Below are 144,179 nucleotides of genomic sequence, written 5' to 3' on the forward strand. Positions count from 1 at the left end.
CTATATTATACCTTTTGTCATTATTTGAGCATGTATTCCATATATATATATACACACATATAAATGTATGTATATATAAAGTTTATATATCTATAAAGTTACCTGTAAAACAGCCTTAGGCAGGTCTTTCAGGGGGAATCGGGAAGAAGGCATTGCTATCGTAGAAGATGGCAGCTCCATGGCATAATTGCCCCGAAGACCTTCCAGTGGGACAAGATGCGGAGGTGGAAAACAGCGATTCTGAGGCTCCTGTCCCTGTCTAGGTCTAGGCTCATGTGTGTGCTTGTGTCTTAGTTTTTAACAAAAAAGTTTAAAGAGTAAAAGTAAAACTTAAAAAAATATTTAAAGTAGAAAAATGTTTATAGAATAAAGATATAAAGAAAACATAACTGCAAGCTTGTTTAAAAGAAAGAAAATATTTTTGTACATCTGTACAATGTGTTTGTTTTAAGCTAAGTGTTACTAGAAAAGTATCAAAAAGTTAAAAAATTAAAAAATTAATACAGTAAAAATTGACACTAAGCTAAGGTTGATTTATTATTGAAGAAAGAAAATACGTTTTTATACATGTTGCGTTGCCAAAGTGTACAGTGTTTATAAAGTGTGAAGCAGTGAGCGGTAATGTCCCATGTCATCACATCACTCCACACCCACCCACTGATTCGCCCACAGCAACGTCCAGTCCTGCCAGCTCCATTCATGCAGGTATCCTATACAGGTGTAGCAGTTTTAAATTTTTTATACCATACTTCTACTGTACCTCGTCTGTGTCGAGATAGGTTTAGACACACAAACACTCACGGTTGTGTTGCAACTGCCTGCAGTATTCAGTACAGCCATGGCTGCACAGGCTACACACATAGCCCGGTGTGTAGGAAGCTACACCATCTAGGTTTGTGCAGCAGGCTCTATGATGTTTGCACAATGATGAGGTCGCCTAACAACTCATTTTGCAGAATGCACCCCTGTCGTTAAGTGACATATGATGGCATCACTAAGATCACCATTTTGCGGTCTCACTGTGGCCCCTACAGTTTCCTTCTGAACAGGGTTACCAAGGAACGCCTGATTCAGCTGAGACCTGAAAGGTGGCTCTGAGGACGGAAAGGAGAGAGGTCGGGGAGGACCTTCCAGGCAGCAGAATGGCGTGTGCAAAGTCATGAGGCACACGGAGGAAATGGAGGGAAGACCAATTAGACTGCAGAGTAATGAGTGCAGAGAGAGAGGACCAGAGACGGATAGGTAGGTCAGACCTAGGGGCCTTTATACCATTAGTCCCATTTTACAGAGAGGGAAAAGGAAGCTTCAAGAGAGAACATACACATCCGGAACCACCTGCTAGCATGGGGTGGGGCAAGAATTTGCATCTAGGTTCATGTGGGGCCAAAGCCCGCTCTTAATCACAGCTATGCTGGCCCCTGGAAGGCGATGGCTTCCATGCACAGCAGGAACAGTACCAAGATGGGAGCAGCATCTGCCACCCTGCAGGATGGACTGAGTCGGGCTTGGAAACAGACATCAGGGACCTGTCCAGGCCTGGCCTCCCTCAAGAGGCAGCCGCTTCCCTGGGATGGAGGTGGAAAGCAAGCCCCAGGCTGCCTAGCTGGAGACTGACAAGAAGTGAGGTGTGGCAGCTGGTGATCAGGAAGAGGAAGGGGCAAGTGTGCAGAGGACAGAGGTGATATCTAGGAACTGCGAGAGGGAGTCCTCCTTCCTCTGGACCACTCTTGATGGGGCAAAGGGAAGAGGTGATGTTCAGGCTTTAGAGTCTCAAGACCAGGTTCAAATCTACTCCCTAGCTCTAGAGTCAGCCTCTTCTCAATTCCGAGCATCAGTCCTCTCAGCTGTAAAATGGGCTGAGGGCCATTGTAAGGATTATCTAGCACAGCATTCTTAAAATATGTGGCCCTGGGACCCCTGGGTATTCCTAAGGCCACGATTTGCCTTTTAGTCCTCATTCTCTTGTGAGAGTACAGTGGAGTTTTCCAGCAGCTCCATGACATGCGAGGACGTCATTGCTTTGCTGGCCGATGAAATGAATCTGCGCTGTGATTCCCGTGTTTAAAAAATTTATTCCTTTTTATTTCTGACACAGAAATATTGATAGATACAACCTACATAGATGAAAGCCCTTTGGGGTTCTCTTTAATTTTGAGGCGTCCTGAGACCAACAAATTTGAGACCCTCTGGAGTAACACTTACCACAGGGATCTGGTTAGCACCCAATGCCAATAAAACTGGGAGCTGTGCCCGTTTCACAGATGTGGAATAGAGTATGCTGGTCACGGCTCCTGGGTTGCAAGCAACAGAGAGCACCTCCGACTTGCTTAGGCAAATGAGGATTTCCTGGAACTCTCTTAGTAAAGAAGCTGGAAAACCAGACTGGCGCAGAGGGAAGCACGAGGCAGTGTCCAAGGCCGGAGGTGCTGACACCGTGGCAAGGTCTGCTTGAATGAAGCCTCGTTTGGGGTCTCGCTGTCTGATGGAGCTGTTAAGGAGAGACCCCACGCTGTCCTGGGCCGGGCCAGTGAGATTCCTCCCCCTGGAACTTGGTTCTTAAGCAGAGAGACAACAACACTCACTGTCTAGAATACAAGGAAGCCCTTCCTCAGGATGCAGGAATCCCATTTTTGTCAACGGCCTTTCAAGAAAATGGGAGGTTTCCCACAGCCCCCTAACCTCCATGGCTCATGGGGCCAGTGCTTAAACCAATCCCTCCCCCAGAAGGTGCCTGGGTGTTTAACAGAAGACTGATCCTGTCTGCATTTTAAAATTCGCGATGAATCTCCCTGTCCCCACCGTCCGGAAGCCCTCGCTGTAAACAAGCATCAGCTCCCACTCCCTCATCCCCCCCGAATCATGCCAGTTTTTGCAGAAGGCCGTGTGCACACTGCCTCCCCTGCAGAGGGAAATATTTCACTGGGTTTATTGGAGAAATTGCCTGTCAGATATGATTATTTGTTTGGAGTTCTGTATATCAAATTCTGCCGGAGCCAGCACGCTGTCACGCAGAGTTTATAGGTATGTGGCAGGCGCAGTCCCATTAAACACTCCTTAAAAATATGCTTGGTTAAAAACTACAACAGCAACAACCACCACCTTGTTTACAGTTAATGTAAAGAATCTCAAAATCTTTCTTCCCCGGGGACTGCCTCTCTTTGGCTGTGTTTACTGTCTGTGCAGTGGAGCCGATGACTCTGACCTCACCCCCCATGGCCGCCCCCGCCAGGACACCTCTCCAGGAGGGAGGCCAGACGACAGACAGCCATGCTCTGTAATTCATTCCCGCTTTGCTGTGATTGCTTAATCACAGCAGGTGAGATGGATCCAGACTGACTAACCCTGAAAAAGGAATCCATCTGGCTCAGCTCCAATGATGTTTTGGGCAGGGATTTGATGGGCAGCATTAAAAGGTTGAAGAAATCCATCTATCCACGAGCCCTTGTGAGTCCAATTCCGTCTGTTGATGACGATTTACAAGGGAAGGGTGTTTCACTGGGGTTTGGCTAGCTAGGAGACCCTTGGGTCGGGGCTGAGTCCTCCCGGCACGTCCTGCCTCTTCCCAGCCCTCCCCCATCCTGCCTGGCCTGGATCCCTCTCCTGCTGGCCACGTATCCCGCCACGGCTGCAAGGATCTGATGCCCATGTCTGGTTGTAAGCAGCTGATAATACGCCAGCGCGCCCCTCCCTTGGTCCACGTTTGCTTTGGGCATGAGCCTGTACAGGATGCTGGCACCTATTGATCAGAGCGACGTTGGCTCACGTCTGCTCAAATAAGTTAATGTCCTTGTTTTGACGACTCATTTAGCAGGGACAAGGAGCCTACCTGATGATGGCAGGCTGCTCACTGGGCCCCTCCCCCAGATCCATATAGCACCCTTTGTGCTTTCACTGTGCCAGGATTTGAGAAAGGGGCTGCTTTGCCTTTCCCTGTCATTCCTAGTGATGGCAGCAGGTCTACACTTGACATGGGTGCAGCCCGTGTATGGGCGCTTGCCCCTTCAGCAGAGGAAGAGTGTGGGTTCAGGCAGACAGCAACGCTGAGAGGGACCTTCCACAGTTTCTCAGGGCAGGGAACAGCTACCACACTCTTCACCAAAGGACAGAAACAGAAACTCTGTTCATGAATCCGTGCATTTCTATTGAGGGCTCCCAAAGATACAAGACGCCAAGATACAAATCTGTGATGAAAAAGGGAAGATATTTAGGGAGCGGCCAGGGAGCTCCTAGGAGCCCCAAACCATAGCACCCAGAACTGCCTACTTTGCTGACGCGCTTGAACGCCACCTCTCATTCTCATTATCTGGTCTGTGCCTTTAGCCCCAAAATCCCAGGAAAGGGAGGGCGTGGTTCTCACTCTCATTGCCATTGGCAGAAATCTCCCCTAACCCAGCCCACCAAATGCTGTTGAGCGCTTGCTGGGCACCAGCCCTGCCCTGGGCTTTGGGGATGCGCAGATGGACACACAACTACCACGGCCTTCAGGGAGCTCTTGGACCAGCGGGGAGTCAAGGCAAGCTCCCAGAGCAGCCTGTAAGAGAGGCCCCTCCTAGAGTGGTGGGCTCCGGTTAATGGAGGGATTGAGCACGGGGAAGGGGTACCCAGTATTGTCCCCCCCCCCGACTCCTGTTTGCCAGTATCCTGGCTCTTTCTTCAGGAAACTACCCTTCCCCATTTTGTGAAGGTGGTTGGGGGCCGGGTGAATGTGTGTGCAAAGTGCTACCAATTAGAACCTCCAACTCCAAACCCCAAGCCAGACCCAATTCATGTCCTTTCCTGAGACTTCCATACTTGGACACTGAGTGGTAGATGTTCTCTCTAGTGTTTAGAGCCCAAGGATATGGGATGCACAATGTCTGTGCCCATGTGCCCCTGTACAGTGGGCTGGGCCAACTCACAGGGAATCAGAGCAGAGAGAGAGAAAGAGCATACCCTAATAGCATCCACTGAGCTCCTAGATCAAACCACGCCTGAAGGTGTCCCTCTGGATTCTTCAATTATGTGTGCCAATAAATTGTCCTGTTCTTTATTTTTTTATTTTATTTTTGAGACGGAGTCTTGCTCTGTTGCCCAGGCTGGAGTGCAGTGGCAAGATCTCGGCTCACTGCAAGCTCCACCTCCCAGGTTCATGCCATTCTCCTGCCTCAGCCTCTCCGAGTAGCTGGGACTATAGGCGCCCGCCACCATGCCCAGCTAATGTTTTGTATTTTTAATAGAGACTGGGTTTCACCATAGTCTCGATCTCCTGACCTTGTGATCTGCCTGCCTCAGCCTCCCAAAGTGCTGGGATTACAAGAGTGACCCACCGCGCGTGGCCTGTTCTTTATTTTTTTTTAAAACCATGGTGAGTTGATTTTCTGTCTCTTGCAATGGAGAGACTCCTGATTGACATAGGGGACCTAAGTGAGCTTCGTGGAGGATGTGTCATTTGGATGGGCCTTTAAAACAGTGGAGATTTGGGTAGGGATGAGAGCATCCAGACGGAGAGTGACTGAAGCCAAGATGTGGACAGGGAAAGTGGAGAGAGAGTACAGGGTAGTCCCTGCCTTTGTTCGCCATGGTATCTCTTGTGGCTCAGTATAGCTGATGCACAAAATCAACGAATGACAAGGCTTTAGTTGAACATGGAATGTGATTGGATGACTGTGTATAGACAAATCTGGAAAGGCAGGTTTAGAAACCTCAGGCGTCTCAATCACTCCCAGCGAATTAGCTCAGAGAGCAAAACAGTTAATGGGCTCCAGGGCCAAAGGCATAAACACCAAGTTTGGTTTCTCTCAGAAACTGCCTAGGATTTGGGATCTGCGCAACAACACACCTGACTCCCTCCCACACTCATGCATCTTCCTTTCAGGACAAAAATCTCACTGTCAATCAATAATTGCATCGTCACCTGACATGAATGCAAATGCAACTCTAAGTCAGCTTTTTTGTGCCAGGAGCCACAGTCGGAAATTGTTTCTCCGCTCTATTCATGGCTTTTGGAAATGGCCCCGAGACAGAGACCATTCCATCCATAAGGATGTCAGGAAGGAGCTATTGTCTATGCACCGAAAGGCTGAAATTTCAGCAATTGCTCGATGATCTAATCTGGAGTGAAGCTCCTCTTTCCCCACCAGGATGGTGCTTGAGCACTTTTGAAATGCTAATGTTTTCAGACCCAGAGTCTTCGTTTTCAGTATCTCAGATGCCATAGTAAATTCAGGTGTCAGTGCCTATTGATTTTACAATTTCCTTGTTTCCTTCCCTGAACCCCTGCAATGTGTATTTGATTTTATTTATGAAAGACTCAACCTCGGTAGACAGCGGGCTCAGGGGCTGCCTGTTACTTATATCAGCCCAGAGCTGCAGGCCTGAACTTGCTGGTCTCCAGGGGTCCGGCCTCCCTCTCTGGACCACGGGTGGGCATTGCTCCTCTCACCCTGCATTCTCTCTGCAACCTCCAGGGGTCTGAAGGGTCGCCAGTCACAGGGACCCAAAATGAACAAGACTAGGTTCCCCTTGCAGGAACTCACTGTCCATTTGGAGAGAAAGATGCAGGAACAGAAAGCAGTGGGGTCAGTTTCACAAAAGGGATAGTGAGATGTAGGGGGAAGGGACAAATGCACAGGTGCTCAGAGAGGGCCCTGCGAAGTCGGTGAGAATATATTCCCTAGATGAGCTCGTGTCCCCTGCCAGCTTCTGTGCAGGACGCTGCACATGCATTACCTCATTTGACCCCCGACACAACCCCACGGGGTAGATTCACCATCCCCATTTTACAGATAAAGAAACTGAGGCTCAGAGAGGCAATGCAACTTACCCGAGACTGAGCAACGACAGAATTTGCACCCAGATCTCTAAGACTCCAAGGTCAATGTTCCGAGTAAGTACTTTATTCTTAAGTTTTTAAATTATTTAAAAAATCACCACTTAAACACCAGTGTCACTCAGGCCTTCAGAGCCGCCTGGCAGATCAGCCCCACCCTGGCTGGTTTCCTCTCCCACGCTCTTAGACCGCTATTTCCTGCCGTCTTCTCCAAGCTGCCTCTCTGCTTCCCACTGTGGGCCTTGTTTCCCATTTCACTGGGAAAACAGAGCCATGTGGGAGAATTTCTGTGTCCCTCTGTTTCCAAAAGCCCAGACCCTGTTTTCACCTGGGTCCTACCTCCCCTCGGGTACCAGTTATTGTCCCTCTGCCTCTGGACCCACAGACTCGACCCCCACCCCACCCAGGCTGCTGGCTCATCTGAATTAGCAACAAAGATGATGTAAAGGTCTCTCTGCTTTTCAAGAAAGACTCTCTTTCTTGACTCTTGTGGATGCCTGAGTGTTGGCTCAATCCACAGCCTAGACTGATGCTCCTGATGCCCCCACCAAACCTCCCATGCCCCAGCTCCCCCGAACCTCCCGTGCTCCAGCCCCACCAAACCTCCCACGCCCCACCAATGCAAATCCCATTCTTCCCGTTTCTCTTACCTTGGGGTCCTCCTTGACCTCTCACACTTTCTCTTTCTTCCTCCCCCACGTCTGATCCATCCACAAATCCGATCAGTTCCATCAACCACCTTTCACCCCCTCCGCCTCTGCTAAATTGGTTCAGGTCATCAAACTTCCCTGGGGGGACTGTCACTGTGCTCAGCTGGCCCCTCTGCCCACCCTGCTCACCAGGCTGTAGCCCAGGCAGCCAGAGGTCTGTGAAAGTATAAGCCTCACCTTGTCACTGCTTTGCTCAAGATCTTCCCATTGTTTTTTTCTCATCAAAAATAAAAACCTAAGGGTCTTCAAGGTCCACAAGTCTCTTTAGATTTGATGGAGCTATCTCACTCCCTCCAAGCAAGTTTACTGGCTGAACTGTCCTTTGCCTTCAAAAGAATACACTTCTCTACAGCACTTTGAGAAAACTAGGTCTGCATCAGCGTCAGCTTGTTCATTGATTTGCTGCTCATCTCCTGACACTGTAATGTAAATACCTGGCATGAGGAATTGGGTTTTGTTTGCCTCTGTCTCCTTGGTGCCTCGGGATGTGCCTTACATAGAGTGGGCACCAGATAAATATTTGTGGAATGAGTGAATGAATATTTCTTGAAAGAGCCAAGGTTGCATGTCAATTATATAAATAAACCATAAGCATATTTTTTCTAAGTGGGAAAGAGAGGAAAGTCCATGTTTGCGGGCTGGGACTTTGGCCCCTAGGGAGAGGCAGGATAGGTCTCACTGCCTCCGAGGGTATTGGGCCCCACTCTGGGAGTCTGATTTTGCAAGCAAGTCATAGCTAATGGTATATGCTCTTCCAAATGTGAACTGTTGCATTCTTGGGCATTTACCCTAGAGGCATGAAAATTTATCTTCTCCCCAAAGCCTGTACATAAATATTTATAGCAACTTTATTCATAATAGTCTCCAACTGGAAGCAAGCAATATAGATGCCCTCCAATGGCTGAATGGTTGAACAAACTGAGGTATGTCCATGTCATGGAATACTATGCAGCCATTAAAAGGGAAAGTATTAGATGCAACAACTTGGGTGGATATTCAGAGAACTGTGCAGAGTGGAAAAAAAGCAATCTCAAGATGTTATGCACTAAATTATTCCATTCATATAATATTTTTAAATGACAATAGAGGTGGAGAACACATCAGTGGTTGCCAACGATTGAGATGAGGTGGGAAGAGGAGGTGGTGTCTGTGGCTTTAAAAGGGCAGCAAGAGGGGTCCTTTCAGAGAACCACCTGTACCTTGACTGTGGTGGGATCACACTAATCGATGGAAGTGATAAGAGCCCACAGAACTAAAAACACACACGCAGATAAACACAGGTCAGTTTGCTGGAATCCACATAAGGTTCCTGGCTTGTATCAATGTCAATATTCTGGTTGTGGTATTGTATTGTAGTCGTGTAGGATGTGACCACTGGGGAAATGAGGGAAGGGTCCTTGAGATCTCTCTATATTCTTTCTTACAAGTGCATGTGGATCTATAATTATCTCAAAATACAAAGTTAATTAAAGCTAGTACTATGGTTAGAGTATTTGCCCCCTTCAACGGAGTTTTATTGTTACTCAAATCAACCTCCCTGAAAATTCAGAGGCGAGGGTTTTTCAAAGACAGTTTGTCAGGTAATGAAATGGTCACTGCTGATTAGCTGGGGGTGCAATCATAGGGACGTGGAAAACGCTTCTCATGGGCACTGAGTCCGGTTCCAGGTGGGGCCATAGGACCGCTGGGTGGGTTGGCTGGTTGAGGTGGAGCCATCGGTCATCAGAAAGGCAAAAGCCTGAAAAGACATCTCAAAAGGCTGATCTTAGGTTCTACAATGGTGATATTATTTGCAGGAGTAATTGGGAAAGTTGCTAGTCTCGTGGCCTCTGGAATAATGGCTGGTAATCCTTCCCATCTACACCTTAGCAGAATTCAGGCTCCTCTCCTCCTCCTAACCTGTTGGTTTCATTAACTTTATAAAGGTGGTTTAGTCTGGAGGAAGGACTGTTATGCCTAGGAATGACCAAGGGCGGTTTGGAGTTAAAGGCAAGATGGGGTTTGGTTAGATCAGATCTCTTTCACTGTCATCATTTTTTCACCTCGTAATTTTTGCAAAGGTGGTTCCAATTCTATCATGAAAGCTCTGCCCTCATGAATGGACTGATCCATTCATGGATTAATAGATTAATGCGTTAATGGGTGATCTTGCGAGGGGGACTGGTGGCTTTACAAGAAGAGGAAGAGAGGCCTGAGTGAGCGTGCACAGCCTCCTCACTGTGTGATGCCCTGCCCTGCCTTGGGACGCTGCAAAGTGTCCCCACCAGCAACAAGGCCCTCATCAGACGTGACCCATTGATTTCTCAGACTTCATAACTGTAAGAAATAAATTCCTTTTCTTTATAAATTACCTGGTTCAAGTGTTCTGTTATAAGCAACAGAAAACAAACTAAGACAGTAAACAGAGAAAGTCAACCATTTGATTTGATGGGGCTATTATTAGAGGAAGCATCAGTGCTGTGAGAACACAGAAGGGGCAACCCACGGAGAGCTGATGAATCAGGGAAAATGACCACCAAACTGAGACCTGCAATCACATGGAGCCGGCCACTGAAAGAGGGGACAAGGTGTTGCTGGGCAGCGAGAACTCAGGAGCAAATACCCAGAGGCAAGGAGAATATTGATCCCTAAGGACAGGGTGAGAAGTTCACACTGGATTAAGCAAAGCCCGGGGAAGGGGTCATGTGAGAGAAGGGACTGGAGAGGTGGGTGGGGGCCAGACACAGTTGGCCTCACCTACCATGCTGGGCCTGGAACCTTCTCTGGAGGGCATTGTGCCATTGATGGGATTCACAGAAAATGGATATGTAAAGGTTTGTGTTTGAGACCCTACTGCAGACTTGCTTGGGGGAAGGGACTGATCTTCTCCCTCCTGTCGCTGCTCTCCTAGGATGGCTCCATTCAGAGGCTGGCTCTTCCCCTCTGGGGGGCAGCGATGTTGGCAGAATCTCCCCATCCTTACAGCTCCAAAGCCAAGTGTACAGAGAAAGCCTCCTCTCCAGGGTCTAGGCATGTCTGAAGTTCGCTCTGACTGCCCCAGCCTGAGCTGGCCAAACACCCACCCTGTGCCCAGGAAGATGAAGACTGACAGATGTGTGCTGGCCAGGAATGGAGCCCCATCCAGATCTCATCGTCTGAGAAAAGGGCAGGGGGAGGTCCCCAAACAAAGCCTGAAGACTGTCATTCAAAGAAGTGGGGAGGGATGCCGGGCAGGGTGGCATCAGTTCCTGTTCAAGCAAGGCTGGAGCAGGGATGGTGCTTGCCAGAGAGCATCCACACTGGCCACAAGCTGGGGCTGTGGTGCCCTCAGGCTGCACTGGCCTGGCTCGGCCCCCTGGAATGCTCTACAGTGCCCCAGCTTTCCCCCAGGGGTCTGCTCAGTCACATCTAGGAGCGGGGCTATCCTCGCTTCTGAAGCTGCTGATGCACAAAAGATGCCAAGAAAAAAATAATCCCCATTGAAATAAATGAAGAGCTACTGTGCCCACTTCTAACGATGCCCCGTGTGACTGCCATGTTTCCCCCTGCAGTGTGGAGGGCTGGTAGACCCTGTTTCATTCCCTCATTGCTCTGGATGAGGGCGAATCCCTCCACCTCTCCCACTTCCGAGAAGGACAGGAAAAGCCAGCACCATTCCTGGGCACCTTCCTGGTAAACTTCAGGGAGTTACTTTACCTCCCTGAGCCTTAGTTTCCTTATCTATGAAACGGAGGTGTTAATCATAGCACGTAGAGTACAATTTCAAAAATGTCAGTTAGTACAATTACTACGATTAGTCTAATTACACTACATGAAACAGGGCATTTAGCCTGACGTGCCCCAGGCTTGCTTCTGTTGACTGCACACCCCTGTTCCCACTAACCAGAGCTGAACTTGAAAGCTGTTTTCCCGGGAGTGGAGTGGCCTCCCTGAGTGGGATATTGGGACTGAGTGCTACAAATGGGTTTTAGATCAAGGGACACAACAGGACAGTGACAGAGCTCCCACCTTGGGTTTTTAGAGGAACTTTCTCCTGAGATCACAAGAAACCACCCAGGACCACCCAGGACTGACTCAGGAGAAAGGCCTGTAAGGGAGAGAGGTGAAGGCATGTGGCTATCTTAGTTGGGCATCTCTGCTCTAAGTGCCCACGCGCTGGCCAGAGCCAGGACTGTGGCCCTCTCCAAATCACAGTGAGGCTTTTGGAGACCAAGGGGCTCAGGTGCCCAGCACCCAAGGGGTCAGTAAGGCATCAGGCCCTGGAACTCCAGCACATTCTCTGTTAGTGATGATTCTCTGATGATGAAAGAAGGAAAGAATATTCTTATGATATTGTGAAATATGAACTTCAACTCCATTTCCTGGAATATAACTCCTGACATCCTTAGGAACTCCAAAGTGTTACCTTTTCATCTGCTAATGAGTTGACTGGTGGCTGGCAGCCCCTAGGTAACGTCAGGTTGGGGTTGGTCACAAGAAAGATATCAAGGCAGGATGAGAGGGGTGGGACTTTCAGCTCACTCCCAGGCAGGGGAGAGGGTCTGAGGGTTAAGTGGCTCACCGGTGGCCAATGATTTCATCAATCATGCATATGTCATGAAGCTTCTCTAAAAACCCAAAAGGACAGGGCTCGGGGAGCTTCTGGCTAGCTGAGCATGTGGAGACTTGCAGACAGGTGAACAAGAAGCAACCCCGAGCCAGGGTGGGGGGTGGTGCACCCCAACTCCTTGGAGCCAGAAGGCCCTGCACTCAGGACGCTTCCAGCCCTTGCCCTGCGTGTCTCTTTGTCCAGCTGTTCATTTGTACTCTTTAAATTATCCTTTGTCATCAACTGGTAAACATGCATTTCCCTGAGTTCTGTGAGCCTGTCTAGGAAATAAATTAAGCTTGAGGGGAAGGTTTTGAGAGCCCTGATCTGCAGGTCAGAAGTGCAGGGGCTTGCACTTCATGCCGAAATGACGGAGGGCAGCCTCAGGCACAGAACCCTCCACCTGTGGGATCTGACGCTACCTCTGCAGAATGGAATTAGGGGACACCCAGCTGGCATTGCTGCAGAATTGATTGCTTGCTTGCTGGTGGGAAGAAACCCCCACACATTTGCTCACGGAAGTTTTCTCTGTTGCTTGTTGTGGTGTGAGAGCAGAGGAAGATCAGTTTGTGGTTTTAATTTGTTTTTACTTACATCTGAATGGAACGCTCGCATGGGACCACCGGCGCTACTACAGGACACGGTTTCATCATCATTCCCCTTTCACAGATGAGGAGACACAGCCCGTGCAGGCATTGCAGGTGCTCCGCTCAGACCACCTTCAAGCCATTTGACCCCTCTGCTCACCCCGCCTGGCGTCCACATGCCTTTGCCTCTAACCGCCTGCCCCTGTACCTCTTGGGAGATGCCCCCTTCTCCCGGAGCCTGGACAGAGCGGAGGATCTTACACTGCCCCTGCTTCCAATGGCGGTTGTGCCCAGTGATTGCCCGAGCTCCCTGGATTGGAGTGAGGACAAACTTGCAGGTGCAACTGACACTAAAATTGAGAGAGAGCCTAGCAGCTTGAGAGGCTGTGGGCACTCCCTGGAGGGGTTGCCCTTTTCCCTGAGGGACGGTTTTGCGGACACTCAGCTTCCGTGCAGGCACATGCAGGAATGAGCACGTGGTGCAGGCCGCTCTTGTGGCAGGAGCACAGGACAGGAGTCAGTAGGTGGGATTCCAGTCCTGTCTTCACCTCTCAGCCGTGTGACCCTAGAGAAGTCTCTTAACCAATCTCAACTTCACTTGGCAGTGGGGTGCTCTGCCATCTGTAAAGAAGGCATAAAAATACCTGCTTCAGCCAGGCATGGTGGCGAGCACTTGTAGTCCCAGCTACTCGGGAAGCTGAGGCAGAAGAATTGCTGGAACCTGGGAGGCAGAGGTTGCAGTGAGCAGAGATTGGCCACTGCACTGCAGCCTGGGCGACAGAGCAAGAATCTATCTCAAACAAAACAAAAGAAACAAACAAAACAAAACAAAAGAACAAAAAACACCTGCTTCCTGTTAAGGTGAAAGCTTTGTCACCTCTCGGTGTGTACAGTCTTAGGGATGAGGACAACCACATTGATTACGAGGTGGAGGTGCAGGCTGAGGTCTGCCCAGCTCATTCTGTGCTTGCTGTGGGTTGCAGGGAATGAGAAATTAAGTATTGAATGAAGACTTTCCATATTGTCCTAGGGTCATTTCTTTTCCACGGGACCCGGAAGTACCTGGGCCACCATATACCCCCCAGGTTTGAATGCACTGAATTCAAACCCAACTCACAACGTGCCAGTTCCCAAGCAGGACACAGAGGACACGATCCATGTCTGGCATGAGTTTGCTAACGCTGCAGCTGAGGACTCACACACCAGGAGCCAGGGTCACATTTTACATTCATTTAATCTTTACAGAAACCTGAGAGGGTGGTACTTTTTTCTCCGTTTTCCAAATGAGAAAACTAAGGTTCACAAACCATTATATAGCTATAGATAGATTCCACAGATATGGAGAGTAAAACCAAGGCTCACTAAGCACTATAGATATAGATAATCAGCTAGATTAGATAGACAGGAATAAAAGAAGAAGGGATGAGGGAAGAAAGGAAGGAAAGAAGGAAGGAAGGAAATAAGAAAGGAAGGAAGATAGGGATTTGTGTGGAATGCAGAAACTATTTCTTGTATTTAGAACACAAATTCGAGCAATGAATTGGAGTTTATTCTTGTTTTTATTTTTGTGTGTGTTTCATTTTGTTTGTCTATTATTATGTTTCTTCTTCTACGAGAAGAAGCACAGTATAATAATATATGGGCCAGGTACTGTGGGGTCTCCACGGAAGAGAAAGGACAATATGGAAAGTCTTCATTCGATACTTATTTTCAGTGCCCACATCCCAAAGCAGGCACAGAATGAGCTGGACAGACCTCAGCCTGCACCTCCACCCTGTTTCTTCCAGAAAATCACAGAAATAAATATTTCTTGGTAATAAAGGCAGACCCTGCCATTTTTCCTTCCTGCCTGTGCAGGCAGATGCACTGTGTGGCGGATCTCAGTGTCAGAAAGATGGCTGGAGGGGAGAAGTGTGGCCACCCTCAGTCAATTAATGGCGGTAATTACACACTGCAAACAGTCTGGGGTATAATTAAGTCTGGAGGCCCAGGGCTGGGTGTGCACCCCATTGAGATGAGCACCATCAAACAATGGGGGTTGGAGACTCAGCTCTCTCCAGGAGACATCAACGTGTCTGGTCTAGCCCTTGGGGCAGGCTGCAGCCTCCTTCCTCCCGCACTACCATGAGTTCTCCCAGGACAAAGCCCACCTTCCAGTGGGACCCACATTCTGGCCGAGTGCCTGGCTTAGCAGAGGAGGCTGGCCCTGTCCCAGTGCTTAGCCCAGAAACAAAGCAGCCAGTGACTTCCAGGCCCCAGAGAGAGCCACATCCTGGGAGGGAGGGGTGGCTGTTCCATGGCAACCAGAAGCTCATAGGGTCTGGGACTGACTTTCATCCACCCACTCTGCTTCCCGCCAAGCTGCTCCACCTACAGTCTCCAAAATCCACTTTGGGACTCAAACCCCAACACCTGGAGCCACCTTGAAGCATCCCCTTCTTTCTCATCTCTGATGCTGAATCAATTCATTCGTTTGTTCACTTACTGCATAAATATTAATTAGGAGCCTCCCATAAACCATGTTTTTGTCATCACCAGGGACAGCCAATTCCACTTCCCAAATGTTCTCCATTTCCATAGCACCCACTTGGAGCGAGCTCCTGTCACCTCATCAATTACAGCCAACTCCTCGTGGTCTCCTGATATCCTCTCCAACCCCTCCAGGATAAGATTAGGAAACGCAAGTCCGGCCAGGTCTTTTCTCTGCTGAACACCTTCCAAGAGCTTACCATTGTCCCTATGATGAGATAAGGCCCTGATGAGCCCCTGCACAACCAGGACCCACTATCTTGCCCAGCCCTGAGCTCCAGCCACACTGGCCATCTCTCTGTCTTTCTGCTTACAATCCCAAACTGTTTCCTCGGTCAGGGACATTCTCTTTCCTCTCCTTGCTCATAAAACTTCAGCTTATTTTATTTGCCCAGTTTAAACAGCCGTTATTCAGAGGAACTTCTTCTGACCCTCCTTTTTGAGTCATGCACCCCAATACATGGTTTGATGGTTCCAGGTTGTTGCCTTTTGAAAGTTAAATATTTTGTAATTATTTGTTTAATGTCTTCTTCTTCTGATAGTTTTTTGCAAGTTGCTTGATAGCAGGGTCTCATGTGCCTGTTTATTGCTGTGTCCCCAGTGGCAGGAAGAGTGCCTTGCACATAGTAGGTCTTCCCTTCATTGAATGAATGAGTGAATAAGCAAACAAATCCATGAATGATGCGTGGCTTTTACCTTTCCCCTGGGACATACAGAGGCAGCATATTACATTTTCTCCTTTTTATTTTTGCGACCCACCTTGAGTGTTCTATTTATTTTGGTTTGATTCTTGTCATTTCTCATTTCTGTCCTTCAGGTTCCCAAGTAATACGGGGTTCAGAGTTGTGGGAATTAAAGATGGCTACAAATTATTTGGGGTCCCTCCCATTGAGAGATAAAGTTCATGTTGTCTCATCTTGAATCATGGCTGGTGCCTGACCAACCAGTATGGTGGAAGAGATGCTCTGTCCATTCCAGGCTTTGTCTTTAAGGGGACTGCTACCTTCCACTTTTTTCCTCTTGATACCCTGAGCACTCATGGATGGATTCTGACTGCTCTGAGGCTGCCGTGCTGTGAGGAAGCCCAAGCTAGCCACATTGGGCCATGTAGATAGAGGATAAGGAGGAGGAGAGAGAGTCGAAGAGGAGGGGGAGAAGGAGAGGAAGGAGGAGGAGAAGAAGAAGGAGGAAGAGGGAGACAAGAAGGAGGAGGAGGGAGATGAGAAGGAGGAGGAGGATGAGGAGAAGGGGCAGGAAGAATAAGAGGAGGAGAAGGAGGATGGGGAAAAGGGAGAGAAAGAGAAAGGAGGAGGAAGATGGGGAGGAGATGGACAGGGAGAAGGAGGAGAAGGAGGAGGAAGAAAAGGAGGAGGAAGAAAAGGAGGAGGGTGAAGAAGAGGAGGGTGAGGAAGGAGGAGGAGAAAAGGGAGGAGGAAGAGGGGGAGGAGGAGGAGAAAAGGGAGGAGGAAGGGGGAAGGAGGAGGAAGAGGAGGAGAGATGCCCAGTCATCTCCCAGTTGTTCAAGTCTTCTGAGCTGAGGTCTCAGAATTGTGCTGTCCCTGCTGTGTGTCATCTGCCTGGCACGCAGAGTTGTGATACAGCATAGTGATAAATAGCTGCATGAAGTTCTGATTTTTGGGGTGGTTTTTAGGTAATAGTAGATAGCCAGAGTAGGGACTCCTCAGCTTTGGCAGAGAAGACAAAATTTTAAGACAATTAAGTAATGCCGTATCTGCCCCCACCCATTGCACTTGCAAATTCTCCCACGAGAGAGCTTGCTCCCCTAGAATGCTTCTCTAATAAAAATAAACAGATAAACAGCATATCCATGGGTTTCTGACTTACGGGGCAGAAAGATTCCTTTGGTTTTGTGTTTCAGAGAGTCTTTCCTTGTGGTCTTTTATTTTTCCAAAACAGACTCTCAGTTGGTTTTCATTACTCTGTGACCACTGGAAAATTCTAATCCTTAATGTAAGACCTATATTTTAAGAATCAAGAAAATTGGGAAGAAAACTATGTCCAGAAGAAACGGAACATCCCAGAATGCTTTGAGGGTGGGAGTGGGGAGGGGTCTGAGACCAAAAAACTCCTCATGTCTTCTTACTACGTGGTCCCAGCCTGGAGCTCACCTGCAGCCTGAATGCTGACTCCGAAGTCCTCAGCCTCCTTTTCCATGGGAGTATAGTGGAGGGCAGATCCGTTGGGATGGGTGTGGAATTATTCGAATGTCTGTTATTTACCTCCTCTGCCAAAGCTGAGGTCCCCTGTTCTGGTCATCTGTTGCTATGATGTGTTTGTTGGCTGAACAGAAGTGACCCTTCCTTTGAAGCTGGACTGAGTGGGTCTTGTTTATAGGTGGAAATGCACTTTGCACCCTTGGCTCATGCCTCTTTCTGTGGAGATAGCTCTATGTTGCCGGTTAAGGGGCAGCTGCACATAGTCATGGTGTCCAGTAACTTGCCAGCGGATTCTAGAGGGGCTGCCACTGACAACCTTCCTTGGACTGAGTGCCTGGGAGAATATATTTGGGCAACTTCATGAATGAGTAGAGGAGGAACACATCAGGGATTTGAACAGATATCATCTAGAGGAGCAGGAACTCCATCTCCCTCCCAACACCCAATAAATAGGTGTTTCTTTCAGGGAGGGGAGCCAGCTCCTAGGGTGGTAAAAACAACAAAGAGTGGAGGAACGACTTTGTAGAGGGGGAAGGTCTGGTGAACCATAAACTACTGGCCTGAAAGGAAGAACTGGGACAAAAGAGGCTGAGCCTGCCTGGGGTGGTGAAAGAGTAGAACCCATGGTCAGGGTGGCCCAGGAAGGCCCCAGGGTGGAGTGGAAAACCTGTGGCCAAACAGGACACTCAGGGATGGCATGGTCATGAGTGCCAGGAGACTAGCTTGGAATGTGTGCAAATGTCCCAGACCCTTCGGTTTTCAAGTTGCTTTCCACCCAGCAGCCCAGGCCATCTTCTCTAAACCTTCTCTAAAATTAAGTCATGTCTTGCCTGCTCGTCTTCAAATCCTGAAGTCCTCCTAACATTTCATCATGCATGTCTTGGTTTCAGCCAACTTCCTTGGACTCCATGTAACCACAAGGCCTCTGGCACACCAGGCTTCTCGTAGCCCCTGGTGCTCATTCTGCTCTCTCCAACCTCAGGACCTTTGCACATGCTAGTCCCTCCACTTGGAAAGCTTTTCTCTCCTCTCTTTACTTAATTAGCAACTAGTCTTCCTTTAGGTCCTGATCAGTTATCATTTGCTCAGAGAAACATCCCCAGAGCCCCCTAAGTAGGTTCTCTTCCTATTCTAAACTCTTCTAGCCTCATGTACTTTTCCCTTTGATCCCAAGTCAGAACTTTTGTCATAAGAGCTGTCTCCCTCACAAGAGGTCTGGCTCCGTGAAGGCAGAGACCTTATCTCTTTTGGCCCATTGTTGTATCTTCAATTCTCAGCACACAGTAGGTGGTTAAGAAACCTCATTGAATGAATGGGTAATGAGAATCATTCACTCGAGATGCATGAGTGAATCACTGGGGAGTCATTTGTCCTGGTTTGCTTCAGATTCACCTAGAAAAACCCCAGACATTTTCTCAAAAAAGGGTAAATCATGGTAGATGTGTCTTTCATGAGGGAAGGGAAGAATGTATTTATTTTTATTTTTATGGTGCTAACAGGGGAAGAGGTTTCAAGGCCCTAGAACAAGTCTCTCCCTTGCCCTCTCACTCATTGTAAACCATACTGATTTGCTGCAAGCCCAGAGTGGGCCATGGCTTATGTGACTCAGAGGAGCTTTCCCTGACCCTTACCTCACACCATACAAAAAAAGCAATTCTAAGAGTGCTTATGAATTTAAATGTAGAAGGCAAAACAATAAGGCTTCAATATAATGATGAAGGAAATTATCTTTATAACCCTGGATTAGGCAAATAATTCTTAAGCAGGACACAAATAACATTGTCTAAAACGCAAAAGATTGCTAAATTGGACTACATTGCAGTTAAGAACTTTTATCCGCCAAAGGAAACCATTATGAGAGTTAAAAAGGCCACAGAGAACAAGAAAATATGTGCAATATATGTATTAGTCCATTCTCATGCTGTTATAAAGACATACCTGAGACTCAGTAATTTATAAAGAAAAGCGGCTTAATTGACTCACAGTTCCACAGGGCTGGGGAGGCCTCAGGAAACTTACAATCATGGTGGAAGGGGAAGCAAACATGTCTTTCTTCATATGGTGGCAGGAAGGAGAAGTGCCAAGCAAAAGGGGGAAAAGCTCCTTATAAAACCATCAGATCCCGTGAGAACTCAATAACACAAGAGCATCATGGGGGGAACCACTCCCATGATTCAATTACCTCCCACTGGGTTCCTCCCATGACATGTGGGGATTATGGGATTACAATTCAAGATGAGATTTGGGTGGGGACACAAAGCCAAATCATATTATGTAGATATCCAACAAAAGATTTGTCCATGCAGAATATATAAAGAGCTCCTGCAAATGATTAAGAGAAAGACAGATAAGCCACAAGAAAGATGGGCAAAAGACTTGAAAGGGCACTCCACAAAAAGGACGTTCTGGTGTCCACAAACACATTAAAGGACAGTCTTCTCTGTAGTCATTAGAGCAATGCAAAGGAAAGCCACAGTAAGATGCCATGCACACCCAACAGAATGACTAAAATTTAGAAGTCAGGTAGGCCAGGTGCTGTAATCCCAGCACTTTGGGAGGCTGAGGTGGGTGGATCACGAGGTCAGGAGTTCAAGACCAGCCTGGCCAAGATGGTGAAACCCCATCTCTACTAAAAATACAAAAAAATTGGCCGGGCATGGTAGCGGGTGCCTGTAATCCCAGCTACTTGGAAGCCAGAGGCAGAGAATTGTTTGAATCTGGGAGGTGGAGGTTGCAGTGAGCCAAGATCATGCCACTACACTCCAGCCTGGGTGACAGAGTGAGACTCGGTCTAAAACAAAACAAAACAAGACAAAACAAACAAACAAACAAACAAAAAACTCAGGTAATACCAAGGGTAGGCTAAAATGTGGAACAACTACCTGCTGGTGTGAGGGTAAAATAGTTTGACTTGGGGAAACTCCGGCAGTAGCTAATAAAGCTGAACATGTTTATGGTTGAGGATCCATTAATTCCATTCCTGGGCAGAGACTCAACAGATATACATACATGTGTCCGCAAAAGACTTGTATGAGGACATACACAGCAGCTGTGCATATTAGCCCCAAACTGGAAAGAGCCTAAATGTTCACCAACTGTAAAAGGACACATATGGTGTATTTCATGCAGCAGAATAGTGCTCAGTACAGAAAGGAATAAACCAGTGCTACATTGGTTCACCCCCACCCAACAACATGGACTGAAAGTTGTGCAAAAGAAGCCAGACACAGAAGAGTGCATACAACAGGTATGAGTTCAGTCACAGGCGGCTGGAGAAGAGACACAATTCACCTGTCGGGACCTATGGGTCAGAGGCTGGGATGGGGAGCTGCTTGGGGCTGAAATTCTTCTGCATGGAGGGTGAGGACACGGTGCAATCACTTTGTGGAGATTCCTAGAGCTGTATGCTAATGGTTTGTGCACTTATCTGAAAATCACTTACACTTCTATTAATGTTTACCTAAAAAATAAATAGAAATAAATTAGGCCCATGCTCCAGCCACTCACTCATTTTATTTATTGCACAGAACCTCTGAGATAGAGTCATTTGGGGCCCAATTTTTTGAGTCCAAAGCAAGTTACTTAAAGTGTCTGAGCCTTAGTTTTCTCATGTATGAAATGAAGGTAATGATGACAATGTTGCTCTCCTGGGGTTGTTAAGGTAATTGCGATCATATCTATGGAGAGAGAGAGGAAGCAGAGACAGGGCTGAGGCTCATGCACAGCTTTCTAGAGTCAGCAGGGCACCTCCCCCTCGCTAAGATCACCTAGTTAACAGAAGTTGTCTCTCTGGCTAAAATGTACATGCCGAGCAGGGGGCTCAGCAGTCTTGCTCCCATTGTGCCTAGTTCGGTGCTTGACCACTGCAGGTGTTTAATAATTATTCATCAAATGGCTGAGCAGGGAGTCCGGGGACCTTTGAGGCAGAATCCCCTCAACCCCCTACCAGCCCAGGAACAGGTGAGAAAAGGAAGCATCTCTGGTATAAGAGCAGAAGGGGAGGGGAGGGAAGGTCAGCATGGCCACAGGGAGCCCTCTGGGCACGCACTTGCTTGTCTGTGCCTAGAAGGGGCTGCTGCTCAACCATCCAGCCCTCACAACTTACCTAAGCTTTGGGGAGGAAGGGGAAAGAAAGGGAGAACACAACTGGAAAAGACAGCTCTTCCTCCTGTTCACCAGGCAGAGAGGGATATGTTCCCAGCTGGCCTTGGACTCTTGGCTCCAGGACCAAAATGAACCTTCAGAGCTGCTTCCTGCCTGGGTAGACTTGGCACATTTGAAAAATTATGCCAGGACCACCAAAGACCAGGGAGAACGTTCCCTGAAGGCACCGAAGGGATGGTGAAGCCTCCTCACGAAGTTACGAGGCAGCCCTGAACCTCCTTTCCTGCTGGGATTCCCAACTCACGGTGAGCGGGGTTAGAGGGCAGCACCTCCTAGGGGACTCCAGCCCAGCCCAGGGCAGGTGACGGCAGTGGCACCAAGGCCCAGCCACTAAATTCTGCCCAAGAAGGCAGTCGGGGGATGGTGAGAATGTGTCTCCACCTTTTCCAGGGAGCTCTGTCTGACAGGACGTCATAAAAAATCTTTTAATCTTTGTCACTTTGGGTAGGCGGGGAGGCCAAAAGTCTCAATGTTTTAAAGGGAAATTTTAATTAGTATGTAAATTCGACTTGCGGCATTAAAATGTCATTTGCTAAGTAAATGTTGCTGCACTCCGAGTTCAGGTATTTATTTAATCCTGTCCTGCCAAGGTGCCTTTGTGGGTTTCCTGAGTGTGTAATCACAGCATTTCCAAAACAAAATGAAATTCTCCCTCTGTTACAACGCACCCGGGTTACGGCTTCGCCGCCAGTGATGTGACTGGAATATTTTAAGGCAGCAGCCGCCAACTCTGGCAGCCAAACTCCAGCCCCTCCTTCCTGCCTGTCTGAGACGGCCTCTCCGGAATCCCTGAACCCTAAGCCCCGAGCAGCCCCACCGAGGAGCCAGTTACCTGCAAAGGGGGTTGGACATTTAAGTGACTGAGCATGGCGCAGCCTCCAGAAAACTCATGTGGAAGCACCTGCAGGAGACAGAGCAGATCACCAGGGGCTGCGTATTCCTTAATTCCAAGATAAGTGGTGATTTGATGACAGGGATTCAAAGCATGGGAGCTCACTGTCCAGCCCTTCCATGTGCTGGGATTTCCACCCAGGTGTGATCAAGCACATTCTGCATATTAATTAAACTTTACTAAACCATCCCAGTGTGCAAGTGTGCATGCATGTGTATGTGCACATGTGAGCGTGTGTTCATGTATGCACGCAGCCCCAGCTGAAGCTCAAAGCTGCCCACTCCCCAACAGTGGCACACCAGCTCTTAGCCTTGTCTAGACAGCAAGTGTGTCAGCTACTGCCAGGTCTGAGCCGACTATGTATGTGTGGATGCGTGTGTGTGCATATGCATTGTGGGCACATGTATGTATGTGTGTGCATGTGTGTGTGCATTTGCATGTGGGCACATGTGTGTACATGTGTGCAAGTATGTGGATATGCATGTGTGCACATGTGTGTATGTATGTGTCTGGGTGTGCACATGAGTGTTCCTGTGTGTGTTGAGAGTAATCCTGCTAATTACCACACTCCCCAGATGCCCACATGCACAGATGGAGGCGAAGAGACATGATGCAACTGGTCTCCCTTCCCCGAAGCTTCCCCTGCTCCTGACCCCAGCTTCCCAATACAGCTCTCGGAGGAAGATGACTGGGAGGCACCTTCAGGATGTGGAGGGTCTTGGCTGGAAGTACCCACAAGGGAGTTGGCTCTTACGCTGGCTGCCCTGCCACTCCCCAGCTGAGACCTTGATCCTGAATATCCAGCCTCCAGCGCCAATCCCTGAGCCCCTCTTCTCCAACTCAGAAAATGGCACCATAGGCATCCAGGTGGCCAAGGCCCAAAGCCAGGGCGTCCTCTGGGGCTTGCCTGAGGGCACCATCTGCTGTGGAGGAAGGGAGAGGCCAGGAGAAGAGCAGAATGGGCCAGGCAGAAATGGGTTGTTTCTGCGCGGTTTATAGGTGTTATGTCAACACTCCAAGACCTCCAGCCCCGTCTGACAAGTTATATTTGCCCAGCCTGCCAGAGTGCTAATCATTGCTGTAAAAACATCCCACCTTTTGCTACTGAATATTTATATTGTAAAATCCAAGTCGAATCACAATAAAGAGGCATCCTTTCCCCCACACTTTTGTTACACTGGAAGAAGAAAGATACTTGAATCAGTGGCACAGGGATTTAAACAGCTGTTTTCATTTCATCATTGCTGCATTCATTGAAAAACACTGGCTGAGGACCTACTAGGTGCAGCTCCACGCTCAGCACTGGGATTGAGCAGCAAAAGACAGACAATTCTGCCAATTTGGAGCCCACGGTTTGGGAGGAAAGACAGAAGTCATATAGGAATTAGAATAGGAAGCATGCCACCTCCATAGGCCTGAGCTTGTGGGGCAGAGGCTGGGTGGATGGGGACATATAAGGAGATCATTTGACCTCTCTGGGCCTCTGTATGTTGCTGAGCCCTGGTGAGGATGAGCAATCCTCGCACCAAGGTCCGACTGTGGTGTCCACATGCCTCACCCTCTCCATGCAGCTCTGATGTCAGCGGCAGGGGCTGGCTCTTGCCAGCTCAGACTCCACATGCCCCACCCTGAGTGCATGGGCATCCTCTGCTTCACAGCCTTCTCAGAAGCCAGGGGAGCCTTCTCCGCCACACCCAGGTATGGTCCAGAAGCATGAGCCAGTCAATCAATGGGGGAAGCCAGCCGATGCTGTAAAAACATCCCACATTTGCCTAGTAAATATTTACATTGTGAAGTCCAAGTAGAGTCACAATAAAGAGGCATCGTTTTCCCCATACTCCCATTATATTGGAAGAAGAAAGATACTTGAATCAGAGGCACAGGAGCACACACCCTCTGCGTTCAGGTGGACAACTTCTGTTTGTTTCTCCGGGATCCCAAGGAGCTGAGCCCTCTGTGCCTTGGTAACACAGCCTTGCATTGCTGTCTCCTCCTTCCTTGTCTCAATGGGGATTCCCTGCTCCCTGGGGTCACTTTGGGCTCTGCTTTCTGTAGAATCCAGACAGCTCCTGACCCCGCACTGGTGTCTCCTGGCGGTTGGTGCCATAGGCTACATGTCTGTGCTCCCCCCACACATTCCTATGTTGAAGCCCTAACCCCGAACATAAGGATACTTAGAGGTGGGGCCTCTGATGGGTATTTAGGTCATGAGCATGCAGTCTTCATGAATGGGATTATAAAAAGAGACATGAGAATTTGCTTTCTCTCTCTCTGCCATGTAAGGACAGTGAGAAGGTGCATCTGCCAATTAGGAACCCTCCAGTCCTCACCAGACACTGGATCTGCTGACACCTTGATCATGGACTTCTCAGCCCCCAGACCTGTGAGTAATTAAAATTTGTTACTTAAGCCACCCAGTCTAGGGTGTGTTTGTTATAGCAGCTGAACTGACTAAGACATTTGGTAAAGAAAGAATCAAAATGGCAGTGAGGAAGAACCTTGTGTATCAAGGATATAAAACCAGTTTAGCAAAAAGAAATGGAGGGGAGCAGTGACGGGCTTATCTGGCTGAAGTAGGATCGGTGCTGGGTCCAATTTTATTTGGCATTTTCTTAAATCTCACTCCTCTCCTGTCATCATACAACTTAGGAAACCTTAATAGTCCTCATTAGCCAGGCTGCCCTCTAATTACAGAGCCAGGGCAAGCTCTCTAATTCTGTTTCATTGTAGGTAAAATTGGGAATTCCAATTCTGAAATCCTTTGATGCCTCTTTTCAGCTCAAGGTAGTGACCCGAACACATGCATTTAGACCCCCACCTTCCATATTCCCAGTAATGTAACAATATAGCAATATAGCAAAGATATGAATCAGCCATCAGTCCAGCTCGGCTCCTGGGGCCACGAATGCGAGCATCCCAGCTGGAAAGGGAGTCTAGAGTCTAAAGACATATACTTTCCAACCACTGAGTCGCTAAATACAAGCCCATGCTGCATTTGGTGCTCAGCAGAAGACACTGTAGGTAGCAGGCAGGTTCAGTGATTTTCAAGGGTCATGGTCACTCTACTTGATTTTGCCTTTGGTGCCCGTCTATAGAACTTAACAGCTGGGCCACGTGCCCATCCACACTTGGGCAAGGAGCCCCATGGAACCCAGCTCATACCAGAGAGCGTGAAGGGTATGAGGACAGCAGAATTTCAGGCAGTCGCCTGTGGTGGAAGGTACAGGGCACTGCTGTCCACACTGAACAGGGACCTGAGTGGGTGTCATACAGCGGGGCTGGGAGGGAGTATCTACCCTGAATCCCAGCTCAGCTATTGGGGTATGGGAGGCAGGAAGTGAGTCCAAGAAGGACATCTTCAGAAATGTGGACAGGAGATGGAAGAAGTTTCTGTTGACCTACATCAGCTCGGGGGAATTCCTGTCTCCAGCGGTGTTTCTTCCCAGGGAACAGGGAAGGGCTGGCTCAATGGTTGAACCTGTGGACTTTCTCCCCACCTGCTGTCCCCTCCCTCCCACCTCTTCCCTGCTGGGAGAACCCACCTTCCCGGACTGAGACTGAAGCAGTCACTCTTTACAGCTGAGAGAGGCCCCATGACCCAGTCCCGTCCAAAGGGATGTGAGGGGGTATGGCGGACTCCACCAGGTCCCTCTTACATTTATGTGACTCTATTTGGTTTCTGAGTTAGTGTGGCCAGATAAAATACAGAATGCACAATTTAATTTGAATTTCGGAGAAACAGTGAATACTTTTTTAGTATAAGTATGTCACAAATATTGTATGGGACATACTTATGCTAAAAATGACTTGTTATTGATTTAAAATTCAAATTTAACTGAGAATACTGTATTATAAACTTGCTACATTTGACAACTCTTTCTGAATGCTTTTGACCTTTACCTGCAATTGCCTTCCCTTGGGCTAGAAGTATCTGGGAGTTTATAATCCCTAGGATGGCCCTTGGCTAATGACTAAAGAGTGCAGGAGTTTGGGGCCCAGGAGGTGGCACAGGCTCTGAAGCATGATTCATGCTGCAGAGGTCCCGCAGGATCAGGCTGAGCTGACTCTGCCTGGAATCATGTGCTTGCTTCCCTTCTTCCCCTCTGTCATAGGAGCACCTTCTTAATAATCTTGCAAGGAGCCCTCATCCCTGGATTCTCCTGGAGGAACTGACCTAAGACAGGGAGCTTCTGTGAAAAAATATTTTCCCTGACAAAAGGAAGGAGGCTTCGTGAGCAATCCATCCCTGCAGTCCTGCTCACACACTTTGTCAGGAGGAGGGATGTGTGGGTCCTGGCAGCCATCTCATGGTCATGACCAAGGGCATCACTGTCCCCGAGGGGACAGCAGGGAAGGAATGGAAGGCCCTGCATCCTTAATCAAGCTGCTGATCCCTGGGCCCATCCTGGAAGTACCCAGCTTCAGGTGTCTTCTGAAGGGAGAATAATAATCTCCTGTTACTTAGTCCAATTTCATCGTATGTTCAGTTACTTGCTGCTAAAAGCACCCCCAGCTGACTCCACTGGAATGTGGTGGCATCAAGCTCCAAGTCCAGGAGGACACAGGGTATACCTGTGTGCACTGAGCTGCAGACTCATGAGAGGGTGATGGACCCAGCCGGCCCCGTCAGCACTGAGGGTTCTACTTGGCTCAAGAATGCGATGCCCTGCCTCAGGCTGATGTTGCTTTCATTATTCCCAGAGGCAACCAGACCTTCAGTCTGACCAAGTAAAGGCAAAATACATCAAAACACCAACCCCTTCCCCTCAAATTTGGTCTGGAAAGCTCTGAAAGTTTACCATGAATGCAGCTCCTTTCTGAAAACTGGACAACTATAGACAGCATCCCTACTCCCTTCCTCCCCATCTGTCAGGATGAGCAAACAGAGAAAAAAATAGCCAGTTATACAACAAAACCCAGAAGTTCACAAGACAGGAACTGATCTGAGAACAGGAGAGAATATAGCTTGATGAAACAGGCTTGCTGCAAGAAACAGGAGAAAATGTTAGGAAAAATCCTTTCATTGTAATTCCCATAAGATTTTCAACATCATCAGGCCTATGAAAGGTGAGCAATGCTATGGACTGAATTTTGCCCCCTCTGCAAAATTCCTATGGTGAAGCTCAGTGCAATGATGTTTGAAGACAGGGCCTTTGGAAGGTGATTGGGGTTGGATTAGGTCATCAGAATGGAGCCCTCGTGATGGGATTAGTGTCCTTAAGAAAGGAGGAAGACAGAGCTCTCCACATGCATGCTCCTGAGAAAGCATACAGTGAGAAGGCGGCCATCTGCAAGCCAGGAAGAGAGCCCTCACAAGAACTCGGCCAGACTGGCACTCTGAACTTGGACTTCCAGCCTCCAGAACTGTAAGAAAATACATTTTTGCTATTTAAGCCACCTAGTTCAGTTTACAGTATTTTGTTATGGCATCCCAAGCAGACTAACAAGCAGGAAGTCTTGAAAACAAGATAGGCTGAAGTCCAGAAAGACTGCTTGGAGAAGGGACACACAATTGTCAAGTGAGGCAAGAAGAAAACCTCAGGAGAGACAGTGAGCATCAAATTGACAGCACACAGATGCTGACATATGTGTTTAAAAAGTAACTCGATACTGTTTCTAGAACTCAAAGGGAAAGGAGAAAGGTATTAAAGTAATCAGATAAATGCCAGGCACAGTGGCTTACACCTGTAATCCCAGCACTTTGGGAGGCCAAGATGGGTGAATCGCTTGAGCCCAGGAGTTCAAGACCAGTCTGGGCAACATGGCAAAACACCATCTCTACAAAAAATACAAAAATTAGCTGGTGTGGTGGCAAGCACCTGTAGTCTAAGCTACTTGGGCAGCTGAGGTGGAAGGATCACTTGAGCCCAGAGGATTGAGGCTGCAGTGAGCTGTGACTGCACCACTGCACTCTAGCCTGAGCAACAGGGCAAAACTCTGTGTCAAAAGAAAAAACTCCAGAAAAAAGTGGGCAAAAGACATGAACTGGCAATTTATGGATGAAAGATATACACATGACAATATGCCTAAGAAGAAAGTTCAACCTTACCTGTAATTAAAAATATAAAATAAAACAACAGGACTCATTGGTTTCTAAATATCAAATTTCAAAGCTAAGAGAAGAGTGATACCCAGCGTTGAACAGAATGTGGGAAGCAGTCTGTCTCCTACACTAGTGATGGGGATAAATTGGTGCATTTCCACAAAGCAAGATGCAGAGCAAAGACTTCAGAATTTTGTGTAATTTTTGTCCCAGTAATTTCACTTCTAAGAATATTTTCTTTGGGTGGGCATAAAGAGTTACCTGTACAAGTTTTTTTTTTTTTCTTATGGGAATGTTAATAATAAAGAAAAAAGAAAACAACCCAAATGTCCAATGCTCTGAACTAGGTATCGTTAACCTTATTTTATGCAAGAGGAAGCAGAGTGGGAAGAAAGTGAGCCACTTCCCTAGATCACATTGAACATAAGTGGGTGTCCAGGTTCGGCCCAGGCAGCCCCTCTGCCTGAATGCTTGACCTCCACACTGTCCAACCTCCCAGGGATACCATCTTGAAGGATGATAGCCACCAAAGGGGCCAGCACATCTGACCTCTCCTTATGCAGTCCCAGAGAATGGAGGGGCTGGGCCAAAATCAAGTCCTGATTCTTGCTGGGCTGGGACGTGAATATAGGTCATTTGGCCCTGGGCCAGGCCTCCTTATGGCTTTAGAAGCTTTCGGCTAAAAGTAACAGAAAATCCTAAGTTTGTTGGTTTAAATTATAAGATGTTTATTATCTTACCTAATAAGAAATCCTGAGGACTTCCTCCAGGATTGGTTAAAAAGAAAGACTCAGCAGTGTCACCAGGGACCCAGGTTCTTTCTCTCTTTCTTTGGGAAGTGTCTTTGTCCCAGGCCTTGGCCCCTCATGGCACCAAGATGGCTGCTTCTTGCCTATGCAACACTGTCCAACAGAGGATGCCACAGTCTCTTCCTACGTGTCTTCTTTTAAGAAAAGAAATGCTTCCTAGAAACCCCCAGGACACTTGCTTTCAAGTTCCATTGACCAGAATCACATCATGGGTCTACCCCTAAACCAACCGCTGGCAGTGGTTCTGAGACCCCACCTGGGATGGTGTTGGCCTCCACTAAAGCTCACAGTCAACTGAGAGGAAGGTGGACATCTGAAAAGAAGAGCAGAAAGCAGGAATGGAAAGGGGATGGAGGCCAGCCTCAATTTATTTAACCCTTAGTCTCTCTACCTTGGGGTGAGTGAGACGGGAGAAGTGAGGAGGGCCTGATGCTGTGCCTTGCTTGCAACTGGAGCCATTGACCCTGCCCTTCCCATGGCCTTTGGTACTACAGCCAAGCATGACCCTGGAGTGGCTAGGAATTAGACATGCCTTCCCCAACCCCCTCCCACCTAATCGGCCTGCTGTGGTTTGAATATTTTTCCCCTCCAAAACTTATGTTGAAACTTAATCCCTTATGTGGCCATATTGAAAGGTGGTGCCTTTAAGAGGTGATAGGTTTAGGCAGGCTCCACCCTCATGAATGAAGTAATCCACTCATGGATTAATGGGTTAATGGGTTATTATGGGAGTGGAACTGGTGGCTTCATAAGAAGAAGTAGAGGAACCCTAGCTAGGACACTCAGCCCCCTCATCATGGGATGCCCAGGGCCACCTAGGGAATCTGCAGAGAGCCCCTACTAGCAAAAAGGCCCTCAACATATGTGGACCCTTTACCTAAAACTTCTCAGCCTCCATAAGTGTAAGAAATAAGTTCCTTTCCTTTATTAATTACCCAGTTTCAGGTACCCTGTTATAAGCAACAGAAAATGGACTAAGACACTGGCCCTGTTGCTTTGGCCTTAGGGAAAGTAATTTCAAGAACGAAAGCTGGGGCATGAACCAGGAGATTGGGGACAATCTCCTCTGGGTCAAGACCTCACAGTTTGCTGCAGAACATGGTTGGCCATCTCTCATTGCTTCATGGTGACAAAGACATGGGAGGGTGGGGGAATGATGTGGGATTTGGACGGGCACATTTCACATGGAATCCAGGACAGGAGCCTCCATTGAACAAGCACAGATCTTCACACACAGATGGCCCAGCGCATGCCAACTGGCCTCCAGGCTCCTACATAGCTATCCGTGCCCTCCCATGTAGACCCATGAGGTGGTGCTGTGATTATCTCATTTTGCTGATGAGGAAACTGAGGCACAACAAAGATGAAGTGAGTCTTTGCCAAGGTCAAATGGCTGGGATTGAGGGCAGAGTTTCTTAAATGAATCCAGGGCTTTTTCAGAAATATCTGTGTTAAATAGAAAGCTGCCAAGGAGCTGAGAGGAATGCAGAATTCAGCCCATCTCTAGGCTCAGTCCCCGTTGTCTACAGGCTATGCTGGAGAGCCAAGGGCTGAGACCAGAATACGGCCAGATAAAGGCTCACAGATGTGGTCACTTCACTGCGGCATCCCCAGCACAGGGACCCCTGCCTGGAACATAGTTGGTGCTCAGTTCACCTCTGTGGAGGGATGATCGCACACTCTTGAACAGCTGTGCACAGTGAGGTGGCAGAGGGACAGCTGCATCCATCCCTACCTGGAAGGCCATGAGGTAGAGGCTGAGATGTAGTCCTCCCTCAGTGAGTCTAGAGGGGCAGAGGAAGGGCAGGGGTGTGGATGCCGGTGTTTTAACCTGAAAGGGCTCTTTTAAAGACGAGTGGAGATGAAAAGCGACCTGACTTTTATAAGCAATATTGAAAGGGGCGATCACAGGGTCTGGTTCATCCACCAGGTGGGAGCTGCTGGGCCGTGGGGAGCACCCACCTCTGACCCATCGCTCTGGGAGAAGCAAGGAGAGCCTCACTTTTGTCCCTGTGCTTCCCTCCTAGACGGAGAGGCTGGGTCATGGGCCCACCCTGGGACCACCCCTCCTGTTCTGACCAGCTCTGCAGCTGCGAAGGAAAGCCTGGCCTCTGCGCATCCACTCCACCCAAGCACATGGTCTCCATTAACCAATTCCATGCTGCGACCAGTGTTCCCAGCTCACCTGAGAGCAGAAAAAGGTGCTGGTCACTCCACTGCTCACGCCAGAGCCCAGGGTCCCTCCTGTCCCCTCCTGTTTCTCATTTACGTCCTGCAAGGCGACCTCCAGATTCTCTGCAGTATCTGTCCACATGAGTCCATTTCCCTGTCCCTGCCTGGCCTGGCCACCGTCTACCACTGAACTACCCATGGCCTCCCCAGTCTCCCAGCTCTGGTGCTACACCATACAACCTGTGCTCTCACAGCAGCCAGAAAGGTCCCGGCACAAGGCGCGTCTCATCATGCTGCGCCCACTCCCACAGCCTCCCCGGCCCCTGCTGCTCTAGGATGGAGGGTAGCAGACCTCCACATCTACCCATGGCCCTGCACGAATGGGCTCTGCAGACACCTTCACCCGGGATTTCCACGGGTCTCTCACTGGCTTGTCATTCCTGCTTAGGGTCTTAACAGAGCACCCACTTTCTCCCACCAGCCCAGAATTCCTGCCTGGCTGACTCCAGGGCCTGTGCAGGCCTTCATCCCTTTTAGGAGACCCCCAACCTTCCCACCCAGGCCAGGCACCTGGATTCCTGCCTCCTCTTGCTGGAGTCTAAGATTCCTGAGGGCAGGAACCATATCTGCCGCTTCACTCCTGCACTGCTGGCATGGCCCTGAGTGTTGGTGTTTATAGCGTCTATTTAATTGGTGTTAATAGCGCACAGGTATTGAGCATTTATTTATGTGCTGGGCTATTCTAAGTAATTTTGGTATGTTCATTGTCTCATTGACTCCTCACAAGTCTGTGGAGGGCTATTTTTTATGCACATTTTACTGACAAGGAAACTGGGACAGAGAGGTTAACTTGCCCAAAGACGCACAGCCAGGAGGCAGCGGATCGGGAATCCCATCCAGGCAGATTGGCTCCAGAATCTATGCCTTTCAATCCCTTGGCTATACTGTTACCACACTGAATGGGCGAATGAGTGAATGAATGAGGTCAAGGGGTAATCCCCTCAGGAGACGTGGGCGATGCCCAGCCTTGCCCTGGCTTCCTGAGTGAGCTTGGGTAAGCTCCAGTGCTCCCTGGGCCTCAGTTTCTCCTCCAGGGTCTTCAGGCTCTTTCTGGGTTTCTGTCCTTTTCTGTTGCCCTTCCCTTGGGGACCACTCCTTTCTAGTCCAGGGCACTGGGGAAGGCTATTTCTAAATCCAGCCACCGGGCGCCTGTAGTCCCAGCTACTCGGAGAGGCTGAGGCAGGAGAATGGTGTGAACCCGGGAGGCGGAGCTTGCAGTGAGCCGAGATTACACCACTGCACTCCAGCCTGGGCGACAGAGCGAGACTCTGTCTCAAAAATCAATCAATCAATCAATCAATCAATCCAGCCACCAACACTAACACCCCAACTAAGCAGATTGCTTGTTTTTCTGGCCTTTTATCATTTCAAAGTGCCATGACCCTTGGAAGCAGATGGTGCCAGGAACAAGCCCCAGCCTTGGGAGAGGGAGGAAGTGGGTGGGGGAGGTTGGAGCTCCGCCTCCCAGGCCGTTTAGATCCTCAGTTCAGCTTCACCGTCTAGTCCAGGCATGGCATGTTTCTACATAGCCCAGAGAGAGACATAAAGTATTCATGGTTATCACTTCATCAGCCAACTGACATGAAATGCCTCTCTGGAATACATCTCATATCTCCATCCTCCCAGCCCAGGGCCATGTATTCCCTTGTCTGTAGACTGGTGCTGCCGCTCTTGCATATTTTGATGGGCCTGCTGTCAGAACTTCTGTGGACCGGAGGGTACCGTAGAAAAGTGCGGGGTCCTAGTGAGGGCACCCACAGTGAGTGTGGTATGTGCTGCACGGGGTCTCCTTTCATGTCCATGGTAAAATGCCACATAAAGTTAGCACCTTCTGAATGTTAGGTCACTAGTGGTAACAGGACAGTTCTCTGGGTGGCATTGGAGACACCCAGTTTTCCGCTCCTTCTCATTTGTCATTCTCAAGAATAACTGTAGAATGCTCTAGGACTGCAATATTCTGAGAGAGGAAGGAACCTGCCAGAACAGCCCAGGCTCAGTTCCAGATTACCCCTAGAAATGGGATGTCCTTCAGTGCTGTAGCTCAGTGGGTCACATTTCCCCCAGGGTATAAAAGCAAGGGCAGGCTGTTTTCTGGGTCCCTCTCCTGCAGAGCAAATGGGGCACGCACAGTCGAGACTCCGTCTGCCCTGAGTAGCTTTCTGAGCCTTGGGGGCCTGACTCACGATGAGTTGCAGGCTCTGTGGCCCCTCCCTGCCCATCTGTGAGTTATAAACCCACTTCATAGAACTAGTTGCCTACCCGTGTGCTCTGTGATTCATGTATGTATCAAAATATCACATATACCCAATAAATATGTATCATTATTATGTATCAATTTAAAAACTTTTAAAAAATAACGACAAAAAGAAAAACCCAACAAACTCATGGGTACTTAGCAGTTATATTTCACTACCTAGAAATAATAAAAATAAGATGACCCTAAATCCTTCTTCTTGTCTCCTTCCTTCCTTCCTTCCTTCCTTCCTTCCTTCCTTCCTTCCTTCCTTCCTTCCTTCCTTCCTCTTCCTCTCTCTACACCTTCCCTTGTCTATTTAACAAATATCTCCTGAGCATCCCCTGTTTGGGATAGAATGCATGGAAAGACAAGACATACCCAGCCTTTCAGGTGCTATCAGAGTCCAGGTTTTCAATGGAGTTCACGGAGGAAGGGAGAACCAACAGTTCACATTTCAGTGTCTCCATTCTTCAGGCAATAGTTCCAAGAATCCTCTACCTCTCCCTCTCCACAAGTTTCCAGGGCTTTGTAGAACTTGCCAGATAGCCTGGTTTTAAATTCTGAGTCTGCTGCTTACCATGGGCCTTGGGCAAGTTACATAAGCCACACCTCAGTTTCCCCATCTGTGAAATGGGGCTATTAACTGAATCTTTCTCATAAAACTGGTATGGGATTAAATGAGATAATGCACACTGAGCTCAGAATGAGCGATGACCATGTGTTGTTTTGCGGTCGTTTTGTTATTATCCTCTGTTCTCCTCTCTGTTATTCCCAGGCATCAGTGCTAAGCCCTGGGCTGTCTCACCATGGCCACGCCATAAGTCGGTGGCTCTCACCTGGGCTACCCTCTAGCATCATCCGGGAGCTCTGCAACTTCCCACCAATCACAGAACAATTCAGTAAGAATCCCTGGGTTTGAGGAATCGGGAATTTTAGTATTTCCAAGTTATTCCAACATTCAGCCAAGGTGAGAAACCCTGGCTGAATCCTCCAATCCTAACTGCCCAAGAAGGAGAGAGCACGCTTCTAGATGACACATCTGACAACTGTTCCATCTTCCAGTGGGTGGTGAAAACCAATGCAGCCACATGTCAGCGTCCTTGTCCACACTCATGGCCTCTCCCTCTCCAGACCTTGCTGGCCTCCTCTCTGCTTTGACCCTGGAGGCTCCTTGAAGTCCCTACTGAGGGACCGTGGCCAAGACCTCCTAAGTCAGTTTCACAAAAAAATCTAATTTCCTTCCCTTTTTTGAGAAGCAAGGCTACTTGGGGTCTGCATTCAGCAGGCGCAAGGCTGGTTTGGCTGTCCCTTAGCTGGGCACATCCCTTTGGCAAATTCTGCCAGCCTCACCCTGCAGACACCAGCCTTATAACCCCTTGTAGCCCAGAGCAGGCTTCAGTCCTGGCTGTGGGCCAGGACCACCTTTGTTCATATTCACACTCAGGGCCTCCTCCATTAACTTTGCACTTCCCAGGTGCCAGGTGCTGACTGTGTGGAGAGATTTCCATCTGACATCGCTCTCATACCAGCACTGCAATGAGGGAGATGCCATTGTATACTCACTTCTCAGACAAGGTAACTCAGGCCCAGAGAGGTGGATAACCTGCCCAAGACACACAGCCAAAAAGTGGCAGAGTGACACTCAAGCCAAGGCCATCTGATCCCAGCGACAGAGCCCTGAGCCCTTTCCCCATTTAATTATTCCCAATATGCAAAGGCTAAATAGGGGGAGAATACAGGAGTCAGTGAATAAGGTGAGGATTGGAATTCTCAACAGAAACCCTGGAAAGAATGTGGGCATTTCCTGCCCCAAAGGGGCGCCATGAATGCAGGTGGCATTGCCCTGGTGGAAAGTCCACTCAACCACTCAAGGGAACAAAGGGTTAAGGGGAAGTGAATGCATGGCTTATTTCTCTTCCTCCATTCATCCTTGGGGCCACCATTGAGCACAGGATCTTGTCCAATACATAATTTATACATGTACAAATATCAATAGGGTGTTCCAGATGGGACAAAATGATTCCACAGTCTTTGAGCTCTAATAATTTCCTTATGTTGCATGAAAGTTTCAGTCTCGCCAGGCATGAGCTGCACCTCGCAGGAGGCCAACAGCCCTTGAGCACTGGGTTAGCAAACGTGAGGGTTGGCTGGGAGACTCATTATTGTCTTGGGCTTTCAAGAACTTCCTTCAGATAATAACCTAGCAAGCCAGGGGGAAACTGCCAAATAAATTAGGGAAAGATGCCCGACAGGAGCCTTTTCAGATCCTTTTGAGAGCCGAAAACCAGCTCTCTTCCAAGAAGATTACCTGGCCAGGTATCCCCTGAATCGCCCTCGTTGTTCAGAGCTTCGGGAAAAGGCCCAGCGCTCCAGGAGCCAGCGCTTTGAAGAAGAGACACGGTCACGTTCAAACCAATCTGACCTTGAAGGGCAGGATGCTTAGAGCCCAGCTGCCTGGCTGGGGTTTAAGAGAAGATTATTTCCAGAAAGAAATGAGGCAGCTCTTTCAGTCTCAGGCCTAAGGTGATTTTTTTTTTCCCTCCCTGGATTTTTTAGGCAGTGAAATAAGGCTGAGCCTTTATTTATGAAGCCTCTTTCCTGTAAGAGCTCTGTGCCTTGTTTGCCCTGGAAGCACTCCCCAAGGGAGAAATCTGTGGGGGAGTTAGCCTGTCTCATAGGTGGAGGAAGGGGGCAGGTCCTTGGCAGGCAAGTGGCTTACCCTGGTCACAAAGCCAGGCAGTCTCCAGGTGATAGGAATTGCATCTGTGTTTCTGGAACATTCTGGTACATTCATCTTTCCACTGGAGTGGGTTTTCCAAACCTTGGCACTGTGGACATCTCAGCCCAGTAATTTTCTGTTGTGGGGGGTTGCCTGCTGCACTGCAGGGTGTTTAGCAGCTTCGCTGGCCTCTCCCCACTGAATGCCAGCAGCATCTCCCCTTCGAGTGATGACAACTGAAATGTCTCCAGATGTGCTGAGTGAGAACCGCCGGCCTAGAGGGCAGGGCAGGCCTCTTGTTTGAAGACGACAGGACCTCGGAGTCCCTTGATCTGCAGAAGCCCCTTCACGTCTCAGCCGCCTGTGTCCTTTGTCAGTGAGGACCACTCTAACTTCGATCCTCGCCCCCTGAGCCCAGCAACTGAGGTCTTGCCTGCCACCCGGCCCTACTGCCCTCAGGCCTATCTGAGATGGCCTTCTCTCTGCACGTGCTCCTGTCTGCCACCTCTCCTGCTTCCTCCACACCAGAAGGTGAGCTCCTGCAGGGCGGGAACCTTGTTCATCTGTTCACTGCACCGTCCCCATCCAGAATAGCACCTGAAATGGTGGTGTTCAAAGGTGGCTTGTAGAAATAAGGAATGAATGAATAAGTGAATGAATGAATGAGAGCACAGACAATCCTTGGATAAGCAGTGGATAAGGAGAGGGACTTGAAAAGGAAGCACTGATTTTCCCCAAGCTCCCAAGATTCCATCCAGCTGACATCAAGCATCTACAGGTGCCCGTACTGGCCCTGGGGGTCCTGGTGTTCATGCCAGGGGAACATTGACAACGGCAGGCCAAGACACATTGGCAAAGACCGGGGTGGCTGGCTCTCTGTCCCCTCCATGCACCCAGAGTCTGGCTCCCCCACCATTCCCCCTGCAGTAAAGGAGGCTGCCCTGGCTACTTGCAGGACACCGCACTTGGCCTTGTTCCAAGTTAGGAGACGAGGGGCGGGAAAAACAAACCCAGCCCCACTGGGCAGCTGAGGCGCTATGCAAATGTATTTAAAATAGCGATTCTCGCAGCTGCCAGCAGATTACTTTTCTATGCAGACTGGATGGCTTTAATAAAAAATGAGAACTTCCCCATCTGTTCTTTAAAGATAAGCCCCGTTCCCCGATTCAGTGAGCGACAAAGGCCCAGGGGCTTGGGAGACAGTGGGGGATTCAGGCCAGTGATGGAGCCAATTAGCTCAGATCCCACAGCTCCTCATGGGTAGTGGGACCGGGAGTGGAGGCTAAAGGGCAGACCCCAAATAATGAAGATGTCATGTCATTTAGGTTCTGCCTCAGCCCCACTGCCCTCCCTGGGGCTACGGGCCACGTTTTCTCACCTCTCAGTTATCAGATGGAAAAGGAAGATTCTCCAAGAGCCTGGAAACCACTGGATTATGACTAGGTCCCCAACAGTGATGGGGACATGGCCTGGTAGAGACCACAGGTGAAGGCAGGTCACACTCACTCGAGCAAGGCGAGCCACAGAAGGTGTGGCAATCAAGCCTGGGTGACACTGTGGCCGGAGAGGACACCCTAAATGCCTCCTATCATGTGAGCTCTTTTAGTTTTACGACTGGGGAAGGAGTGGGGTGGATGCAGGTTTGGGGGGCCCAAAGATTATTAAAAAAATTTGTTTTTGAGATGGAGTTTCCCTCTTGTCGCCCAGGCTGGAGTGTAATGGCACGGTCTTGGCTCACTGCAACCTCTGCCTCCTGGATTCAAGTGATTCTCCTGCCCCAGCCCCCCAAGTAGCTGGGATTACAGACATCTGCCACCACGCCAGGCTAATTTTGTATTTTTAGTAGAGATGGGGTTTTGCCATGTTGACAGGGTGGTCTCGAACTCCTGACCTCAGGTGATCTGCCCCCATCGGTTTCCCAAAGTGCTGGGATTACAGGCTTGAGCCACTGTGCCCGGCCCCAAATGCTATACAATTTGAAATCCTTCACTGAATAAATGAATACAAAATTATGAACGCAAAATTGTTAGAGCCCTTCCCAGGGCCTTGGAAGAGGCTGTACAGGTGAGAGGTCCCAGACATAAGCTGCATCAACTGCATAATAAATATGTGTGCAAAAGAGAGAGGGGGTGGGGGCAGTGCATGCAGCTGGTCTCTTTCCACCTGAGCTCTCTTGGGCTTGGTGTCCCAGACATGCCATGAAATAAGTCTGATTTACTAATGGGTGATAGTGCCCCCTCCAAACTCAGCTCCTGACCCGGTGCCCTGGGCAAGGACTACTCCTCACCAATCACTTCCCAGAATTTTGTGTTGCAGAAATCGGATTAGAAAGGCAGGAGGGAAGAGGGAAAGACTTGCCCAGAGAAGCCAAGTTTGTCTGTATAAAAATAACAAAGACTTGGTAGAGGAGAGGCCAGGAGGAAGAAGAACACTCCACAGGCAGCAAGTTTGAGCTCCTGGAGAGCTTGCAGAAGATGGACGTAGTTTTGATAAGTGATGTTGTTGGTTAGGAACTGCATCTCCTGGTGTTCTTTGAGAGACACAAGCAAATGTCCAAATACCTTTTTGTTGACTTTTGATTGTAGCAACAAATGTGACTAGTGGGATCAGCTGGGCAACACAGCACCCAGGTAAAGAGGGGCCCGGCTTTTAATAGGGTTAACCTTTAATCCAAAGAAGGATTTTCTACCAGATGCATGCATGCATCGTGTGTGTGTGTGTGTGTGTGTGTGTGTGTGTGTGTGTGCTTGAGTGCACATGCGTGTGTATAAGCATGAAAAGTAAGATGTCAGGCCTCAAAGCTTGATAAGATACAGAGCACCGCCTACGTATTTTCCCTTTGTGGTGTTCAGAGAAATTATTCAAGCTTGGAAATAAGGGGAAAGGATTACGATGTGAAGAGCTTCCCGAATCATACTAGAACGTTGTCTAACAAGCCTGAATAAAAGTTATCTGACTTTCTGGTGTAACTTTGTTTTCTAACCATTACTATTGATCAGAGCCCAGGCTCTGAAAAGTTAAAGGCTAACTTGTGGGAGATTGGTAAGTAGGAAATGATGGCGTGTCAAGAAGAGATGCAAATGATTAACATCTGATAGAAAAGATAACCTGAGTTTACAAATTGTTTTGGCTCTGAAGGACACAGGAGACAAACCGGCTTTGTATTGAACATTTCCTCAGTTCTCTCCATCCTCTTTGGAGTCAGCTTTGTCGTTATGCTGGTTCCTTCATTAATGAATAAAGCAATCTTGGCATGTACTCACCGTGTGCTTAGATGAGAATTCTGTTTTCGACATTTTTGAATCTTATGCTTTGACATCAGCCCCATTCCCCAGTCCCTTTGGCAATGAACTTGTTTGATCCTTTCTAGGTTATTCCAAATGAGAACTCAAGGCACGTAGCTATCATCATGTCAGCTTCTTTTGATTCTATCTCCTTTTTAATCTCTGATAATTTTCAGAACGCAAATTGCGATTGTAAGTGTAGCCCAGATCATTTCTATGCTCCATAAGGCTCAGCCTCTGCTCCTCAAAGAAACACAGCTAAATAATCAAAAGGAAATGAAATGTACTTCCAATTTCTACTTGCATTTTCAAAGGAGATTAAAGGGATCCAAATCGCGACCCCCCCCACCCCCGGGCACTTCTGAAAAATTCTTTTTGCCTCCTCTCCTAGCCTCTCTCCCCCAGCAACTACCTCAGAGCCCGTAGCTCAGCAAGGATTCAGGATTCTCTCTCTGCTCTAATTCTCATGAACGCACTCTTCAGGGGCCTATGTGAAGAACGCTTTTGATTGCAAGTAACAGAAAACTGACAAACACTGGTTTTAGCCATAAGAATATTTATTGCTCATGTACCCAGATGCCCAGAAACACACGGTCACGGGCATGTTCAGACGGCAACAGTATCATCAAGAATCCAGACTTCCTCATTCTTCCACCCAGTGAAATTGTATTGTCATGCTTCTTGTCTCATGGTCACCACATGGATGCTTGAATTCCAGACATCAGGCCCTTGCATGCAGCATCTCCAGCAGGAGGGACAGGGCAGGGACCAAGGAGCTGCTCCTCAAAAGACTATCTTTCATCCAGAAAGAAATCCTTCCCAGATGCAACCCTTCTTGTCTTCTCACATCTAAAACTGGGTCTCATGGCCATACCGACTTATAAGGGAGGCTTGGAAACCAAGTACAGTTGACCTTGAACAATGAGGGGTGAGGGGTGCTGACTCTGTGTGCAGTCAAAAAATGGCATATAACTTTTGACTACCCCAAAACTTAACTAGTAATAGCTTACTGTTGGCCAGAAGCCATACCCGTAACATAAACAGTTGATTAACATGTGTTTGCACGTTATATGTATTCAACACCGTATTCTTACAATAAAATAAGCTAGAGAAAAGAAAATGTTAAAGACTCCTAAGGAAGAGAAAATATATTTACTATTGATTAAGTGGAAATGGATCATCCTAAAGGTCTTCATCCTACGCACAGTGAGTAGGCTGAGGAGGAGGAGGGAGAGGAGGCGTTGGCCTTGCTGTGCCAGAGGTGGCAGAGGAGAGAGAAACTCCACATATAAGTGGACCCCCAAGTTCAAACTGGTGCTGTTCAGGGGTCAGCTGTATTTGATAAAGTAGAAAAGAATTGTCTTAGCTGTCTTAGACCAATCAGGACTCATTCCCTGGGACTGGGAACACCACAGGCCCCTATGACTGGGGTTGTTTGCCTGGAAGCAGGAGGGGAGCTGGAGGGATTGGCCGCTGGGGAAGCAACTACAGGCTGTCAATCACAGCCTTTAGTTTAAAGCTGCGGAAGCAACTATAAAACAAGAGGCAAGTTTACATAAGCCAGACAACAAAACAAAGCATGGGGTGTCTTTTCAGGGAAAATCACTGAGGTTGGGGAGGTGGGGCTCAACTCGCCACCTGCTGCACCTCTCTGTGGCCTTTCAGTACGTTGGCTCAGCGCTATGCCACAGAAAGGCCCCGGATTAAGACATTGGCGGTGGGACCCCTCCGGATGCCATCACCTCTGTCCACCTGGGACAGACTAGGCAGGAGCTAGGATGCATCTCTACAGTCATGGAAGCCACCATGCTTAGCGCGCTCACTCTGCACCCAGCGTTGAGCCGACAGGCACACGCATATCCATCCAGTTCTCAAAACGAATGCATGAAAAAGATAAAAATTTTCTCCGTTTTGCGGATGAAGGAAAAAGGTTAGAGAAGTTAAGGGACATGCTCAAGATTAGCTAGCAAGTAAGTGGCTGCGCTGAGAGTTGGCCAAGGTCTACAGAACTTCAAAGCTTGTTTTGGGTTTCATTTTTTCTTAAACCCTTAATACCTGTTCTTTCTCTTAGCAACGGGCCCACACACCAGCTTAGCAAGGGGAAGGCATGGACAGTAAGTTGGCACTGGGCCTCAGGGTGGACTAGGCCTTGCTCCTGGTGATGGGGGCCTCACCTAGCACACACCCCATCATCTCCTGTGGAGATTGCCAAGTCCCAAGGCTTCCTGCCTTCCTCACAGGCCCTGGAATCCATTCTATCACCAATCCAGAGGCCATCCATCCAGAGGGGAGGTTCATCCTAGGCAGTGGTCAGTCATCCAGGGTCAGCAAGGAGGTCCCAGAGCAATGACAGAGGCTATGGGGTGGACGAGGTGTTTTAACATCAGGAGAATCCCTCCAGGCCCCATTTGGACTGAGCTCTGATGGTCTCTGAGGGTGCTGCATTTTGGGAGATCTCATTACTGTCAGGACAGGCCAAATGCCTTGGGACCTGGCAAGGCTGTGGTTCTGTGGAGTAAGAAGGGGCTATTCTGGCCCAGCTTGATTTCCTTCTGCCCTGGCCACCTAGGAAAGGCAGTTGTGTGCTAGTGAAAGGCATCAGCTTTGGAATCCTGGGATCAAGGCCCCATTCTTCCCCTCCCCAGCCACATGACCTTGGGCAAATTATTTGACCTCTCAGCCTGTTTCTTTACCTGTAGACAGGGATGGTAACAACTTCATCATTGGGAAGCCACAAATTTAAAATAACCAGTGGGAGAAAAGCCCTACATAGTACAGGGGTGCAATTCAGAAACGGACCAGCATTATTACTGGGGCTGAAATGCTTGCTTGCGGTTAATCTGTGGTTAGCTAAATCATGCAATCAATCACTCAGAGCTCTTCCCCAACTCTACCCTACCTTCTTTCCTTTCTGTGCCCTTAATCCTCTCTTTTAGCCACTCCTGTGGTGCTGGTATTTGTCTCCTGGGAGGATGTGTGCTGAGTATAGTGAATAGAACCAGAACTCATATTCCAGAATCCTCTTCCAGAATCTTCTAGAATCTTCCAGAATCCTCTAGAACCCCAGACCCTCTGCTCATTTGTGGTGACACCTTGGGCAAGTTTCTTTACTTCTCTGCACATCAACTTTCTTTTCTCTTAAGAGGGCACAATGTCTCTGTTGGAGGAGCAGGAGGTTTGAAGAATGAAATGTGAGGACCCTTAAGCACCTTGCCAGCTTCCAGCCTGTCACTGAGGCTCCAGCCAATCTCTCCACAGCCTTCTGCCAAACTCACACCTTGGTCAGAATTTAGGACTCAGGGACCCAGCTCTATAAGGAATTGTCAGATGGTTAGTTTGTCATAAATACGGGAGGGAGGAGAGGCCTGGGCATTTAGGAAGTTTTCCCGTCACTGTGCTCTCCAGGAAGCAGATGCCCATGCTGAGGTCCCTATGCACTGGCCCTGCCTGGGACTGGGATTTGGAGATGTCAGCAGAGGAAAGCAAGGGTTCCTCTTCCAGCAAAGCATCTCCCAGCATCTCTGCACCTGCCTGAGGGCCTGGCTCTAAACCTGCCCCAGTGTGGGCTGTACAGGCAGATTTATTTGTGTGGAAAATTAAAACTTCATGTTGACCTCTGTATATTTTCCTGACTGTGTCATTCAAGGATTTGTAAAAGACCTTGAATTAAATCTGCTGTATTATGAGCTGGGGGAGGAAGACAAGAGGGAGTGATGGAGTGGGTGTGAGTTCCCTACTCTCCACGAAGCCGGTCTGCCCTGAAGTCACCACATGCATCACAGCCCAGCACGGCAGCCCAGGGACCCTTGGTCTGCCACCCTGAGACCTCCAGACATTTATTCTGTGCCCTCCATTTCTTCTTCCCTCCGACTCACCTTGTGCCCCTCACACAAGGCTGGATACAATGATAACCTGTTGAATGATGATTTGGGGGTAGGGGGATGTGTACAAGACACTTTCATATGGGTGTGAAATTGCTGGAGAGAAATCCTAGGACATGGAGACAGTCTTTGTTAGTCCCACTACAAGGGCTCCAGGAATCTTACCAAAGTCTAAAGCTGTGGTAGCCAGTACTTGTGGCTATTTAAATTTAAATGCATTGAAATGAAATAAAATTTAAAATTCGGTTCCTCCATCATAGATGTTTCAAGCACTCCACAGCCCCCTGTGCCTGGTGGCTTCTGTCCTGGACAATATAGACAGAAAGAACAGTGTCATGAGCACAGAAAGTTCTATTAGGGCTGGACACGGTAGGTCACACCTATAATAATCCCAGCACTTTGGGAGGCTGAGGCAGGAGGATCACTTGAAGCCAGGAGTTTGAGACCAGCCAGGGCAACAAAGCGAGACCCCATCTCTACAAAAAAAAGAAAAGAAAATTAGCTGGGCATGGTGACACATGCCTGTAGTCCCAGCTACTCGGGAGGCTGAGGTAGGAGGATCGCTGGAGCCCAGGAGGTTGAGGCTGCAGTGAGTCACGATCGCGCTCCTTTTTTTTTTTTTGAGACAGGCTCAAAAAAAAAAAAAAAAAAAAAAAAAAAAAGATTATTTGGATGGATGTTTAGAGAAAACTTAAAGATTCTGGCCAGGCGAGGTGGCTCATGCCTGTAATCCCAGCACTTTGGGAGGCCTAGGCGGGCCTAGGTCAGGAGATCGAGACCATCCTGGCTAACACGGTGAAACCCCGTCTCTACTGAAAATACAAAAAAATTAGCCGGGCGTGGTGGCGGGCGCCTGTAGTCCCAGTTATGCGGGAGGTTGAGGCAGGAGAATGGCGTGAACCCAGGAGGCAGAGCTTGCAGTGAGCCGAGATCGCGCCACTGCACTCCCGCCTGGGCCACAGAGCGAGACTCTGTCTCAAAAAAAAAAAAAGATTCCATTGGTGTTTCTTGGGTAACAACAGTGACACTATTTGTCAAACCATTTAGAAAACACACAATAGCACAAAAGAGAGTAGAGAGGGACCCAGGTCTGACTGCGGGCTCAGCAGCTTGCTGGACCCCAGGGCCCTCAGCACAGACCCATGATGGGCAGAGGAGTAGATGCAGATGTTCTACAGCTACTGACGTTGCCAAGGAGGGGCAGAGGATGCCAGGCAGGAGGAGGACCAACACCTGAAGCCCCTGCCCCAACACTTGAGGGACCCTGTGAAGGGCTCGAGGCCCTGTGGGTGAAGGGAAGTCTTAGTCAAGACCCAGACAGAAAAATGGAGCCCAGTGATGGACGTGCATGCCAAGAGCTCCTTATAAAGGTGGCGGAAGAGCTGGAAAGCCAAGCCCCAGGACAGTGAGGGCAACACAGATGAGCAACAGCAGGAAGTCCCCACTGCCCCTGGGCTAGCAGGACAAGGGAGGAAGCTGTGTTGTCTGAGCCCCCAGCTGTGAGCTGAGGCTGCCTATGGGGAGCTGGGGCCACAAAGGAGACTCACCCACTGCCGACTGAAAGAGAGGGACACACCTGGGCATCTCCTCCCTCCTTCCCCTCAACCTTCCTCTGGGGCCTCCCCTTGGCAGAGCACAGAGGGAAACCAGTGGGAGGAAGGGTGGCCTGGGAAACGTTCTCAGGGAAAGAGAAGGGGAGGGTGTGGGAGCCAGCAGTCTCCTGTGTTCTGTGCTCTGGACAGAACTGTGTCCCCCAAAATTTCTATATTAAAGCCCTAACCCCAATCTGACTGTGTGTTAAGACTGAACTTTTTGGAGGTAAAGTTCAGTGAGCTTATAAGGTTGGGGTCCTAATCTGATAGGACGGGTGGCCTTGGTGGTGGAGACCTTGCTCTCACTTTAAGCACAGACCCAGGAAAGGCCACATGAGCCACAGTGAGGGGGCAGCAATATGCAAACGAGGAAGAGGGTCCTCACCAGAACCCGGCCATACTGGCACCCTGATCTCAGACTTCCAGCCTCCAGAACCATGAAAAAATGCATTTCTGTGGTTTAAGCCACCCAGCCTATGGTATTCTTTTATGATAGCCTGAGCCAACTAAGCCATATTGCAATTCTAATAATACAAGCCCACAAACTCGATGTGCTAGGAGGAGTCATGGTCCCAGCTGTGGTTTGGACATGGCTAGTTTGTCCCCAAGTCTCGTGTTGAAATCTGATCCCCGGTGTTGGAGGTGGGGCCTGGTGGGAGGTCTTTGGGTCATGGGGGCAATACCCTTCTTCGGGGAGTGAGCTCTGTTCTGTTAGTTCCCATGAGCACTAGTTGTTGAAAAGAGTGTAGGACGGCCTCCACCCATTGCTACTGCTCACTGTCTCTCACTGTCTCTCTCTGGCGTTTCCACTGGTTAGGTGGAGAATTGCTGCACTCAGTCATTGTGTGATCTCTGCACACACCAGCTCTCCTTCCCTTTCTGCCAATGAGTAGAAGCAGCTTGTGGCCTCCCCAGAAGTGGATGCTGGTGCCATGCTTCTTGTACAGCCTGTGGAACCACGAGCCCAATAAACCTCTTTTCTTTATAAATTACCTGCCTTCAGGTATTCTTTTATAGCAAAGTAAGTGCACTAAGACCATCCCCAAAGATGTCCACATTCTGATGCCCAAAACTGTAACTATGCGACCTTATAAGGCAAAGGGGGCCTTGCAGATGTAATTAGGGTAAGGAGCTGGAGGGGGAGGCTCTCCTGGATTATCTGGGTGAGTCCAATCTAATCACAGGGGTCCTAATAAGGGAAGTGGTGGGCCAGGTGGTCAATGTCAGAGAGAGATGTCGGAATGGCAGCGGAGGTTGGAGTGATGAGCTTGCTGGGTTTGGAGATAGAGGAGGGGCCATGAGGCAAGTAGTGCAAGCAAACTCTAGAAGCTGGAAAAGACAAGGAAGTGGATTTCTCCCTTAGAGCCTCGGAAGGAACACAGCCCTGCCAGCACAATTTTAGCCTGATGAGACTCCATTTCAGACTTCCAGAACCGTAAAGGTGGAAATGTGTGTTGCTTTAAGCTAAGTCGTGGTCGGTTGTTACAATGGCAAGAAGAAACTCATACACAGGCAAATTCTGGTAAGCCTGCAAGTCAGCGCTCTTCACCAGGTGTGGTGCTCCATCTCTACCCTGGAAGAGCCACAGACTAGCAGAAAAGGCACGTCTTTCTAGTTCTAGGTCCCTAGTACCTTGTATTCCATGGGCGTTTGATGCTTGCTTGCTCAGCAGGTGAACAGCTCAGCGTATGAGCATGTGATCCTCCAGCAAACCTGGAGGCAGTAATGGCAGGGAAGAGTGGCTAAGGGGACATACCTGAAAGGCATGCAGTCCAGGGCTGCAAGTCCTAGCTCACCTACCTACTAGCTGTGTGACCTTGGGAAAGACACTCACCCTCTCTGAGTCTTAGCTTTTCCATTGGTTACAGGGATTACAGTCATTCCTGCCCCACATGGCTGCTGTGAGGTGAGGCCTCCTCTTTTTGATGGGCATTCTTTGGTTGTCTGCTATGTGCCCAGGTCTAAGTGCTGGGGAGACAGTGCTGTTCCAGAAACCAGACTCACTCCTGCCTTTGCGGAGCCCAGGCTCTGGCAGGTAAAACGAAAGAACGTTGTCAAACACCAAGCACAGTACTAGGCACACAATAGGTGCTCAAGCAATGCTGCCCTTGACCTCCCCAGTGAAGAAGCAACAGAGGTTTCAGAGGCTTGCCAAAGTCAAAGCAAGCTGGTGCAAGTCATTGTTTGAATTCAGGTTTTCTAACTGCAATCCCTGGGGCTGCGGCCTGTCGGGGCAGAGTGGTGGAGGGTGGGAGCGGGTGAGGGAGATGGAGCCTGGAGAAGCGGCTTTGCTCACATTTTTAATGCAATTTGGCCCTTAGGCTCTGGTTGGATTTTAGCTCACTGGGGACTGGGTTGACCCGGTAAGCCATGTGACAGGTTCTGTGGAAGGAGCTAAGGACTTGCTGTGAAGACTCCCCCAAAGTCTACAGGACGCTGACAGCCCTCCTGGGGCCAGTGGGGAGGCGCAGCTCACAGCCACACTCCCGGATGCAGCCTGAACTTCCCAGGACATGGTTTTCCAGCATTTCTCCAGCTCTCCATGCTCTAGGGTCACCAGGCCTCGGAGCTCTTGGGAGAGTCCTGGAAATGCCCCAAGAAGAAGAAAGAGATTCGCCTGTCCCGTGCCCTGACGGGCCTGGCTCTCTGAGAAAGGAAGGCCTGACGCCAGAAGCCTGGGGTCAGAGTCCAGAGTTGGGCATTTGGAGTGGGGCAGGGCGCCCTGGGCTGAGGGCCAAAGTTGGTCCTCAGGGGTGTGTGTGTGTGTGTGTGTGTGTGTGTGTGTGTGTGTTTGCCAGCTCAGTTTTCAAAATCAGAAACAAACAAAAAAGTCACATTAACCCGCAGTCTCCGGCTTCTTTTGAAAATAGAATTTGGGCGGGGTGGGGTCAGACAGCCCTGGGGCTACATCCAGACAAGGCGGCAGCAGGCAGAGTGGTGGCTGCCCCAGGGGGTGAGAAACTTGAGGTGTCCTCCCCGTTCCCCACAGTCCCCAACACTCCCTGGCCTCCTGGCTTCTTCATGTGACCACCTGGCCTTTGAGTGTCTGGTTCTGCTAAGGTCGTGTTTCTCTACCACAGCGATTTTGCCCCCAGGAGGCATTTGCCAACGTCTAGAGACGTTTCAGTTGTCCCAAACAGTGGGGGCTGCTACTGGCATCTGGGTGGGGGCAGGTCAGGGTCCTGTAATGTACAGGGCAGCCGCCAAAAGAGTTACCCAGCCCCAGTGTCAATAGTTCTGCAGCTGAGAAACCCACTGTAGGGAGGCAGAGGTCTTAGTTTGAGTTCCCCTGAAAGCAGAGCGTGAGCCAAAGCTTGGGTGCAGATAGTTTTAGGAAGGTGACCCAGGAAGTGGAGAAAGATGCATAGAGAAAGGAGAGAGCTGAAGGAAGGGTGCTTCCTAGGCTGGTCGTCTGTGGGCCCTGTGGGGCTTCATCCACCAGGGGCCTTCGGAGACCTGTGTTGGGCCATCTCCAGGTGACCCACAGAGGAAAAAGTGGGGCACTTGCCACTGCTTCCTGCCTGTCGGTGAGGGTGTCCGTTCCTGCCTGGCTGCTTGCCATGAGGCCCATCTCTGGCCCTCAGGTCTCTAGCCCTCGTACAATGGAGGCAAGTCAGAGGACAGCTGGGTAAGGGGTCAGCCTTGGCACCTGCTGCTCATTCCATGAACTCTGCAACCTGGCCTGTGCCTGCCCTGGCAAAATCCTAACAAAAGAAATCAACGGTTCTTTCATCTTCCAACCAAGAAAATATGATTCAAAGGAGAGAACATTCCTCATTGGCCTCCAGCTTTGCAGAGCAGCGAGGGTTAGTGCCCCTGACGCCTTGCTGGGTTCCTTTAACCACAAAACATGGTGTTTGCTGACCTTGAATGCGAGCAGATAGAGGAGAGCCAACCTCACGGATTCAGCTGGTTGGCACAAACAAAGGAAGGCTTTGCAGGGGCTCCGGCTGAACAAATCCAGAGCTTTCTACTTGGAAATTCCAAAGGTGCTAAGGGAGCTGGGCAGCATCCTGCCTGTACTGCCCGTGCCAGTGTGAGCTGCAGCCCAGCATATGAGGCACAGCCAGCAAGACATCACCATCCACCCATCACAGCGCCACAGGCCCTTGCACCAAACAGTGCCAACCAGGACTTCATTGCTGACTCAGTAACAGGGCCTCCTGTAGGGCTCCACAAGGGCTGAATGAAGGGAAGCCAGCACCAGGACTGGCCAGACTTACCCCAGAGTGTCCCCAGAAAATCCAGATCTTCTGAGGTGGGAAGGATGTATTGGCAGGAGGGGAATGCCCGGGGCCCCGAAGGAAGATTTAGGTACATGAAGGAAGATTTAGGGCCTCGGAGGAAGATTTAGGGCCCCAAAGGAAGGTTTAGGGCATCCAAAAAGATTTAGGGTCCTGAAGGAAGATTCTCTGGGTGGAGATGCTGACCCCCAGGGCTGCGGCAGGTGTCAGGAACATGTTCAGGTGTGAGCCCACATCAGGTGTCCACAGTGAGGCTTCCAAGTTCACAGCCGGCAGCTGGGGTTGGAAGCCCACCCCTCGGGAAACCACGCCCCCTCTGTCCAGCTGCCTACGATGGTAATAAGATCCGTAGGCTTGTGGATTCAAGCATCCCTCACTTTTCATGTGTCTTGTGGGCCTTTCCTGCTTGCCCAGGAGAAAAGGTGGCTCTAACCATCAGGCTGCTTTAGCTTGTGGATGTCCCAGAAACAGTTCAGCGTTGCTCTGTTCAACCACCTTTGTCTTCAGACACCCAGGATACCAGGTGCTTTACTGTCGGGCTCCCCGGGGCCTGCAAAGTGATGTCCCCTGTCCAAGAAGATTAGAGGCAACGGGTGGGCCTGCCCCTGGTTGTGAACAGTGGTAGCTGTGCCTCTGGGTGTGGGGATCACAGTACACATGGACTTGGGGACTCGGTGAGCCTGGCCATGGGCAATCCAGGAAAGTGATTTAACCAGGCTGGGCCTCACTATGAAATGAAGGCAATAATAATAATAATACCTCTCTTCTAAGGTTGCTGAGAGGATTAAATAAAATAATGCACAAGAGTGCTGAGCACGGGCCTGGCATGGACTGAATCAATTGTATCCATTGGTGATAAAATAATGCCTTTAAGAAGAATGTTGAGACAGGCTGGAATCGGGCTTCCTGATGGTCTTAGCCCAACCTCCTGTCTGACACTTGAAAGCCTTCCCTAAAAACCTTTCACTTGAATCTTTCCAATTACGGGCTTTTCACTACCTCACAGGGAAGGCCTATCATCTACCTACGGTTTCCTCTCTCTGCACCACTTCTTTCCTCCCTCATTTTCTTTCTCCCGTATGTCCTTCCTCCTTTCCTCCCTCCTTCTTCCTTCCTTCCTTCCTTCCTTCCTTCCTTCCTTCGTGCTTCCCTCCCTCCTTCCCTCCTTTCTTCTTCCTTCCTCCTTCTCTCCCTTCTTCCTTCCTTCCTCCTTCCGTCCCTCCTTCTTCTTTCCTTCCTCCTTCCCCCTCCTTCTTCCTTCCTTCCTTCCTCCTTCCCTCCCTCCTTTTTCCTTCCTCCTTCCCTCCCTCCTTCTTCCTTCTTTCCTCCTTCCCTCCCTCCTTCTTCCTTCCTCCTTCCCTCCCTCCTTCTTCCTTCCTTCCTCCTTCCTTCCCTCCCTCCTCCTTCCTTCCTTCCTCCTTCCTTCCCTCCCTCCTCCTTCCTTCCCTTCCTTCCTTCTTTCCTTCCCCTTCCCTCCCTCCTTCCTTCCTCCTTCCCTCCCTCCTTCTTCCTTCCTTCTTCCTTCCCTCCCTCCTTCTTCCTTCCTCCTTCCCTCCCTCCTTCTTCCTTCCTTCCTCCTTCCTTCCCTCCCTCCTCCTTCCTTCCTTCCTCCTTCCTTCCCTCCCTCCTCCTTCCCTTCCTCCTTCGCTTCTTCCTTATTCCTTGCTTCCTCCTTCCCTCCATTCTTTCTTGCTTCCTTCCTCCCCTCCTTCTTTCTTCCTTCCTTCCTCCTTCCTTCCCTCCCTCCTTCTTCCTTCCTCCTTCCCTCCCTCCTCCTTCCTTGCTTCCTTCCTCCTTCCTTCCCTCCCTCCTTCTTCCTTCCTTCCCTTCCTTCCTTCCCTCCTTCCTTCCTTCCTTCCTCCTTCCCTCCCTCACTTCTTCTTCCTTCCTTCCTTGTTTGCCTCTTCTTTCTCCCATACCTTGTTTCAGACCCAATTCCAGGTGACTGAGTTTCTGTAAGGATGATTCTGTCCCCATGTGGGTTCCAGTCATATCCAACCCTGGACCACACAGAACCAAGCTGCCTGCTGGTCAGCAGGACAGCTCTTGAGAGCTGCAGAGAAGACTGCCCCACGAGCTCCCACACTCTGTGCGGAGGTCCCCTCCAGGGATTTTCGGAAGCTCTGTCCCTTTCTGGTTGGGGGCCGGCTGCGAGTAGAAACCCCACCTCTCTCTGCGAGCTTTCTCTCAGCTGACCCTTTTCCCTCACATCTCCCCTAGGCCCCGATCACACAAATCAGGGTCTGCAAAGAGTTCCAATCCATTATCTCTCCATCCTAAAAGGTGCCAAGAGTGGCCCTGCTTCTTGTGGTTGGGGGACTGTTTTGTTAATTATCTCATCTCTATATTTCTCCAAGCCCAAGCTGCAACCTGGATTTAAAACCCCCCCTCAGCCTCAGAATGGAAAGGAAATAAAATTTAGTAAAAGCCCCACCCCATTGAGGCTCATGGAACATTTCTTGTCCCAGCCTCTCCCTGGAAGGCACTTGGTCACCCGTATAGATGGACGCAGCCCGTCACTATACAGCCATCCTCTAGCTCACATTTGTGCCACGTGCCCACCACAGCACACCCTCAGTCCTGCATGTGAATACCCTTACTCATGTGCAGGTACGCATACACACACACAGACAGGGCACACCCACCTCTGGTCATGCACACGCATGCATGTACACACTGGAACAGACACGTGGACGTGTAAGCACAGGTAATAGCCATTCACAGAGCTTGTATTTGGAATATCAGATTTAAAGACCTATGGTTTCTCTGCTGAACACCATGGGCTGCAGCAGCCTCGGCCAATATGCTCTGGATTGCCTGCCCATGACAGATGGTGCTGGGAACCAGCAGGGAGAGAAGCCGCCTCTGCTCCTGGATAATGAGCTCAGAGCCTCTCAGTGGGAGCTGCACTCACCTCTCGGCCCCTCCGTAATCCAGCAGAGGACAGAGGGCAAGTGGGGACAGTTGTTGGGACCTTTGGGGACCCTGCTTCCCAGGGCAGAAGGATGGCAGGGGGGTGGATGGGGGAACTCCAGAGAGGAGGTGGCTGTGCTGGGCACAGGGCCACTGCCCTCAGGGTCTCAGAGGTAACCAGTGTCCTACCTTGGGGATGCCAGGGGCCAGAGCCATTGTCCATCAGCTTTTGTAGGAGTGTGGGCTGGGGAGACAGACACAGAGGCAAGACAAGGAATCAGGGTGTGATTTGCTTTTTATTTATTACACATTCCACGGCCAGAGAAACCAGGGGAGCAAGTGTGCAGGGCTGGGGGTGTCAAGCAGGGGCCCGTGACTGAAATGCAGCCCCCCAGCTTCTCCCCAAAGGTGCTGGAGTGGATTCTTTTTCATAAAAATCCCCATTTCCATGTGTTTATGACTTGGTCATAAAGTGTGTCTCTGGGTAGGATCTGGGCATTGGCAGGACCCCGTTGGGAAACAGGCTTCTTGCTTTTCACCCATAATTATTTTCTTTATGGTTTATTGGGTTTTATCATTCAGAAGGCAAAAAGAGTCCTGGTGGGTGCTGGGAGGTGTAGTGGGTCAAGATGTCCCAAAGACACCAGTGGACAGAGGGTATATAGGGATGGAGGGTCCTGGCCTTGTCCTTGCGCCTTCCGCGTTGCCATGAGATTTGGAGTCTCTTCCGTAACTGGAGGGGAAGAATCCGCTCCCCAGCACTGCTGGTCCTCAGCTGCTCCCCTCCTCACCTCTGAGACTTGCTCGAAGCTTGCTTCTCTCCCCGACTTTGCAAGGGCGAGTGAACATGTGGCCTGCATTGCCTGCTGCACCTCACATTTAAAGGCACCTGTGACACCCTGGATGCTCCGCCAGGCACAGGGGAAGCCGTGGTGAATGAGCCCAGCAAGGGTCCCATCCTCACAGAGCTCAGACGAGGTCCAGGAGGGATGTGATGCCACCTCCCTGGCTGCCAGTGTGATTATTTAATTATGGAACTGATCAGTGCCACAAGGGAGAATGTACCCCGGGGAACTCCATGGCCCTGAGGGCTGCAATTGTTAATTTTATGTGTCTACTTGACTCGGCCACCAGGTATCCAGATATTTGGTCAAACAGTATTTCGGTCCAGGTGCAGCGGCTCATGCCTGTGATCCTAGTGGTTTGGGAGGCTGAACTGGGCAGATTTCTTGAGTCTTGAAGTTCATGCCACTGCACTGCAGCCTGGGCGACAGTAAGACCTTGTCTCAAAAAACAAAATAAAACAAAACATTCTTCCAGGTGTGTCTGTGAGGGTGTTTCTGGATGAGATTAACACTGGAATGTGTGGACTGAGTCAAGCTGTGACCTCCCTCATGTGGCTCAGCCTCTTTCAATCAGTTGAGGAACTGAATGGAGCAAAAAATCTGACTTGAGGGGATTTGACTTGCTTGCCTGTTTGAGCTGGGACATGGATTCTTCCTCTGTCCTCAGACTGGAACTTACACCCTGAGCGTTCCTGGGTCTCCAGCTTGCCAGTTGCAGATCATGGGATGACTCAGCCTCTATAATTGTGTGAGCCAATCCAGTATAATAAATAAATTTATATGCATATAAATATATGTCTTCTGTTCTGTTTCTCTGCAGAACCTAACACAGGACCCAAAGAAAGTTACGCTGAGCACAGGGCATTCAAACTAAGACATGAGGATTGAGGAAGTATTGCTGTTACGGTGGACAAGACTCACCCAGTGACAGGGGGCCACTGCACCAGGTCCCAGAGGAGATGCAGCTTCTGCTGAGATGCCACCCATGGGAACACCTGACGTCTCCCTACCACGCCCTCCTCCTCCCTTCCCACCTCCCAGCAGCCACAGCAGGAGCTCCCTGAGCTGCCACTGACTGGGGCCTCTTGCCAACCCTGTCAGGTTTGAGCTCCTCCACTTCTGTGCCCTGGTTCCCTGTGCTAAACTCCCTTTGTTGTGAATATCTGGAGTGGTTTTGGTTTCACTAGTGAGCTCCACTTCCATGGGGATCAGGGCCCAGTAGAGTGGGTGTGGGCTGAATAGCCAGCAAAAGCCTTGAAGTCTGGCAGGATTGTAGGGTTGGACCAAGAGGAGCAGGGCCTGGGGGGAAATGAGCAGGGAATAGTAAAGCAATTTGAGCAGGGCAGAAGTGGGACTGAGCTAAGGACTTCACACTTGACCCAACGGGCGACAGGGAGCGAGCAAAGCAGGGTCCCAGGAGGCCACCAACAATGCTGGACAGGAGCTGTACATTTGTACACAATAAAAGGAGCTCCAGATGCCTCTGCAACTTGGCTTCTGCCCAACTCGTTGTCTTGCCTTGAGTTAGGGGCATCAGTGATGAATGAAGAGGCTTCTGTCCCTTCCAGGCCACCATAGAAGGAGACACTGGGGGTTTTGGGCCAGGAAGAAATGTCATGTGGCTTGATTTAAAAAGATCCCTCTGGCTGCCATGGGAAGGCCAGAGTGGGACAGGGGACCAGATGGAGACTACTTTCGTCCCCAAGGTGGGAGATGACAGGTGTGAATCAGGGCGAGAGCAGAACTTCGTGGGGTCCTGTATAAGGCCTGGGACTGCAGGTGACCCAAGACTGACTCATGAAATTCCTCCATTGCCCCCCCAATCTCCTTCACTGTCTCTTTGCAGTAAAGAGATCCGAGCCCCCACTTCTAAGTCAGTGGGGCCCTGGGCCTCAGGGAATGCTGATGATGGGGCGTCTTGCCAGAAGCCAGTTTCAGCACAGCACCCTCGGGGCGCACCTCCAGCATCCTCGGGTCTCAGAGGAGCTGACAGCAGACCCAAGAGGTAGAAGGATGAGGCCCTTGGGCTGGTGAAGGCCAGACCATTCCTCACTTGGAACTAATGTTACAGCCCTGCTCTCATGAGGTGAGAGGTGGAGACTAGACTCTGCACCAGATTGAAGACTGGCTGAAACAGGGATGAGGTGAAAGCCCCTCTCCATAGGACATACCCACCCATGTGGCCATTTACCATCATCACCATGGCAAGACTTGGAAGTTACTGCCCCTTTCCATGGCAGAAACCCAGAAGCTACCACCCTTTTTCTAGAAAGTTCTGCATAACCCGCTCCTTAATTTGCATGTAATTAAAAGTGTGTCTAAATGTGACTGCAGGACTGCCCCGAGCTGCTACACTGGGCACACTGCCTATGGGGGAGCCCTGCTCGGCAGGGAGCAGAACCTCTGCTGCTGCACGCTGCCATTTCAGTAAACAGCAGTGTCTAGCACCACCAGTTCACCCTTGAATTCTTTTCTGAGCAGAGTCAAAAACCTTCCCAGTCTAAGCCCCAATTTTAGAGCTCATCTGCCTTGTATACCAGTGCCCCTCCTCTACCCCCAAGGCCACTCATGAGGGAATTAAAACTGAACCCAATGCTAAAGCGATCTGGGTAATAAATGTGTTGGGACATCAAGAAAGCCATTTGGAAAAAAGATAAAATTAATGCATTCCTCATCCCAAGCACAAGAATAAACCGCACATAAATCAGAGAACCACAAGTCATCGTTAAACTATGGAGTGTTAGAGGTAGTGGGTGAATTCCTCTACTCTGGGTAAAGAAGACTTTCTAACTGTGACTGAAAACCAAGATTGATAATTTGATACAAAAAAACTCAAACAAGATATTTTTGCATGGCAAAAACACCATCAGCAAAATCAAAGGACAAATAGAAAATTGGGAGAAAATATTTGCAACGTATATCACAGACAAAAGGCCAATATTCTGGCTGGATGCAGTGGCTCACGCCTGCAATCCCAGCACTTTGGGAGGCAGAGGCCAGTGGATCACGAGGTCGGGAGTTCGAGACTAGCTTGGCCAGTATGGTGAAACCCCATCTCTACTAAAAATACGAAAATTAGTTGGGTGTGGTGATGCGTGCCTGTAGTCCCAGCTACTCAGGAGGCTGAGGCAGAATTGCTAGAAATTAGGAGGTGGAGGTTGCCGTGAGCCAAGATGGTGCCCCTGCACTCCAGCCTGGGCAGCAGGGCGAGACTCTATCTCAAAAAAAAAAAAAAAAAAAGCCAGGCATGGTGGCTCATGCCTGTAATCCCAGCACTTTGGGAGACTGAGGTGGGTGGATCACCTGAGGTCAGGAGTTCAAGATCAGCCTGGCCAACACGGTGAAACCCCGTCTCTACTAAAAAATACAAAAATCAGCCAAGTGTGGTGGCAAGCACCTGTAATTCCAGCTACTACGAAAGCTGAAGCAGGAGTATCAGCTTGAACCTGGGAGGCGGAGCTTGCAGTGAGCCAAGATCGCGCCACTGCACTCCAGCCTGGGCGACAGAGCAAGACTCCGTCTCAAAAAAAAAGAAAAAACGGCCCATATTCTTTAAAATACACAGGACATTTTAAAACTAAGGAAAATGACCAAAGACATAAACAGACAATTCACAGTAAGAGTTATAAAATGGCCCTTAAACATGAAACATGCCAAATAAGGGAAATGTGGATTTAAACTACACTGTGGTATCACCTTTCAGCCATCACAGTGACAACATTCATATGCTGGATAACAGTTCCCACCAGCGAGGCCATGGAAAACCGTCACTGTCTTGTGCTGTTAGTGGGCATGAAGCATGGTGGAATGTCTGTGGTGGAAAATTGGGCAACCTCTTACGAAACAATGTGCAGTGTGCATTCACACTTCAAACCTGCAATCTCACTTCTAGGAATTTACCCTAAAGATCCACCTCCAATTATATGCAAATGCATAAGCACAGGCTTATTCATTGCACCATTGTTTGTAATGGCAGAATCCAGGAAATGACCCGAACACCCACATGCGGGAGAGACTTGGAAGAATCTGAGGTACATCCACACTGTGGTATGTAGTAGTAAGTACTATGCAGCTATAAGAAAGAATGAGGAAGACCTCTACGAATGAATATAGAGTGATTTTCCAGAGATGTTGCTAATTGTAAAAAGCAAAGTGCAAGATAACACGTAATGTAGAATATGCTACCTTTTGTGTAAGAAAGAAGGGGAATTAAGAAATCATGCATAGAAAGAAAAACACAGAGGGGATAAAGTAGGAAAGTGTAGACATGATCCTTTGGAGGTATGGGATAAGAGGACAGGGTGGAAGGATACAGAAGAAAGAGGACCTCTCCAGGGCACCTTTTGGTCTCGTCTTGACATTTGGGAGCATGTTAATGTTTTAAATATTCAGAAACATAAAACTTAATCGATAAGGTCATAGAGGGGAAAAAGACCCAAGAGTGACAGGAAACTAACAAATGAACTCAATGTTTTTCAGGTGAACACCATAATCACACTGAAAAAAAAAAAAACAAAAAACAGAAAAAGTTTTAGCCAGAGCAACCAGACAAGATAAAGAAATGAAGGGCATCCAAATCAGTAAAGAGGAGATCAAACTGTCACTGTTCGCTGATGATATGACTGTATACCTAAAAAACCCTAACGACTTATCCAAAAAGCTCCTAGATCTGATAAATGAATTCAGTAAAGTTTCAGGATACAAAATCAATGTACACAAATCAGTAGCACTGCTATAAACTAACAATGACCAAGCTGAGAATCAAATCAAGAACTCAACCTTTTTTACAACAGCTGCAAAAAAACAAAACAACAACAACAAAAACTTAGGAATAACCTAACCCAGGAGGTGAACGATCTCTACAAGGAAAACTACAAAACACTGCGGAAAGAGATCATAGACAACATAAACAAATGGAAACACATCCCATGCTCATGGATGGGTAGAATCAATATTGTGAAAATGACCATACTGCCAAAGGCAATCTACAAATTCAATGCAATTACCATAAAAATACCATCATCATTCTTCACAGAATTAGAAAAAAATCCTAAAATTCATATGGAACCAAAAAAGTCCCCACATTGCAAAAGCAAGACTAAGCAAAAAGAACAAATCTGGAGGCATTACATTACCTGACTTCAAACTATACTACAAGGCTATAGTTACTAAAACAGCATGGTACTAGTATAAAAATAGGCACATAGGCCAATGGAACAGAATAGAGAACCCAGAAATACAGCAGAATATTTACAGCCAACTGATCTTCTACAAAGCAAATAAAAACATAAAGTGGGTAAAGGACAACCTATTCAACAAATGGTGCTGGGATAATTGGCAAGGCACATGTAGAAGAATGAAACTGGATCCTCATCTCTCACCTTATACAAAAGTCAACTCAAGATGGATCAAAGACTTAAATCTAAGACCTGAAACCATAACAATTCTAGAAGATAACACCAGAAAAACTCTTCTAGACCTTGGCTTAGGCAAGGAGTTCATGACCAAGAATCCAAAGCAAATGCAACAAAAACAAAGATAAATATAATGGGACCTAATTAAACTAAAAAGCTTCCGCAAAGCAAAAGAAATAATCAGCCGAGGAAACAAACAACCTACAGAGTGGGAGAAAACATTCACAAACTACACATCTGACTAACTGCTAATATCCCGAATCTACAAGGAACTCAAACAAATATGCAAGAGAAAAAACAAATGATCTCATCAAAAAGTGGGCTAAGGACATGAATGAACAATTCTCAAAAGAAGATATACAAATGGCCAACGAACATATGAAAAAATGCTTAACATCACTAATTATCAGGGAAATGCAAATCAAAACCACAGTGAAGTACCACCTTACTCCTGCAAGAATGGCCGTAATTTAAAAATCGAAAAATAACAGATGTTGTGGTTGTGGTGAAAAGGGAACACTTCTACACTGCTGGTGAGAATGTAAACTAGTATAACCACTATGGAAAACAGTATGGAAATTCCTTAAAGAACTAAAAGTAGAACTACCTTTGATCTAGCAATCCCACTACTGGGTATTCACCCAGAGGCAAAGAAGTCATTATATGAAAAAGACACTTGCGCACACAGGTTTATAGCAGCACAATTCACAATTGCAAAAACATGTACCAGCCCAAATGTGCATCAACCAAAGAGTGGGTATGGAAAATGTACTCTGTGTGTGTGTGTGTATAAATATATATATGTAGTATAGTGTGTATATATATAGTATAGTGTATATATATAATACACACACACGTAATACACACACACACACACACACACACACACACACTGTGGAATACTACTCAGATAGAAAGGAATGGAATACTGGCATTCACAGCAACTCGGATAGAGTGGGAGACCATTATTCTAAGTGAAGTAACTCAGGAATGGAAAACCAAACATCCTATATTCTCACTTATAAGTGGGATCTAAGCTATGAGGACACAAAGACATAAGAATGGTATAATGGACTCTGGGGACTCAGGGGGAAGGGTGGGAGGAGGGTGAGGGATAAAGGTCTGCACGTTGGGTACAGCATACACTGCTCAGGTAATGGGTGCACCAAAGTCTCGGAAATCACCACTGAAGAACTTATTCATGCAACCAAACACCTGTTCCCCCCAAACTAGTAAAATAATAATAAAAGATAAAATAAATTACCTGTCTGCCACTTCTTAACTTGTGAGCTCAGAGAAGACATGTGCTCTCTGTAAGTCTCAGTGTCTTCACCTTGCAGAGTTTATGGAAGGATTAAAGATGAGGCAAGCTCCTTGTAGAATATCAGGTGCATGGTAAGCAGTAAATACAAATGCGTTGCCTGGCTGTGATGCATTTGCACTGTATATTGTATTTATATGCATCATGATGCTGTATATGATCATAGTGATTGAAAATAAATACTTATATGTTTTTGCAAAAATAAAATAAAGAAATTAAAGAAAAAATAAAACAAGATCTATTCCTACAAACTTACAAATATGGTCTTGCATAGGTCTGGGACAGAGGGTTTGGGAAATAATTGGAAACAAATACTGAACTCTGTTTCACAGATGTTTTTGTGGTGCTGTAAGCCAAGCACTTCTGCAATGATTTGGGCTGTATCGTAGAACTGGGCATTTGAATAAGGGTGATGTTGTTTTCAGGTGCAAGGATTCTCACTGTGAAAGAAGGGACATCGAATACAGAACAAAGAAAGCAAGAAAGACCCCTGGAGTGCAGGCTGGGACCGGGGTCGCAGGTACTGGGTGAGGTTAGAAGCATACATGGCTTCTTGGTGAGCACTTTTGTGAGGGAAAGTGGAGGATGCGCGGTGGGACCGTGGGGCTGCCAGACCATGTGCAGACTCACAACGTCTCTCATCCTGGTGGGGAGTTCTGGGGCAAGGACTGCCCATAGAGTGGTCCTGCACTGGGTGGGGATGGGGGTCCTGCACTGGGTGGGGATGGGCAGCCCCTGCTCAGGCATTGGCTTAGAGCTTCCAAGAGGAGGACAACTCCAGCTTGAAAGCTGAGGGGGGCCTCGATGAGCTAACAGCTGGAGACGGCACACTGCACAGCTGGGGAATGAGAGAGGGCAGCTCTGTGTTTGAACAGAGGAATTAGGTGAATGCATAGCTTCTGAGACATATGTATCCAAGATGTTAGTCTATGCGTGCCCATGTTCACTTAGACACATACGGGTCTGCACATATGTATATATATATGCAACTTCATTTGTGTCCAGGCGCATATACATCACTAAATATTTCTTAACTCAGTCCAGTGACAAAGCCTAGAAGCAAAGACAGCTTAGTTGCAAAAATCATAGCAGGCCCGGATTCTAATACCACCTGCCATGAAAAGAAACCAGGCTCCTCAGAGAAATGGCTTGTTCCAGGGCTAGGCTCAGGAAGGCACTACATGAGCCTCGCATAGCTCATTATTTCCCAAAGTGAGGACGGGTTAAGAGAAAATGATGAAGACATGTCGTAAGAACACAGGAGCCGGCTTGAACAGGCTCTCACTGGCCAAATCTGGGACAACTTGGGCACCAAAATAATTAAGAACAGTAATAAGTTTAAACCATTGGAAAAAATAGGACTCCATTAGTCCATATCAATAATACATGAATGAATGAATGAATGCAATGACTGGAGGACAAGGAAGAGACTTTGCTTGCAGTAGGGTGTGAGTGGGCTGGAGCTGGGAAACATCACCAGTGTCATGAAGATTGGTCAGAGCCAGAGTCACGGAGGAAGGATTTGGGAGTTTGCAGAGGAGCTGACACTGTGTGGTCTTAGAGGTCTCCCCAGAGATTGGCTGTTAGTGTCAAGGGAAGAATCGTGTATTAGTCCATTCTCGCATTGCTGTCAAGAAAAACCTGAGACCGGGTAATTTATAAAGAAAAGAGGTTGAATTGGCTCACAGTTCTGCAGGCTGTACAGGAAGTATAATGGCTTCTGCTTCTGGGGAAGCCTCAGGAAGTTTCTAATCACAGTGGAAGGCAAAGGGGGAGCAGGTGTCTTACATGATGGGAGCAGACGCAAGAGACAGAGCAAGGAAGGTGGGAGGGGCTGCGCACTTTTAAACAACCAGCTCTCTTGAGAACTCACTCATCACAAGGACAGCACCAAGGGGATGGTGCTGAATCATTCATGAGCAACCCACCCCCGTGATGAGACCACCTCCCACCAGGCCTTACCTCCAACACTGGGGACTACAGCTGAACATGAGACTTGGGTGGGGACACAGATCCAAACCGTATCAAATAATAATTACACAGTGAAGAAATCAGACAATATCTTGGTCAGGTGATCAAGATTAACATCGCCAGTGCAGGGCTGGTAGGATATCCTGAAAATAACACTACATCGTATATTGATGGGCCACCCAGGACGCCTAACCTGACTCTAACTATGTAGAAAACACTAGATCAACTCAGAAAGAGGAGCATTCTGTTGTTTAAAAGTAGGGTTAGATGGGGATAGTCTAATTTTCAAAAATGTTAATGGCATACAGACAAAGGAAGACAGACTGTGGAAAGGCTTCAGGCGAAAGGAAGTCAAAAAGACCTGACAAGTAAATACAAACTTGGTCTTAGAACGGATCCAGTCCTGGAGGAAAAAATGCTGAAAAGGACATTTACTGGGCCATTGGCCAATGGGAATATGGATGACGGGTTGGATCTAAGAACTGTACCGGTGTTAAATTTCCTTCCTGAAGTGGCTAATGGTACTGTGTTATGTAGGAAAATGTCTCTTTTCTTAGGAAATTCTCACTGTAGTATTGAGGGGTCAAGAGTCCCTTAAAAGGCTAAGAAAAATTTCTACATACATGGGAGGGTGGTTGGTGGGGAGGTGAAGGCTGAGAAAGAGATATGAAAGGAGAGGAAAAAAATACGAATGATAAGGCAACGCAATACGACAGTAACAATTGGTAAATCTGGGAAAGGGCTTATGAAGTCTTTGTACGATTCTTATTTTGTCAACTTTTTTGTAAAGTTTAAAATTATTTCCAAATAAGAATGTCTATCAGCATGAACCTGTGTCTCTCCTGGGCCGATGGTTGCACGTCGTGGGTGCCGGTCACATGGGGACTGCACCGTTAAGGCCCAGCCGCTGAACCTGAGGCCTCCTGAGTCCTCGGGTTGCCCCTGGGAGGCCCCACATCAGCTAGGCTCAGGGCAGAGCTGGGCTAAGGGAAAGTGCAAGGTGAATCTTGATTGTGCAGTGAAATTAGAGGAGGGCAGGGTTCCCAGAGCCCCGTGAGCTCCCACGAGGGAGCTGTCGGTGGCAGCCAGACCTCAGATCCTCAGCCCTTGCCCCTGCCCTTCCTTCCGGTACCCGAGCCTGGAGGATGAGTCAGATGTGGGTAGAGTCACCACACATCTCTGTCTCCAAAGCTGAATCTCCCCCTGACTGCCCTCTGGAGGATCCAGTCCCAGCCCAGTTCCCAAACCCCAAAGCGCCACCCTCCCAAGGCTGGGTCTGCACCCATAAACCACACATGGCCATCAGCCATCGCTCCCCACTTGCTCCTCCCAGTGTGGTCCCTGGGAACTGGTCAGACGTGCAGGATCCTAGGCCTCAACCCAGACCTGCTGAATCAAAATCTGCATTTTAACACGACCCCTCAGGTTTGTGGGAGTGTTAAAATCTAAGAGAAACACTGCACTAACCCACTTAACAAACAAGAAGCCAGCCCCATCCAGAAAAGGGGTCTAACAGAGTAGTGTCCTTAAGTGTGCGAATTTCAGGGATTACAGACTTCTTGGGGCTGCTGCCTCTTTGGTCAGTCTCAGAGCCAGGCCCTTGCTGCGTCTGTCCAATGGCGAGTCTGGCAGTCCCCACACCTGCTGTGTCCCATCCACAGTCCCATGCTGACTGCTACAAAATGTCTGGCTGTCTGTGCCTCTGCCACCTGGATTCAGGGAGAAGAGACTCGGGACAGGGGCTGGGGAAGGAACAAGCTCTCTCAAACTGAAGCCAAGAGCCCAGAGATGCTAGTTTAACACCAACAAAACAACCATCTGGAATTAGCAAAAAGCATCTGGAATCCAAGAGGCCCTCAGGCAATTCCCATTGTTGATCTCAGTTGAATGTCTTTTATGATCAAGGTAATTTCTTATGGAAACTGACCATGTGGTCCTCTGTGGGGAGGGATAGGGGAGGGAGGAGGAGCACAGGTGGAAGCAGGGTCTGCCTGGCCTGGCCCACCAGGGCTCAGCTCTAAGGGGCAGCCTGGTGCAGCAGGGTAAGGCTCAAAACCTAATTCTGGTCATGCCATTTGCTGACTGTGTGACCTTGAGCATGTTACAAAACTGCCGGGGCCCCAGTGTTGCCCCCTGTAAGATGAGGGTGTGGATGACAGCATCTTGCTTTGTAAGGACGGAGTTCGAGTGTCCAGAGTGCTTAGGACAGGACAGTGCCTGGCTCAGAGTAGGTATGGGGTTTGCTGTCGGTGGTCCGTGCTGCATCCTGCCATGTGGGGAGAGGAGGTGGGGCTGCATTTGAGTTGCGTCCTGTCTATCTCCATTCCTTCACCCACCAGCCCTGGGCCTCAAGAAGGTCTCGTAATCAACCGCAGCCCCACTTCTCCTATGCATCAAATGAAAGTCACAGGACAGTGCCTTGGCATGAGGTTATCTCACTAAACCCAGCATGTTTATCATCCCATTTCATAGATGAGAAAACATCTGCAGGAAAAAGCTTAGAAACCTTGAGAGAGCATATCCCCATCCTCCTACCCCAGGGGACTCAGTGTGGAGCACGGATTGCCAGGAGGCAGAAGGTGATTTCTTGGGTTAAGGAAGATGAAAGGTGAGAGGGGGCCCTAGGAAAATGCTCCACGGAGAGTCGTAAAGGACTGACTCTTTCGTGTTACTCTGCACCATAAAGAATAGAGACCACAGATGGCCAGTGACTCCAGACCTGGACCTCCAGTGCACCCTGAGGACGGACCAGAGGTGACTGTGACAGAGTGACTCCCCTCCCCAAATCTGCAGACACCAAGTGGAGAGTTGTGGATTTCCACTGTGCGTGCAAATGGGGTTTGAAACAGTCTTCTCTTAGGGCACAGGGAGATGGCAGCTGATACCTGAATCCCATTTCTACCCTCACCCAAAAGTTGTTGGCGAAAATTTGTGGACAAAGCAAATGAATAAACACATGGCCAGGGGGTGGCCCGGTTCCCTGGATGTCTGTTCTTGCAAGTTTTCTTTCTCATGTTCATGAAGAAAAAAGGGGGAAAGATCAGAACACTAAGAAATACCCTCCACCCCCATTCAAACCTCCAAAGCTAGGTTTAGTTTCCCAACACAGGCCGACTGGTTTGAAGTAAGATTTTGGCAAACAAAGTGCACTCCCTCTCTGTCTGGGTAGGGAGCTCCCAGAAAAAGAATGCAGCAGGACTTAATGGCTTGAGGGAGGGGAAGACGCTTGCTGAAAGGCATGTGTCAAGACAGACCAGGACCTTGGAGACAAGCAGCTCAGGGGAGAAGTGGACACTACAGGGTCACCCGAGCAGGGATGGCCGCCTTGCACCCCCACAGACCAAGCAAGCAACTGGTAACTGCACCGGGAACCCAGGGCTGCCACTGGACTCCATTTTCTGGCAGTACTCAATTTGCACTTGGAAAAAAAAATAAAAAGAAAGGGCCTAGGAATGAAAGGGATGGAATGAATTATCCAGCAGATCAGACACTTTGGTTTAAGCCCACGACCTTGCAGAGTCTTGCGTGAAATCTTACAAGCAACATAAACAGAGTGGCGGCCAACCCCACCACCAGAAATATTCAATAATAAAACACAGCTGTCGGTGCCGGCATTTCCCAAGCAGACTTTGTCATTCTTGCCATTAGAAATGCTGACAAAGTCAAAAACTGCCAAATGAAAGCCAGTTTTCTTTTCCCCCCAAAGAGAGAGGTTTTTGTGAACTGCAGCCTAAATATTCACTTATAAGTTGAACGAACCATAAGAATAATTTAAGACAGAACTTCTTGGAAACTCATTTTGACCAAGTATTTGTGAGAGACCTTGGCTGATCCTGGCTGGGATCATCACTTTGATTTGCAATCTGTGTCTCGGTTATGCAAACGCCCTGGGGTCCCCCTCCTTGGCTCGTGGGGCGGGTAATTAAGCGGGAGGCTTCTTAGCCGACTCTGTGAGATGGAGTTGACACAGTGCTGGCAGTGGATGTTGGCAGGTCTTGTTGGGACTTTATAACAATAAAATCTTACAATCGTTACATCCAAAAAGAAAGACCCAGATGTGGGAGAAGAGAAACATCTGGAGCCGCAGCTCGATCCTCTGGCCTCAAAGCCTCCCACTCTCTGGGGTCCCAAAGATGACAGCAGAAACTTTGGCAATAAAAATAAAGCTTTATGAGGGTCGGGGCAGGGAGGGAAGGAAGGCAAAAGACAAGAGTTCTATGTGATTCTGTGCTCTTGGGTATTTTTCTCCTCGGGAAGACACTTAGGATTTGAACACACACATCAAGCCCGGGGTGTGGGCTGTGCAGGGCGGGGAAACAGGCATGGGAACGAGGGTAGGGATGGATGCAGAGAGGGAGCAAGAAAGAGAGTAAGTGAAGCAAGGCAGGGGGTTTCCAGGAACCAGGGTAGATGAGGAGTTTTGAGCCCAGAAGATCAATTTATTCAAATCTCTGCCTCTGAGGTCCAAAAAAGTAAAATTAAAGAAACAAATCTCATTAAAAAAAATAAGCACAAACAGCAAAGGAACCTGGGAGAAACACAGGAGAGGGAAGTCCAGGGCATTGACTGAAAGACTCAGGAGATGTTTCCACAGAGGTGACATTCAGGCTGGGCCATTCAGGGATGTGTAGGAGTTTTCCAGGCAGACTGAACCACAGGTGCAAAGTCTCAAAGGAGTCGGAGAGCCCAGCCTGAACGTCAGGCTGAATGTGGCCCTGAGCTCTGGGAAGACAATGACGTGAGGCATCACACCTGCTTCTCTGAGTTCGGCTCTCCTGACACAGCGTTGCCACGGTGCCCAGCCAGACCCTCCCCAGCACGTGTTGTCCCAGCCCCCAGTGTCCTCTGCCTCCTCTTCCTTATGGTCATCGCAACCCCATCTCTGTGGTGAGAGTCTGGGGGTGGCATTTGGAAGCATATTTGGGGTTTGGTGGTGAGCATGAGGGGCACTCGCTGGGGTCCAGTGCCATCACATGCCAATCAGCCCAACCTGCTTTGGGGTCAGCCACCTCCCCTTGCAGGTCAGAGTAATCCAGGTGTCGTCAGCCCGTCTAAAATCAGAGGGAGGCCTCAGAACAGAGGCTGGGGACTCTGAGAAGGTGCTGGAACAGAGTGTAGGTGTTTTGGCTTCAGGATGCTGCAGCAACCTCTACCTTGCAGGGCTTGTGGTCTACCAGGGCCAGAAGGTCCTTCTCCAGGTAGGAGACACCATGATATTCTCCAGAACGGAGTCAGCAGGACAGTGCCCCAACTGCCTTCCCACTTAGCCACGCCATAAAAATGTTCCTTTCTTTCCCTGACAAAAGAATGATTCTCACTGCTGATAAGCTTTTATTTTGTGCAGAGAACAGTCTTGTTTTAAGCCATGATAAGCCAGAAGTCCTCAAGCTGAAAAACTATGTTAAATTCACAAATAAATAAGGGAGTTTTTTGTTCATTTTTTGTTTTTTATTTGTCAAATGGCTTCTCTTGTTAAAATGATGCTCAGAACTTCCTGGTGTTTGGGGCATATTCTATATCTTGAAATAGTGCTTACACAGGTGTACACATTTGTTGAAAGTCGTTGAACTGTAGACTTAAAATGTGCACATTTAATGTATGTAAGTTACAACTATCTTACGCTGTCTTCTCCGAGGATGACCTTCTGGTCCTGATAGACCACAAGCCCTGTGAGGCAGATGTTGCTGCAGCGTCCTGAGGCTGGAACACCTGTGCCCTGTCTGGTGCCTTCCAAAAGCTCCCCCATTAAAAAAAAAGTTTAATATCATGTCCTCTTGGTTAAATATAGCCATGTCAGCTTTGAACAACTATAGGCTGGGTCTCAAAGTGGCTCCTACCTTTGCCGGCTCTTCTTCCTACTGTTTGCCATTTAAGTACGATTAAATTTCACTGAAGTGCTCAGAGAAACCAGACAAAACCTGGTCCTTTCGTTGGACACTCTTATGAGCAGGGCGCACAATGGCGAAAGGGTAATGAAGGAGAGAACGTGGTGACTTTGAAAGAGTGATTTTCCTAGCACTGAGGAAGAACTGCTAGCACTTTCCCCCTCCCCCAATTCCATATTTATTCCTGCTTTATCCTTAACTCAGAGGCACACGGTACAGAAATAACGAAACCATTCCGATGACGATTCGCCCAGTGCTGCAAGCTCTGTCAGAGTGCATGAAAGTTATGCTGTAATCAAATGCACGACATCTTATCTTCTTCAGATAAAGTAATCATCAGCCAACAAGAGGCTCAGGGCAGCAGTGTGCCAGACAACCTGCAGCTTTGGCTGCCTCATGCCTGGAGCCTTTGCCCAAGCAACTGAGACTGGCGTCTTTACTTCCCTCTTTCCCTTGCACTTTCTATGAGAGGAGAAAGCTTGGTAGTGGGAAAGCTCTCGGAGCATGAAGTATTGCCGTCTTTTCCTTTGACTGCAGTGTAACAGACATTCAGAAAAGTGCAGAGACCCTTGGCATGCACCAGGGGATCCCACCAGGCGACCTGCACCCAGATCAGGCACTGCAGATCCAGACTCAGGGCCTGCCCATCCTAACCCATGCTCCGAGAGCACGTGATCTTCTAGTCACACGTTGAAAGGGTTAATAAAATGTAGACAGGCCCCTCTCCCTCCCTTTCTACACCTCACGCAGTACAGGAGGGGATCCACTGACCAGACAGTTTCAGTTAAATCGATAAAATATTGTTTTAAAAAACAAAAGGAAGTGTATTATTTTTCTGTTATACGGGTAGGGTTTACCCCAGGACACTGCCAGAGACAAAGGTTCCCTGAAGGTAAGCCGTGCCTCTAGGTAAGCTGCTGCCAGGGCTCTTGCATTGCAGAATTATTCTGTGTATTGAAACAGCACCCTGGAAGGGGGTAGGGGGTGGACAACAATGTTTTAATGCCTTTTAAGTGCATTTTTGTCACACTGAAGAAAGGGAATGCAGAGTCCAGGATGGAAAATTCCCTTTCCCTCATGGACCTGCAATTTCATGTCACCAAGTCCATCTCCTCCCCACTGGCCATCCCTGAATTATTGGTGGCAGCTACCTAGGTCTCTCAGAGAACCTCCCCTGTTAGAGAACCCTGCTTGTCTTTTAAGACCCCTAAGTTGTGAAGTGGAGGACCAGTGACTTCTAAACATGTGGTGTGTACCTACCATGTGTCCAGCAATCAAAATAGCCAGGACTTACCCTGTGCCAGATACAGTTCTGAGGACCTTACGTGTATCAGTTCATTTAATCTTTACAGCAACCCCGGCAGATGTGTACATGGCTATCCTCACTCGACAGAAGAGGAAAATGAGGCACAGAGAAATAAAGTAACTTGTCCCCCATCATGCTAGCTGTAAGTGGAGGAGACAAGAGAACCCTGTTGACCTGGCTCCGGGGTCGAGGCTCTCACCCACTGAGATACGCTGAAGACAGAATGGAGGATGAGCCCACACAGAGACAGACCTGGAGAGTTCTCAGCCCAGCTGCAGGAGCTCAGTCTTCATCAGAGGCCTCATCCAGAGTAGACAGTGGATCGACGCGGCCAACTGTAGATGCTCCAATTCTAGCCCATGGCCACCCACCCTTCTGCTAAAGGACCACTTCTCAGAGGCACAGCCCTGGTGCAGGAATTTTGTTATTCCATAAAAGGAAGCCATATTTGCAGAAAGAACCACATTTGGCTGGTGAAATTCATCCAATCCAAAGTTATAACCAAGTTGTTGTAATTCAAACTCGGATGTCGATTTCAACCCCTATCTCACAACTATTTTGAGCCTAGGAAAGCCCACAAGTGTGTCTATTCTGAGACAACGACACAAAAAGATCCAGTTAGAAAAATGTTCAGAGAAACTTGGGAATTATAATTACTCCTACACCCGAGAGCGTTCAACTGCTCTCATTTTATAAAGTGGCTTTACAGAAATTGCACTTTAATGCTCTGCCCCAAAGGAGATGAGGGGTGGCAATATTTTTAATTGATGGAAGGCTCCCCCAGTGACAGGCTTGGGGGACAAATGGGCGCAGGAGCTTGCAGATAAGCAGGTGTTTCTGGGAAGGTGTGGAAAAGGCCCCAGAGCAGGGCCTACCAGAGAGGAGCCAATCACAGGCAAGAGGAAAGGAATTAGGTAAAGGACCGAGGCACAGTAGCATAAAATATCAACTTGATTTTTAAAATAACAATGTTGTCTACTATCATTTAGTGGCCATGTATCATATGGCCAGGACTATGCTAAGCCCTGGACAAGTATTAACTCATTTAATCATCCAAATAACCCCTCAAATAGATCCTATTAGAATCCCCTCTTTATAGCTTGAAAAATTTAAGGCAGAGAGAAGTCTAAGGACTTCCCTTAGATCACAGCACAGAGCCATGAAGCCACAGCTTGAAGCCAGGACCTGGACTCCTGAGTCCAGCCCTCGTATTGCAGGTCACAGCTCCCCAGAAACTGTGCAAGTGACCTCATTTAGAACAGGGGTGTTTGTGAATGTAATTCACCAATTCATTCATTCTAGATCCATCTAGAATGAGATCATCCTGATTTATTTGGGTTGGGCCCTGAATCCAATGACAAGTGTCTTTATAAGAGACACACAGAGGAGAGACACAGAGAGGGGAAACCATGTGAAGGTGGAGGCAGATATCCATTTTCTGGATCTTGGGGCCATAAGATGAATCTCTGCCTCAAGCCAAAGATGCCTCTTCCTTGCTTGGAAGAGGGAAGGAAGGAGCTTTCCCTGGAGCCTCCAGAGGTAGCGCAGCCCTTCGACACCCTGATTTTGGATTTCTGGGCTTTTTTTTTTTTTGACAGAGACTCACTCTGTCACCCAGGCTGGAGTGCAGTGGTGAAATCACAGCTCACTACATCCTCAACTTCTCGGGTTCAAGTGATCCTCCCACCTCAGCTTCCATAGTAGCTGGGACTACAGGTGCACGCCACCATGCCTGGCTAAATATTTTTGTATTTTTTATAGACACAGATTTTTGCCATTTGCCTAGGCTGGTATCGGAACTCCTGGGCTCAAGGGATTCACGCTCCTCGGCCTCCCAAGGGAGCCACCATATCCAGCAAGATTTCTGGATTTCTTGATTTTGGATTTCAGAGAATACCTTTCTGTTTCTCTAAGCCACCACATTTGTGGTCATTTGTTATGGCAGCCCCCAGGAAACGAATACATGAACCCTCCAATGTCGGTACTTTAGCATTAGAGACGATGATTCTGAGGCTCGAGGGGTTAGGTTATTCCGACCACAGATGGCAAGTGAGCCACAAGGCCTTGAACTCCGATCTGTCTGTGCTCTGAACATGGCTCTTGCCTCCAGCCTGTGAAGTGTCCTGGGAAGCAGCGTTTCTAGGGAGGCTTCTTGGGGTTGGGGAGAAGAGAAAGGCTCAGGCACTAAATAAGAGTCAGCGCCCCAGTGAGCTGGGGTTCTCAGGGCTCATAAGGGAGTGAGGGCCAGACAGAGGGGCGCCTGGGCCACCATGGGATCGGAGGAGGCCAGGGCAGCCCATGTCATCTTCAAGGTGCTCTATTTGAAACCTCTTCATTGTATTGGGCTCAAGGACTCTATTTGTTCCCATGGAGTTTTTCTGAACAAGTCAGAGGGGAAGGACTTGAGTGGGCTTTGGATAGCTGTTGCCTCCCTCAAAGAGCTTGAGGTCAGCACTTGAGTCCACTTGACAAGATCTGATGTCGAGCTGTGATTGGGGAGGGGGACAGTTCAAGACTCAAGAAGACAGAAGTTTTCCCCTCATCTCTTAAGTCATCTCGCCTTGCACTGGGGTTGCCCTTAAGAGCCGGAGGAATAATCCTGACAATAGCAATAAAACAATAATATAATATATTTCTCCCATGTGCCGTGTGCTCCCTCTGGGCCAGGCGTGTCTCTAAACCCTTTACACATATGACCTTGTCTCCTGCTCACATCGACATTCGAAGGTGACTGCCATCCTCATCCCCATTTTCTGGAGAAAGGGAAGAAGTGAAGCCAAGCCTGGTTAGGCCCCACTAACCAGGGGCCTAATCACCTAAAGTGAGGCCCTGTTTCTCAGGCTACATGGCCAGTAGACTTCAGGGCAAAGATTCCAGCTTAATTCTGTAAGTGCAGAGGGAGTTCTGGCCTCTTTTTCACTAAGCTGACCCCCTACGGCTTAAGCAGTTTGTACCACACCTGTCCTCTAGATTCTGAAGTTCCAAGACGGACCCACATGACTTGCCTTGGGAACTCTACCAGTGCCTTCTACAGCACCCCCCCAACCCCCTCAATAAATAGCTGATTGGGATGGAAAGGAGTGTAGTGCAGTGGACTTCAACTGCGCTGGGTTGACTTGATCTGATCTGATCTGCACAGACTTAGAATTAATCCGAGTTGACTTGTCTTGAGATGACTTGATGTGAGTTTAATAAAAAACCCATTTAGGACTATTTCTGGGAAATGAAAGAAAGCTCATTTTACTCCTTTTTACTGAGACCTGCCAGCCCCCATCCCTCTGACTGTGTTGGGCTCAGATGGAAAGGGAAGGTCTCAGAAGCGGCAGCTCTCTGCATTCAACCCAGCCCAGCTAGGACCACAGACACCAGGGCAGGGCAAGGGCAGCCGGAGTGCTTTGAGGAGCCAGGTTTTCATCTTCGAGCCATGGCTGGCACAGAAGCCCCCATGCCCACAGTCAGAGGAATGAAGGTGGTGAGGAGTGAGCCTCACCCAGACCCAGCCATGCCCATGAGTCACAGAGCGTGGCCTGCCTGGCGTGGAGTGTTGCCCTGCGGAATCATGAACATTACCCTGCGGAGGAGGAATGCAGGGAGGCCCAAGACAGAGCTGAGGCTGTCTTCTGACTGCCACTCCAGCTGCCAGGGCACCACTCGGTTCCTTTCCATTGTTGGCTAACTGCAAGAGAGACCCTGCCTTGAGCTGTGTCTGGCTATATGCATCCTGCTGGCATGACCTCATTAAGTCTCCATGGCAACCTATTACCATCATCACTCTATTGATGATGAAGCCAAGGCCCAGTGGCCCACCATCTTGGCTTACCTGGGACTACAGGGTTTCCTGTGATGTGGGACTTCCAGTGCTAATGCCGGAATCATCCTGAGCCAAGAGGGAAAAGTTGGTTATGCTGGATTAGAGGACCTTACACCAGTCACATGGCCAGCCCTTAGTAGGTGATAAGGTTTGGCTGTGTCTCCACCCAAATCTCATCTTGAATTGTAGCTCCCATAATTCCCATGTGTCATGCGAGGGACACAGTGGGAGGTAGTTGAATCATGGGAGCAGGTTTTTCCCATGCTGTTCTTGTGATAGTGAATAAGTCTCATAAGATCTGATGGTTTTATAATGGGCGGTTCCCCTGCACATGGTCTCTCTTGCCTGCTGCCATGTAAGATGTGTCTTGCTTCCCCTTCACTTTCTGCCATGATTGTGAGGCCTCCCCAGCCATGTGGAACTGTGAGTCAAGTAAACTTTTTTATAAATTACCCAGTCCTGGGTATGTCTTTATTAGCAGCATGAGAACATACGAATACAGTAGGGCCAGTACACAACTCTGCAATCAGACCCAGCTCTCTTGGTGTCTCCGCAGGAACCATTCTTGAATAGAAGTAACTCAGGCAGACATGAAATTTCTCCACCCCACCTCCCCCTTCCTGCAAATCCCTTGAGAAGGAACAGCCAGACTTGCCCAGAGAGGCCAGACAGCAAAAATCTGTCATGCTTCCCGGCAGCCCCGTTTCACAGCATAAGTAAACTGAGGCCTCCCAAGGTCAAATCAGTCCCTTGAGGCCTGTGACCACACGTGTCTGGACCCACATGTTCCTGGGGTCTGGAACTGATGTTGGAATATTCAGAAGTATTTGTGGAAAAAAGGGACACCGTTGCTCAGGTTTCATTTGGGGCACAAACATGGATGCAACCTACACAGTCATTTTGTAAAATTCCTAAGCTCAAAACAAACAGCGAAGGAAACATGGCTCTGCGTCCGGGTACAGGAGGCCAGTCGCGGTGACCTCACTCATGTGAAACTGCCAGCCCCCCATGGGGAGGTGGAGTGGGAAATGGAAGTTGATGAGGCGGGCAGGGCCCAGCAGAGACACTGGAAGAAGGGACAGCTCAGGCCACAGGGCTGCTTCTAGTGGACAGCACCCAGCAACTCACAAACACCACATCAAAGCCTTGAAAAATGACCATCGCCAGCATCCCGTCCATAGACAGGATGACACCGCCAGCTCTTCTGTGGGGCTCACCGGCCCCTGCCCATCACTGTCAGACACAACACCTTGTTTCCCTGTACCTGAAAGCAAATAAATTAGATAAATCTATTGATGAGTGGACAGCAGCTCAGTGTGAGTGTCTGTAAACCTGTGGTGTCTGTAAACCGCTGTGTCTGGGGCAACAGGGACCGGGACCTGGGGCCAGGAAGAGGCTGCTCTGTAGGGCAGAGGAAACCCCTGTTGTCAACGAGGGGAACCCGGAGCTGGGATCTGAGGGAGGCTGTTTGCCAGCTGGTTGCTGGGAAGGTGGGGTGCAGGCTTCAGAGCATTTGGGGACTCTGTGAAAGGCAGGCCCAACGTCCACTGGTACCCAATGTTTGTGGGATATTAAAACGGAAGAACGGTGTTTTTCCAACAGGCCAGCACCAGACAAGGCTTTCCAGGCCTTTTATTCTCTGCCATGCCTCCAGGGAAGAGCAGTTTTTGGCCAGTGTTCCCAGCTCAGAGGTGACTAAGCCCCTGGCCCCGAGGCCTCTGCTTCAGCCCCCTTGCTCTGGTGACCTGGAAGTTGGGGGTTGGTGTCGGGGGACTTGCCCCGGTGACCTGAAAGTCCCATCACTGCCCTGAGCCTCGTGTCTTCCTCTGCAAATGGGATCCTGAGCCCAAGACCTGTGAGTCCTCAGCCCTCCATGCCCAGGGCTGTGCCCCCAAGCCCAGGTTGGTGGGAGTGAACTTAATTTCAGCTTTGGACCCCAAGTGGCTGAAGTATCCCCAGCGAAAGATCTGGGAAGCCTGGAATTTCAGTGGTTGTTCCTGAATGTGCCATTTTCCCAAGATACTGAGTCCTTTGGGAAGGAGCCCGGGGGATCCCTGGATGGCCCCTGGGGTGTAGGGCTGCCAGTGGGGAAAATCTTCCAGGCTTCCCCTGCTTGGCCGGGGCAGCTCCTGCTGCTGTTCCACATACTGGGGCTCCCAGCGCAAGTCCACCTGAAGAACGGCATCTGCTGATTTCTCAGGTTTGAGGGCTCAGAGTCAAAATGAAGCAGTATAGGCTGGAATCGGGCAGATCCTACTCTGCCATCACAAGGCACCTGGGAGACCCGTAGCTTCTCTGAGACCACGTTCCTCATCTATAAAATAGAGATGCAAGGCCGTCTCTGAGGGATGCAGGGGTTAGGCCAGTGTGTGGAGAGCACATAGCAGGCAACCACTTGTGCCAGCCTCTGGGCACATGGATGCCAGCTTATCATGGAGATCAGAGGGACCAGCAGGGACCAAGGTGAGGTGGGAGGGGCGTCTTAGCCCAGCCCGCAGGAGCAGCAGTGGAATGGCCTGGGTGGCTCATTTGAGAGGTGGTCCTGGGGGGTAGAGTGCAGTGGGCGGTAGGAGTGAGGCAGGAATGGAGGGAGGGGAGTCCACCAAGGGACAGGACTTCAAGGTCAGATGGAACTGATTTCAATTCCCATCCCTGCCACTTGCCAGTGGTGTACACCCTTGCACATGTTCCCTGGAAAACCCAGATGCCCTGGAGTGGGAGGGATGTGTTGGCAGGAGGGGACAGCCCAGGGCCCTGAAGGAAGATTCTCTGGGTGGAGACGCTGACCCCCAGGGCTGGGACAGGTCTTAGGAACACGTTCAGGAGCGAGCCCACAACAGGTGTGCAGAGTGAGGTCTCCAAGCTCACAGCTGACAGCTGTGACCGGAGAGAATCCTTTGGTGGGGAAATCAGAGACTCTTTCGGATGGCAGAGGGGAGGGAGAGGGGAGTGGCAGGAAGGCCTCAGGTGAGCAAATACAGCTGGAGAATTAGAAATGATGGGTTTGGTGGGGGAGAATGAGGGATGGGAATAGACCCAGGTGAGACAGTGCCAGTGAGAGAGGAGGCGCGGAGGAGGCCCACGTAGGCTGCCATGCAACTCGAGGAAGGAGAAGGCAAGGGGAATTTTCCACTTTCTTCCCCTGAAACCTCACCAGACAGACTTCTCCACTGCTAAGAAGACATGTTTCGTTTCATATTTTTTTCTTTCATCAGTGAATTGTCAGAATCACAGAGGCTTGACATGAAAGAGAAGTCAGATTCCTCAATCCCTTTTAATTTTTTTTGTGTAATAAAATTTCTGGCTATGTCTCTCTGTCACATCCTTAACAAAAAGTTTATTTTATTAGGGGCAAAAGCATCAGCTTTGATGAATCTTCAACAGATGTCATCATCATGATTCGCCATGATGAGAATAAGGAAATGTCTTTTGGGGGTTCTGTGGGCAAATCTCCTTCTCTGCGGTTCTGCGGCTTTTCTGTCTCCTAAAGGGAAAGCAGTTTTGTTTGGGGTTTTTTGGTAGGGGTGGAGATAATTTTCTATTTATATAGATGATGTACAATTCATCCAGTTCATCCATGAACCAGGAGGTGGAGGGAAGAACGGACCTTGTTACATTTCATATTGAACCGGAAATCTCCGCTGACACGGGAGTGGGCTTCAGTGCACAGCTGGGTGGATTCCATAAGGTGAGGTTGGGTACATGACCCAGCCTCCAAATTAAGAAGCAAGACATTGCCAGCTCCACAGAGCTCCCTTGGTGCCCCCAGGAATGGGCTCCCATTGCTTTCAACCCCTTTAGTTCTGCTTTTCTTTTCTCCTCACCAGATTCCAGCAGAGCAAATGAGCTCAGGCATGAAGGGCTCAGCCCTTCCTGAGTGTCACCTCTTTACATGGGTCCCAGATGAGCAAACTGAGGCTCAGCAGTCAGCCACTAGCTCGAGGTCTCATGGCTGTCATGAGGAGGAGCCAAGGTCCAGCCCCGCAGGTAGAGTCCAGAGCTCACACCCTTCCTCACTGACCAGCCACCTCCTCTGATCCGTGTTGGCCACAAAGGGGGCATGACATGTCCCACCACAGGCAGCCCCAAGCCCTGGATAAGAGCTTGACCCGATGGTTGCCAGCTGGTGCCTCACCACACAGTAGGCACACAGGACATGTTTTTGAACATAAGACACACTGGCTGCCCGGATGGAACACCGCATGCGTGCACACGGGATGAAGGCTCTGGGAAACAAAACAGAGAGGGCTTTTCCATAGATAAAAACCACCACTGAGAAGATGCCTTGTTTGGGTTTCCCCACCAAGCAGCCCTTGAGAGAGAGCACTGGGGGGTGAAGTTAATTAGGGATGTGATTCTGGGAAGCAGCAGTGAGGGGGTGAGGAAGGTGAGAGGGGAAGGGGGCAGGAAAAGAAAGATGCAGTTATGAGTATGTTCCCTCTGCAGAATGGTGCGGAAGTCACCCCAGAATTGTGCCACTGAGGCCTGGAAAGTGAGGTCTTCACCCCAATTCCTGCTGCTTGTGGCTGGGACCTGCCATGAGCCCTAAGTCCCCAGTACTTCCAGGCTGCCCCTGCTAAGCAGGTTCCTGAACTAAGCAGGCTCCTGGGGCTCAGGAAAAAGCCATCTGGCAGCCAAATAGAGAAGGGAGGATGGCCAAGGTGGGCAGGCCAAGGTGCAGGCCAACTTAGGGACTTAGGGGGTCTGACTGGGCCAGCAGCTTCTGCTACACAGGGCAAGAGAGGATAGCGAAACAGGTTAACACTTTGGAGGCTTATGATTGGCCAGGCTCCACTCTAAGTGTTGTTGCCCATGTTAATTCATTTAATCTGCATAACAATCCTATCCTTATCTCTACAAGTGAAGAAACTGAGGCCCAGAGAGGTTATTTTCTCACCCAAAGTTGCACAGCTAGCAGGTAGCCAATGGAGATGAGCTCAGGCAGACTGGATTCTGAGCCTGTGCTTATAACCAAGGCTGGAGCCAGGGCGAGGTGAGAAGGCACAAAGATGCAAAATTTAGGGGGGCATCATTCTCAGGGTTCTGCTTCACCCTAGTTTTGGCCCTACTCATGACTCTGCACAAACTACCACCTGGGATGAGCCTTCCCCGCAGGTGCTGCTTGAGATGGCCATGCATTATCTGCCAATCCGAGCTGAGAGGATGCACTCTCCCGGCTCTAACGCTGACACAGGGCCACATGCCTCCACATGCAGAAGGCTCTTGGAGTAATGGAGGCAATTACGTGGCTAGCTTACCTAGGAGATCATTTCTGCCTTTGATCTGAGTTTTTCAAGAGCCTTTAAGTAACTGCCAATAAAATACATTACAACTTGACTTAAAAATGTATTCAGGGAGCCTTCCTGTTACTGCTCCAAAATATAAAGACATTAGAAGTGGTCGTTCTCATCCTCACAACAAGAAAAAAGCTGAACAAACTGAAAATCAACAATTCTTAGATCCATTAGAGAACTGAGATCATGGTGTAGACCATTATCCCAAAATCTGGGAGACAGACAGGTGGCTAAAATCACAGCATACAGGGATCAGAAGCTGCTGAGGCCAATGGCAGGTAGGAACGCAAACAGTAACTGATTAGTCACTGCATAGCTGGAGGCTGTGTGGACTTAGCTGGAGATGAAAAACTCCTCGGTGGCCCGTCTCACAAGGGGCCCCCACATTTTCATGAGTTTTCTCTCCAGGAGCCCCACCAAGTTCTCAGAAAAATCCCCTCATGCTTTCAGCGGTGGCGGGGGGAGGGCGGGGGGAAGGAAAAGTGAGTGTTTTGAAATATATCCAGAGCATCCTGTTCTCCTCAACAAAGATTTGTACTCAAGGGAAAATCTTTTACTGCAGCCTTATCTGCCCTAGAAGATGGGCAATTAGACAGCTGGATCCCCCTCTAGCCTTCTTGCCTCACTTCAGGGGGGAGGAAAAAAAGAGGCTAAGAAACTCTCTGGAGGTCACAGCCTAGGAAGTCTGGCCTCCCCTTTTTAAAAAACCCAGAGATGTAATTAGAAGATTATAGAACACTTCCTCCCCAGGTTACCATTACATCCTCACCATTGCATCCTCACCATTACATCCTCACCATTGCATCCTCACCATTACATCCTCACCATTGCATCCTCACCATTGCATCCTCACCATTGCATCCTCACCATTGCATCCTCACCATTACATCCTCACCATTACATCCTCACCATTGCATCCTCACCATTGACCAATTCCCTTCCAACCCCACTATTGACCAATTTCCCTTCCAACCCCAATTTTAACCAATTCCCCTTCCAACCCCAATTTTGGCCAATTCCCCTTCCAACCCCAATTTTGGCCAATTCCCCTTCCAACCCCAATTTTGACCAATTCCCCTTCCAACATCCTCACCATTACATCCTCACCATTACATCCTCACCATTACATCCTCACCATTACATCCTCACCATTACATCCTCACCATTACATCCTCACCATTACATCCTCACCATTACATTACTCCACTATAACAATTGGTCACAACCAAGAGAGCTGCAAGACACAGACTTCATTTCAAAGGAGTTTCAAGGGAAACTCAAAGACAAAAGCGGAGAAAAAAGGACACTAGAGGGAGGTGAAGCCTCTGACACCTGCATTTACAACAAACATTAAATATGTCCCAACTCCGAACCAGATTTGTGAAATCTTCACACCAAAGCCTCAGCTCCTATTATCCAATACATATTGTCCAACTCCCAGTAAAAAGTTACAAGGCATACTAAAGGTAAAATAAATGAAACAAAACGAAAAACTCAGAACCACACTCAAATATGGCAGAGATTGTTGACAGAATTCATTTCCTTGGGACTAGATAACTAAGACTCTCTCAGACTGGGAGTTTATAATAACTATGATTAATATGCTAAGGGCTGTAATGGAAAAAGTGGACAATCTGCAAGGACAGGTAGATAATGTAAATGGAGAGATGGAAACTCTAAGAAAGAGTCAAGGAGCAATGTTAGAGATTAAAAACACTGTAACAGAAAGTAAGACAGTCTTTGATGACCATCAGCAGACTGGACATGGTTGAGGAAAAAAATCAGTGGGCTTAAATATATGTCAGTAGAAACTTTCTAAACTGAAAAGCAAGAAGAATGAAAACAGCAACACACAACAGAATATTTAAGAACCATGGGACAATTTAAAAAGGTATAACTATGTGTAATGGGAATTCCAGAAGGAGAAGAAGAAAAAGAGAATTCCAGAAGGAGAAGAAGAAAAGAGAATTCCAGAAGGAGAAGAAGCAAAAGAAGGAGAGAATCAAAAGAAATATTTGAAGTAATAAAAGCTGAGATTTTTCCAGAATTAATAACAGACAACAGGAAACCCAGAGAACAAAGCAGGATAAATGCCAAAAAAAACACACCTAAGTATATTTTTTCCCAAAAAATTCATACCTAAGCATATTTTTGCCAAAAAATTCATACCTAAGCTTTTTTTGTGAAGTATTCAAAGGAAAGGAAAAGAAAAGAAAGAAAAAGGAAAGGAAAAGAGGAGAGAGGAGAGGAGAGGAGAGGAGAGAAGACGAGAGGAGAGGAGAGATGAGGAGAGGAGAGGAGAGGAGAGGAGAGGAGAGGAGAGGAGAGGAGAGGAGAGGAGAGGAGAGGAGGGGAGAGGGGGAGGGAGGAGAGGAGAGGAGAGGAGAGGAGGGAAAAGAAAAGGAAAGGAGAGGGAAATGAAGAAAGAAAGACCATTTTGAAAAAAGCCAGAAGTGAGGTCTCAGGGGAGCAACAAATCTTACCTACTGAGGAACAAGAATCTACAGAAATCATTCAAGCAAGAAGGGACTTGAATGAAATATTTAAATGTTAAAAGAAAGGGTGGAGGGAACCAATCTAGAATTCTATATTCAATAAAATTGTTCTTCAGAGGTGAAGGAAAAAATAGGACTTTCTCAAACAAACAAAAACTGAGGGAATTTGCCACCAGTAGATCTGCCTTACGAGAAATAGATTAAAAGTTCTTCAAACAAAAGGAAATCTCAAATCCGCAAAAAGAAAGGAAGAGCATTTGATAATGTATAAATGAGGGCAAAACAAAATCTTTTATTTTTCTTATAATTGATCTAATAGAAAATTGTTCAAAATAATAATAGTAAAAATGCTTTGGGTTATTATAGTTTATGGATAAATGAAATGAATGAAAGCAATGTTACAAAGGACAGATGGAGAATTGGATTGCGAGTGCTCAGGTGCTTTTACTACTCATCACATAGTATAGTGTTGGTTGATAGAGGACTTAGATTAGTTGTAAATGTATATTGCAAAGACATAATAATTCTTAATGTATATAGACCTAACAACAGAGAATCAAAATACGTAAGGTAGAAACTGATAGAAATGCAAGGAGAAACAGATAAATCTACTATAATAATAGGATACTTCAACATCCCTCTATCAGAAATGGACAGATCTAGCAGGCAGAAAAGCAGTAAGAACACAGTAGAATTCAACAGGACCATCAATCAACTGGATATTACGGACATCCATAAACTACTTTATCCATCAACAGTAGACTACACATTCGTCTTAAACTCACATGGAACATTCACTGAGACAGACCACATTCTGTGCCATAAAATAAACCTTAATAAATTTGAAAGAATAGAAATCATACAAAGTATACTCTTGAACTACAACAGAATTAAACTGGAAATCAGTTACAGAAATACAGCTTAAAAATCCTCAAATATTTTGAGATTAAACAGTATGTTTCTAAATATCACATGGGTCAAGAAAGATGTCACAAGAGGTTTTAAAATATTTTAAATTAAATAAAAATAAAACGCATCTTATCAAAATATGTGGGATTCTGTAAAAGCAAAATGGTAGATTCATAGCATAAAAAGCTTATATGAAAAAAGAAGAAAGATCTAAAATGAATTATCAAAACTTCCAGCTTAAAAAATTTGAGAAAGAAGCACATATAAACCTAAAGCAAGCAGAAGAAAAGAAACAATAAAAATTAGCCATGAAATTAAAAATAGGAAATTATTAGGCAACATCGCTGGTTATTTGTAAAGATAAATAAAAATGTCAATCCTTTATCCAAGCTAGCCAAGAAAAAAATGAGAGAAGACACAAATTAGTGGTATCAAAAATGACCAAGGAGCCATCACTATAGATCCCATTGTGGGAAATACAGGGTTACTGCCAACCCCATCCAGATTGAAGAATTTAAAACTGATGGACAGCCACTAACCACTTACTTTGAAGTTGGCCAAAAGGCTTGCTCTGAATAGTGGACCCCAAAGTTCAGGCTATGCTCAAGTGGGAGGCTCCCAGCTAGGCAGCTGAGACTTGGGGATTCTGTCTGCTCTTGTTGTCTTGGGTGTCTGACAGTCTGAGAAGTGAGCACAGGACATTTACCTATATTGATTGCCTACTATCTGCTTGTTTTAATTCTGTGTATTACAAGTGAATGTAAGGTTCCAGGTTCAAGCAGATCTGGCAATGAATGTCACATCCGTTTATTACTAATGTGGCTGCATCATCTTGAGTGGCTCACCCATGTTCTCCGACCCTCAGTTTCTTCTGCTGAAAAATGCGAAAGCAAATTCAGCCCTGGAGACTCTTTCCCATCCTTTCTCTGGGGCAGTGTAGATCTAGAAAAGTTGCAAGAAAGGCAACTAGATGACCAAAAAGGGGAAATTTATTCGTGGATATTTCAAAAATGTTACTCCTATTATTGTATTTATTTTTAAATAATTTTAATAACAATAATAATTCTTATATTTAATGGGTGCTTGTAATGAAATAAGTGCTTCATGGGTTTTTGTTGTTGTTGTTTTTTGAGACGGAGTCTCACTCTGTCGCCAGGGCTGGAGTGCAATGGTGCCATCTCGGCTCACTGCAACCTCTGCCTCCTAAGTTCAAGAGATTCTCCTGCCTCAGCCTCTGAATAGCTGGGATTACAGGTGCTCACCACTACGCCCAGCTAATCTTTTGTATTTTTAGTAGAGACAGGGTTTCACCATGTTGGCCAGGCTGGTCTTGAACTCCTGACCTTGTGATTTGTCCGCCTCCACCTGTGTAGTTTTTCCTAATCAACTCTGGGAGGGAGGAACTACAATGATCCCATTTCACAAATGGGAAAACAGAGGCTCTGCCAAGGGGACATAACCCGCAAGGCCAGAGCCCAGCTGGAGAGGGACTGAAGGCGGTGGAGGATAAGCAGCTCAGAGAGAAAGCAGATGAGCAGCTCAAGGAACCCTGGTCTGGACACCAGGCCTTCAGGCAACTCACATACTCCATGGCCCCAAGGGTCAGAAAAGAAGATAATCACTGGGGAAAATTAGTGGGACAAAGGGAGTTGATGTGATGGGCTGGCCATTTTCCCCGTGGTTGAGGATCATTCCTTAGGGTGGACAAGACCACTCATATTTGATAAAAACTGTATCTAAGTCCTGACAGCCCTGGGACTGTGTCACTAATTAATATGTTCTCTGACTTGTGGGGCCACTGCTGGTGAGCCAAACCCATCACACCCCACCACCACGTACCCAGGGCATTGCCCTGAGATGACAACACATATGAGGAACATCAAGTTCAAGTACATAGCAGAGTCAAAGGCCATGAAAGATAAAGTGGTCAGGACTGAGCCATCATAGCCAGTGGGAGGACTTAGATACTATTTAGGCCAACTCTCTTACTTCTTCCTGTTCATGGAGGGGACATCTGCTTCCCATCTTTTTTCTCTTTGAAGAGGGAAAAAATAATGATTGTTAATATTTGCTGAGCACCTACTACATGCTGAATGGTACTGATCATATGTGGTACTGGCCACAGCCCCATAACGCAAATGCTGTTGATATCCTACTTCAAGGATGAGGAACAAAGGCCTTAGAGTAAGTCACTTGGGTCTGGTCACACAGCATGTAAGGTGTCCCTATCTTTATTCCCTGCACCAATGGTTCCCAGAGTATGATCTGGGGAACCCTATATGTGCCCAAGATCTTTCTGGGGAGTCTACAAGATCAAAATCATGCATGGGTAAAAGATCTATATGGAAAGCAAAATACACCGTAGATTTTAATGTAACAAAGTACAAACAAATTCGTTGACATGTTTCAGATTCCACCTTGCAGGTAACTGTTAAGAAACTACCACTTGTTGAGTTTTGGTGTATTATCAAAGAACACTGCCCATAATTATCTGCAAAGATGATGAAAATACTTCTTCCAACTATAGTCAACTCTTGAACAACATGGATTTGAACTGCACAGGTCCACTTATAATGCGTGTTTTTCAATAAATACAGTCAGCCCTCTTTACCAGCGAGTCCCACACCTGCAACCAAGTGCAGGTGGAAAACACAGTATTCAAGGATGCAAAACCTGCATATATGGAGGGCCAACTTTTCATATCCACAGGTTCCCCCAGGCTGTGACTTGAGTGTGTGCACATTTTGGTATACACAGTGGTGCTGAAACCAATCCCCCACAGATACAAGGGACAGTAGTACAATTTTCTTCACATACTTCAACTAGAATGACCTGTCACAACAGGCTGAATGTAGAGCAGGGAATCTGCTATCTTCCATTAAGCCAGACATTAAAGAGATTTGCAAAAATTAAAAAAAATTGTTTTAGAAAATTTAGTTATTTTTTATAAAAGTATTATGTTAACATGTAATAGGTTTATTATAATTATTTTAAATAAATTAACATTTTTAAAAATTTCTCAATTTCTGTGTCAAATACAACCTTACATGATGAAAGCTTTTTGAGGCCTGCCTTAATTTTTAGGAGTGTAATGGAGCCTTGAGAGCAAAAAGTTTGAAACCTGCTTTCCTATTTTCCTAACAGGCCGTGGTTTCATTCAATCATGATGTGGATGTTTGCTGAGCATCAGTTCTGTGCCCATAGGCACAGGGCAGGCAGCGGAAATAAAACAAGCGACCATAAGCCCTGCCCTACAGAAGCACAGGGTGTGTTGGGAGGAGATGTTAAGGTGACTCCTCCACAGTGCAGACGGAGGTGCTGGAAGGGGATGCTCAGGTCGGCCAGGGTGGCTCTCCAGAAGCAGATGCTGTGAGAATGTTTGGAGTGCAAGGTGTGTACGAGGGACTAGTTCCTGAGAAAAGATGCAAGAGAAGCCGGGCTGGGTAGAGGGAGAAGTCCAGCTGTGCTGCAGGCCCAGTAAAGTATTGGCTAAACTGGTGGGGAGCTCTGGGGTGAGTATAGCCCATCAGAGTATAGCCCATCAGACTGTGCACAACAGATGAAATGGGCAAGCCTTTATTCCCAACCTCATTTAGTCACCCTACCTGGCTGCTCCAGGAAAGGAGCACACCATGGTCCAGGAAGCCCTCTGCAGCCAGGGCAGACCCTGCAGAGGCTGACAGCAGTGGACAGCAAATCCTTCCCCAAAGGAGGTCTGGAGAGCACATCCTTGGGCCAGCAGAAGAACCATGGGAATCCCTTCAGGATCAGAATGTCCTCATTTCCCATTGTCCCTGGCTCCTTTAGACTTCATGCCTTTGCTATATCTTTCCACTCAGCAGACATCCATTGCAGACCTACTATGTGCCAGGCACTGCTGAGGTGTTGTTGAGAGAGGTTTAAAGCAGAGGCCATGTATCCCTCATGGCTGCTTCTACTGGGTCCGGTGAGGTTCACTTTGATTTGTCCCTTTAGGGGTTGAGGGTCTGTGGAGTCTAATCTGAGGTTCCCAGGCACTCCATATTGGCTGGCCATTGCATTAGAAGGGGGCAGACTGAATAAATGCCCCACACAACACCAGGGGCCTGCAGTCAGGTTGAACAGGAACATTTTCTCAATTGCTTCCCTTAGATTTCCTGGACTTCTCCTTCTCTGGATTGGAAATGACCCTTGAGAGTTGAGTTTCTCAGGTGAAACTAATCTTAGGTGTTTGAAGTCAGGGTAGTAGTTACCCTTGGGTGGTGGGTGCAGGAGTGACTGGAAAGAGAGGAAGGAGGGGCTCTGGTTTGCTGGTTATGCAAATATGTTCAGTTTGTAAAAATTCATGGAGCTATACACTTATGGTTGATGCACTTCTCTGTATGTATGTTATAAACCTATTTTTAAAAGCCTATAGATTTATAACATACATATATACAAAAATTTATAGATTTATAATATACATACATACAATCTCTCTGTTGGAGAAATTAGGCAAGAAAAAGAATAAAAGCATCAGATTAGGAAGAAAGAAATAAAACTATATTCATAGATTGTATGATCGTATGCATAGAAAACCACAAGGAATCCACACACACCAAAAAACCTATTCAACCTAATAATTAGTTCAGCAAAGTTGCAGGATACATAATAAATATATAAAAATCAAGTATATTTCTATACACTAGCAATGAAAATACAAAAACAAAATTAAGAAAACCAACGTACTAAAAGTGGCATTGAAAAGAATAAACATAACAAACGAAAGGTCAGACTTGTACACTGAAAATTACAAAAAAACCTATTGAAAGAAATGAAAGAAGATATAAATGAATGGAAAGACAACGCATGTTCATGAGTTGAAGCATTAATGTTATTAAGATGGCAATACTCCTCAAATTGATCTACAGATTGAATGCAGTTACTATCAAAATCTCATCTTCCCGTTTTGCAGAAATTGGTAAGGTGATCCTAACATTCATGTGGAGATGCAAGGAACCTAGAATGGATGAAATAATTTTGAAAAAGAAAAATATTGGAGGACTGATACTTCCCAACTGCAAAATTTAGTACAAAGCTAAAGTAATCAAGAAATTGTGAATAAAGATAGACATACAGGTATACATATTATTTGAGATTCCAGAAGTAAGCCCTTATAGTTGTAATCAATTTATTTTTGGTGGGGCAAGAATAGTCTTTTTAACAAATTGTTCTGGGATGACTGGACACCCACATGGAAAAAAAGAAGCTGGACCCTTATCTACAAAAATAACTCAAAATGGACCATAAACCTAAACATAAGCACTAAAACTATAAAACTCTTAGAATAAAATAAATCTTGGTGTCCTTGAAATAGGCAGTACTTCCCTAGATACAATGCTAAAAGCACAAGTGATAAAAGAAAGAATCAGTAAATTGGGCTTAATCATAATTTAAAATATTTGTGCTTCAAAGGACACTGTCTAAAAGGTGAAAGAAACACCACAGAAGGAGAGAAAATATTTGCAAATCAAATGTCTGTTAAAAGATTTGTACCCAAAATATGCAAAGAACTTACAACTCAACAATTAAAAGGCAAATATCCAATTTTGAAAATGGACAAAAGATCTGAATGGACATTTCTCCAAAATACATATCTAAATGCCTAGTAAGCACATGAAAAGATGCCCAATATCATTATTTATAATATTAGGCATATACAAGTCAAGTCCACAATGAAATACTACTTAACACCCACTAGGACAGCTAGAATCAAAAAGTCAAATAATAACAAATGTTGGTGAGGGTGACAGAACTTGGAGCCCTTATGTGTTGTTAATGGAAATGTAAAGGGGTATAGCCACTTTGGAAAACAGCCTGGCAGTCCTCAAAAGGTGAAACATAGAGTTACCATGTGACTCAATAATTCCACTGCCAGGTATCTACCCAAGAGAAATGGAAACCTATGTTCACATAAAAACCAGTTTATGAATATTCCTAACAGCATTACTCATAATAGCCAAACAGTGGAAACAGCATAAACATCTGCCACCTGATGGAGGGATAGACAAAATGTAGTATATCCATGCAAGGGAATATTATTCAGCAACAAAAAGGAATGAAGTACTGATACATACTACAATATGAACCAACCTTGAGATCATTATGCTAAATGAAAGAAGTCAGACACAAGAGACCACATATTATGTAATCTCATTTATATGAAATGTTCAGAATAGGCAAATCCAGACAGACAGAAAGGAGATCAATGGTTGACTAGAACTTGGGAAAGGAAGAGGAATGGGGAGTGACTGCTATTGTGAACAGGACTTTTGGGGGTGATGAGAGTGTTCCAAAACTAGATAGTGGTGATAGTGGCACAACTCTGAATGATACACATTAACAGAGAAAATTTTGTAAAATGAGAATTATATCTCAATATAGTTATTACTTAAAATAAAAGTTTTCTGAAGAGCTCCATTCTATTAAAGGACTCTTCTCAGGTGTGTGTCCACCCCTCACCCACAATGGTGAGCCTCAGCATCTCCTTATATGATAAGAGCTGACTGCCTTTGGTACAGATGGCTGAACCAAGGATGGACACTGGGTTCAAACTGGGACAACTGGTGTCTCTTCTGTGAGCATTTGCAATTAGGACTGAGAGGGGATAATCAATCCCTGTATTGTATAAACAGAAGAGATAGAAATCTGTGAGCTGCAGGGTAGCCAAATTTGACTCTGTGCTTTTCAAGTAAGTGGAAATAAGTCTGGAGAGAATGAATAGACGGGTGGGTGGATAGACAGATGGATAGACAGCAGATGGATAGACAGACAGATAGATGATAGATAGATAGATAGATAGATAGATAGATAGATAGATAGATAGATAGAAAATATAGATGATAGATGGATAGATGGATGGATAGATGGATAGAATAATGGATGGATAGATAGATACACAGAGAGGTAGATGATAGATAGATAGATAGATAGATAGATAGATAGATAGATAGATAGATTCAATAGATGATAGATGGATAGATGGACGGAATGATGAATGGATGGATAGATAGATAAATAGATAGATACATAGATGAAAGGATGAAGATTTAAGGCCAACTTACGGAGACAAGATGAGATAAGGTCAGTGAGCCCTCAGAACAAAGAACGATGGAGGTACTGTCTTGTCCCAGGCTGGTTTACATATTTACTGGTTACAGACACTTGTAAGGAACAGCTCAACTTCCAACCCTATGGTTTTTGTTACCTTATTTTTAAACTCATCTTGTCTCACTTCAATGGCATAAGTGATTTCCTGTTACTTACAACCTAAACTTCTTTGACTAAGTCAGCTATGTTTGCAAACCACAAGCTAAACCTACATGACGTGCAATAAAAATGTGCATACTGGTGAGGTGGGTGCTCTCCTCTGGAAGAGGTCACTCCCCACTCTGCCAGGCTCGCCTTTTCTGCACCAAGGCCTCACACTAGCTGTGACTGCTTTAGAGGTTTTCACAGAGTTCCACCCAGAAAACCACTTCTTCCTCTGAAATCCCAAAACTTGACTCACACCCTCAAAGCTGAGCAAAGGCTTCTTGGGTTGATTTTTTTTTAAATGTCAGTATCCTGGGAAAGCTATCTGAAGGTGGCAGTGAGTTTTGCCACACATTGGATCCCTTGATAGAGGACAAGCTCCTAAAGAAAGACCTTTAGCCCCTTTGCTTACTGCTGTGTCCCTAGGTCCTTGAGTGAAAACTGGTATGCAGTAGGTGCTCAATAAATGTGCGCAGAGGACATGGGGCCTGGCACAGGCTCTACTTCCATATGGAGTACTCTGATGAGCAGTGATAATAATAATTATTATTATCACAGCACATACTATGGGTCAGGAACTTTCTAAGATTTTTGCATCTTCTCTTTTATAACCCAAATAAATTCTGGAGCTCCAAACAGGCCAGCTTCTACATGGAGTTGAATTCAAAGAACTGCACACCCAGCAATAAGTAATTGAATTGAAATCTCCATCTTTATTTGAATCTCTTCAAGAACTTTGCAAGTATCTACAGTCACGTGCCATATAACAACATTTTAGTCAATGGCAGATTGCATATATGACAGTGGTTCCATAAGATTATACTGTATTTTTACTGCATCTTTTCTACGTTTAGAACCACAAATACTCAAAATTATGTTACCATTGCCTATAGTATTCCACACAGTCACATGCTGTACAGGTTGGTAGTCTATGAGCAATAGATTATATCACATAGCCCAGGTATGTAGAAGGCTGTGCCATCTAGGTTTGTATAAATACACTCCATGATGTTCCCACAATGACTGCATTGCCTAACAACACACTTCTTAGAATGTATCCCCACCATTAAGTGACACATGATTGTATTTCATAACCCACAGCAACATCACAACACCCTAGAATCCCCTTTCTCTCCTCTGCGGCTTCAGAGCCTGCTGCTCATGAACCCCTGGAAATCTCTATTCTGCTCAGTTTTCTGTCTCTTTCCTCTTCCACCTCATTTATCCCATAAATTTAGTTAGCTTCTCTCAGCGCTTTAGTTTCCTTTTATGTGGCTCACTACCTTGGCTTTCCATAAAAGTTACAAATGTGAATACAAAGGACATTTCCTCAGAAGGTGTGGAGGGATGCGAACTCTGAGGGGCAAAGGGAAAATCCTCTCCAGTGGGTGAGGAGGAAGGCTTGGGATGCCCCCAGGTGAAAAGACCCTGTCCTCAGTGCACAGTGAATGTCCTTAGCAACTGCATTAGGTGGGTGTTGCTATTATCCCCATTTCACGGATGAGGAAATCAAGGCTCACAGAGGCTAAGCAACTTGTCCCAAATAACACTGCTAGAAACAGAGTTCAAATCCAGGTCTCTCTGATTCCAGAGTTCACACTCTTAATTACGACTATAAGTTGCTTCTCACAGTATCTGTTTATTTTATTCAGAAAACATTTATTGAGTCTCTACCACAAACAAGGAATTCTTCTAGTGGCAACAGTAGGACAGACAGGTCAAGAAGCTCGGCAAACCCCCAGCAGAATAAATGTGAGTAAAAGCAAAACTAGCTATATGATGATCAAAATTTTTAAAAGCAAAAATACAAAATCTTAAAGGCAGCCAGAACAAAAAAAAATATTTTATACATTGCTTTCGGGAGAATAAAGTAAGTATAATGTCTGGCTACTCACCAGGAATGATGGAAGCCAAGATATTTAAGGGAATAAAATAAAGAGTTGAAGAAAAGAGACATTGCCAACTTAAAGTACTTTGCCCAGTGAAAATACCCTTCAAAACTGAAGGTGAAATAATGACATTTTCTGACAAATAAAAGCTAAGAGAATTAATCAGCAGCACACCTGGGCTATGAAAGATACTAAGGAAGTTCTTCAGGATTAATAGAAGTGATGCAAGATGGAATCCTGGATCTGGCAGAAAAAAATCAAATTAAAAAACAGAAAGGATAAAATATATAGATAAATATGGGACTATCTTTTTAAATTTTCTCTAAAAACTGTTGACTATTGAAAACAAAGAAGATAACAAGGTATTGCTACATTTATAACATATATGCAAGGAAAATGTATGATAAAAATAGCATAAAAAACTAAGTGGTTAATGAAATTATACTGAAATCATCCACGTCCGGTGCAATCCCCTCCCCCTTAGTGTGGGTGAGACCTGGGAATATGATGGGATGTTACTCCCAGGATTAGGTCACACTATTTGTCAACCAGAAAGAGATTTTTGTAGATGTAATTGAAGTTTCTAATCACTTTGACTTTGAGTTTAGTCAAAAGGGAAATATTCCTGGGTGAGCTCAACCTCATTGGGCAAGTTTTTAAAAGAGACATTCTTGCTATCTTTGAAAAAGTGAACAGTCATGTTTTTGACTGCCTATGCAAAAGAGTGGCCTGGGAGGTGAGGATGGAGAGAGTCTTAGTTGTCTAGTCCCAAGGAAATGAATTCTGTCAACAATCATGTGAGCTTGGAAAGAAGACCCTGAGACTTGGATAAAACGACAATACCAGCTGACACCTCACTTGCAGTCTTGTGAGACCCTGAGGACCTTAACATAGGACGCAGTTAAGCCCTGCTGGGACTTCTGATCCATAGAAACAAAATGGTGGGTAATAAATAGTTGTTGTTTAAAGCCATTACATTTGTGGTCATTTGTTATGTAACAATAGAAAACTAGTATGTGTTGTTTTTAGGTTCCAATTTTGTATATGAAATTGCATAATATTTATTTAATGTGGACTGGGGTAAGCTATGAATGCACACTGAAATTTAGAGAACCACAGAAAAGCAATACATTAGAGGAGATAAAATAAAATACTAAGAAATACTCAATCCAAAAAAAAGGCAGGGAAAGAGGAACAAAGGAAAAAAATATGAGACAAATACAAAACAAATCATAACATCCTACACTAAAACCCACCCAAATCAATAATGACATTAAATGTAAATGAGCCAAACACTTCATATAAAAGGCACCAATTATCAGACTACATAAAAATAAACAGTACCTGACTACTTGCTGTTTACAAGAGTCACTTTGATAGTCACTCTTTAAGGACATAGATGAGCTGAAAGTAAGATGATGGGGAAAGATACATTATGCAAACACCAATCGTAAAAGAAACTGGAGTATTACCTGAGATAAAGAGAGACTCCTCATAGTGACAAAAAGGTGAATGCGCTGAGAAGATATAACAATGCTAAAGGTGAATACATCTAATAACAGAGTTTCAAGATATTGAAGCAAAATCTGACAGAATTAAAATGAGAAAGAGACCAATCCACAATCACAGCTGAGCACTTGAAACACAGCCCTGTGAATAACTGATTTTTAAAAAGCAGTGAGTGATAGAAAAATTAGTACGGCTATAGAAGATTTGAACAACATTATTAATTGACTTGGCCAATTGACGTTTTTGGAACATCCAACCCCATAACCACAGAATATATTCTTTTCGAGTGACATGAAACATTCACTACAATATATCATATGCTGGACCATAGAATGAGTCTCAATATATTTCAGAGGACTGGAATCATACAGACGACGTTCTCTGACTACAGTGGAATTTACCTAGAAATTAATTACAAAAATATAACTATTCCTAAATATTTTGAATATTAAGCCATACATTTCTAAATAACTGGATCATGGAAGAAATCACAAAGAATATTTTTAAATGTTTTGAAATAAATGTAATGAAAATAAAACACATCAAAATCTGTGGGACAAGCTAAAGCAAAAAACTTAGAAGGAGACTTAGAGATTTAAATGCATACATTCGAAAAGATCAAAGGTATAAAATCAATACTCTAAACTTCTGTCTTAAGAAGCTATGAAAAGAGAGCAAATTAAACTCAATGTAAGTAGAAGAATGGAACTAATAAAGATAAGGGCAGAAAACAAAATAGAAAATAGACACACAATGAGGAAAGCAACAAAGTGAAAACTTGATTCTTTGAAAAGATTAATCAAGTCAGCCGACTCCTAGGAAGATCTGTCAACAAAACTACAACCTTTGGCGCCAACCAGACCTGGGTGTAAATCCCACCTGGGATACTTCCCAACTGGGGACCAATGGAATGTGACTTAGTCCTCAGTTTCCCAACCTGAAGAGTGGAGATATTTATATCTGTTTACAGAGACTCTGCAGATTTAGGAAGATCATGTATGGCAAGGGCTGGCACAGGCCCTGGGATGTAGGAGCACCAAGAATGGTGGCATTAAAGTAAAGATCCTAAGGATATAGAATGTAAAGCTTTGCTGCAGAACCTCGACCTCATTTTGTCATTATACACTCATTAGTGTGCTGCATTGATTAACATCCCTCTTCTCCATAAGACTGTAAGCTACACAAGGGCATGGGTCTGTATCAATAAGGTTAAGCTATGGGTTCTTTATTTGAAGGCTACCCCGAGTTCTTTTCCATCTCTTTTCTTTTTTGCCATCTCCCGCCTCCCTTGCAGCTAGAGTCAGCCATGTAACCCAGTTTGTTGGCCTGGGCTTGTAGGAAAGATGTGGCTGACTCAGAATTCTACCCTCCTTTCTTCTTCCAGTCTTAAATGCAAATGTGATGGCTGAGCTATAGTGGCTATCTTGTGTCCATATTGTAAAGAGCAAGAGAAGCAGAGAAACCATCCTTGACTCTGTTGAATTGCTGAATCAACTCAGCTGCTTACTTTTGAACTTCTCTCCTTGTGGGAGAAATAACTCTTCATTGCCGGGGTCATTTTAGGTCAGGTATTATTCAGCCTACAGGGGAATGCCTTCCTAACCAATGTGGCACCATTCCAGGGTGTAGGAAGAAAAGTATGCAAGGATGTTCATCGCAAGATTGTTTTAAATAACACATGCCCCCGCAGAAGGACTTGGTTGGATTATGGTACACAATACCACAGAGGCTCTACATCTCTTAAACAGATTAAGCTACTGTTACAAAAAGAGACAAAAAACAGTACATTTCAAAAGAACAGAGAAAAAAATTATATTTTATATATATTATATATATGTATATATAACTAAAACAAAAACTGTATACATGTATGCACTCATATAGTTGTGGAGAATTGGGAAGTCACCATTGCTACAGCTATCCCATCCAGGGGACAGGAATCCCAGAGACAATGACCAGGCCCCCCCAGCCCCCACCCAGAGCCTTGCTGCTGTCATCCCAGCGCTGAGGCCAGCCATGAGGGAGGCGGAGGAAAGAAGAAGAGAGAATTCCTGGGAGTCTCTTCCCAGAAGCAGAAGTCAGGGTCCCCCTGGGGTTTCCTCTTGAGCCCTCTGGACCTGCTTCCCTGCTCTCTAAATGACCTCTCTGACTGTCTTGTCCCTCAGGAGAAAGTGTTCTCTCCCAGGCCTGGGCCAGAATGTCTTCTTTCCTAACATGTTACGGGAAACATTGGTCCTAAAATAGTCTACATCTGCAGAACATTTCCCAGCTCACAGAGCCACTTCACATCCCAGCCCCATACCCCAATTCTGTGATGCGGATGCTGAGGAGCCCATTGTTCAGATGAGAAAACTGAGACTCAGGGTCGTGCGATTCACCTTACAGTCCTTCTCCCCCACCATGGCTGGGTATTCAACCCAGGTCTGCAGACTTCAAACCCTGAGCTCTGCCAGTTTCGGATTCAGGGAACATTGGAGCAGGAAGTGGGTCCTCGCCATGCCCCAACTCTACCAGCATCTTGGTCTTGGGCTCTCAGCCTCCAGAACCATGAGAAATAAGTTTGTTGTTTAAGCCACTCAGCCTGTGATAAGTTTGCTATAACAGTCCAAACGGAACAAGGCCTCCCTCCCTCCCTCCTTCCTTCCTGTCTTCCCTCAATTCTTTCTCCTCTTTTTTCCTTCCTCTCCCAGGCCCCTGTGGGAGTTTGGAGTTGCAGATTCTGAGGCCTGGGGAGGCGTCCTGGCTGCAAGGCTCACCACAGGGGACATCTGGGTGCTTTTCCTCTCTGGCCCTCAGGTAACTCCTCTACAGACTGGGATAACGGGAGCCCCTGACTGGTGCCATTACTCGACAGGAGCTGGTAGGGAACTGGTTACTGAGATCATACATGTGGTACCAGAATGACTGAGCTGCCTGGATTTACAGGCACATGTTACACCCCAGGAAGAGCCACTGCAACCACTAAGAATAATTGAAATGAGGCCGGGCGCAGTGGCTCACGCCTGTAATCCCAGCACTTTGGGAGGCCCACGCAGGTGGATCACCTGAGGTCAGGAGTTCGAGACCAGCCTGGCCAACTTGGTGAAACCCAGTCTCTACTAAAAATACAAAAATTAGCCGGGCATGGTTGTGGGCACCTGTAATCTCAGCTACTCGGGAGGCTGAGGCAGGAGAATTGCTTGAACCCAGGAGGTGGATGTTTCAGTGAGTGGAGATTGCACCACTGCATTTTAGCCTAGGCGACAGAATGAGATTCCATCTCAAAAGAAAAAAAAAAGAATAATTGAAATGAAATAAATTAGGCCTCCAGGATAAGAATGGCAGGTTGAAACTTCCTCACAGAATTCCTTTCCCCCGTGCTTGACATCATGGGCAAAAAGTAGCAGCAATCATCAAAGAAAAAAATAGCCAACAGCATCACCCAAGCATGTACAGGATCAAACTTAAATAACTGACAGCCAAGAGAAGAATTGGAAAACTCAGGGCACGGCACGCTGGCTTCCTAATCCTGCTTACCTCCTGACCCTTCTGGCTTCCTAACCCAGAGAGCCCGACTCCCAGGAACTGGCACTGGGAGATGACAAAGTCTGGAGAAGACCTGAGGAAAGCCACTTGAGTGGGTTGTCTTATTACCTTTTCTGACCAAGGCCTGGGAGGAACCAGGGCTGGGCAAACAGGAGGGCTGATCCTCTAACTCACTGGTCCCCAACCTTATTGGCACCAGGGACTGGTTTTATGGAAGACAATTTTTCCATGGGACTAGGCAGGGGCAAGGGAAGGTTTTGGGATGAACCTGATCCACCTCAGATCATCAAGCATTAGATTCTCATAAGGAGCGTGCAACCTAGACCTTCTCACGTGCAATTCACAATAGGGTTTGTGCTCCTATGAAAATCTAATGCTGCTGCTGATCTGACGGGGGGAGCTCAGACGGTCATACTCACTCACCTGCCACTCAGCTCTTGCTCTGCAGCCCAATTCCTAACAGGCCACAAACCATGGCCGGGGGGTTAGGGACCCCTGCTCTAACTGCAGTAAATGCTTCAGGATTGCAGGTTAACCCAGAAAACAGCCTTGATCCGAGGGTCACTCTTGTGTATGTACACACATACACCCAACCAGAAGGGAGGACAGCTTGGCATAGGAAGAGAGCAAAGCCCAGGCAGCCACATGGCCACACATGTTCTTCCCTAAACTCTCCTGATGCTGAAACCATTCCTGGGATTCCAAGTATGTGGTAGAATATGAAACACCCAGATCTCAATGCCTAGTGCCAAGCGGGAAATTCTATGGTCTCAGACATAGCACAAGGGAAACGAGAAGATTTTGGATAAGCTGCTTCAGGCCAAGACCAGTGAAAAAAATGCAATGGTTTTCTAGGGCTGACATAGCAAAATGCCACCAATGGGGTGGCTTACACAGTTCTGGAAGTTGGAAGTCCAGGATGGAGGTGTTGGCAAGTTTTGGTGTCTTCTAAGGACTTGCAGGCAGCCACCTTCTTGCTGTGTCTTCACACAGTCTTCTCTCTGTATACACATCCCTAGTGCCTCTTTGTGAGTCCAAATTTCCTCTTCTTATAAGGACACTAGTCAGATGGGATTGGGACCCACTCAGCCTTATTTTAACTTAATCACCTCTTTAAGGCTATGCCTACAAATACTGTCACATTCTGAAATACTGAGGGTTAGCACTTCAACATATGATTTTGGAAGGGGAGCCAAGTTCAACCCATAACAGATGGGAACCAAGCAAACACACATATTAGAAGAAAAAAGAGAAAGAGAAGAAAAAAGGAAAGGAGGGAGGAAGGAAAGGAGGGAGGGAGAAAGGAAATGAGGAAGGAAGGCAGAGAGGGAATAAAGGAGGGAGAGAAAGAAGAAATACTTCCAAAAGAGCACAACCAAGAAGAAAAATTATCTCCAGAAACAGAAGACAATATCTCCCAATTGCTTAACCTTACAGAAAACTTAATAAAAATTATACATTCAATAAAATGAGAGCTCAAAGACAAAATGATAAAAGCAGAAAATCCTATTTAGGATATAAACTGACCTAAAGAAACAGATCAATAACAAAAATGACATCCTTATATACCTAAGAAATAAATTTTAAATGACAGAAAGCAGATTAGATACAAGTAGAAGTCAAAATACTGACATGGTGAACGGGCTTGGGATAAAATGAGTAAACATGAAAAAAAAAAAAAAAAAAAAAAGAAAACGGAGCAGAGCTTTCAGGCATGGAGGCCACTGCAGGGGAAGCAGTAGCAGGGCTTTTGAGTGTCCCTGAAGGGAAAAGACCAACAATGACAATATATTCAAAAATATGAAGCAGGAAAATTTTCCGGAAATAAAGAAAAACCTCTGAAACCTTATAGTTTAGAAAAACAAATACACGTTATGTTCATGAAAATTTTGTTAAAAATGTTCCGCATTGAGACATATCCTAATTGAATTATTGAACTTCAAAGATAGAGAAAGACTTCTCAAACATTCAGACAGGAACACAAATCATGGAAAAGCAGGGAATGTCAGGCTGGACCCAGATTTTCTACAGCAATATCTAAAGCCAGAAAACAACAAAACAACTTCCATAAAGCCGGAGGGAATGTGAGTGCCACTGTAGACACTGTCCCATCAAGACAGCAGGGAGATACTCCCACACATGAGAAAACTCAGGGAGTTCAGCCCATGAAGAAACCTCCCTGAGCAGAGATCTTCTGAAGAAAATTGTAGACCGGACGTGGTGGCTCATGCCTGTAATCCCAGCACTTTGGGAGGCTGAGGCAGGCAGATTGTTTGAGGCCAGAAGTTTGAGACCAGCCTGGCCAACATGGTGAAGCCCCATCTCTACTAAAAATACAAAAATCAGCCAGACGTGGTGGCGGGTGCCTGTAATCCCAGCTACTCGGGAGGCTAAGGCAGGAGACTTGCTTGAACCCAAGAGGCAGAGGTTGCAGTGAGCAGAGATCACGCCACTGCACTCCAGCCTGGGGGAGAGAGTGAGACTCCATCCCAAAAGAAAAAAAAAGAAAATAAAATTGCAGTAAACTTTTTGACAATGAATGCTGTGGTTCGGAAGTTTGTCCCTTCCAAACCACAAGTCGAAATGTGATTCCCAATGTTGGAGGTGGTGCCTAATAGGAAGTGTTTGGGACATGGAGGTGGATCCCTAATGAATGCCCTCCCTTAAGCGGGGTGAGTGAATTCACACTCTGTTAGTTCCAGAGACAGCTGGTGGCTAAAACGAGCCTAGCACCTCCCTGCTGTCTCTCTGGCTTCCTCTCTCCCCATGTGTTCTCTGCACATGCCAGCTCCCCTTCACCCTCCATCATGAGTGGAAGCAGCCTGAGGCCCTCACCAAATGCAGATGCTCAGTCATGAACTTTCCAACCCCCAGAATCATGAGCCAAATAAACCTTTTTTTCTTTATAAATTACCCAGCCTCAGGTAATTCCTTATTGCAACACAAAACTAAGACATTGAAATCCAATCAGTAAGCGATTAATCAGAGAAAGGATTCAAACTACACGTGCACATACCCTATGCCCAGCAATTCCACTCCTAGGATTTCCATGATAGCAATGAGGGCATCTGTCCAGGCAAAGAGCTGTACACAAATATTCAGAGCAGCTTTATTTGTAATAGCCAAAAATTGGAAACAACCCAAATGTGCATCAACAGGAGAATGGATAAACAAGCTGTGATACAGCCAAACAAGAGGACATCACTCAGCAATGAGGTGAGTGAACTACTGATACACACAACTGCATGGATGAATCTCCAGGTGAGAGAAGCCAGAACAAAAGAACACATACGGAAGAATTCTATTTACATGAGGATCAAGAACAGGCCAAACTGAGCAATGGGGATGGAAGTCAGTATATGGGGGGCACCTGTCAGCTCCAAGGGAGAATGCAGAAACCTGCTGGGGAGCTGGGGATGGTCAGTGTTTGATCTGGGAGGGGACTACACACGTGTATGCCCCATGTAAATTTCACCAAGATGCACTTTATGTGTGGGGCACAGGGAGAAGGAAGCAGGGAGGAGGGCCATGACCATGTCACAGCCATCTGTCAGAAAAGCGAGATCCCATGGACAGTACAGTCAGAATAATGGCTGATTCCAAGCCTGGAGAAGCTTCAAACACTGTGGACAGGAAACCCCAGCCTAATGTAACAGTAGCCATTGGGTATTTAGAGAATGAGAAAGAGTATGGCACGAGGACCTCTGTGGCTGTGGGAGAGTAACCTGGCACTGGAGAATCAGGCAGTATAGACACCTGACTGCAGGGGAACCCAAAAACCAGGGAGCAGCCCAGAAGGCATCCAGCCCCATATCCCTGCAAGCAATACTAATCCCCAGATTTCGGATGAGAAGATGATGCTATTCTGAAACGAAGGAGCTCCTGACAGCAAGAGCTGATGCTCCCTGTGCACTTGGTTCCTTTTGCTGCTCCAACAAGTTACCATGGCTTAAATCCATGGCTTACAACAATGCACATGTATTATTTTACAGTTCTGGAGGTCAGAAGTCAGAAATGGGTCTTCCTGGACCAAAATCAAGGAGTAAATCAGGCTGCCTTCCATCCATGTCCTTGCCATTTCCAGTTTCTAGAGGCCGTGGCATTCCTTGCCTTGTGGTTCCTTCCTCCATCTTCAAAGCCAGCAACTGCATCACTCCAACCTCTGCTTCCACCATCGTCCCTCCCTCTCTCTCTCCCTGCTCCTTCTCTCTCTTGAACCCTCCTCCTTCTCTCTTCTAAGAACTCTTGTGATTACATTGGGCCTACCCAGATAATCCAAGATAATTTTCCCATCTCAGGATCCATCACTTATTCATGTCTGCAAAGTCCTTTTTGCTATGTGTGGTGACATCACAGTCTGCAGAGATTAGGACTTTGGGAGGCCATTCTTCTGCCTGTCACACCTAGAGACTGGGCTAGTTTGGACCAGTGAGGGCCTCCTTACTGATTCATTCATTTACACAACATCTTGGAGCCTTATCTTTGACTTCTGATTGGTCCAGTTTGGGTCACATGCTCATGCCTGAGCCAATCACTCGGGCCTGAGCAGTGGGCCACTCTGATTGGCTAGATCAGAGTCATGGGCCCAGCCTATGATCAACCAGGCCATGGCCCCAGGGGACAATTCTCATGGCCAGCTTGGACTAGCCACTGTCAAGTGGAGCTGTGCTTAACCAACACCAACCTGGGACAGTATGGCAGGAAAAGACTTTCCAAGACCCACACAACCCACTCCCCAGGTCCTCCTCCCACAGGGTGACTCAGCCTTACCTCAGGGGTTTTCCTTAGCCAGAGGGATGACCAGAGGGGCCCCGCCGAGGATAGGAGAGCTAGCTGTCCTTGGGCACCACCCTGTTTTCCTTTCTTGCTCTGATACTGGGTCAGCAGCAGGCAAGGCTGCCAGCTCCCGGCACAGAGCTGATGTCCCGTGTGGTCAGCAAGGTGTGAGGGTGATGCGTTATGACTCTAGCAGGGAAGACAGGACTTTCTCACCCCTAGTGTCTGGAGACAGTGGCTGGCTAGTGGCTGGCTCTAAAATTTCCCTGAGCTCCAGCCCAGAAGGAAGGAGAGAGGAAAGAGAGAAAGTGAGAAAAGGAAAAAGAGAGAAGCAGATTGCCACCTTGAGAGCTGTGAGCTGGCCTGGGTGCTTAGAGGGGAGCCCCTCACTGCCCTGGGAACTCAGTCCAATCTCCTCTCCATGCTGGCGAGGCCCTGCATGTCTGGGCTCTTGCACCCCCCTGCTCCAGCTCACCCCAGACCCCTCCTGTTCTCTCCAGCCATGCTGAGCTCAGCCTTCCCACACTCCCCAGCTCTCTTCTGCCTCCCAGTCTTGGCCTAGCTGTGCCTGCAGCCTGGAGCACTCTTCCCATCCCTTTCCTCCTCTGGCCAAACTCAGTTCATCTGCTGGGTGTGAGATGCACGCTCCTTCATCCTGGAAAGTGGTCCGTCCGTGCCCCACAAACCACGTGAGATGCCTCCATGCTCTCTCAGCAATGCTTGTGGTCCCTCCTCACTTGTGCCCCTGCCTCTTCACCGGTGTGTCTGCTCGTATCAAGGCACAAACTTCTTCACTTTCTCAGGCTCCCCAGTTGTTCCTTCCTTCCCTTTCTTGGACAGCACCTGCTGCGCCACCCGAGTCCTCCCCTTCACACGTGGAGGCTCCAGAGCACGGCATGGCCTCTGGTTTCCTGAGCAGCCTCAGAGGGCCTGGACGAGGCAACCTGGAGGGCGTGGGAGGACACTCCCAGAGGCGTAGAATTCCTTCTGATTCTCTCTCCTGTGGATTCCTTTGAGGTGTGCCCCCCACCCCCTTTCAGCTTTCCATGGAAGCCCATGTGCGGGGTGAACACATGGCTGGGGCCCCCAATGGGTTTCAACCCCTCTCCAAGCTCACTTGGTGCTGAAAACCTCCGTGTCTCACAGCATAAGCATCTGCAAGAAAGCAACCAAAAGATGCCTGCATGAGTCTAAGTTCCAGTTGTATTTATTTTCTGACAGCCGAAAAAGCTGTGAGGCCTGGGGAAGAAAATTCTACAGCCACTGCCACTTGCATCACCCCAGGCTGCACCTTCCCTCCCCACCTCACCTCCCTTTTCTTTCACCTCCACTGCCCTGGGCATGCACCCCCCCATAAATCATCAGTAGCTTAATCCTTGCTCAGGCCCTGCTTTCTAAAGATTCCCTGCTCCTTGAGGGCAGGAACATGTCTTAACTCATTATTTTAAATCTCCAGTGACTGGAGATAAAATATTCAAGGAATGAATTAATCAATTCATTGAATTTTGATAGATCCATTTTACAGATGGGAAACAAAGACACAGAGGAAGTAAATCCAGTGACCCTCTCTTTGGACTCTCAGTCCAGAAATTGATCTAATGGCTAAACCAGAGTCCTCATTCTCATATAAACAGGTGGGTCGCTGAGATACTCTTTGTACTTCTATGAACATATTTTCTGACCCAGGAATGGTCTCATTGGAACTCAGATAGCTGGAGACAGCGGACTTTTCCTCCCCAGGTCTCACAGCTTTCTCAGCTGTCAGAAAATGAATTCAATTGGAACTTGGACTCACGCAGTTTCCATGCAGGCATCTTTTGGTTGCTTTCTTACAGATGTTTATGCTGTGAGATGGAGGTTTTCAGCACCAGGTGAGCTTGGAGAGGGGTTGAAACCCTGGGTTTCAGCTGCCAGGGCTGTCCTTGAACCATGTGCCCTAAGAAAAAGCAGCAGGGATATATCTGCCCCGAAGTGTGGTGCCCAGGTGCAGGAGATTTCTCCAGACGACTGCCTGAAGTCAAGTCACCTCCATTCTGAGAGGGGTGGCCCTGAGGTCTGCCCAAGCCTAGACACAGCTAAACACAGCACCTTAAAGAAGGGACAAGCCTCAGAACCTCTCCAGGGGGAAGCAAATCAAATCACTCAAACATAATGCAGATGACTTTTGCTCATCTCGCTGGAAATAACTGTGTGTTTTGTGCTATTGCTTTTGTAAGTTTCCCAAGTATGCAGCACAGTCTTCCATTTGCTCAGCTGTTCCCTAATAATACAACCTAATTAAACACGATTGGTTTCCAAATTGCATTAAGCTGGAGCCCCCCATACAGAGAACCCTGAATCTAATTAAAGGCCACTGCAAGCATCACAGAAGCCCGCAGACATGACACCACTCCATGAGGCCTAATTGTCTGCTGGATTTTAGACTTCAATTTTCTTGGTGATGATGAGAGAAAAAAATATACATGGCAAAAATAAAAAACTGTGTTTTTCAAGTTGCAGTTTGACAACTTTAACAAATCGCTTTGCATCTTAATATAACGTGTTTCTGATAGACACCAGAAAGAATGTGATTATAAAGTGCTTTGTCGGGCTTGAGAAAGGAGATGGGCCTCTACAGCTTTTCCCCACCGTAATTCAAAGTGACTTCATAACATTTAGCATGTTAAAATGAAGCAGCCACCACATTTGTGCAGAGAACAAAGCAAACTAACCTTAGTCCCGAACCTCCAGGAGCGCATACTTAAGAATGTTTTCTGTTGGCCGGGCGCGGTGGCTCACGCCTGTAATCCCAGCACTTTGGGAGGCCGAGGCAAGTGGATCACGAGGTCAGGAGATTGAGACCATCCTGGCTAACACGGTGAAACCCCATCTCTACTAAAAATACAAAAAATTAGCCTGGCGTGGTGGCGGGCGCCTGTAGTCCCAGCTACTGGGGAGGCTGAGGCAGGAGAATGGCGTGAACCTGGGAGGCAGAGGTTGCAGTGAGCCAAGATTGTGCCACTGAACTCTAGCCTGGGTGACAGAGCGAGACTCCATCTCAAAATAAATAAATAAATAAATAAATAAATAAATAAATAAATAACATAATGTCTTCTGTTTCTGAAACAGGGACGAAGATGGTGCAAAGGAAGGAGGCTCAGGAAGCCCCAAACCCAAGGGCATCCCAATTTATTCTAGGAGATGAACACTGAGTGCCTGAGAACACAAAACATGACTGGAGTCATTCTCACAGCAAAAGCAAACCTGCGAAGAGATTGAATCCATATTGGGGGCTGAGCATGGAGAAAGTTTAATGATTGTTCTGGGAAGAGAAAGCAAATGAGGCAGGGGGCGAATCCCTGCTTTTCCTGCCTAAAGTTGGATAGAATGTGCTTTATTTCCTCATTTCTCTGCTCCAGGGCTTCCATGACACCACCTTCCTGGCTGTCTCTTCTGTCCATGGGTGCTGCTGCCGCCTGGCTCAGAGGAAGGGGCACAGGAGACTGGCTGAGCTGGGCAGGTGCCCTGATCCACCACGCCTGTCATGCAGAGCTGTGCTAGCCTTGGGTCCCTCCTAGGAGAGGGCCATGTTGGTGCGAGGTCCAGCCTGGAGAGAAAGCACAGGAGCGTGGGGGCACAGGCACACTGGGGTGGGCAGCTGCTGGACCCATGGCAGCAGAGCTGCAGCACCGAGCTCGTGAAGGTCAGCAGCGGTTTGAGCACGGAAGCTCAGCGCTCAGACCACTCAGAGCTTGAACCAATGACTGGGGCACGCTCTTGTTTGTATGATGATGTCAGTGAGACATGCCAGGGGCCCCTCAGGCAGGTGGAGGGGACCTGCGTGGCTGGGCTCTAGGAGACAAATGGATGGATGCTGCGTGGCCACTCGGCCACAAAGCTGAGTGCTTCTTGTGGCATGAGGCCTTTCTGTGGCCTATCCATGATGAGACAAGCACAGACATTGGGGGTGCTTTTAAAAGCATGACGATGACAGTGCCAAGACCCCCAACCATGTAGTCGGAGCTCAGCCCAGTCTGGGTGATGTCAGACTCACACAGTGGGTCGTGTGTGAAGTGAGCTGCAGGGGACCCCATATGGGTGTCTGATTAGCAACACAAATCCAGCCCTTTGGCACAGATAGCTTGGGAAGCTGTAGCTGCCTGACCTCCCCATGAGCCGACTCAAGGCTCCCCTGAGGACACCCAGAAATGGTGGGGGAATGTGGCGCGGGGTGGGAGAGTCTGCTTTCTGTCAGCCAGGCTGCTAGTGCCCAGGACCGCCGTCCTTTGGCACTAGATATGCACAGGATCTTCACTTGGAACCACAGGATATGGTGAGTATCATGGGAAAGACTGTGTGTAGCCCCAGCGTTATGTGTTTGAGCCCTGGAGCCGGGGGCTTGGCTTTGAAGCCTGCCTATGCTGCTTCTGAGTACAAGGACTCCGGGCAAGTTGTCTAGCTTCCCTGTGCCTCAGTTTCCTACCTATGAAATGGGCCTCAGTGAATGCATGTGGCCAGAGCCAGCAGACAGCAGGGAATCGACGCATGAGGCCCTCCACACCCTCTGTCATCAAGTCCTTCCCCGAGGGTCTCTCTCTCCACAAAGACCACCTCCTGGGAGCGGTCTTCCTGGACCCCCACCATCCCTCGTCACTCCTCCGCGTTACGTTTTTATTTGTGACTCTTCTGGTAGAACATGAGCTTCAGGAGAAAAGACTTCACCAGCCCTGCCTGGGGCCGCATCCTGGTGCCCAGGATTGTGGGTATCCAGGAAGACTTTTGTGTGAATGAGTGAACAGACACTTTCATGTGCCGCCCTGGCTTACCAGTAGCTATGAGCTCCCGCACAGCGGTATTTGGGCCTGCCCGCTCTCAGGTCCAGCTCTCAGGAGCAGCCCCACAAAGCCCATGGGAGGAAAGTTCAGTAGAGGCAACTCCCGCCAGCTATGCGCAAACAGACACTGTGGCTGGTGCCTCCGGAGGCGGAATGGACTGATGCTGCCAAGAGTCTCTGAAACGTTTGGCTGGAAATAGGGAAAGTGGAGCCACATTGTCATCCAGCAAAAGCCAAGGTATGGGCAGGTTTCCTCTCCTGGTTTTCATGTTTAGCCGAGCCCCCCTCCCTCAGCTCACAAGCCGCAGTGGGGACAGCCTCAGCAGCAGTGGCTTCCTCTGCCTGGTCACCTCCTGGAGCCTCTGGCCCCTCCTGCTAACTGGGGATAATGAGATTGCACACACCCTCCCGTCGTCACGAGTGTGGCATGGACACTGTATGTGGCACGTGGTTCACTTGCCTTAACCAATGGCAGTTGGATGTCTGGGTTGCAGAACGTGCCGTCAACAGGTTCCTTCCTCTATTTAAGAAGGTGTCTCTTTGACCTCATCTCCCACCACCCTCCTGCTCATTCACTGGCTTTAACGGCTTCCAGGCCAGGGAGGGTTTCCAACCCCTTGACCTGGGGCAGGATCCAGAAGGAACATGTCCTGTGGTCAAGGTCGTCTGCCCACTGTACAGATTCTAAAGCTCATGGCTCAGTGGGGTCCCTGTAGGAGAAAGGAAACCAGAAGGAAGTCAGAAACGGAGGCTGGCCTCATCTTGGCGGCTCATCTGCTGTGTGTCTCTGAGCGAGGCACATGGCTGTGCTGGGCTTTAGTTCCCTCAACAGTAAAATGGGCATAATAAGATCCACGTCACCATGGCCCCTGCTTTTATCTCTTCCCAGCTGTGTGGGCCTCAGATCGTCACTCCACAGCTCTGGGTGCCTTCCCTGGCCCTGAAATGGGGTCAGAATCGTACCTGTCTCAGGTTGTTACAGAGCGAATACTGTCTGCAACTCCCTGGCACTTAGTAGGTGCTCAGTAAACATCCAGTCCATCATGAGAGGTAGGGAGTCGCTCAGACAAGCTGGCAGTAAGAGGAGAACAGTCCTCTGGTATAAACCCCGGGTGGGGGTGTGTATAAAAAAGGTCTTTGAAAATGGTAGCAAAGCTGAAAAACACAAAGACGAGAGAACTGGAAGGAAGGGAGAAACAAAGCACGTGCTCCCAGCTGGGACTGGGTGGATGGGAGCCAGTCCTGCATCTGACACTCTGGTGTTTGGTATCGCCGGCCTGGGGTCCAGGACCTCCTGGCTCCAAGCCACATGTTAAGTGGAGCCATCTGTCTCCTGGAAGCGTGGCAGGTAACCAGGAGAGAGACGTGCGTGGACGGAGGACCCGCCTGTAGCACATTCTTCTCTCTGCCGCACTTTGAGGGGGCCGGAGAGTCGGGGGGACCAGGAAGCAGCCTAGTCTGGGAAATATTAACCACACAGCCGCAGCTCACCAGATGGCAGACCCCACAAACGGCTTCCAGACGAGTCCTGGGCTGGAGAGCGGCCCAGCCAGAACGCCAGCTTCTGAAAGCTCTACCGCAAGAAAATGTGGGCCGCATTATGAGCGTGGCAAAAACAAGGCCGGGCAAGCTCAGGTCTCTCCTGAGTTCTGTCAGCAAAAAACCCACCAGAAATTATAGACCCGAAGCCCTTTCTTGTGGGACTGCTGAGGGCCAAGAGGGGTGGAGCAGGCTGAGAAGCAGGTTTTAATTCCAACTGTCTCTTACCAGCTGGGTGACCTTGGGCATGTTACCCCCCTCTCTGCACCTCAGTGTAAAAAGTGTAAAACAAAGCCAGGTGTGGTGGCTCACACCTGTAACCCCAGCACTTGGGGAGGCTGAGGCAGGAGGATTGCTTGAGCCCAGGAGCTCGAGACCAGCCTGGGCAATGTAGCGAAATTCTGTCTACACAAAAAATACAAAAATTAGCCAGATGTAGTGGCACACATCTGTGGTCCCAGCTCCTCGGGAGGCTGAGGTGGGAGGGTCGTTTGAGCTGGGGAAGTCAAGCCTACAGTGAGCTGTGATTGTACCACTGCACTCAGCCTAAGTGAGTGTGAGACCCAGAGTGAGACCCTGTCTCAAAAAAAAAAAAAAGACTGGAAGGCTTCTCCAAGTGTCCCTTTCCACAATTATGAGTCTAAGCTTCCCCAATGTCTGACTTTCTGTTCTCTTGCTCTGAAACTCTGAAGGGGAGAGTGTACATAAGGAACAGCAAGGCCAGGTTCGAATCCTATAGGCTTTCAAAAGCCAGGCTTGGATCCTGGGATGGCCAGGAGTCTATCAGGTGCAGGTGATGAGAAGCACAGCTCAGAGCAGCCTGAGCGCAGAGGGACAGTTACTGGTTTTTGGAACACAGAGGCCAGTTGGCTTCAGGCATGGTCTATCCAGAAGCTCACACAACGTCACCATCCCACTTCCGTCTCACCTGGTTCTTTCATTCAGATGAACATGCACCTCGTGGTCGCAAATCGACCCCCCAGCAGCTCCGGGGTAACACCTGCTGCATCCCCTTAGCAGCCCCGATGGAAAGACAGCGTTCCGCTCCTGTTGGTTCCAGCGGAGCGGCTTTGTATTTCCCAGCCTTGTCCATGTGGCCATCCCTGAATCAGTGGCTGAGGTTGGGCATGGATGCAGCCCCCATCACGGACGTAGACGAGAAGTCCGCTGTGTGGGCTTCCCACAGCTGTGGAACCGCATGACCGCACACTTAGTGGCTGAAAACAAAACGCGCTTATGATCTTGCCGACCTAGAGGCCAGTCTAGAAATCGGCAATGGGTCTCTAAAATCAAGATGTCCAGCAGGCTGTGTTCCTTCTGGACACTCCAGAGGAGAACTCGTGTCTTATGTTCCCCACTGGTAGAGGCCCCCACGCTCCTTGCCCTGTGGCCCTTCCTCCACATTCAGAGCCTGGCCGGGCCTCTCTCACATCACATCGCTCTGCGCCGATTCTCCTGTCTCCTCTTCTACTTTGTGGTTCCAAAACTACAAAGGTTTGAGGGCCCTTGTGGTTCCATTGGGCCAATCTGCTAATCCCAGATAATTTCCCATCTCAGGGTTGACTGACCAGCAACCTGAATTCCATCTGCAGCCTTAGTCCCCCTTGGGCCTGTAACATAACGTAGCACAGATCCTGGGGCTCAGGACATGGGCATCTTTGAGAGGCCGTCCTGCTGTTGACCACACCAGCTTTGCCAGTTCTCATTCTTTTTCTCTGTAGAATGGGACAAAGGTATGACTTGTCGAAAGGGTTGCTGTAAGGCTGTAAGCAGACGGTGCAAGACAGTCCTAAGCACAGAGCCCAGCACACAGTGAGTGCTTAACAAGCAGTGGGGGCACCCGCCAGCCTCCAAATTTTTCTGCAGGCTTGCTCAGCAAGCATTTCTGAGATGCTGCAAGGTTATGTTGGAAGGGAAATAACACAGTTTTCTTCAGTAATTAAATCATGTAAAGTAGAACTCAACTCTGGGCCTCAAAGCCTGAGATCTCCAACATTCCTGGTGCTATTTATGCTACTGCTGCTTAGACGGGTGGAGAGTACATGTTTCCACCAGGCACCGCTGCATGCGAGGGCTCAAGAGAGAAGGAAAAAGTCCACAGCCACCCTGGGAGGGTGGGGGCTGCTCTGTTCCAAGGACATCAGAGTTCCTGACACCTTCCCCTCCACTAACCCGCCCCTCTCTCCACCATCCACCATAGCAGCTTGAGTGTTCAAAGGTGCCTGGCATACAGTAGCTGCTCAATAAATGCTCTTCGATCTTAATGACAACGAGATGAGTAGGGAGGTTTAGTTAGGGAAGGTGCACCTGCCCTGCTCGGGCTCAGAAGTCCCGTTGCTTTTACCATGCTAGACCAGGAGCCTGCAGCACCCAGCCGGTGCTCGGGAAATGCTGGAGAACAAAGATGCAGCCGGGAGATACCCCCGAGAGCAGGAAGACTAGAGTCCTAGCCCTGGCTCTGAGCCTCAGTTTCCTCTCCTCCAAGTGGGAGAGATCCTTGGTGCTGGCCACGTGGGACTCTCCTTGGATGGGAAGAGCCAAGAGCAGCCTTTCTGAGCCTGGAAGACTGCCCTTGCCCTCTGCTGTCTCCCAGCCTCGCCTCTGCTGGTCTCCAGCTTGGGTCCCATGGGAACTGTTAGGGGTCAAGAGACCAGTTTTGCCAACTCTGCAAGCCCGCAGGAGCCTGAACTCATTGTATCAGTGAGGAAACTGAGGCACAGAGAGGGACAGGAACCGGCTGAAGGGCACACAGTACAGAAGATATCCGGCACTAGAACACCAGTCCCCGTCTTCATCACCAATTAGAGTGAGCAATGGAGGGCCCGCTTGCTCACCTTCCCAGACGGCAGACAGGAGAGACAGAAAGCAAAGCAGGAAGCACCAGCCCAACTCTCAGCCCTCATGCCTTCTCCTCGAAAGCTAATTAGGGAGTTTACAATCCCATGTGCACGGTCACCGCGTTCTGACAGCTATGTGCACCTCAGTGTGATCAAGCCCCCATCCCCGTCAACCTTGTTGTTATTGATTTGTAAGCAGCTCAATTGTCTGGGAAAAGACAACGCGGCCGCTGGCATCTCTGGGGTCCACGGCAACACTGCGACCCGCAGAGGTCTGGGCCTCCCAGCAGCAATCAGGCCTCCGTAGCGTCTGCTCACAAATGCAAAGTAAATGACACCCCTCATCTGGGGGAATGCGGGGGACGCCACTGTGTTGGCTGGAGCTTGGAAATAATTCTGTGTCTGAACATTTCTCAATGTCTAGACAAGAAGTATTGCCTGCCTGCCTAAAATATTAACATTTTATACCACACTCTCTGGAGAAAGTCTTTGGTTATAAACAGACAGAACCCATTTGAGTTTTCTTTTTTCTTCTTCTTCTTCTTTAGTGTTTCTGTTTACCACCAATTTTGCGGGCTGTACGGCTGGAGAGGCAGCATGAATTTGAGGACCTGTGCACTCCCTGCCCTCACTGGGTTCTAAAAGGCTCTGGGTACAAGTCCTGAATTTGTCACTCAGCAGCTCTTGGGGCCCTCAGTCCCTCCAGCCTCAGTTTTCACATCTGATAAGTGGGTGTGATGATGCTCACCTCACAAGGCTCACTGAAGCAAGTAAACGAAATTGCCACTGTCATGGGGTGAACTGTGTCTGCCCCAAAATTAATCCACCTGGACCTCAGAAGGTGATGTTACTTGGAGATAGAGTCATTCTAGATGTAATCAAGTGAAGATGAGCTCATGCTGAATCAGGACAGGCCCTAATCCAATCTGACTGGTGTCCTTAGAAGAAGAGGAGAAACAGAGGGAAGAAGCCATGTGAGGACAGAGGCTGAGGCTGGGACGAGGTGATTGCAGGCCAGGACATGTGGTGGGAGGGAGTACGGCCCTGCCCACTCCTCGATTTCAGACTTCCAGCCTCCAGAAGTGTGAAGAATCAATGTTTGCTGTGGAGCACACAGCTGTGGGCTTTGGTTCCGGCAGCCTTAGGAAACTAATGCCATTGCAGAAAAATCACAACAATTTGCTGGGCACTCACAGAGGCAGGCGCCAATCCTCACGACGGTGCTTTGAGATGGAGAAGTGGCTGAGAGCCCATTTTACAGATGGGGAAACTGAGCCCCAACAACCCCAAGTGACTTTCCCAACTTCAGGCTCAGGAAGGCAATGGAACTGGGAGGTAGGAGAAAAGCTCGGAGGGGCGGACAGACCCCACTGGGTGGGGCCGAAGTGGTGGAACGCTGTCCCGAAGACCTCACAAGCTGCAGAAGGGCACACGGAAGGAGCGACAATGGCATGTGTGCGATTTGGTGGGTCCCTTCTCCCCACGAGGGCCCCTTCTCCCAGTGAGGGCTCCTTCTTCCAGCGAGGGCCCCTTCTCCCAGCAAGGGCCCCTTCTCCCAGTGAGGGCCCCTTCTCCCAGCGAGGGCCCCTTCTCCCAGCGAGGGCCCCTTCTCCCAGCGAGGGCTCCTTCTCCCAGTGAGGGCTCCTTCTCCCAGTGAGGACTCCTTCTCCCAGTGAGGGCCCCTTCTCCCAGTGAGGGCCCCTTCTCCCAGTGAGGGCTCCTTCTCCCACTGAGGGCCCCTTCTCCCAGTGAGGGCCCCTTCTCCCAGTAAGGGCCCCTTCTCCCAGCGAGGGCTCCTTCCTGACAGGCTCCCTCCTCTCTGTAGGCTGGTGGGAGAGGGAGACACCCTAGCTCCTCCCTCAACAGCTGGGGCCCAGCGCCCTCCTCAGGGACCCGCAACCCTGAAGGGAGAAACTCAGGGCTTGTACCTGCAGGGACCCCTGAAGACCACATGGATGGGTAGAGAGGCAAGCAGGAGGGCACCGCCCAGAAACAGGCCTCCTTAGGAACAGAAGGACAAGCCTCCTTAGGAAGCTCGGGGACACCCAGTCCCCAGCCACCTGCAAAGGCCCTGCCAGTCACAACAGCCCCTGCTGGGTACAGAGCTGCTCCAAGGGCCATGCATGCTGGGGAGTGGATTCATCCCAAGACCTACTCTGAACAGGATGTCCCAGCCCCCCTCACCAGTAGGAGTCACAGGGGGCACTGGGGACCTGCAGCCAGAGACCCCGCACATCCAGTTGAATCTTCCAAATCCTCTACAGCCCCACATCCAGCCCCACTGAGCCCCTGCTTGGAGACTGTGCCATAGTCATTGGCACTGTTATTTACTATATATTCTTAGTTCAATCACCACTCCCCTCTCTCTTTAACTTAAATATACTCCTTTCAAGGAGACTCTGTTGACTGGGCTTGAAATGCCAGGGGTGTATTTTTTTCCTGTTTCATATTGAAACAAATTATAACCGCCCTGGCTCGGTGGCTCATGCCTATAATCTCAGCACTTTGGGAGGCCAAAGTGAGTGGACCACTTGAGGTCAGGAGTTCGAGACCAGCCTGGCCAACATGGTGAAACCCTGTCTCTACTAAAAGTACAAAAAATTAGCCGGGTGTGGTAGCACCTGTAATCTCAGCTACTCGGGAGGCTGAGGTAGGAGAATCACTTGAACCCGGGAGGCGAAGGTTGCAGTGAGCGAAGATCAGCCACTGCACTCCAGCCTGAGTGACCTGGTGACAGAGTGAGACTCCAGCTCACAAAAAAAAAGAAAGAAAGAAAGAAAAAAAATAACAACACGGAAATGATTTGTTCTTTCATCACTTGAAGGCACCCCCATTCACCATCTTTTGGGAGCTGCAGATACACAGCACCCCAAAATGTCTTACAGGTGTGGAAACTGAGGCCAGCGAAGCTAGGGGCTTGCCCTTCATCACAGAACACCCAGCGGTAGAGCCAGCGTCCCTGGGCTCACCCCAGCCTCCTTCCTGCTTCACCACATGGTGGCCTTTCCCTTGCCTCCCACAGTGAGTGAGGCCAGGAGCAGCTTGAGCAGGGCTGAGTCTCGCACTCCCTCCACCATCACCACTACACATAGTAGGTGCTGTGTCAAAGTTTATTCATTCCAATGGCTGAATAGACTGAGAGTTTTGCAAAGACAGGGACTGGTCTGTCCTGTTCCCAGCTGTCTCCTAGGGAAGCCTGCCTAAAATACTGCCTGGCACACAGTAGGTGCTTTGCCAGTGGTCAATTATTCAATCACATCGAGGGTGAGCTGTGTGGGAATGGGGCTGGCCTATTTCTTTTACTCCGTCTCCATGGTGCCCAGACACTGCCTGGCACATTGTCATTGCCCCAGAAAGATTCATTGAGCAACGCGATGAATGATTGAAGAGGGAAAGTCGTCTAAATGGCCATTTGACATAGTTTGGACTAAAAACCTGCTTGTCTGAATCCATCTGGCCATTAAGCAAAATTCAATCCAACCCACACAGGCAGAGCAACCATAGAGGGGCAGGAATTGCTATAAATAGTTCCCTGTGCTGACATCTCGTCCAGAGGCCAATCGTCAAGCTAAAATTAAGCGGCACTGTTGTTCCAGAGCCTCTTCAGGTCTCCTACAGGGAATTAGCCCCTGGGCAGGACTGGGGCCCTCTTGCACCCCCAGGGGTGCCAGCCTTCTCCCCTGAATCAGGTTGAGAATCCTTGGGGCCAAGGGGAACCCTGGGGCTCCCATTGTCTCACCAGCTGAGAAAACCCCAGTGTATACTGGAGGTGAAAATTCATGCCCTGAGGAACTCCCACACCAAAGACCCCTGTGCCAGGCTGTCCAGGTGACCCACAGAAGTGACATGGATCCAAGGAGCCCACTGCAAGGCCAGCTGCTCCTCAGCTGGGCTGGGGTGGTGGGGGCCGGCCATCCGCTCTCCCTAGGGAGTACACAGCTTAGCCACTGCAGCCCCGACTGCCACGGCTTCTGGGTTCAGAGCTCCTCATCATTGGTCTCCTTCTGGGCTCTTGTAGCATCCTGTCCAGACCTCAAAATCTCCATCCTTCTTTGACGGGTGTGGAACCTGAGGCCTAGGATGGTTTAAGAATTCAGTGCCTTCAACGAGTTTTCACCCGATACAGATCTCGCCCTCACTGCCATCTTACAGGTTAGGTTAGAGTCACAGGAGAGGACACCAGCTCAGAAAGGTTGGGGAAGCTGCCCAGGGTCACACAGCTTGGATTCAAACCCACGGTTGCCTGGTGCCAAAACCCACACTCAGAACAGGGCATCCCTCCCTCTTCCAGCCCAGTGTCATTTTGAACCACACTCGCTTGTCTGGAGTGAGCACCTACTGTGTGCAGACACGGGGTTTTGTGCCCTCCACGACTCTCATGCCATCTTTCCTGCAGCCAGTTAAGGTATCTGTCCCTTCCTGTTATGGGTTGAACTGTGTCCCCCAAACATGTTTACATCTGAACCCCCAGTGCCTCTGAAGGAACCCTACGTGGAAATAGGGTGTCTGCCAGGGTTTCCAGGTGAGAGTCGCATTTAAGTTGGTGGGCAGGGTCACACAGATGGCACTCCCCAGGGTGGGTGGGCCTCATCCTGCCCAGTGAGGGTCTGAATGGAACAGAAGGCACAGGAAGGAGGAATCTGCCCTCTCTGCCTGACCACTGGGGCAAGACGTTGTTTTCTGCCCTCAATCCTCCTGGTCCTCCAGCCCTTGGACCGGGGCTGGAATAGACACCATCAGCTCTTCAGCTCTCAGGCCCTCCAACTGTGCCACCAACTTCCCTGGGTCTCCAGCGTGCAGATGGCCAGTTGTGAGACTTCACCTCCATCGTCAGGTGAGCCAGACAAGTAAATACACAAATCCCACTCTGTTTCTCTGCAGAACCGTAAGACAGAGGCCCTTGAGCTCAGTTAGTCAGAAGCCGAATGCGATCCCAGTGCTGCTCCTCACCAGCAGGGTCTATGGGGCAGCAGGTGTGAGCCAGGCCCTCCCCTTGCCCCACCTGTACCAGGCCCCAGCCATGTGTAGTTGGCTGTGGCTGGGATCCCGAGTCTGCGGGTCAGCCGGGTGGTTCTTCTCATTGCAGCGGGGCCATTCTGCAGCTACAGCCAGCAGAGTGACAGGTAGCAGGGGTGCACTGCAGTGCCTTTGGATGGGAGGGTCTCTGCCCCCTCCCCTCTTCCCTTAACAAGCACTCATTGAGCCATCAGCCTGATACAGCAGGTGCACAATAAGTGCTTGTTAAAGGAAGAGGGGAGAGAACAGAGACCTGCATCTGTATCAGACACAGATAGGGTTCTTCAGAGAAACAGAACCGACAGGATGTGTACACAAAAGAGATTCATCCTAAAGGGCTGGTTCACATGATTATGGAGGCTCCATCCTGAGGGCTGCTGTTGGTGAGCCAGAGACCCAGGAGAGCCGAGAGGGTGGTTCCTGTCAAAGGCTGGCAGGCTCACAACCGAGGAAGAGCCACTGTTTCAGTTTGAGTCTCCAGGCAGGAAAAAGCTGGTGACAGTGGGAGGAATTTGCTCTTATTTGGGAAAAGGTCAGCACTTTTGCTCCATTCAACTTTCAGGTCATTGGACGAAGACCACCTACATTAGGGAAGGTAGCCGGCTCCACACGGTCTATTCAAATGTTAGACTTATCCAGAAACACTCTCACAGAAACATCCAGAATGCTTAACCAAATACCTGGGTATCCTGTGGCCCAGTCAAGTTGACACGTAACATTAACCATCACACTTACTGCGTGCAGAGCGTCGGCCTGGGTGGAGGAGGGACGGGATGGGGGTACTGGATCCATGGCCGTGAGACCCTGAGGGCAGGAGGCTCAACAGCCTCATCTGACACTGGCCCCAGCATCCAGCCCAGAGCCTGACACTGGCAGCCTCTCAGTAACTATTTCTTACATTAAATTCTTAAAGATTTAAAAGAATATGCCCCAAAATAGTAACAGTATTTAGGTATTGGAATTATAAGCAACTTATATAAGCAATGTATAAGCAATTTATTCTACTTTTGGCTTATATGTATCTCTTGACTTTTTACAAGGAATACATATTACTTGTCTAGCTTAAAATGTAATTTTAAAAAAATTTTTCAAGTAAGGAAAACCTCATGTAAATTGTGAATCTACAGTCTGAAGTCTTGGGAGCCGGGGCCACACTGGAGAGGAATTTGTGAAAATAGCTGCTGGGGACCTGCCCTGCCCTGCCCTGCCCCTCAGGACCACTTGCACCAGGAACCCGCAGGGACTGCCTCCTCCTGAACCCCAGAGCTGCACCCACCCCTTCTCTTCTCTGGATCTCAGTTCTCTCCTGCTGAACTGACGGAGCAGAGGTCCTGCCTGGATGCTCCGCCTTTGTCTTTCAGGCAGTTCCCACGCCTGGGGCTCTCCGGCGGCCCTTTTGCTGCCCTACAGGAGCACTGTCAGTTTCCTTTGGGTCGGGGGGTTTCTCAGGACGTAGCCATGAATCTGAGTAACATACCCCCACCCACTCCCCAGCCCAAACGGGGGCTATAGAGGGGCCTCAGCCCCCAGCACTGTCCCTGGCACTTGGCGGGCACTTGGCGACTCTGTTGAACAGTGGGCAACCGAGAGGGAACTGACATGTCTCCCCGTCTCACCGTCATTTTCACACCAATCCCATGTCATTGCATCCCAGCTCTGGGAGTTGACATTAACATCCCCACTGTCCAGACAAGGAGGCCAAAGCAAACAAGGTTAAAAAACTTGCTCAAGCTCAGAATGCTTGTAAGGCCAAGGCCAAGACTCAGCCCCAAGTCAATATGACTCCAGGCAGAGCTGGATGGGGTGAATTTCATGAACCACCTTTATATTCCAATGCCATGCTCTTGCTTGCTTCAGAGGGGCGGGCCTGTATTCCTTGAGTAAAACCACTTTCAGGGAGAAAGTAGGAAAAGAAGGAGGGAGAGAGGAAGACACCAGTCATTCCTATTTTCTCAACAGATTGTAACTAAAACATTTCATTCTTGATTAACTCGGTCTTCACAACCCATGAAAAACAGCAGAAGTTTTTTTGGCACACCCCAAAACCAACTTTTAAGTTGGTGGAAGGTATGTTGTCAGGCAAAAAGGAAGTTGCAAAAAAGAATGGACAGTGTGATACTTCATTGTAAAACTAACCATTTCTAGAATACCTAGGACTTGATGGTCGGTATGAAGAACTTCCTGGAAAGCGTGTTACAAACTTTCAATGGTGATTAATTTGTGGGGACTAAGGAGGCAGGATGTTTTTGCTTTCTAAATGATACATTCTATTGTCCCTGAATTCTGTATGATAAGCCCAATAAAAGCAATCAATCAATAAATGAATAAAGTCACAGCCTGGTAGAGGCCCTGCTTGGAAAAACACCCTTTTGTCTGCCTTCCTGCTGTTATAAGCCCAACCAAATCTGAGCTCAGGCCGATGCTTCTTCATGGTCCACAGCGGACATCCCTGGCTGCCCACTCTCCATCCCCTTCCCCATCCCGCAGCCTGTCAGGGCCTCAAATTTCCCATGTGCATATATATTTCCCAGAGAAAATATAGAACATCCAGTTAAATTTGCATTTAAATAAACAATGATTAATTTAAATATATTTAGACTGATAGCTATCTTTACACATAGCTGAACTGACGGAGCAGAGGACCTGCCTGGGTGCCCGGCAGTTCATTCTCAATATACATAAATGTAAATATTTTTATATTTTCTTTTCTTTTTTTTTTTTTTGAGACGGAGTTTCTCGCTCTGTCACCCATGCTGGAGTGCAGTGATGCAATCTCCGCTCACTGCAACCTCTGCCTCCCGGGTTCAAGCAATTCTCCTGCCTCAGCCTCCCAAGTAGCTGGGATTACAGGCACCCGCCACCACACCTGGCTAATTTTTTGTATTTTTAGTAGAAATGGGGTTTCACCATGTTGGCCAGACTGGTCTTAAACTCCTGACCTCAGGTGATCTGCCTGCCTCGACCTCCCAAACTGCTGGGATTACAGGCGTGAGCCACCATGCCCAGCCATATTTTTCATTTATATTTGGGAAATACTAAAAACTCTCATGCTAAAAAGCTCTTCATTATTTATCTAAAATCTGAAGTTTAACCAGGGTCCCTCCAATTTTATTTGCTAAACCTGGCCACCCTAGTTGAATGAGGCCCAGGCACTCTTTGGGGATGCCCTGACCAACCCAGCCATGCAGCCTACCCGTCCTAGACACAGGCACGGCTTCCAGAGTGGGTCCCCTGCCCTTGTCAGCGGGACTCAGTTCCGGGACCTTGATTTGAGCTCTCTGGGGAGCGAAGCTTCTCTTTTCTATCAATTTGAAATCTGGAAGCAGACAGCTGACAAGGGGCATTTGCTGACATCTTGGGGCCAAGAGAGGAGGCGATCAGAGGATGAAATCAACACAATGGAAGCAGAATGGAGAGGTGAGGGGGAGCTTTCTGGTCAGATGGCTGGGGCTGCTAAATCCAGACTTATTTGAAACCACATACGCTTTTCACTTTCCAGTTACAGCAGGCTCCAACTCCCTTCATTATTAAAGCCAGTTCAAGCTGGGTTTTCTGTGGCAACCAAGCTGGCCAACCTAGCTCATGCATGGAGCAGTGAATCCCAGGCTTCCTAATGAAGATGTGTCCCGGGCATAAAACCACTGAGTCCCCAGGTGCTCAGCAGTCTTCTTCAGCAACAAAGCATCTACTCCAGAGGCCTCTGCGATTTGGGCTTTCTTGTTTGGGCTTGACTGACCTTGGAGGTCTGCACTTGGGAACACATATGGCCCCATTCAACCCAAGAGCTCTGCCAAGATATGGTCTTTGCTATCTCTGCGGTGATTTATCTTCTAGAGGAATTTCCTCACCTGAACATGGTTCAGGGCATAAACTCCAGGGCAGACAGCATAAGAAACACATCGTGGAGCCTGATAAAACATCAGAAGCGGGGAGCAAGAGGAAACATGCCCTATTGGTTCAGACACACAGAGCCAGGAGGCTGCTGGCCAGGAAGGCATTCTCGTTTCTGGAATTCTTTGGGAGTTGAACAATGAAACAGAAATTAGGAGGAACTCAACTGACCCAAATGAAAAGCGGACCAGAGAGGAACCCTCACCCTGAACTGAAACTGCGGTAAATCTAACCAGCACTGCACCTCGACCTGGACCATGAATCTAACCAGCGCTGCAGCTCGACCTGGACCGTGAATGTAACCAGCGCTGCAGCTCGACCTGGACCGTGAATGTAACCAGCGCTGCAGCTCGACCTGGACCATGAATGTAACCAGCGCTGCAACTCGACCTGGACCGTGAATGTAACCAGCGCTGCAGCTCGACCTGGACCGTGATGTAACCAGCGCTGCAGCTCGACCTGGACCGTGAATGTAACCAGCGCTGCAGCTCGACTTGGACCGTGAATCTAACCAGCGCTGCACCTCGACCTGGCTGTTCTTGTGTTTTCTTTTTCTGGTTCCATGTCGGCAGGATCCCAGACAAGACTGAGAGGAACTAGCTTCGGTGCAAGATGAGAATCAGTCTCCTGCCTGGAGAGGCCACGCACGTTCTTTTGCATGAAAAAGATGTTTATTTCCAGGGTTGGAAGAAGCAGTGGCCACCTGAGTGGAGCTTGATTTTCTGAAGCAGGGGTCTAGGACAGGGCCCTCTGTCTTTTCCACGGCATGCTGGGGCACGCTTCCCTTTCACAAGGGGCCACCAAACCAACCGATGAAGAACATCCATGTTTTCTTATATTCTCCTATTTTAAAAATATAAATGCATCACACGCTTGTCAGATAACCAAAATATGTCAAATAGCCAAAAATAAATAAGTCAAATAACCCAAAAATGCACAAACAGTGGATACAGCCCATCCCACTACCAGTTTCACACACCCCTATTCATGCCTGTTTTCTGCTTCTACGAGCAGACCTGCAGACCTCAGAAAGTGTAATCATACAGTAAGCACTACTCAAAACTTGCTACTTTCCACCAAAAACCCACAGTGGCATCTCTCCAGATCTATTCGTGTGGCTCTAACTTGTGATTTTTCATAGCAGCAAATATTCCTCAATACAGGTGGACCAACATGTTCCTTATCAATCACACTTACGTTGTTTCTCGTTTTGTTGTTTTGACCACAGACAACCCTGCAATCGCCATCTGTATGTGCAGGTGTGAGTCCAGATATTTAACAGCTGTACTTGGCCCAGGTCTAACCATCAGACAGAGGCTGGCCTTCAACATCTGGGAGGCAGAACCAGCAAGCAGTAAGGGAATCCTAGTCCTCAACAGAGGAACTTGGATTAAGTGCCACGCTTTGATCCTTTTAAGATGGATTTGTACGAATGGGATTGCTGGGTTAATGTAATGGATGTGCACTTTTAGTATGAATTCCCAGGAAAAAAAATATATATATTTTATATATATATATATATACATCAAATGAGGATACAAAAATCTTACACTGATCTCTGCGTGAAAGAACTTTGGGCTGCGTCAGCTGAATGCCTCAGTGTGTGTCAGGAGCCTTGGACTGGGTACATGAATCAGGAAGAAACTTTCTTTGCAAAGACAGACGGCATAGTCAATGTACAGAAGACAGCAAGGCCTTTGAAGTAAAGAGTCCCACCTAGTAGCCACCCACATGCCACCAACCAGGGGAAGCCCAGGGACTGAGAAGGCCCTCAGACACACTGTGTGACTCAACTGTACCAGCCCAGGAAGTACACTGAGGACAATGCTAAGTTTGTCATAGTTAAAGCTGCTTATGATCTTTTGATCCTTTCTGATAAAAGGCTAAAAACTCCAGGACACGGTCATGTGCCACTTAACGATGGGGATACGTTCTGAGAAATGCATCATTAGGTGATTTTGTTGTGTGTGAACATCATAGAGCGTACTTGCCCAAACCTAGATGCTGTATATATTTTTCTTTATATATGGTCATGTGCTGCTTAATAATGTTTTGGTTAACAAAGGACCGCATATATGGTGGTGGTCCCATAAGATTACAACGAAGTTGAAAAATTCCTGTCCTAGAGATGATTCCTGAGAAATTGGCTAATGAGGAGTTGTTGAAACTAGAACAAGAATGCACAGTTGAAGAAGAGGCAAAAGAAAGAAGGAAAAGAAGAGGCAGGTGCAGTGCCTTACGCCGGCAATCTCAACACTTTGGGAGGCCGAGGTAGGAGGACTGCTTGAGCACAGGAGTTGAGACCAAACTAGACAGCATAGTGAGACCTTGTCTCTGCAAAATTAAAAAAATTAAAAAATTACCTGGGCGTGGTGGAAACTGTATCCCTGACTACTTGGGAGGCTAAGGCGGGAGGATCGCTTGAGCCTGGGAGGTCAAGTTTGCAGTGAGCCATGATTGCACCACTGTACTCCAGCCTGGGCAACAGAATAAAACACTGTTTCAAAAAAAAAAAGAGAGAGAGAGAGAAAGAAAAAGAAGAGGATCCCCAAGAAAATTCACAGTGAAGGGTTTAGCAGCAGCTTTCACAGTCCTCAAAATTTCCTTACAGTGTCTGAAAACATAGACCCCAGCGTCAAAAGGTTTTCAGTAATAGAGAAGAATACTCATGACACATTACCTGCTTATGAGCAGATCTATGATGAAAAAAAGAGATAAACTAAGAAAACCATCATGGACTTATTTCTGAGAAGAGTGTCACCTCCCAAGAAGAGGCTCAGGAAGGTCCTTCAGCAGAAGGCATTGTTTTCATAGGAGATGACAGCTCCACAGGCGTCATTGCCCCGGAAGACCTTCTAGTGAGACAGATGTGGAGGTGGAAGATAGTGATATTGACAATCCTGGCCCTGTGTAAGGCCTAATCTAGTGTTTCCGTGTCTTCATTTTTAACAAAAAAGTTACCTGTAAATAAGTAAATTTTAAAATAGAAAAAAGCTTATGGAATAAGGGTATAAAGAAAGAAAATATTTGTTATAGCCCTATAATGTGTGTTTCAAGCTAAGTGTTATTAAAACAGAGTCAAAAAGTTTATAAAAATTCAAAAGTTTATAACGTAAAAAAGTTACAGTAAGCTAAGGTTAGTTAATTTATTATTGAAGAAACAAGAATGTTAAAAGTAAATTTAGGCCGGGCACTGGTGGCTCACACTTACAATCCCAGCACTTTGGGAGGCCAAGGCAGGTGTATCACCTGAGCTCAGGAGTTCAAGACCAGCCTAGCCAACACAGCAAAACCCTGTCTCTACTAGGAATACGAAAATTAGCTGGGCATGGTGGCACCCGCCTGTGATCCTAGATACTCGGGAGGCTGAGGCAGGAGAATCGCTTGAACCCAGGAGGTGGAGGTTGCAGTGGGCCAAGATTGTACCACTGCACTTTAGCCTGGGCAAAAAGAGTGAAACTCTTGTCTCAGAGAAAAAAAAAAAAGTAAATTGAGTGTAGCCTAAGTATACGACGTTCATCAAGTCTAGAGCAGCGCACATTCATGTCCTGGGCCTTCACATTCACTCACCTCAGCCTCGCTCACTGACTCATCCAGAGAAACTTCCAGTCCTGCAAGCTCTGTTCATGGGAAGTGCACTATACAGGTGGACCATATTTTATCTTTCATATCCCTTCTTTTTTTACTGTACCTTGTCTATATTGAGGTATGCCTAGATACACAGATACTCACCCTTGTACCATAATCACTTATTCAGTACAATCACGTACTGTACAGGTTCATAGCCTAGGCGCCATAGGCTACACAAAGTAGCCTAGGTGTATAGTAGGCTGTACCATCTAGGGCTGTGTCAGTAACTCTATCATGTTGCCACAAGGTTGGAATCACCCAAGGACACATTTCTCAGAACAGATCCCTGCCATTAAGCAACATGTAACTGTTTTTTTTTTTTTTTTCCATATGGAAAACCAAATGCCCAAGCACTATTACGAATATCAATCATTTCCCTTACTTGATCTGCAATGCCAGTAGCAAGTGCCATGTACCAGGTTTCTATATCCGCTCTGCTATAATCTTACGGAACCACCATCACATGCAGCTGTCATCAGCTAAAACGTCGTTACGCAGTGCAGGACTGACAGTATTTAAGAGCATACAGTAAACCCAAGAAAGGTAGGAAGCACTATTCTAGACCAGCCGTCTATGATAGAAATACAATGCTAGCCATATTTTAAATTATCTAGTAATCGCCTTAAAAAAACAAAATAAGAACTAAGAAACAGATGAAATTAATTTTAGTAATACATGTAATTTAACCCAATGTATTCAAAATATTGTCATTTCAACATGTAAGCAAATTATCAACATTTTCATTTTTTTTATATTAAGTCTTCAACATCCATTGCGTATTTTACACTGGCCGTACAGCTCCATTCGGACCCAGCTGTATTTCAGACCCATTTCAGCTCCATTCAGACCCAGCTGTAGCCAGATGTGATAAGCGGCTGCCGGACAGGAGAGTGCGGGTTTAGAAGATTTCAGGGGTGGAGACAACCACATCCCCGCTTTCAAAGCACACAGACTGAGCAACTCTGCAGCGTGCATGAACTGCGCAGGCTCTGGGCACAAGAAGAAAAAAAGATGGCATCCCTGCCTCCCAGATGTTCATTGTGTAGTGGGAAGATGGGCAAGTGACCCATCCAGCACCCACTTAAAAATTTCCACAGTAGGATGAAAGTTCTGCACCATCCCAAAATGTCAGTTATTGGAGAGGCTTTTTCCTACAGGGAATAAAAATTAGCCTCGCTGTATCTTTCAGCCACTGAAACTGGTTCTGCCTGAAGGAATAAACCTACTCGTTCCTCCCCATGGATAGTCCCTCATATTCATTCAGCATTCATTTGCTCACCCAATTTTAATTGAGCACCTACAATGTGCCAAGCTCTGTGCAAGGTGCTGGGGATACTACAGCCATGAACAAAATAGACACAGTCCCTGCCCCTGGGGGTTCCCAGGTGAATTGGGCAAATATGCAAATAAACATGCAAATAAAGAGGGCTGGGGAGGCTTAAGGAGGGGCACCTAACCTGATCCTGGGGTCTGGAGGCTTGTCAGAGCAAACGCTTGAGGTAAAACTAGGGAGAGAACTTTGGGTAGTGGGAGGCCTGTCGTGTTGGAAAGTGGTGGCAGAAGGGTGGGACCAGGCAGAGGGTACAGCAGGTGCTAAGACCCCGGGATGAAAGATGGCCTCTGGAGGACCTGTGAGTTCTTCCAGATGATAACTGTGGAACTGCAGAAGGAAGAGAGTCAGGATGAGGTGGAAGGTATTGACAGATCTCAAGGTGGGGGCCAGGTGTAGCCTGCTAAGGAATCTGGATGTTCTCGATTGTACCCCAAGAGCACTGAGGAATGCTTGCAGTGAGCGCCAAGCCCTTATAGAGCCTACCCCCAGGCTTCTCCTTCTCCAACCCCATTCTCTCCGTCGTCCTGCAAATACCAAGGTGTCTGGACCCCGGGGCTTCTGTGTGCTTTGGTTGGCACAGAGCAGCCTCCCAGCCCCAGGCTCCTCAACCAGGGTCTGGGGGAGACAATGGGCTGTGCAGATCACGCAGAAGGAGTTCCCCCATGCTGCAGCAGCTCCTTCCCGGGCTCCCCCTTCCACCCCTGTCCCCTGCAATCCATCCCTACAGACCCACTCCCTCCCACACTGGGGATCTTCTTAACAGCAAATGGCTATTCCCTTTCCCCTTCCCCTTCCCATCACCCTTGGAGTAAATTCCAAGCCCCCCTTTCCTCCAGCCTTCTGAGACGTTTCCCACACCAAGGTCTCTGAAGGCACTGTTCCCTCTGCCTAAGATGCTCTTCCTGATCCCTACCCTTGCAGGCTGGTCCCCGAGAGCCTTCTGACATCACCGAGCTGGCACCTCCTCGGGAGGACTTTCCTGGCTACCCTAAACAAAGGAAGCCTTGGTGGGACGGATTGTAATCTGTCATTACTCTGTATGTGTTTGCTCTTACACGCACATGCACACGCACACGCTCAACAGGCCATGAGCCTCTTGCCCACGCTTGCTGCCTCAGCATCTGGACCAACGCCTCGCACAGGAGAGGCCTCCAGCAGTTGTGTGCTGAATGAATAAATACTCAAACCTCTCAGAGTCAAACGTTCTTCATCTGTAAAACAGGAATCATGGGATCTCCCTCCTCAGGGTTTTCCAGAGAACTGGGATACTTTATGTGAAGCTCCTGGAGTCACACGTGGACAATAGCCATGGTCAGGTGACCACCAGCCTCTGACTCAAGCATGACACTTGAGAGCAGATATTCTGGATCCAAACTGCCTGGAATCACATCCTGTTTCCTCCTAGTTCCTGGTTCCTGGTGACCCTGGGCATGCTGCTTACCTGGTGGCCTCAGGCACACTGCAGCTTCTCTCTACAAGGGGCCTCATAGCGCCAGCCTCCCATGGGATGCAGGGAGTGAATCCAAGCAAAGTGCCCTGCATGGGACTGGGGGAGGGCAGGGCTGTAGAAATGGTGGCTGCTGTGATGAAGCCCCCTTCTACCTGGTTCAGCAGCAATTCCCTGAAAAGTAGAGCTGGAGGCAAAGCTGTACAGTACTTCATCCAGGAGTGCAGCCCAAGGGAAGCCAGCCTGAGGGGTGAGGGACATGAAGCAAGGAAGGAGGGAGAGCAGACCAGGGGCACATGTCCCAGCTGGCCACAGCTGGTCAAGGAAACCCAGCTGGCTGCTCAGTGAGGCAGGATGTCCTGTGAGATGCTGTGCAGAGCCACCACATCCTGGACTGGCCTGCCCAGCAAGGACACGGAGTGACCTGTCTACTGGTTCCTTCTTGTCTCCTGTCTTGCTTTGCTTGACGTTCTGCCTGTAGGGTGTTGACTTCTCTCCCCACACTCTTAGGGTGTGCTGTGTTGCCCCTTGGGATGGCCCCGGGATGGCCACCAGAGCATCTAAAGGTCCCCTCCATGTAAACTCGTGCACCAGAACAGCCGTGATCACACACGAGGGTGTGATGTGGGCTGTGCGGAAGCCCTACCCTCATCTGAGTGGAGGCTAAGGTGTGGGGCTGAGAAGACAGCAGAGGCAGCCGGCGCTTGACGACCTCAGGGACAGGGCGATCCACTGCTGGGGAAGGCAGCTGAGCAAAAGTGGGGCCATGCACAGCCTGGGAGGGTATGTGGGCTGGCACACATGCCCTTCTACCAGATGTCCTGTGGCTGGGTGCATGTCCCGTTCCACCACCCCACCATCTTTGTGGCAGGCAAGGTGATGAAACCTTCTGCAATAACGCTGCTGTAATAGATAAATAAATTAGCACTCCAAAAGCTCTTAAAAGAGTAAGAGACACATAAGAAGCACCACAGAAATACTTGTAAATAAGTCAATAAGTCTAGACATTTTATGAGAAAATGGCACCACGCATGGTTTCTGCATTATGTCTTGTCATTTGGTTCATTTAAATTTTCTTTGGCCAGAGACACACAGATAACTGCTCCCTTTCCCTCCCATAACCCCCGACTGGGGAGAGAAATGTGGGAGGGGAATGGTGTGGAGAGAGCTGGGCCAGCCTCTGGGGTCCCCCTGCCCTACTTAAGGGTCGGTCTCCTGCCTCACTTGATTGCGTCTGCTCCCACCCTCTCTCTCTCACTGTAGCCGCAGCCGTGACTGCTTCATTCCTCCAGAGTCAGAACTAGTGCTGAAAGCATCATTTAAAAATAAAATAAAACAGGGGAACTCATTTATGCTGAGACTATGCTATTTTCCCAAGTTGCCTACAGGACAGAGCAATAAAAAATTTATCCTTAATAGCATTTTGCAGGATTTTGCCACAGGAGATGTTCTCCCCACCAGAGTTTGGAATGATTCCTGTCTGCGTTACATCCCCAGCCCTCAGTCATGCCAGCCCCCAACCTCCCCTCTCTCTCATCGGAGACTTTGCAGCCAGCCTGCCTTCTCCTCATCCTGCCTCCGCCCAGAGAGATGTCTGGACGCTGGTCACTCCACCCATGAAACTCATCTCCGGGAAGGGGAAGAGGAAAAACAGGCAGCCTTGTCATCAACTTCCCCTCCCTTTCTCCCCCTCTCATCTGTAGATAAAAAGCTTGTGTCAGAGGACAGAACAATAAAAGAAAACCCAAGCAGCCAATAACTTAATTTTATAAAAACCAACATGATAAGAGATGTTAAAAATTGAGGGGAGCACAGGGGGTAGCAAAGCAAGCTCCGGACAATATATAATACAGTGATCACACTTATGCATTTAAAAATCAATATATAATTATTAATTTATGTTATGTAAATGCAGAGAGAAATCTGTAAGAAACACTTCAAACTTTTAACAGTGGTTAAAGAGGGGCATGAAATCAGAAATTGAAAAAAGCAGATAAGAGGCTTGGGCTTTTTTCTCCATACATCTCCATTGTTTAATTTTTTTAGAGGTAACAGTTATTAAAATTTTTTTTAATTAAGAAGGGATCTCCCATCAGATTAAAAATAAATGTAAACGTGTTATAAGAAAGGTCTTCAAAAAGTTCATAGAAAATGTGTATTATAAAAAACTATGCATAGATCTCAAAATTTTTGCACCAAAATTAACTTGTACTAACTTGTTATGTCTGAACAGAATCTACTTTGAGGCACTAAGAGGGATAAGAAAGCAGTTTGAAAAGAGCCCATATCAGAGCAACGCGAATTCTGCTAAAATTGAAGAACAAACATCAAATTTATGGCAAAACTGGGTGGAAGAATAGTGAAACCATTGATGGTTTAGAAAAGGTTTGTGGGGACAATGCCCCAAAGAAAGTAGCAGTTTACAAATGAATAACCCATTTTAAGAAAGGACAAGATGATGCCGAACAGGAAGCTCACAGAAGCAGACCGTCCACATCAATTTGTGAGAAAAAAATTCAGCTTGTTCATGCTCTAATTGATGAGGACCAACGATTAACAGCAGAAATGCTAGCCAACACCACAGACATCTCAACTGGTTCAATTTACACAATTCTAACTGAAAAATTAAAGGTGAACAAACTTTTCACTCACTGAGTGCCGAAACCCTTACAACACCCAAATCAGCTGCAGACAAGAGCAGAGCTTTCAATGGAAATTTTAAACAAGTAGGAGGATCAAGTTCCTGAAATTCTTTTTTCAAAGAATTATTAACAGGAGATGAAACGCGGTTTTACTAGTACAATTCTGAAGACAAAGCACAATCAGAGCAATGGCTACCAAGAGGTGGCAATGGTCCAGTCAAAGCAAGAGTGGACCATCAGGAGGTCATGGCAACAGTTTTTTGGGGATGCTCAAGATATTTTGCTGTTGATTTTCTATAAGGCCAAAGAATAATAACATCAGCTTATTATTAGAGTGTTTTGAGAAAGTTAGCCAAAACTTCAGCAGAAGAATGCCCAGGAAACCTTCAACAGAGAATACTTCTCCACCATGACAATACTCCTGTTCACTCCTCTTGTCAAACAATGGCAATTTTGAGAGAGTTCTGATGAGAAATCATTAGGCATTCACCTTAAAGTCCTGATCTGGCTCCTTCTGACTTTGTAAAAAATGTGTTTGCTACTCTTAAAAAATCTTTAAAGGGCACTTTTTTTGTTCAGTTAATAATGTAAAAAAAGACTCCCTTGACATGGCTAAATTCCCAGTACCTCAATTCTTAAGGGATGGACTAAATAGCTGGTACCACTGCTTACAAGAGTGTTTTGACCTTGCTGGAGCTTATAAAGTTTATGTTTTTCATTTTTATCTTTTAATTTCATTCTTCCATGAACTTTTTGAAGTCCACTCATATTACTAGTTAGGGAACAAGTGGGGAGTTGCCATTTACTGCCAGTGGGAGTATATATTAGTATAGTCTTTTTAGAGGATAATTTTTTAGTATCAAATTTTTAATATGCAAGCCAGCACCCAGCATTTCTGAGGAATGTGCACTAAAGAGCACAGGTTAGAACATCTATTTTAGGATTCCTCGTAGCAGAAAAACTGACAACACCTCCACAGAGGACTGGCAAAATAAACTATCAAGTGTCCAAATCATGACATCATTTGCATCCTTTAAAAGGATGAAGCCAAGGTACACATCCTGACATGGAAAATTCTCTAAGATACTTTTTAGTGAAAGAAAAAGAGTTGCAGAATGGTCTTTATAATGTAATACATTACATATTTTCTACCTATGTATGCAAATGCATACAAAGAGGCCTCAAAAGGAACACACAAACTGATCCCAGTGTGTGGAGGTCACCATCTGGTTTCCGAATATTTCTGACCAACTGCACTTCTGGAGCACCTTGAAGTTCAGTGGGAACATGTCACCATTTCTGGCCAACGAGTTATGAGCAGAAGTATCACAGGGCCACTGTTGGGTGTTTAATTGCTGATGTGCAATTCCTCAGAGTTCTTTTTGCTCTGGCATGACAATCAACCATCTCCAAGTTGGCAGCTCCTTGCCAACCTTGTGCCAATGAGCAGAGCCTCTTCCCAACCCAGATGTACATGTAGCTCTGAAGCCTGGAGATCTGGGTTGTATGTTGTTGTTGTGATTACAGAATAACCTAGCCTTCCTTGACAGATGCCCTATGTCACCCCCCAAGGAAAAGCTTGGGGAACAAAGGGCACTTGCCTGTAATATTTTACTCTTTACAAATTGAACATGGTCATGCACTACTTTTGCAATTAATGGTACAATTTATACATATGAATTGTGTATAGTTAAAATCAATCATTTCTCAAAGAATGATAAAACTAGCAAAGAAAAGTAGTAAAAGTCAGCATCCAAGAGTCTTGGCTTTTGGAGCAAGAAGTGGACTGTGAAAGTCAATTTTGTGTCAATTTGGCTGGGCCACAGTGCCCAGATATTTGGTCTAACATTATTCTGGGTGTTTCTGTGAGGGTGTTTTGGATAAGATTAACATTTAAATGAGTGGACTTTGAGTAAAACAGATTGCCCTCCATAATGTGTCTGGGCCTCATCCAATCAGTTGAAAGCCTGAATAAAACAAAAAGATGGGCCTCCTACAAGCAAGAGAGAATTCTCCCACAGACTACCTTCGAACTTCATAAAGAACATCAGCTTTTCCTAGTTCTTTGGCAAACCTTTTTTGGATTTGAACTGGAGCATCAGCTGTCCTGGGTCTCCAGCCTGCTAGCTCACCCTGCAGGTTTTGGACATGCCAGCCTCCACAGTCACATGAGCCAATTCCTTTGAGGGAGTTTTGAGTCACATCAGCCTGGGTTCAAGTCCCAGGTTCTACCCCCTTCCTAGTATGGAACACTGAACATGAGGCACAGACCCTTGGAGCCTCAATTTCCTCATCTCCAAACCGGGGATAATAATAATCACCCCTTCCCCACTCCCCAACCTACTCAAACATAGGGCTGTTTGAGAAGTTACTGAGCTCAACGATATGAAAGTCCCTCATGAGTCTAACACAGGGAGAGGCAGCTCATACTGTTATCATCTTGACCACAATGCCCCCCAGTCCTTCCGATGGCGCTCACAAGACCCCCTGTTGATTCTCTTGTCACCCCTTTGGGTGCAGCAAGGGATTCTGGCTGTTAAGAAGAAATCTTTAATATGTCTGGGCAGTCAGATATGCAATGATGAGAAACGGCGCTCAAAGCAAGTCACTTCACCCTCCCGGCTGCCTCCTCTTTGGCTGCTGCCTTTTCCCTATAGTTTCCTGCATGGTTCCATCTCTCCCCTTTCCCAGTGGGGGATGCAGGTTGACTTCTCAAGAAGTCAACTCCACCTCCAGCTCTTGTTAGGAGCACGTAGCCTCAGGTAAGCCAATCACTAAAGTCCATCTCTTTGGCAGAAGCAATTGGATCCCAGGTGGCCATGTGACCCAATGCAGTCCAATCAAAGTGAAGGTCGGGACTTGGGCTGAGAATTTTGGGACAGAGACCCACTCTCTTTCCTGGGAGCCACCTTGGAGCCTCAGAGTGAAACCAACAATGCAGTGAAGAGATGGCAATTTGGGGACATTGGCTGCGGGACCAAGCCTGGTCTGGAGTCTTTACGGGCTTTTGAGGTACTTGAGGTATTAAATTCCCTGCTTACCTAAGCAGGTGGTGTCAGGTTATCCACAGGTTATGAGTGAACCCCTGGAACTGATTTAAGTGGAAACAGTTGTCTTTCCCAGGAGGGCACGGGAGGAGGGCATGTGCTGAGGAGGTGTGGGAGCAGGTGCGTGCCTGGGACACTGTGCATGTTCAACCGCTACTGCTTCTCTTCATGTGCACCAAGGCCCTTTGTGGCTGCAGCGAGGAAGCCGGATTCACACAGCCTGGAGCACAAAGCATGCCCTGGGGACTGGGCCTGCCCCACCCTAGGTCCTGTTTTCCTGTGATGACTGTCACCTGCGTGACCTCTGGCAGTTTTCAGAACCAAGAGAAGGAGAACTCTGCCTTCTCAGTTGGGTGGCACTGTCCTGGTTGGGTTGCTTGCCTTCAGAACCACTCTCTGTGGCCAGAGGATGATGCTTTGATTGGCTGGACCTGGTCATGTGAGTGGGGAAAGAGGATCGACCTCACTGACAGCTCATGATTGAGGTGGGCGAGGGTTGGTGCCCCATTGGGGCTTATGGAAGGGGGAGTGTTTGATGGGAGTAGAGAGGACACAACAGAGGCCTCCTGTAATGAGATGATCTTGTTCATTAGTTCATTAGTGCTGTACAGGAGTTACATGTAGTGCAGGGCTCCTCAACCCACCGCCGTCTGGGGCTGGAGAATTCTCTATTGAGGGGTGCCTTGTGCACTGGAGCATGACTAGCAGCATCTCCGGCCCCCACCTGCCAGATGCCAGTAGCACCACTCCCAAGTTGTGACAACCAGAAGTTCTCTAGACATTGCCAAATGCACCCTGGGGAAAAAAAAATTCAGCCCTGGTTGAGAATTACAGACACAGCATATTCAGGAAATGTTCAAGCTGACTGTTCATCCATCACTTGGTGGCCAGAGCTTGTGCACCGAGCTGCTTCCCCCACAGTCACTGAAATTTTCACTTATTCATTCACCCAGTGAGTCTGCGTTGAGTACCCCCACAGACTTTCCATAAGCCAGGCACTGGGTTATGTTCAGGAGTGGGACCAAGCCGCTGCCTCAGTTTACTCATGTAAAATGAGGGGAAGTGACTGGAGTTTCTGGGCCTGTATGAGTCAGGCTTCTCCAGGGAAATGTAACCAATAGGATTAGACACATCCTCCCAGAGCCCTCGGAGGGGCGCGGAGGCTGGCCCAGGGCAGACGGCAGGGAGACCACATGCAGGAGCCCCAGTTCCCCGGGGCCTGCTTCCCCAGCTTTTCTCGAAAGTGGGCCCCCTGCAACTCTCCTCCCTGACTTCCCCTGGCCACTCATGGCCCTCTGCCCCACAGACTGCCCTGCTAAAATTGAAGAACAGACATCAAATTTATGGCAAAGCTTGGGTGGAAGAATAATAGAATAACTATTGGGTACTATTGGATACCTGGGTGACAAAATAAACTGTACAACAAACCCCATGACATGAATTTAGCCTCCACGCAGCAGCAAAAGACAACATGTAGCCCCTGCTTCAAATCTCCAGCACATAATATTAAAAAATCAAAAAATAACAGATGCTGGTGAGGTTGTAGAGAAAAGGGAACACTTATACACTGCTGATGGGAGTGTAAATCAGTTCAACCCTTGTGGAAAGCAGTGTAACTATTCCTCAAAGAGCTAAAACTAGAACTACCATTAGGCCCAGCAATCCCATTACACCCAGAGGAATACAAGTCATTCTGCCATAAAGACACATACACGCAAAAGTTCATCATAGCGCTGTTCACAATAGCAGACATAGAATCAACCTAAATGCCTATCAGTGACAGACTGGATAAAGAAAATGTGGTACATATACACCATGGAATACTAGAAAGCCATAAAAAAGAATGAGATCACGTGTTTTGCAGGAACATGGAAGGAGCTGGAGGCCATTACCCTCAGCAAACCAGTGCAGGAACAGAAAACCAAATACCACTTGTTCTCACTTATAGGTGGGAGCTAAATGATGAGAACACATGGACACATAGAGGGGAACAACACATACTGGGACCCACTGGAGGGTGGAGGGTAGGAGGAGGGAGAGGAGCAGAAAAAATAACTATTGGGTACTGGGCTTAGTACCTGGGTGACAAAATAATCTGCACAGCAAACCCCCGTGACATGAGTTTACCTTATAACAAACCTGCACATGTACCACTGAACCTAAAATAAAAGTTAAAAAAATAGGCCAGGCACAGTGGCTCATGCCTGTAATCCCAGCACTTTGGGAGGCCGAGGCAGGTGGATCACGTCAGACCAGGAGTTCGAGACCAACCTGGCCAACATGATGAAACTCTGTCTCTACTAGAAATACAAAAAAATTAGCTGGGCGTGATGACAGATGCCTATAATCCCAAGTACTCAGGAGGCTGAGGCAAGAGAATCGCTTGAACCTGGGAGGCAGAGGTTGAAGTGAGCCGAGATCAGGCCACCACACTCCAGCCTGGGCAACAAGAATGAAGCTCCACCCCAAAAACAATAAATAAAATAAAATAAAATAAATATCCAGCACACTCTCCCTTTGCTCCTACAATGAGGCTCAAACTCCTCTGTGGTCCACATGGCCTGGGAGGTCTGGGGACTGTGGAGCCCTGCCTCCTCTCTCATCATTAGCCCCTTCCTCTGCCTCCGGCCTCGGCTGCCTCCCCTCCTTCCTGTTCTTCATAAGCACCATGAGATCAAGAGCCGTGGCTCATTCTTGATGGCACCCCAGGGCCAAGTGCTCAATAGGGGCTCACTAAATGTCTGTTGACTGAAATGAAGGAACAAGTTTCTCAGGAAGCTTCAAGGGGCCAAAGGAGTTAGCACTTCCTTGTCAGATCTGGCCTGACATGAACATAGAAACTTTTCGTAATTATTCCTTCTTTAGCAGTGGCAGAGAATGCTGGCTGCCTTCCCTTAGCCGGGCTCCTTGTTCCTGAGTGAGAGAACCCCCAGCTGACTGCGTTTCCCAGCCGCCCTGCAGCTGGGGCACAGTGAGAGGAACACGTTGTTTGGAACTGCTGGTGGGGAGGGGCTCATTAAGAGGTGGACAGACGGCTGGGGGTGCCTGTTTTTGCCTTGCCCCCTGTCTTTCACTGGGTTTCTCCAGAAGTTGACTGTAAGTCAAGAATTCAAGTGCAAATGGAATTTTTCCAAGGTGGAGGGAGGTGAGAAAAGGGAGAAAGCCAGCTAAGAGCATAGGAATGAGTAGGCTATGGCAACCGGAGCAACTGGAGGCCAATCCTGTGGCCATCTTAGGAGAAATGTATAGAACGTGCCTCTCAGAGTTATCCCACCCCAGAGGCAAGGAAGCTGAGGCACTTACAAACCAACTCCCTGTCATCGTTGACGGCTTCTCCCGTGCCTCCTACCAGCTGACCCTGCAGGGGCCAAGGGTAAGCGTTCTGCCGGGGCTTGAGGTGGGACACTCCCAACGTACACAGGACCGGTGAGTCAGAGGCGGCTGGTACACGCCCAGCCCTCCTTCCTCCTGCCTGGAAAGCAGAGGTGTTGGATGGAATTTCAGCAGTCATATTAGACCACGATGCAGTCTGGAGGATGGAAGCCCCATGCTCAGATGGACGAGCCAACAAGCAGAAACACCTGGGTCCTTGCCGACACCACGGAGCTGCCACCACAGCTATGGACAGCCTACCTGCAGCCCAGGAGAATCCATGCTGAGATTAATCCACAGCTACTCCTGGTGTTTATTACCAGCGGCTGAATGCTCCCAGCCGATGCATCACGCGATGGCCATGCTGCTCATGCCCATTACGGCTCAACTGCTGCTGCTGCCAGCAGTGATGGTAGTGAGCGCAGTACAGTGCCTGACACACACAGCTGCTTTTGCATTTACATACTATATGTGCCTTCACTTATTTAGTCTATGTCATAACAATCCCACGAGGCAGATACTGTTATTATTCCATTTCACAGATAAGGAAACTGAGGCACAGAAATGTTAAGCCACTTGCTGAAGGTGGCGCAGTTTGTGACAGCTGTCTGGCTCTGGCTGGTTGGCCCACACCTCCCCACTGCAAGACATCACCTTCTACCTCAGGCTAAGCACCTTCCTGACATCTTTGAGAAAGTCATTCCATTTCCCACCCACTCTTTAGACTTTCTACAATGACAACTTTGAGATTTCATTTTGTATGTGAAATAAGCCCATCAGGCTTGACAAAGAAAAGAATATGATGTCCCAAGAAGCCTGTCTCAGGACAAAGTGCCTCTGTGCAACCTAATGAAGCCTTTCATTAGAAGATGGGACAGAGGATGGGAAGAAACTGCTCGGAACCTGAGAGAAGGCTCTGGATTCCATACAGCCTGACAGCTGAGGGGCCCAGAGACTGTCCTGCATGCTACAAGAGCTGTTCTACAAGAGCTAAGCCAGGGCAGGCACTTCTGGGATAAGATGCAAAGCTCATGCTATGGTGGTGACAGTTCAGTGAGGGCTGGCACGCACTTCCCACACATGGTAGATGCTCCATGAAAGGCACGGTGGGGACGGGAGGGGCGGGCAGGGAGACAGTGCCAAGTAGGTAGGTAACCTGTCATGTTTGGAGCCAGAGAAGGCTGAGTGCAGTTCCCTCTTCACCTTGTGCCCCAGGGTGGATTGTTCAACCTTGCAGTGCTCCCATCTTGTCATTGGTGAGACGGGGCTGCTGGCAGCTAAAACTGTCAGTGGATGAGGCGTGTAGTGAGACAAACGCAGGCCATGAGATTGCCCTCTGGTGCTCCATCATGAAATCAAAGCACAGAGACCCATGCAGAGGTGTGCAGAGGCTCCTCCCACCGGGGACAGATCTGGGTTCTGCCACTTAGCAGCTGCGCCACTGGAGCCTGTGACTCCAGCTCTCTGAGTCTTGGTTCCCTCATCTGTAAAAAGATCAGATCATAATAGAGCCTCCCTTATCAGGGTCTTTATCCACTCATTCAATACATCTTTATCAAGCATCTACTATGTGCAGGGCCCTGTGCAAGGCCTGGGAGATATAGCAGTGAACAGGGTTAATGAGACTTCACCCTCACAGTCCAGGGCAAAAGTACGGTTGTGATAAGTGCTACAAACATAAGGGACTGTGGTAGGAGGTCTTGACCTTGTCACATGCAAAGGTCCTGTGGTTGAAATGATTAAACAAGACAAAACATGTAAACCTTTCAGACTCAATGGCTGGTATATATTGCATGGGAGTGCTGTTAGTATTTTCTTGGGCCAGTGCTTGGAGCATTCACATCAGCTGACAAACTCACCCTGTGATTCTGCACTCCAAAAGCCACCTTCTGCCTATGAATAGAAGTGGACTGGTCACTCATCCTTAGGATAGATTAAACAAATCCAGTGGCCTTCTGGTTGGATGTGTGAGCTTGGTTAAGGCGTGACATGGGCCAAGCTAAGCAAGCTGGCACCATCAGGTTTCTCGGCCTGCAAGCATTGGTCCCTGACTTATACTGAATTCACCCAGGCACTCAACCCCACCCTGGTGGCAGTCACTCAGGTTGGGGGCGGGGGCAGCCAGCAGCATTTTGCAAGAGGACATTTTCTCCCCCATTGGAGTAATTCCAAGGATTAGAAATGAGGGGCTTAGGACACGGAACAGTCCTTTTTGTCACTTCCTCAGGCCCCAGAAAAGTCTCTTGGCCTGGCCTCAGGCAAGCTGGGTGCTCCAGGAAGCTCACAGCCCTGTGCTCTCCAGACATTGGCCAAGGGGACTGAAACGTCCACAGAGCAAATGTCAACTTTGCATTCCATGTCCCAACATGAGACAGGAGCCCAGCCAGGCCCCACTGCAGACAGAGACTGCATTCGCATGTCACCCCTACAGCCTCATTTCCAAATTCAGACAAGCTAATGTCTCCCATAATGGGCCTCCATTCCTGAGAACAGATATTTTATCATTGCCTTGTTAGAGGAGGAGTCTGAAAAGGCTGGTGAGCGACCTAACAAAGCATGAAGGCAGTCCTGGAAAGGTTGTGGCCAGGTGTGAGCCCATAGCAGTGGGTCTGGAGGGACCAGGACAGACGCCGGTCCACCTGCCCACAGCCCTGGTTCCAGCCTGAGGCCCATCCTAGGGTTGACTCCATGTTTACAAGGCCCATTCCAGACACTCAGTGCAGCCGGGCTAGGGCCAGTGGGAAGATGGTCAATGGCAGTTCCTATTCCAGAAACTGACCCCACTGCCAGGGCCACTTAAATGTCGGAAGGCACCGCTGGTCCTCCTGGAACTTTACTAGTGGGGACATTGAGGCTGAGAGGGAAAGAATGCAGCTAGAGCCACAAAGCAACCAGAGCACAGCTGAGAAAAGCAAACCCTCACCTCCTCTCAGCCCCAGCCAGCCCAGGCCTGCCCGGCTGGTCCCCGCAACACCTCACTCCCACAGCTCGCCTTGTGGGAGTTGGCTCGGCTACTTCTGGACCTTCCTGACCCTTCAGGCAGGCGTCACTTACCCCATGTTGCTGCCTGCACCCTTGTCTGTCTCCCCACAGCATAAACCCCATGGTGGTATGGGGCGTCATGTACACGCCGTGTCTCCGTAGTAGGGCGGGCACCCACCCACACATGCACACTCACACATGTCCACACACACACACACACACACGCATGCACAACAGTGTGGATGAAGGGAGCTCTCAGTTACTCCCAATGGCACAGGTCTGGAATGACGGTTCCAGAAGGAGTGGGCTGGCTGCTGAGCAGAGAATCCTCTCCTCTTAGCTGTGTTCTGATGTGCCTGCGACCATGGCCACACTCATTCCGCCATCTGGGTCCCTTTCTCCTTTAGTCTTGGAGTTGGCCCACATGCCAGTCTTCTGTGCATGCATTCATAACTCAGCATCACAGAGTGGTCAGGAGCCCAGACATCAGGGACAGGCGGACTGCACTGGGTCCTGAGCCAGCTCCCGTCAGCAGTGTGACCCTGGTGGCTGAATCACTTACCCTCCCCAAGCCTCTGTCCTGCTCAATTATAAATGAGATAATAACTTCTGCATGGGTCCATATGATGCTTAAATAAATGTTCCAGAGAAAACACCAACATGGCACTTAGCACTGGGCAAGCATTTCGTTTGTTGTTTTCTTAGTTTGGGGTTCCCCACATGCAGAGCCTGAGACAAGGATTTTGGTGCAGGCAGTTTTCAGGAGGTGATCCAGGCAGTGTGGGAGTGGGAAAGTGAGGCTCTAGGGAGGGCAAATCAACACAAGCTATGCTCATGAGGGGTCACCCTGTGGTGAGGGACCTGCTTAGAAAGTGCATGGGACATCCTTCAGCATGGACCCAGCAAGGGCTGAGGGATCTCCACCCAACTCTGGGCTGTCATTGGCTGAGGGCTGCTCCTGGGGAGGGGAGTGGGGAGGCTTTAACACCCCAACAGTTGTGCTCTCCACTTCTACATGTGGGTCCAGAATATTCCTCCTGTGCCAGGAGAAACCCTGAGGTGGGAGATGAAGGAAGCCATTGGCACCCTGCAGGTTGGGTGCAGTGGGGACAGGATGGGCCCCTGCCGGTATCTGCTACAGCTGCTATTATTGTCCTTGCCATGATCATCATGTCACTAGATGACAGGCACACAGACGAGGGGAGGGACCACAGCAGAGGCGAGGGAAGGAGAGACTCTGTGAGTCCTTGCAGTTGAAGGAGGGGTGGCGACAGACTGACAGCACCAGGAGGCCTTGCGGTGGCTTGGCTGCTGGGGCTGATTCCCCCGGAGGCTGGGCAGAGGATCTGGAAGAATCATTCAAGTTGGAGAAATGGAGAGGAGGACTGACAGGTCATTCCAGGACTCCTGTGGCAAAAGGGCAGTGAAGGCAGTGACGGTGGGCCTGGTGGGCTCAGGGCAGGCACCCAGGGCTGGGCCATGGGTCATCATATTGAGGGACACAGCTGGGTGGCTGACTGGAGTTGGCTCTTGGGAGCCAAGGCAGAGCCCAAGCTTTAGGTATCTGAGGCCGGAGAGGAACAAGTTTTAGAAAGATGACTCTGGGCTCCCAGGCAACCTGTAGCATGGAGCGGTGTTTGCAGTGGCATCTGGACATGAAATGATGACCTAATACTGACGCTGCTCCACAAAGCCACTGGGACACGTTCCACCAGCGGGTTTTAGCCAGCTCCCTGGAGGGACTTTTCCAAACAATTTTCCAGAGGTTGACGTATGTTGCTGTTGCCACCCAGCATCCACCACACCTTGCCCTGGCAAAGGGACCCTGGATATCCCTTGGGGACTGCCCTTCCCTCATTCCCAGCTGGGACAGGTGACCCTGCCTGAGCATGTCCTCCTGGTTCAAGCCATGTGAATCCTAGGACTTGTACTGGAGCAACAGGCAGAGAGTTGTTCCTTCTTCTGACTTGGAAGATAGAGGTTCGGGGCTGTTGGCAGCCACATTGCCACCAGTGGATCCTGGGAATGAAGACAACGTGGAGAAGAACAGGACCAAGTAACAGAGTGAGAAAGCCAGTGTTGGATCCACCCCTGCCTGAAGCCAGAACTACCCCCTGATGCTTTGGGATCACATGATCTAATAAACTTCCTTTTTGCTTAAGCCGGTACGAGTCAGGTGTTCTCTTTCTAACAGCAAAAAGGAATGTTTGAGATTTTCTGCAAAGCTTTAGGAATCGGTGTTGAGTTTGTCAGTTCTTATTGGAAATGACCTTGGTCATTTGCCAACATGAAGATTATCTCTAAGTAAAATCCTCACAAAATAAACTTGCTTATTCTATGAACATGCATCCAGCCATCCCTCTGTACGAACCCCACTCTATCCAGAATCCCCTGCATTCCACAATGAGCCACTGTATCTGTTCATTCATTAACAAATATTTTATCAAACACCGACTAGTCCAGGCTCTGTGGATGCAACAGAGAAAAAAGTAGCCAGAGTTTTGCCCTTGTACAAAAGGAGACAGACAATGAACAAAAGCATAATAAATAAAGAAGCCACTATTTGTAAAGGCCGTAAGCACTATGGAAAGAAAAAGCAAGATGGACAAGATACTGAGGATGGGGGGGTGGGTGGGAACAAGCAGCACTGCAAGATAGAGTGGCCAGGGAAGAATTCATTGAGAAGGTGACATTTGATGGAAGACGAAGGAGGGGTGGTGCGAGCCGTGCCAGTATTTGGGGGAAGAGCATTCCAGGCAGAGGGAATAGCCAGTGCAAAGTCCCTGAGGCCACAATGTGCCTGGCATGTTCAAGGCACTGCCAGGAAGCCTGCAGTGCTGGATACAGTGACAGGGGGTGGGATAGGAGGAGGAAAAGTGGGGCAGGGGGCACGTTTGGGGGCACGTGAAATGGGAACATGGCAGGATTTTGAACAGAGGAGTGATCTGCTGTAACCTGTTACTTGGAGCACAGTAGGGTGAGGACAGAGCAGGAAGACCAGGGAAGAGAGGCGGGAGAGGCTGGTGGCCTGGCCCTGGGTGGTGGCTGTGGAAGTGGGCAGGAGTGGTGTAACCCACACAGGTTTTGAAAGTTGACTTTCTGCCCCTGTGGAGAGGAACTTTGGGTGGGGCACATCTTGGGGAACCTGCACTTCCCAGCAGGGTGTCAGTCGCCTCTAGACATCAGTCTCCAAGGTCCAGCCTGTCAGACTCAGCCCTTGGAATGGAAGTGCAGATGATCCAGCCACAGGGGGCACCCCTGGAAGGAGGAAAGGTGCTTCCCAGGAGGGAATGAGGCTCCCCACATGGGAATCCCTGACTCAGGAAAAGGCTTGCAGGAAAGGAGGGACATGGATGTGCTTTTGTCCTGAGAAGCACCCTCCATGGCCATCCCTGAAGTGGCAAACGTTCCCCCCGCCCACATGCTGCTGCCTCACCAGCAGTCCATCTGTTAGCGAGATGTCTGAATGTCCAGACAGGCTTTAGGGGTCAGAGACCGGAGTCCCCAGGCAGTTCTCAAAGTGGGCATGTGGCTGTTTCTGCAGAGAACAATGAAGCCAAAAAGACAGAAAGCTGCCCCGCTCTGCATAGTTCATCAAAGAGGAATATGCTTAATTCTTTTCTTTTTTATCAGCTGACAGCTTCCAACAGATAAAGCTTATTTTATTTAAGCTTTTGCAGGCCCAGCAAGATAAATACCCCTGAATTCCAGTCTTCACAAGGAAAAAAAGTAAATTTGGATGAAGTCAGAATCTTGAGTAGTTTTCTCAAAACCAGAGCAAGGATGGGCCCCTGTGATTGGGTGTAAATTAAATGGTGACTGGTGGTGAACGTGGAGGGAGTTGGGTCATAGGGATTAGGGGGCCCGAACTGGGAAAAGATGGGCTGGTCCCAGCTGAGGGCATAAATGAAGCTGCTGGTGGAGACTGTTCTGAGAAGGAACCTGCCCAGCATCTGTCCCAGAGGACCCCAGAAGTCGGTGGGGATCGGGGGGAACTGAGCTGCAGGAGTGGACTGTGTGGGTTTAATCCTGGCCGGCAGCATGTGGGCTGCTTTCCTGTGCCTCGATGTCCTTAACTGGAATTCAAGATCACAGGCAAAAGTCTTCAAGCGAGTCCCTGTGGCAGAGAAGGCCCCAGTGGCTCAGTGGAAAGAAGCCTGGTGGTGAGCTCGTGCCTAAAAGCACCCCTGGGCCCCACTGCCTCCTGGGAGGGCCCTCTGAGCTCTGAATGGGGCACCACACTGGCACTGGCTGGACGCTTGTGGGGAGGTCACTCTGCAGAGGTGGAGGTGAGGTGCTGCCTGCCAGGGTTGGGGACTCTGAGTGGTAGGACACATACTGACTCTGATCTCAGCCAAAGAGTTTATTGACAGGAAACCTGGCTACTCACAGAACTGCCCAGGGGGCAGGAGACTTGGGCTCCAAAAGGGAGTGGAACAAGCATGATCCGACCATGGGGAGACCCAACGTGACTACCAATGTGACTACCAGTGCTGGGCAGGGACCCTTGCTCACACCCTGGGCCATCAGGGCTGGGCCCAGGACCCCTTAGTTCAGGCACAAAGCCTGAGACACCCCCACAGCTTATCCCCTGGGCTCTCAGTGCTAGGCTGGGCCCCCCCAGCTCATGTCCGGCCTCTAGCTCAGGTCCCAGGACCCCTAGCTGACACCTAGGAAGGCAAGCGCTGGACCAGGGCCTCCAGGGCTGGACACTGAGCCCCTTGGAGCTTTCTAGCCACCTCCACAGTGGACTCTGAGATCCTGGCTGTTCCTGATCCCAGGTCTGGGCCGGAGCCCCCAGGGTGGTGTCTGACGGGCGTGCAGAGCGAGGTGTGCGGCCGCTGCAGAACCAGCCAGCATCAGCATCCACCTGGCACTTCCTAACGGAGTTCTGCATGGAATTAATTGAACAAAAACCATATGGCTTTTCAGAATAGTATATGGGAGGGAGGAGGCCGTGGTTACAGGACAGCTCAGAGCTCCTTGTGGTGTGGGAACTGCCCAGCATCTTGACTGTGGCAGTGGAGACACAAACCTACACAGGCAATAAAAGAACATTAATCCACATACACAGATGACAGCAAGGACCACTGGGGACGTCGGAGGGACAGTGATGGATTCTGTCACTGTCAGCAGCGTGGCTGTGATACTGCACCGTGGCTGTACAGAATGTTACCACTGGGGGAAACGGGTAAATGTACGAAGGATCTCTCTGCATTATTTTTTACAATGGCACTTGAATTTACAGTTACTGCAATAAAAAACAGAAATATTTAAAAGACAGTATGAAGACTTCTGAATGCTCTTTATATGTTCATTAATTTATTCTAAAAGTGCAATCAAATAAACTTATTTTATTCAAACTACATGCATTAAGCACTGTTCTGTGCCAGGCACTGCTCTGGAGACCAAGACAACCAGCCAATGCTGACTTCTCTCTCTCTCTCTCTCTTTCTCCTCTCGTTACTTAAATCTTGTAGAAGAAACAAACCACAGTTAGGTAATCACCTGATTACAGAGGATGCTGTCACATGATGATAAACACTTTAAAAACATAAAACACAGGGACACTTTGAAGGCTGACAAATGACATGAGGTACAGTTCACAAATAGAACCCAACCCATGGGGATCTGGGGCTGGAGAGTTCCAAAAGAGGAAACTGCAGGGCACAGTCTGGGCGGGGAGTAAGCTCAGCCATTCTGAGGATCAGAAACACTCCAGTGGGAATGACACTGGTCCACAAGGGGCAGGAGGGAAGAGGTGGTGGGGGTTTGGTGGAGGCAGAGGTGGCAGGGCCCACACAGCACAGTGAGAACCAGGGGCTTTATCCCGAGGCCCAGGAGAAGTCCCCAAAGCATCTTAGGCAGAGGCGTGACATGATGAGTTATGTTTTTAAAAGATCATTCTGGGCGGGGCATGGTGGCTCGTGCCTGTAATCCCAGCATTTTGGGAGGCCAAGGTGGGCAGATCGCTTGAGCCCAGGAGTTCAAGACCAGCTTGGGCAACCTGGCAAAACACCATCTTTTCCAAAAATACAAAAATTAGCTGGGTGTGGTGGTGTGTAGCTGTAATCCTAGCTACTCAGCTGTGGAAGCTAAGGTGGGAGGATCAACTGAGCCCAGCCTGGGTGACAGAGTGAGATCCTGTCTCAAAAAAAAAAAAAAAAAAAAAAAAAATATATATATATATCATTCTGGCTCCAGGTCACTTCCAGCTCAGAGGCTGTGGCTCTAACTGGCACTTGAAAAGCACCTACTGTGCATCCAGCCCAGGGCCAGGTGTTACCAGACTCAGCAGAGGCCCAGCCTGTGCCCCGTCTAACACCTGGCTGGTGATAATGGACATTGATCATGGTCAATGCCAACAAGTGCAGTGAGAGCTGAGGGCGCAGAGGCCCCTGGGAGAGGGTCTGCACTCTAGGCCACCAGGGTGGCACTAGAAAGGGCTGCAGATGGGCTGGGTATGGTGGCTCACACCTGTAATCCCAGCACTTTGAGAGGCCGAGGCGGGTGGATCACCTGAGGTCAGGAGTTCGACATCAGCCTGCCCAACATGGCGAAAGCCCATCTCTACTAAAAATACAAAAAATTAGCCAGGTGTGGTGGCACATGCCTGTAATGCCAGCTACTAAGGAGGCTGAGGCAGGAGAATTTCTTGAACCTGGGAGGCAGAGGTTGCAGTGAGCCAAGATCATGACACTGCACTCCAGCCTGGGCGACAAGAGTGAAACTCATCTCAAAAAAAAAAAAAAAAAATGGGCTGCAGATGGTCTCCACCAACACCCAGTTCCTGCCCGTCCCCTGCTCTGTAAACAGTCCCACCTCCCAAGGGACAGGCACAATGATGGCATCTAGATTTGCAACCCCCATGGGAGTGAGTCACCCCCAGGCTGAGCTGTGACAACAGGGCCTGGCAGAGGAAGGCAGGCCCCAGTCTTCCCCACCTATCAGGGACATGGAGCAGGTGTCTGGTGTTCTGGAGGGGCTGCCTGCGAGGCCCAGGTGGTCACGGCTTGGTGGA

Source organism: Hylobates moloch, unplaced genomic scaffold, assembly GCF_009828535.3.
Source record: "Hylobates moloch isolate HMO894 unplaced genomic scaffold, HMol_V3 SCAFFOLD_21, whole genome shotgun sequence".
In the NCBI taxonomy this organism is placed as follows: Eukaryota; Metazoa; Chordata; class Mammalia; order Primates; family Hylobatidae; genus Hylobates; species Hylobates moloch.